The 144,179-nt window shown below is 43.7% G+C and overlaps 2 protein-coding genes across 12 annotated transcripts in view; one reads left to right on the plus strand and one right to left on the minus strand.

Moving 5' to 3' along the window:
• Positions 1-10,790, minus strand: part of LOC106613510 (E3 ubiquitin-protein ligase UHRF1) — a 51,259-nt gene extending 40,469 nt beyond the window's left edge. Inside the window, exon 1 of the mRNA XM_014215847.3 lies at positions 10,768-10,790. The gene's annotated coding sequence lies outside the window, so the exon portion shown is untranslated. The remainder of the gene's footprint in view (positions 1-10,767) is intronic.
• Positions 10,791-32,556: 21,766 nt separating this feature from the next.
• LOC106613511 (dynamin-like GTPase OPA1, mitochondrial) lies at positions 32,557-92,916 on the plus strand. Of its 11 annotated transcripts, none has more exons than XM_014215848.3 (30): positions 32,557-32,782; positions 33,492-33,819; positions 37,018-37,114; positions 37,640-37,756; positions 39,577-39,624; positions 41,782-41,870; positions 43,740-43,952; positions 47,225-47,278; positions 47,909-48,019; positions 48,215-48,301; positions 50,999-51,112; positions 51,594-51,674; positions 51,820-51,894; positions 51,986-52,057; positions 52,251-52,350; positions 52,547-52,677; positions 52,986-53,058; positions 53,243-53,315; positions 53,481-53,596; positions 59,999-60,063; positions 62,217-62,293; positions 63,100-63,265; positions 65,163-65,315; positions 65,474-65,582; positions 66,163-66,383; positions 66,841-66,957; positions 68,298-68,391; positions 72,246-72,356; positions 90,391-90,463; positions 91,141-92,916. In XM_014215848.3, the coding sequence occupies exons 1-29, from the start codon at positions 32,754-32,756 to the stop codon at positions 90,453-90,455; spliced, it is 3,186 nt and encodes a 1,061-aa protein (XP_014071323.2). In that variant the 5' UTR covers positions 32,557-32,753; the 3' UTR covers positions 90,456-90,463; positions 91,141-92,916. The 11 variants fall into 11 exon arrangements, with proteins under 11 accessions (XP_014071323.2, XP_014071325.2, XP_014071324.2 ...); XM_014215850.3 differs by having other exon boundaries at positions 47,909-48,013; XM_014215849.3 differs by having other exon boundaries at positions 41,785-41,870.
• The last annotated feature ends 51,263 nt before the right edge of the window (positions 92,917-144,179 follow it).

The following is a 144,179-nucleotide window of genomic DNA, read 5'->3' on the forward strand; positions in this document are numbered from 1 at the left end:
ATGAGGGTGGTATGAGGGCCCGACGTCCACAGGTGGGGGTTGTGCTTACAGCCCAACACCGTGCAGGACGTTTGGCATTTGCCAGAGAACACCAAGATTGGCAAATTCGCCACTGGCGCCCTGTGCTCTTCACAGATGAAAGCAGGTTCACACTGAGCACGTGACAGAGTCTAGAGACTCCGTGGAGAACGTTCTGCTGCCTGCAACATCCTCCAGCATGACCGGTTTGGCAGTGGGTCAGTCATGGTGTGGGGTGGCATTTCTTTGGGGGGGCCGCACAGCCCTCCATGTGCTCGCCAGAGGTAGCCTGACTGCCATTAGGTACCAAGATGAGATCCTCAGACCCCTTGTGAGACCATATGCTGGTGCGGTTGGCCCTGGGTTCCTCCTAATGCAAGACAATGCTAGACCTCATGTGGCTGGAGTGTGTCAGCAGTTCCTGCAAGCGGAAGGCATTGATGCTATGGACTGGCCCGCCGTTCCCCAGACCTGAATCCAATTGAGCACATCATGTCTCGCTCCATCCACCAACGCCACGTTGCACCACAGACTGTCCAGGAGTTGGCGGATGCTTTAGTCCAGGTCTGGGAGGAGATCCCTCAGGAGACCATCCGCCACCTCATCAGGAGCATGCCCAGGCGTTGTAGGGAGGTCAAACAGGCACGTGGAGGCCACACACACTACTGAGCCTCATTTTTGACTTGTTTTAAGGACATTACATCAAAGTTGGATCAGCCTGTAGTGTGGTTTTCCACTTAAATTTTGAGTGTGACTCCAAATCCAGACCTCCATGGGTTGATAAACTGGATTTCCATTGATTATTTTTGTGTGATTTTGTTGTCAGCACATTCAACTATGTAAAGAAAAAAGTATTTAATAAGATTTTTTCTTTCATTCAGATCTAGGATGTGTTGTTTAAGTGTTCCCTTTATTTTTTTGAGCAGTATATTTTTAATCTCAACTTCCATCTACGGACTGAACAAACTCTGCTGCAACCCGCCTCTGCGGTACGGATCTGCTATTTTTTATACTTTAGAACCCGCTTCAGAAGCGAGCCAGCTAACTAGCTACCAGCTAGTAGTCAGTTAGCCACAGCTAGCGGTCATCACCGTTAACTCGGACATCTGCCAGCCTCATCCCGGTCAACTCCTGCCAGCCTGCACAGCACGATATCAACCCAGAGCATATCGGACTGCATTCCTACCGCAAGCTCTGAACCTTAACTCCGGATCATCGCAGCTAGCTAGCTGCTATCTGAGTGACTACTCCTTGCTAACGTCTGTCCCGATGCAAGCACCAGTTAGCCTGGAGCTAGCCTTGCGCTAGGCCCATCTCCCAGCTAGCCGAAGAGATCTATCAGATAATTCCTGGGCTTCAATACCGCTTTGGCCCCCGTCGATCCATCACGACTGGTCTGCCGACGTAACCGTCCGAGGGGGGTTCAACAGGATCTCCCGTTGTGACAGGAGGCTCCCTAAAACACTTCAGCGGGCAGGCCTTTCTAATTGACCTGGCCCGGGTATCCTGGAAGGATTTTGACCTCATCCTGTCAGTAGAGAATGCCTGGTCACTCTTCAAAAGTGCTTTCCTCTCTATCTTCAATAAGCATGCCCCATTCAAAAAAAGTATAACTAAGAACGGACATAGCCCTTGGTTCACTCCAGACCCGTCTGCCCTTGACCAGCACAAAAACATCCTGTGGCGTTCTGCATTAGCATCGAATAGCCCCCGCGATATGCAACTTTTCAGAGAAGTCAGGAATCAATATACTCAGTCAGTTTGAAAAAGCTAGCCTTAGCTTTCCTAACAGAAATTTGCTTCCTGTAGCACTTATTCCAAAAAGCTATGGGACACTAAAGCCAATGGAGAATAAGAGCACCTCCTCCCAGCTGCACACTGCACTGAGGATAGAAAATCGATCATTTCAATAAGCGTTTTTCTACAGCTGGCCATGCTTTCCACCTGGCTAACCCTACCCCGGCCAATATCCATCCCCCCCCCCCCCCCCCCCACCCAAAACCAGACAGCTGATGTTGTGAAAGAGCTGAAAAATCTGGATCCTACAAATCAGCTGGGCTAGACAATCTGGACCCTCTTTCTAAAATTCTTCGCCGTGAAATTGTTGCAACCCCTATTACTATCTCAGACTCAACCTCTCGTATCGTCTGAGATCCCCAAATATTGGAAAGCTGCCGCGGTCATCCCCCTCTTCAAAGGGGGAGACACTCTAGACCCAAACTGTTAGACCAATATCTAACCTGCCCTGCCTTTCTAAAATCTTAAGCCAAGTTAATAATAAAACAGATAACCAACCATTTCGAATCCCACCGCACCTTCTCCACTATGCAATCTGGTTTCCGAGCTGGTCAAGGGTGCACCTCAGCCATGCTCAAGGTCCTAAACGTTATCATAACTGCCATCGATAAAATCCAGTACTGTGCAGCCGTCTTCATCGACCTGGCCAAGGCTTTCGACTGTCAATCACCGCATTCTTATCAGCAGACTCAATTGCCTTGGCTTCTCAAATGAATGTCTCGCCTGGTTCACCAACTACTTCTCAGACAATGTTCAGTGTGTCAAATCGGAGGGCCTGTTGTCCGGACCTCTGGCAGTCTCTATGGGGTGCCACAGGGTTCAATTCTCGGGCTGACTGTCCTCAGTATATATTAATGACGTCGCTCTTGCTGCTGGTGATTCTCTGATCCACCTCTACGGAGACGACACCATTCTGTATACTTCTGGCCCTTCTTTGGACACTGTTAAACCTCCAGACGAGCTTCAATGCCATACAACTCTCCTTCCGTGGCCTCCAACTGCTTTTAAATGCTAGTAAAACTAAGTGCACACACTCCCGCCCGACTAGTATCACTACTCTGGACGGTTCTGACCTATAATATGTCAACAGCTACAAATAACTAGGTGTCTGGTTAGACTGTAAACTCTCCTTCCAGACTCACATTAAGCATCTCCAATCCAAAATTAAATCTAGAATCGGCTTCCTATTTCGCAACAAAGCATCCTTCACTCATGCCTCCAAAATACCCTCGTAAAACTGACTATCCTACCTATACTTGACTTCGGTGACGTCATTTACAAAATAGCCTCCAACACTACTCAGCAAACTGGATGTAGTCCATCACAGTGCCATCTGTTTTATCACCAAAGCCCCATATACTACCCACCACTGCGACCTGTATGCGCTCGTTGGCTGGCCCTCATTAAATAGCCGACGCCAAACCCACTGGCTCCAGGTCATCTATAAGTCTTTGTTAGGTAAAGCCCCGCCTCATCTCAGCTCACTGGTCACCATAGCAACACCCACCCATACAACACACTACAGCAGGTATATTCTAATGGTCATCCCCAAAGCCAACACTTGCTTTGGCCGCCTTCCCTTCCAGTTCTCTGCTGCCAATGACTGGAACGAATTGCAAAAATCCCTGAAGATAGTCTTAAATCTCCCTCTAACTTTAAGCATCAGCTGTCAGAGAAGCTTACTGATCACTATATACAGCCAATCTGTAAATAGCACACTTGAGTACCTCATCCCCACATTTTTACTTACACTCTTGCTCTTTTGCACCCCAGTATCTCTACTTGCCCATCATCATCTGCACATCTATCACTCCAGTTTTAATGCTAAATAGTAATATTCGCCTCTATGGCCTATTTATTGCCTACCTCCCTACATTTGCACACTGTACATACAGTTGAAGTCGGAAGTTTACATACACCTTAGCCAAATACATTTAAACTCAGTTTCACAATTCCTGACATTTAATCCAAGTTAAAATCCCTTAGGATCACCACATTATTTTAAGAATGTGAAATGTCAGAATAATAGAGAATTATTTCTTTCAGCTTTTATTTCTTTCATCACATTCCCAGTGGGTCAGAAGTTTACATACACTCAATTAGTATTTGGTAGCATTGCCTTTAAATTGTTTAACTTGGGTCAAAAATGTTGGGTAGCCTTCCACAAGCTTCCCAAAATAAGTTGGGTGAATTTTGGCCCATTCCTCCTGACAGAGCTGGTGTAACTGGGTCAGGTTTGTAGGCCTCCTTGCTCGCACACGCTTTTTCAGTTCTGCCCACAAATGTTCTATAGGATGATGTCAGGGCTTTGTGATGGCCACTCCAATACCTTGACTTTGTTGTCCTTAAGCCATTTTGCCACAATTTTGGAAGTACGCTTGGGGTCATTGTCCATTTGGAAGACCCATTTGTGACCAAGCTTTAACTTCCTGAATGATGTCTTGAGATGTTGCTTCAATATATCCACATAATTTTCCTCTCTCATGATGCCATCTATTTTGTGAAGTGCACCAGTCCCCCCTGCAGCAAAGCATCCCCACAACATGTTGCCACCCCCGTGCTTCACGGTTGGGATGGTATTCCTCGGCTTGCAAGCCTCTCCCTTTTTCCCTCCTAACATAACAATGGTCATTATGGCCAAACAGTTCAATTTGTTTTTCATCAGAGCAGAGGACATTTCTCCAAAATCTCTCATCTTTGTCCCCATGTGCAGTTGCAAACCGCAGTCTGGCTTTTTTTAATGGAGGTTTTGGAGCAGTGGCTTCTTCCTTGCTGAACGGCTTTTCAGGTTATGTTGATATAGGACTCATTTTACTGTCAATATAGATACTTTTGTACCCGTTTCCTCCAGCATTGTCATAGGGTCCTTTGCTGCTGTTCTGGGATTGATTTGCACTTTTCACACCAAAGTACGTTTATCTCTAGGAGACAGAACGTGTCTCCTTCCTGAGCGGTATGACGGCTGCGTGGTCCCATGAGGTTTGTACCGATGAACGTGGTACTTTCAGGCTCTTGGAAATTGCTCCCAACGATGAGCAAGACTTGGAGGTCTACAATTTTTTTCTGAGGTCTTAGCTGATTTCTTTAGATTTTCCCATGATGTCAAGCAAAGAGGCACTGAGTGTGAAGGTAGGCCTTGAAATACATCCACAGGTACACCTCTAAATTTACTCAAATGATGTCAATTAGCCTATCAGAAGCTTCTAAAGCCATGACATTTTCTGGAATTTTCCAAGCTGTTTAAAGGCACAGTCAACTTGGTGTATGTAAACTTCTGACCCACTGGAATTGTGATACAGTGAATAATAAGTGAAATAATCTGTCTGCAAACAATTGTTGGAAAAATTACCTGTGCCATGCACAAAGTAGATGTCCTAACCGACTTGCCAAAACTATAGTTTGGTAACAAGACATTTGTTGAGTGGTTGAAGTGTATGTAAACTTCCGACTTCAACTGTAGCTTTTTCTATTTTGATTTTATTTTGTGTTACTGACTGTACGTTTGTGTCTAACTGTTGGTTTTGTCGCACTGCTTTGCTTTATCTTGGCCATGCTGCAGTTGTAAATGAGAACTTCTCAACTGGCCTACCTTGTTAAATAAAGGTGAAATTATTAATTTTTTTATAAAGTTCCAGCACTTGTGTGCATGGGTATTTTATGGATGTTTACATGGGTCCATGTGTAACAGCCAGGGTTGGGTAGGTTACTTTTATAAACGTAATTCGTTACGGTTTCCTGTCCAAAATTATAGTCACTTTTGGATTACTCAAACTCAGTAACGTAATCTGATTACATTCAGTTACTTTTAGATTACTTTCCCCTTAAGAGGCTTTAGAAGAAGACAAAAATGTATGTTGCCAATTAAACATCTATTGCAGGATAAATCAATGTTAAAGTTTACATAGCTGGCCAAATGTTTATGGGTTGTTTATATAGGCTTCTTCTAACCCATAGCTATCTACTACATACAATACTATTAAATTATCTTTACATAAAAATCCAAAGTCTATCAGATTTCCAATAAATGTTATACCCCTTGATCTTCAAGGATAGGAGTTGAAAATATCGAAGTATAGATTAGCCAAATTGTTTTACCTGAGCATGACCACAAAACGAATGATTTATTAGCCAGCCCTACTCTGTTGTTTATGATTGTGTTGTCATGGAGGACTGATTGGGCTCATTGATTCGAGTTCCAAAATAATGGAATGCTTTCAGCACTACTAAAAAGTACTATTTACATGTGAAAAATGAATGTCATATGCTGCATTTGCTATAGGACTATTGTTTACCTGTTGGTGACACTTCGATATCTTGATAATATGCAGCTGTTTAAAAGGGCAAATCCACAGGCTATGAGGCTATAAAGTGTGTGTTTGCATTTACAATGATATGCAGGGGAAAAAAAAGCTTATATTTGGGTTCTCATGGAGTGTGACAGTTTAACTAAACTCATGAGGCATTTATAAGTTATATTCTTCAAGCATCAATGGATATAAATTATATAAATCCCAAAATGAATGTAGGAACTACATATTGCCCCTTTAAGTCTATCAAAAGTGTGCGAGTTTGAGCATGTGTCCATTAGGCCTATGGATTATTTTTAAATATCAGCATGAATTAGATTGAGCAAGAAAAGCCCCACTGATTCCATAGGATGGGATCCGCACTATGCTGCTGCTGCTGCAAGAGCGCATTTTTCACTGGCTGTCCACTGGTTTCAAAATCAATGATTGACAGGCAGTTTAACTTCTTGATTTCAACCATTATTGGCTTCAAATACACATTTAGATTTGTAAACAGTCATCCACAACAACCACAATCCCTAAAGCGCAATTAGCTAAATGAGAGAGCAGTGTGATTCACATCAATGCGCTATGTAGATATCAATAATAAGTGACATCTGTATCGCCGTAGACTACACAGTCTCTCTAATATTTACCTCCAAGCGTTTATTCAAGTCGGATAATCTTTGGATGCCGACAGCAGTCGCACCATTGGAAGACATAGCTTTGACTGCAGGGTACAAAAGTCTATTTGTGGTCTTTTCCCGCGATCCATCAAACACATTTGGTGTGTCATCACAGTGGTCTCTGATTTATGGTCAGACTCGCTCACGTTTTTCAAATTTAAAATGTGCTCCTTTTTACAATGCTGATTTGAATGTTATTAAGAAAAGATTAGTGCCAAAGATTTTTTTTCCGCAATTATCTTTTCTGAATTTAAAAGTAAACACGAAGTCATCTAGTTTTTCAAAAGTATATGTAATCTGATAACAATATTTTTTTCTGCTAATGTGATGAATTAGTTGTTTTTTGTGATCTATCCCTGTGCTGTTCGTGCTGGGCGCGAACCAAGGACCCACTTCACAGTCAACATTTTCTATGAGCCCAGGTTATCTGTATGTCACAATACCTTGTTAGACTGTAGAGCAGGTCTCAAGCAAGGTTACTGATCTCAGGAAGCATGGTTCGCCAAAGCACCTCTGCTATGGACTTAAAGTATATTTAACCCCCAAAGGAATGAAATGGAGTCTGACAGGGGGTCAATTAATGGCTTCACTTCCTGCTCCTCATTTTAGTATTCTGACCATACAGTTAGGGGAGAGTGGGGTGTGTTGAAACATTTAGCATCACTCCTTCAAGGCAAATATAGTATTCTTTCTAATAAAGAAACAGTGCATTTGGAAAGTATTCAGACCCCTTGACTTGTTCCAAATTTTGTTACGTTACAGCCTTATTCTGAAATTGATCAAATGTATGTTATCCTCATCAATCTACACACAATACCCCTTAACGACAACTGAAAACAGGTTTTGAAATTTTTGCAAATGTATTGAAAATAAAAAGCAGAACATACATAAGCATTCAGACCCTTTGCTCTGAGACTCAATTCAGCTCAGGTGCATCCTGTGTCCATTGATCATCCTTGAGATGTTTCTATAACTTAATTGTTGGAGTCTACCTGTTTTAAATTCAATCGATTGGACATAATTTGGAAAGGCACACACCTGTCTATATGGTCCCACAGTTGACAGTGCACATCAGAGCAAAAACCAAGCCATGAGGTCGAAGGAATTGTCCGTAGCGCTCCGAGACAGGATTGTGTCGAAGCACAGATCTGGGGAAGGGTAGCCAAAAAAAATTAAAAAGTCTGCCGCCTTGAAGGTCCCCAAGAACATAGTTGCCTCCATCATTCTTAAATGAAAGAAGTTTGGAACCACCAAGACTGTCCCTGGAGCTTGCCGCCCAGCCACGCTGAGTAATTGTGGGAAGAGGGACTTGGTCAGTGAGGTGACCAAGAAACCGATGGTCACACTGACAGATCTCCAGAGTTCCACTGTGGAGATGGGAGAACCTTCCAGAAGGACAACCATCTCTGCAGCACTCCACCAATCAGGCCTTTATGGTACAGTGGTCAGACGGAAGCCACTCCTCAGTAAAAGGCACCTAAAGTACTCTGACCATGAGAAACAAAATTCTCTGGTCTGATGAAACCAAGATTGAACTCTTTGGCCTGAATGCCAAGCATCACATCTAGAAGAAACCTGGCACCATCCCTACGGTGATGCATGGTGGTGGCAGCATCATGCTGTGGGGATGTTTTTCAGTGACAGGGACTGGGAGACTAGTCAGGATTGAGGGAAAGATGAACAGAGCAAAGTACAGAGAGATTCTCTATGAAAACCTGCACTAGAGCGCTCAGGACCTCAGACTGGGGCAAAGGTTAACCTTCCAACAGGATAATAACCCCAAGCGCACACAGCCAAGACAACACAGGAGTGGCTTTGGGACATGTTTCAACGTCCTTGAGTGGCCCAACCAGAGCCCAGACTTGAACCCGATCAAACATCTCTGGAGATACCTGAAGAAAAAAAAAGCTGTACAACTACACTCCCCATCCAACCTGACAGAGCTTGAGGATCTGCAAAGACGAATGGGAGAAACACCCCAAATACAGGTGTGCCAAGTTTCTAGCGTCCTACCCAATACGACTTCAGGCTGTAATCGCTGCCAAAGGTGCTTCAACAAAGTACTGAGTAAAGGGTTTGAGTACTTATGTAAAAGTGATATTTCAGCTTTTTTTAAGTTTGATACATTTGCTGAATTTCTAAACTTGTTTTTGCTTTGTCATTATGGGGTATTGTGTGTAGATAAGGGGGAAAAAAAACAATTATCAATTTTAGAATAAGGTTGTGATCAGAATTCATTTAAACAGTTTTGAAAACATAGCTTGTCCAAAAAAAAACTTGGTATGGGGTAAATTGAGCTGCCAACAAGTTTCTGTACTGAATGAAATATTAAACACTTAGTTAAAAACCATGTCTATTTCCCAAACACAATCTTTTAATAATTTGAAACATCTTTTAACACTGACACCACCAGCTGTACTTCCCCCATTTTAAAAATCAGATTTAACATAGGCCAGGCACTGTTACCACATGTCTCAGCTATAATGCCTTGCATTACACCTGGGAAGAAAAACTTGCTACTGGCTCAACTTATCCCATTGGCTGAGCTTACCCCAAGGAAAACATGTTGACTATATTAGTCCACCCAGTTGCAATGGACATTCATGCTAGGTTTAGGACCTCGTATTGAAGCTCATATAGACCCTAACTCATGTATAGAACAATCTTAATGATTTACTTTGGTTTAGATACAAGCATCATGAAACCTCTAACACAAATTAATTTGACTTAGTGTAAATCATTTTATTTTATCTTGCTTACCACTTTTTCTATGTGGTTTCTTCCTTCAGAGTCCTTGAAAGGATAACCTCTTCCTAAATATCTGGTCAAATGATTAAATGTTGTGTGTGGCTTCATAGAAATAAGGGTGGCTCAACTTAACCCAACTCTGCCCAATATAATATTTTATTGAGGAAATAAAAATCTCTCATCAATTGTGGTTTATAGGAAGTGAAACAGTGTTAAAGATATGCTACGGTACATTGGTAACTAGTAAGTATTTTTAAACCTCCCACTTTGGACTGGATGTGTCAATGTGTAGTTCATACTGTACATGCATAATCTATGAGCAAAATGACTGGTTTACCTCAATTAGCCACAAAATCCCTAGTTTGAAAGTGACTTTTATGGAAGCTGTGCCGCACCATTTTCTCAACATGTGGGCCAGCCCTAAGCAATTCGCGTTCCAGGCAATGAGATTCATCCCCTTGCCATTTGAGTGACAGGTAGCAAGAGTCACACAGAGCAAGAGCGCAACATTTTACACATTTCCCCCCCTTCTTCATACAAATTTAACTGAAGATACTATCTACATTAAACACTAGAGATGGAAAACTGAGGGTTAGGTACAAAAACTCAATGATTCAATGTCTGAATGTGTTAAATTAACAGTAGCAGTGAGTGGGTAATTTAAAAAATATATATATATAAATAAAAATAAATCACTGGGGAAGCCAAGCCAGGAAAAAGCCATATTACAACCTCTGTTGTGATAATTGCGTTGTTAGCTCTATAATATCCTGTTACATCATGGTTGCAAGGCATATGAACTATAGGCCTAAAGCAGAGACAATAAGACAGTGGCAGAATAAATTCAACCACACCATTTTTTTAATCACAAAACCGGAAAGTAACCTCTGTCCGGTGAAGTCCGCAAAGCATAATGCATGTAACAAAAAAGTTAAATGACCTACAGCACGGTCAAGCAAGTTAATGTTTCCGACATTTCCGGACTAAACTATTGATTTACAACCCCAGAGGATTACCGGAAGTCGCAAAGAAAACAGGCGCTGCCTCCATTATTCCAGCACCATTTCAACGTCATCAAATCAACTATGCTTAGTCTAATAGCGTCAACTGAAAGATACAAGAAAACAATTTAGTCCATTCAAAGTAATCTAAACATGATGTGGCTGTCCATGGTTACGATTTGTTTGTGTAATGTGTACGTGCGTTCAAGTAGGATAAACATGTTGACTCACTATAATGTAGACGCTGGGAGTCGGGAAGCAAGTGGTGAGTTTAATAATAAACAAACCATGGAACAATACAAGAAACAACATCATTACTGCCTGGGGAATAAACCGAAGTGAGTGCCAGATATAGGGGAGGAAATGGAGTCCAGGTGTGCCTCATCATGAGGAGCAGGTGCGCATAATGATTGACGCCAAGCGCATGTAATGATGGTTGCCAGGACCGGTGGTCGAGTAAACCTGCGACAAGCAGGAGTAGACGTGACACTAGCCCTATTTGTGGAGAAACGCCAATGCCACCCGCCTTTCTTTCATGTTGACGAAACGGTCTGTGACTCTGTCATACAGTACATGCTTTTATTTTTGGTTTTTCTAGGCTACCTGGCTAAAATGCTTGCTCTCTAGCCTTACTTCCTTTCATGGGCAACGTTAACTAGTTAAACTTCTACACCTAGCGACATATTGAACTTAAATCCTTTCAGTCCAGGGGCACAATGTGTGAATTTATGGTTGGTTCAGAATTGCCATTATAATCATTGGCCAGTATGGAGAATCAAGTAAACCCCAAGCCCAAATCCCTATCTCCATCCATGGCTAATTTAGTAAAGAGCCAAGTTTAGCTAGCTAGCTAGCTAGCTAGCTACCGGAGGACAAGAACACAATTCAAGTTGTTTCTTTCAATGGCGTATCTTGATGCGATGTGATAAGAGTGAAGCCAAATCCAAACTGGCATCCCTTGACACTTTTTTTTGGTACTCCAGGACCATTCACAGTTGAGCTCACGCTGTTTGGCTATTATTTTTTGTTTTTGGCTTCCCTTGCATTCAATGCTACAGGCAGCAACAATGTCATACTCTTTTTAACCAAACAGCATCGGATAGATCGCCTTCACATACAAAGGGGCTCTGTTTTTCTTACTTGGATGCTTTCTCCGGTGAGATACATTGAGCCTCCTTATTGAAGGAACATTATGAAAACACAGAGAGATTATTTTATATGTTTTTATGTTGGTACATTTGACAGGAAATAAAATGTATACACTCCTTTTATTTATAATAAACAAAATAATTTCTCAACATTAATGAACAAGCAAGTGACTTAAGCTTTTGTTTAACACAGCACCAAATAATTTTCAAAAAGCATGTGACAGAAAATGAATGATTTTCTCAGCATATAACTAAAAACAATAGATGTACATTTTCGAAAAGTGCTATAACATAGTATCCATTATGATCCTTATCAGCACCATAATCGAAAGGAACCCCATGTGAAATGCAAAGATTACAGTGTTCTGGAAGCATGATTATTTGGCATCAGCAGCGTTGCTTGCCTCAGTATAAGGGAGTGTAAGCCTAAGCATTTTAAATGGTCCTTGTTCTGCAGACCGTCTGGCACCTTGTCGGCAGAACCTACGGCAGTGTCCCCTGCTGCAGACCCTCCGAAAGACCCTCTGAGTCCTAGACTTGGCACTCCGGTACCGCAAACCATGCGGTAGTAGAGAGAACAGTCTATGACTGGGGTGGCTGGGGTCTTTGACAATTTTTAGGGCCTTCCTCTGACACTGCCTGGTGTAGAGGTCCTGGATGGCAGGCAGCTTAGCCCCAGTGATGTCCTGGGCCGTACGCACTACCCTCTGTAGTGCCTTGTGGTCAGAGGCCGAGCAATTGCCGTACCAGGCAGTGATGCAACCAGTCAGGATGCTCTCGATGTTGCAGCTGTAGAACCTTATGAGGATCTCAGGACCCATGCCAAATCTTTTAGTTTCCTGAGGGGGAATAGACTTTGTCGTGCCCTCTTCACGACTGTCTTGGTGTGCTTGGACCATTCTAGTTTGTTGTTGATGTGGACACCAAGGAACTTGAAGCTCTCAACCTGCTCCACTACAGCCCCGTCGATGAGAATGGGGGTGTGCTCGGTCCTCCTTTTCCTGTAGTCCACAATCATCTCCTTAGTCTTGGTTATGTTGAGGGATAAGTTGTTATTCTGGCACCACCCGGCCAGGTCTCTGACCTCCACCCTATAGGCTGTCTCGTCGTTGTCGGTGATCAGGCCCACCACTGTTGTGTCGTCTGCAAACTTAATGATGTTGTTGGAGTTGTGCCTGGCCATGCAGTCGTGGGTGAACAGGGAGTACAGGAGGGGACTGAGCATGCACCCCTGTGGAGCTCCAGTGTTGAAGATCAGCGTGGCAGATGTGTTGCTACCTACCCTCACCATCTGGGGGCGGCCCGTCAGGAAGTCCAGGATCCAGTTTCAGAGGAAGGTGTTTAGTCCCAGGATCCTTAGTTTATTGATGAGCTTTGAGGGTACTATGGTGTGGAACGCTGAGCTGTAGTCAATGAATAGCATTCTCACATAAGTGTTCCTTTTGTCCAGGTGGGAAAGGGCAGTGTAGAGTGCAATAGAGATTGCATCATCTGTGGATCTGTTTGGGCGGTATGCAAATTGGAGTGGGTTTAGGGTTTCTGGGATAATGGTGTTGATGTGAGCCATTACAAACCTTTCAAAGCACTTCATCGCTACGGACGTGAGTGCCATGGGTCCGTAGTAATTTAGGCAGGTTGCCTTTGTGTTCTTGGGCACAGGGACTATGGTGGTCTGCTTGAAACATGTTGGTATTACAGACTCAATCAGGGACATGTTGAAAATGTCAGTGAAGACACCTGCCAGTTGCTCTGCACATGCCTGGAGCACACGTCGTGGTAATCCATCTGGCCCCGCAGCCTTGTGTATTTTGACCTGTTTAAAGGTCTTACTCACGTCGGTTACCTCCGTGATCACAAAGTAGTCCAGAACAGCTGATGCTCTCATGCAAGCCTCAGTGTTGCTTGCCTCGAAGCGAGCATAGAAGTGATTTAGCTCGTCTGGTAGGCTCGTGTCACTGGGTTGCTCGCGGCTGTGCTTCCCTTTGTAGTCTAATAGTTCGCTGCAGGCTCAGACCACCATAGTTATTTGCAGTGATGCAGCTTGATCCATATTTAGACCAGCCTGTGGGGCATCGCTTCCTGCTCTCTGCCCCCTCCTCTACGTCCTCTACATCCTCCTCGGTCCGCTCAGTCACTGGGAGGAGGACAGACACAGTGTGGAGTTCAAACAGACCGGTCATAGCAATGTTAACGCAGTGTCTTTGTTTACACAGGAGAGGAGAGACACTATTTGAGATGGGAAACACAATTTGAAGTGGAACCTCTACTAGTTGTATTCACTGATAAATAATCAACATACCCATAGCAGGAACCTGTTCAATATGAGTCTCCAGAAAGGGCACTGTAAAAGGAAAGGTATTGAATGAGCAGAATGGACAAAAAAAAGGGTATAGTTTCAATATCCTGGCCTTTCACAAAATAATACCCACTGGGCACACACTGGTTGAATCAACGTTGTTTCCACATCATTTCAATGAAATGACGTTGAACCAACGTGCAATAGAATAGTCTGTGCCCAGTGGGACTTCTATAGAAACACTTACAGGGATTTCCCTGTGGCTCAGTTGGTAGAGCATGGTGTTTGCAACGCCAGCATGGTGTGTGCAACGCCAGGGTTGTGGGTTTGATTCCCACGGGGGGGCAGTACAAAAAGAAATGTATGCATTCACTACTGTAAGTCGCTCTGGATAAGAGCGTCTGCTAAATGACTAAAATGTAAAATGTAATTTGTTCCATATTTTCCTCCAGTAGGGGCTCTGAAACCAGAACAGAATATGCAACATTACAGTGAGGGTTGGACCTCAGCAATAACAGAAATACAGACACCATGAGAATAACAGGTAAAAAGTGTCAATATTGTAAAGTATGAAGTTGCTTTGCTGTGTGTCATACCTGCTGCACCACTCAAAGCAAAGGCAGCATAGAGAAGCAGGGAAATTGTCAACATCACCATGGTGATGATGAACTTTTGAAAAGGAGACAAATACGATGACAATACGTAACAATCAGAGGACATTTATGTTAGAAATCAGAAAGAACTCAAAACAACAACACGGTGTAGGGGGGAGAAGGGGACTTGTGAAGCACAGGTAAGTTCTGCAGGTTCTGTTCAGCTGGAATAAGAGCTGCACTTTTATACTGTTAACTCACATGGCCAGGAGGAAACAATTGGCAATTTCAAACAATTGTATGCAAAATACTTACATTGATCATAAAACGTTTATTCTGCTTCCTTTTCATGGCTTGTTTTTGTTTCTGCACCAAATATTAGGTTTATTAGTGTAATTTAAGATCGTAAAACGTGAGCCCTTGATTTGTTATTTGGGAGGTGACCTTGCTGTGTGCCAGATCACAATAGAATGATCAAGACAAGCACTGTATCTTAAGGCAGGTGACAGAATTCTGGTGACTGGGTTGGAATTCCTTACATCAACACCCACACATACACGTCCATAAACGATACACTTGCACATGATTCTGTACATGGTGTAGCAAATCAAGACCATGTACAGATGTAGGATCTTAATTGGATCACTCTGTTGCAGGAGAACTTTCCTGCAATCCACCTTTTAAACTTGTAGTGTATTTGATGTTTAAAAAGGCTTAAGAAGTCTGTTATATCCACTTTGAAATTTCAGACTTAATTTTCGAAAGCGGTCCATTAATTATAATCCACATAGTAATTCACATTTCCATGAAACCATTGTTGAAATACTATAAAATACTGATATTATGGGGAATTAAATGAGAGATGGCAGATCTTGCCCTATTGTAAGATTTGGCACACAGGAGCTACTGATTGCCTCATCAAAATCTTATAGGATCTTTCTGAGGACTTAAGACCAACTTTAGAAAGGCAAACATGCCAGTCCAGTGCACATCAAAGTGCTATCCACCGTCGGGTTTTTGGCAAAGTGAACTTTTCAGCGGGAGCTTGCCAATCTGCAACTAACATCCCTCGATGAAACCAATGTTTTGGATGCAATCTAAAGCAAAATGAACTGTAACATACAGCAGGTTGAAGTCAATAGGGGTTTCTTTGCCATCAATGGGTTCCCAAATAGCCTACAAACAGAGCAATAGAAGGCACCCACATCGCCATAAAAGCACCATCCCAAAACGAGTTCAACTTTGTTAACAGAAAAGGCTTCCACTGATGTGTGATGCACAAATACGCTGCTGAATGTGGTGGCAAAGTGGTTGCGTGGAACGCACAACTCCTTCATTCTGCAGAACAGCAATGTTGGCCTATAGGCCTACAGAAGGGAGCTGTTTCGGAGGTATACGCTCAGTGACCAGTTTATTAGGAACACCCAGCCAGTACCCCTTGCCTCCAGAACAGCTTGAATTCTTTGTTGCTAGGGAAACATTGCTCAATTGGTATTAAGGGACCTAACTTGTTCCAGGTAAGCATTCCCCACACCATTACACCACCGCCACTAGCTGGTACCGTTGACACCAGGCAGGACTGGGCCATGGACTCATGTTACTTACGCCAAATCCTGACTAGGCGATGTTTTTCCACTCCTCAAATGTCCAGTGTTAGTGATTGTGTGCCCACTGGAGCTGCTTGTTTTTGTTTTTAGCTAATAGGAGTGGAACCCGGTGTGGTTGTCTGCTGTAATAGCCCATCCGTGACAAGGACTGACAAGTTGTACGTTCCGGGATGCCGTTCTGCACACCACTGTTGTACTGTGACGTTATTTGCCTGTTAGCTTGCACGATTCTTGCCATTCTCCTTTTAAATCAAATCAAATGTATTTATATAGCCCTTCTTATATCAGCTGATATCTCAAAGTGCTGTATATAAACCCAGCCTAAAACCCCAAACAGCAAGCAATGCAGGTGTAGAAAGGCCAAAACTTCCTAGAAAGGCCAAAACCTAGGAAGAAACCTAGAGAGGAACCAGGCTATGAGGGGTGACCAGTCCTCTTCTGGCTGTGCCGGGTAGAGATTATAACAGAACGTGGCCAAGATGTTCAAATGTTCATAAATGGCCAGCATGGTCAAATAATCACAGTAGTTGTCGAGGGTGCAACAGGTCAGCACTTCAGGAGTAAATGGCAGTTGACTTTTCATAGCCGATCATTGAGAGTATCTCTACCGCTCCTGCTGTCTCTAAAGAGTTGAAAACAGCAGGTCTGGGACAGGTAGCACGTCCGGTGAACAGGTCAGGGTTCCATAGCCGCAGGCAGAACAGTTGAAACTGGAGCAGCAGCACGGCCAGGTGGACTGGGGACAGCAAGGAGTCATGATGCCAGGTAGTCCTGAGGCATGGTCCTAGGGCTCAGGTCCTCCGAGAGAAAGAAAGAAAGTGAGAAAGACAGAGTTAAGAATTTTACCTCCCACCAACTAGCTGCTTTCGCCCACAGGACTGCCACTGACTGGATGTCATACCATTCTCGGTAAATCCTAGATACTGTCTTGAGTGAAAAGCCCTGGAAGCCTACTGTTTCTGAGATACTAGAACCATCATACCACGCTCAAAGTCACTTTGAGCAAAACGAGTGACCTTTCTAATGTTCAATCGAACAGTAACGGAATGCTTCGATGCCCTGTTTGCCTGCTTTTATAGCAAGCCACGGCCACGTGCCTCACTGTCTGTAGGAGTGAACGGGCGGTGTACCTAATAAACTTATACATACTGAGTGTGTTTGCCATTGCTAAAGCAACTTGACCCTATCGATCCTTTGTAGCTGTTTTTGTTTTTACCGATGACTGGTCAAACTACAACTGAGCAAGACAAATAAAACCTTTTTGGTTGTACTCAATCTCTGACACCAGCACCTCTATTACAGTGTCAGAAAATGTTTCTCTTCTCTTTTTCCTTAGCTTTTTTCGGTTGGGCCATTACAGGCTATTTCATGGTATGGCATTGTATATTCCCCACAGGCTTTAACAGGATTTTGACCATATATGGGGGGGGGGGGGGGGGTCGAAATGCAAATAGCCAATGTCTGTGCAAGAGCACTGAGGCACAGTATTTTAAAATATACGCAATATTGATAATTGAGTCCCCGGGACCTTTAAAAATGAAACACACACATGATCAAACACACACTCTGTTTAGATTTTCATTCCAGTGATTAAAGTGGACATTTCACACACTTGTAGGAATCTTTGTCAGTGTTGCATCCATCTAGATAGGAAAAGCTAGAAAGGAATTATATTGCCAGTGTTTAGAAGTTTATTTGGGGTTCCTAATCTTCACCACCATTGTCATCATCAACAACGCCTGGATCCAGCCTCCTCACATGCATCACATTTCATATTACCATTTATACCTCCCCCACACACTAACTTCTAGCAATAACAACCAATAAACAGTCAGATTAATGATTACCAGTATTGTTATTGTGTGTGTGTGTGTGAGAGAGAGATACAGAGTTTGAGTTAATTGATTCTTGTTCACAGATACAAGACATGCAGAATTTACACCATAACAAAAACTGCTAAACACTCACTTAAAATACATAATGCATGGAATAATTAGAATACAGGACACTTAAAACATTACAGGACATTTTTTTTTTATGATGAAAACTGAAATGTTAAAATGTGATGTGAAAAATAGAATTCTGGGGAAAACATAAGAGCTATTGTTGTACATTCTGACAGCAGTGGGTAGTGGTGTTTCTCAGTCGGTTTGTACAGGCAGTTAAGTTTGTGTCTCTCTCAGGAGCCTGGTGGCACGGTCACCTCTTTTCGGAGGGAGCTGGGGCCTCATTTATCAACTGTGCGTACCTACAAAATAGAGCCCAAAATGTGCATGCGCCAGTTTTCATGCAAAAGGCATTTAAAATGTTTTAACCTGACAAGAGAATGTGCTCACGCAACTCACCTAGTGGTTGAAATAGTGTATTGCAAGCTGGCAAGTAAGTATTTTGTGCAAATGGGGGAAATGATGAAAAGTTTATTCATTAAAAAACAAAAACAGGAAAACATTAACAAGAATATATTGGCCATTAGTGAGAAGAATGTAAAATAATTAGACATAGGAATATTTTTCCTATTTTATTTCTTGGGTATGATGCTACAAGCTTGGCACACCTGTATTTGGGGAGTTTCTCCCATTCTTCTCTGCAGATCCTCTCAAGCTCTGTCAGGTTGGATGGGGAGAGTCGCTGCACAGCTATTTTCAGGTCTCTTTCCTGTTGGAAGGTTAACCTTTGCCCCAGTCTGAGGCCCTGAGCGCTCTGGTGCAGTTTTTCATCAAGAATCTCTCTGTACTTTGCTCTGTTCACCTTTCCCTCAAATCCTGGCTAGAGTTCAATCTTGGTTTCATCAGACCATGGTCTGAGAGTCCTTTAGGTGCCTTTTGGCAAACTCCAAGCGGGCTGTCTTGTGCCTTTTACTGAGGAGTGGCTTCCGTCTGGCCACTCTACCATAAAGGCCTGATTGGTGGAGTGCCTCAGAGATGGTTGTCCTTCTAGAAGGTTCTCCCATCTCCACAGGGGAACTCTGGAGCTCTGTCAGAGTGACCATTGGTTTCTTGGTCACTTCCCTGAGTAAGGCCCTTCTCACCAATTGCTCAGTTTGACCGGGCAGCCATTTCTAGGAAGAGTCTTGGTGGTTCTAAACTTCTTCCATTTAAGAATGATGGAGGCCAATGTGTTCTTGGGGACCTTCAATGCTGCAGAAATGTTTTGGTAACCTTCCCCAGATCGATGCCTCAACACAATCCTGTCTCGGCGTGCTATGGACAATTCCTTCAACCTCATGGCTTGGATTTTGCTCTGACATGCACTGTTAACTGTGGGACTTTATATAGGCAGGTGTGCGCCTTTCCAAATCATGTCGAATAAATTGAATTTACCACAGGTGGACTCCAATCAAGTTGTAGAAACATCTCAAGGATTATCAATGGAAACAGGATGCACCTGAGCTCAATTTCAAGTCTCATAGCAAAGGGAAAAGAAAGGAGGACCAAGGCACTCTATATATAATTAATTAAAATGCCTTTATTTAAATGGCATGTTCAAAGGAAACAAAGTTAAAAAACTCGGCTGCATGACCTTTGTAGGGAGTACAAAGGAATGATAATACAATGTCCTCTTTCGAACAGCTTTTTCCAATCATCCCTGATTAGTACAGGGAGTGGTTACAGAATTCATTGGACAACACCTAGTAAGCAATACTATACATATTAAAAAGTGAAATACTGCAGATATGTTATCAAAAAATTCAACTCAAAGCTAGAAGCATCAAAAAGCCTACAAAAAGTTGTTCTAACCATAAATATGACTGGGCAAAGTGCCAAGAATAGGAGAGCCATCTATTCTATAGTACACTAGAACACAGCAAACATGGACCACATCAGTCTAAACATAGCTGAGGGCAATAGACCAAAATGTCCACTAGATGACAGCAAAGGGACCTATCACGACCCGACAGGAAGGGTGAGAAATCCATACCTTTATTTAAACTAGGGTACTTAGTGGCCTGTAGTTTGTAAATCCCCAAATTTTCCCTTTTGTTTAGCTGTTTAAGACGGTCCCCTTTTTCTAATTGAGGCAGGAACCCATACCCATAGCCTGTAGGGAGGCAGGGTTGCCATAGTGTAAGGCAGGGGTGTACAATTAGAATTCAAAGAGGTCCAGTGAATAACATTTTCTCCCCCAAAGGTCCAAACCATTAAAATGTCTAACGTGCGATATGATTTGGGGGCATATTTAGTTCTTGTATATGTATAGCTAATAAACAAAGTACTACATTTCAATAACATTTCAACAATATTTATTGCACATTTTCAATGCAGACACATTAAACATGAGGTAAATAAATATGCAGCCTGTTAGGGTTGAACTGGCTATTTGTATGCATAACTTATATAATATACCGGGGAAGCTATGCTACAATATTAAGTATATAAACTACGAGTAAATCAACTGTTGAAGACAAGAAGAACTACAACCGGCAACAGGAAGTGCGTCACGACGCTGGGATCAGCCTACACGCCGACGACAGGAGGAGCAAGTTTAAACCACGCTCCTCCTCCCTCGGACAGGCCAGCATTGAGCGGGAACTATCTCTGTCAGTATAAAAGAGAGAACAATAGGATGTGTCGCTCTCTTCTCTGTTTTGCCCTGCGAGGTAAAACAGCGAGACCGTATAAACGAACAACCCATATACCACGCACGTGTTTGCATTAATTAAAGTACAGCTAAATCAGAAGTCACTACGTGCTGACTATTTTGTTCTGTTACCAGAAACGAACTGTCGCAACATTAACAAGCCCAATCATAAATAAAAGTAGGCCTATCACAAATGTTCTCATTTCAAGCAAAGAAGACTGCATCTTCACAAAAAAATAACAGAAGTGCCTGTTTCTGAAAAAAGTGCTTTGATTTTTGAACAAATAAGAAACCACAGGTTTCGTTCCCACTCTCTCCCACTTCACTTCTCCATCTCTCTTCTTTCGTGAGAGAAATGGGCTGTTGCTTGCCCTGCCAGTCATTTGAACCTCGGCTGGAATGGAGTCAGTGCCATTGTCATGCACATATGTAGGTACTCATTGGTGAGAATGCGTTTTTCTGGATTTTTTTGTTGTTATTCTGTCTCTCACTGTTCAAATAAACCTACCATTAAAATTATAGACTGATCATTTCTTTGTCAGTGGGCAAACATACAAAATCAGCAGGGGATCAAATACTTTTCCCCCTCACTGTAAGTAATTGTAGTGTGTACTGTACTCTATATATTTTGTACCAATTGAGAACTTTGGTCTAATTCCCTGAGATCTGGATCTTCTCTGGAAAATCATTATTTTAGTATTTTTGGGGTTTATTGCCAGGGCCCAGGTCTGGCAGTACTGCTCTAGCAGGTCCAGGCTCTGCTGTAGGCCATGTGATGTGGGGGTTTACTACCAGGGCCCAGGTCTGGCAGTACTGCTCTAGCAGGTCCAGGCTCTGCTGTAGGCCATGTGATGTGGGGGTTTACTACCAGGGCCCAGGTCTGGCAGTACTGCTCTAGCAGGTCCAGGCTCTGCTGTAGGCCATGTGATGTGGGGGTTTACTACCAGGGCCCAGGTCTGGCAGTACTGCTCTAGCAGGTCCAGACTCTGCTGTAGGCCATGTGATGTGGGGGTTTACTACCAGGGCCCAGGTCTGGCAGTACTGCTCTAGCAGGTCCAGGCTCTGCTGTAGGCCATGTGATGTGGGGGTTTACTACCAGGGCCCAGGTCTGGCAGTACTGCTCTAGCAGGTCCAGGCTCTGCTGTAGGCCATGTGATGTGGGGGTTTACTACCAGGGCCCAGGTCTGGCAGTACTGCTCTAGCAGGTCCAGGCTCTGCTGTAGGCCATGTGCTGTGGGTGACAGCAGGCATAGGTAATCTGCGAAGATTTGGCATTTAACCTCTGAATTGTGGAGACAAATCCTCAGCCTCTGGTGTTATTCTAGAATAGTGGCCAATTCATTGATGTAAATATTGAAGAGTTATTTTCTTGCCAATTTTAATGCTGCACGCATTGCCAGTATACATTGATTTAATTATGTCATATGTTTTACCCCCTACACCACTTTCAATAACTTTGTAGAACAGTCCTGTATGCCAAATAGAATCAAATGCTTTTTGGAAGTCGATAAAGCAAGCGTATATTTTGGTATTATTTTGGTGGACATGTTTATCTATCAGGGTGTGTAGGGTGTAAATATGATAAGTTGTGCAATGTTTTGGAATAAATCCAATTTGTCTTTTACTCAAGGCATTGTGCTTATTAAGGAAGTTTAGAACTCTTACATTTATAATCCTACAGAAAACCTTCCTTAGGTTACTGTTCACACAAATGTCTCTAATTGTTAGGGTAGAATTTGTCTCCGTTCTTAAAGATTGGGGTTATGAGTCCTTGATTCCAGATGTCAGGGAAAGAACCTACACTCAGGATCAAATTAAACAGTTTTAATATAGCCAATTGAAATTTTGCATTGGTGAGTTTGAGCATCTCATTTAGGATGCCATCAGGTCCGCATGCTTTTTTAAATTTGAGGGCCTGAAGTTTCTTATAGAGCTCCTGGTCAGTAATTGGGGAGTCCAATAGGATTTTCATTGTCCTTTATAGCTTTTGCTAATCCATTCAACTTCTCATGAACCTCTCTCTCTTCCTATCATGGCAGGGGCCCCATCTGAGGTGATAGAGACTACTTGTTTTAGATATATCCCCCTCTTTCTCAGCATCTCATTTATGGCCATGTATACAGTTGAAGTCAAAAGTTTACATACACCTTAGCCAAATACATTTAAATTCAGTTTTTCACAAGTCCTGACATTTAATCCAAGTTAAAATCCCTTGTTTTAGGTCAGTTAGGATCACCACTTTATTTTAAGAATGTGAAATGTCAGAATAATAGTAGAGAGAATTATTTATTTCAGCTTTTATTTCTTTCATCACATTCCCAGTGGATCAAAAGTTTACATACACTCAATTAGTATTTGGTAGCATTGCTTTTAAATTGTTTAACTTGGGTCAAATGTTTCGGGTAGCCTTCCACAAGCTTGCCACAATAAGTTGGGTAAATTTTGGCCCATTCCTCCTGACAGAGCTGGTGTAACTGAGTCAGGTTTGAAGGCCTCCTTGCTCGCACACTCTTTTTCAGTTCTGACCACAACTTTTCTATAGGATTGAGGTCAGGGCTTTGTGATGGCCACTCCAATAACTTGACTTTGTTGTCCTTAAGCCCTTTTGCCACAACTTTGGAAGTATGCTTGGGGTCATTGTCCATTTGGAAGACCCATTGCGACCAAACTTTAACTTCCTGACTGATGCCTTGAGATGTTGCTTCAATATATCCACATAATTTTCCTCCCTCATGATGCCATCTATTTTGTGAAGTGCACCAGACCCTCCTGCAGCAAAGCACCCCCACAACATGATGCTGCCACCCCCGTGCTTCACGGTTGGAATGGTGTTCTTCGGCTTGCAAGCCTCCCCATTTTTCCTCCAAACATAACGATGGTCATTATGGCCAAACAGTTCTATTTTTGTTTCATCAGACCAGAGGACATTTCTCCAAAAAGTACGATCCTTGTCCTTATGTGCAGTTGCAAACCGTAGTCTGGCTTTTTTGTCGGTTTTGGAGCAGTGGCTTCTTCCTTGCTGAGTGGCCTTTCAGGTTATGTAGATATAGGACTCATTTTACTGTGGATATAGATACTTTGTACCTGTTTCCTCCAGCATCTTCACAAGGTCCTTTGCTGTTCTTCTGGGATTGATTTGCACAAATCGCACCAAAGTATGTTCGTCTCTAGGAGACAGAACGCGTCTCCTTGCTGAGCGGTATGACGGCTGCATGGTCCCATGGTGTTTATACTTGCGTACTATTGTTTGTACAAATGAACGTGGTACCTTCAGGTATTTGGAAATTGCTCCCAAGGATGAACAAGACTTGTGGAGGTTTACAAAAATTGTTCCCCCTGAGGTCCTGATTTATTTTTATGTTCCCATGATGTCAAGCAAAGAGGCACTGAGTTTGAAGGTAGGCCTTGAAATACATCCACAGGTACACCTCCAATTGACTCAAATGATGTCAATTAGCCTATCAGAAGCTTCTAAAGCCATGACATCATTTTCTGGAATTTTCCAAGCTGTTTAAAGGCACAGTCAACTAAGTGTATGTAAACTTCTGACCCACTGGAATTGTGATACAGTGAATAATAAGTGAAATAATCTGTCTGTAAACAATTGTTGAAAAAATTACTTGTGTCATGCACAAAGTAGTAGTCCTAACCGACTTGCCAAAACTATAGTTTGTTAACAAGACATTTGTGGAGTGGTTGAAAAATGAGTTTTAATGACTGCAACCTAAGTGTATGTAAACTTCCGACTTCAACTGTATGTCCTTTCCTCTTGTATGTGTCTCGAGTCGTGTTACATCTAACAGGTCTTCACAGAATTCCTTCTTCCCTGTGTGGTAAAATCTGACATACACCAGAAGCTAGGCATTATCACTCACATCAGTAGATTCATCAACAGCTAATGCTATGCATGATGCACTCCGTATAGCTTCACCAAGCTCTGTTAATATTTCACTCTTTCTTGCTGTTGTTGTACATGACATTGGTATTGGCTTGATCTTTTCACACATCTCGTATTTTTGTTTACGGTCAAGTAAAGTTTCAGCAACAGCATTCATGCACTCCATCACCACTCCCCCTTCAGTAAATCGCTTTTGGTGTTGACCCAAAATCCAAGCTATTTTTAGTGAACATTCGTTTGCACGTTGTTGTGCAGTGAAGGCATGGGAGAGGATTCTGGTGGACCGATCATACTGGGCTTTGAGTTGGTTTATTTTGCGTGCCCTCACCTCAGACTGCTGTGGATATGTTTGCTCAAAAGATCTGTGCTTTGTCTCGTAGTGGCGCTTCACTTTGGCACTTTTTATTAGAGCCACGGTCTCTGAACATGTCAGGCAGAGTGGTTTGACGCTCGCTGCGGGAAGGATAAAGGCATATTTGTCAGTCCACTCCTCTTTGAAAGCCAGATTTTCTGTATCGACTTTCCTGACTTTTGCGCACACCATTCTATAAATGTATCCTCCCGCTTCCGCTTCTCTCGCTGCTCTCTCTCTGACAACGTCAGTCTCCTAACGTGCATTGTAAACGTTCGCTTTGATTGGCTGAGTTTCGTGAAGTGATTTACATAACGCACGTGATTGGACAACACACAGTAGTATGGGGCGCTGTCTGTGACTTTCCCAGCTGCGCTGAGCCAGCGCGCAGTATGTGTGCTTTGGAAAAAAAGGGTTGCTTCATTCGTATTTAACAATTATTTGTGAGAAATGTGTACTTGTATTCCGCTAAGCGGTCTTGAAGGCGTCTCTTTGTCCGTCCAATGTGGAACACCTTGCACTGTGGACTTTCCAATCTGTAGATGACATGAGTGGTATGCAGTTTATGAAATGCTTGACCTGATACTCCATTTTAGAATCAGTGCCAACAAAATACGTTTTTATGTGCAATATTTCTGCAATGGTTGCATTTAAAAGAGCCGCTGGGTTTGTGGTCTAGCCACGTTTTTGGGAGTCACCAGGAAGATAGCAGTGGACTAATTTGTCATTTAGGGTAGGACATCTTTTAAAGGTGGCTCTGTGAAGAATTGGCGTAGTAGCGTATCCCTCTGGATGATAACCCAATTATTTTTAATTATTATTTGACTGCGCTCTGCTTCAGTGCTGTATTTTGTAACAAGTACATTCTCTCTGATGCATCACGAGGCACTCCCCTTCACTACAAGTTCTATCTGTCAAGTCGTCCGGCCCTTATACCTGCATCTTTCAGGACCTGAGCACAGATTCAAGAAGCGATTCTCTAAATCAGAAGATTTGACACTGTAGTCTGTTTCTTGATCGCAAATTCTGCGGCTCTTTGGAAATGGCCATATGGAATGTTCTCTTTTAGCCTTTTGGGGTGAAAGCTGTCTGCCCTCAGAATGGTATTCCCATCTGTAGGCTTCCTAAATATTAATGTGTGCAAACAACCTTGGTCAATTTTACTGATGTCGAGGTCCAAAAAAATTATGTTATCCTTGCTGTTAAGGTATTGGTGGGAGGAGCCAGACCAGAACAGGACAGGCAAACATCAATATAGTATCCCCAATACAGACACCTTAATGCATACTTTTACATTATATCATATTAACACAACAAATAAGTATATTAAAGTATATTTTTTAGAAATGACTAATGTTACTGTCCCCTCTACCACAAAATATACTTAAATACATGTAATTGTGTCCTTAAAACATTCAATTGAAATACTGTAGGATTTCATTCATTCCTATGGAGGACTGCTCCTACTGGGGAGTGACAATAATATTATGGCTGACCGGTGGCTTCAAAGCTTCTCAGTGGCCAATACATAGCATTTGTAATCCAGGGTTTATATACACCTGCACCTTAGCACACATACAGTTGAAGTCGGAAGTTTACATACACTTAGGTTGGAGTCATTAAAACTCGTTTTTCAACCACTCCAAAAATGTCTTGTTAACAAACTATAGTTTTGGCAAGTCGGTTAGGACATCTACTTTGTGCATGACACAAGTCATTTTCCCAACAATTGTTTACAGAAAGATTATTTCACTTATAATTCACAATTCCAGTGGGTCAGAAGTGTACATACACTAAGTTGACTGTGCCTTTAAACAGCTTGGTTTTGACTGAAAGTCATTCTGAATTTGAGCTCTACAGAGTGGCGCAGCGGTCTAAGGCACTGCATCTCAGTGCAAGAGGCGACACTACAGTCCCTGGTTTGAATCCAGGCTGAATCACATCCGGCCGTGATTGGGAGTCCCATAGGGCAGCACACAATTGGCCCAACGTCGTCCGGGTTTGTTCCCCTGTAGGCCGTCATTGTAAATAAGAATTTGTTCTTAATTGACTTGCCTAGTTAAATAAAAAGTTAAATAAAAATAAATAAAACCACATGCGAAAAGAAGTTGCCCCATCCCTCCCGCTAATTGTTTTTGTTGACACGTGAGTCCAAATGTGCACTTCACATTTCCATAGCAACGTTCATGATCACTATGTTTGATGTACAGTTAGTTACAAGATGATATGGAGCCATATTCTGGGGGTTTTCTTTACCAAATGAGCATATGTTTGTCTACTGTGAAGAAAATTCACTGCGGAACACGGACCTGAACGCATTCATTACCAGTGGCGATCCGTCATTCAGGGCAGATGGGGCTCCCCACATTTTTTGCATTTTTTTTTTATAAATGTACATGCTGATATCGCCACTGTTCATTACTAATTTCTATAAGCACCATTACAATCGTTTCTGAATTTCCCTGTGAAAGCCTAACACAGTAAAATCGTAGTTTTATAATTTAGCAAGTCATGTTGCCATTAATATTGTTTACCCAGAAGTAAAATTATAGAAAAGTTGTAAATTCCCGTTTACATGTGAATATGTCCACAAGATATTATGTTGGCAATAGAACAAGCTTTCAATTGATGCCCACCTGTGCCAGATTGCGATTTATAAATGGTCCGTTTTTGGATGTTGTAATTTTGTGATGACTGGGATGCAGGGTTGTGTTCGAAACAAAACATCAAGCTTGCTCTAGTTCCTCAACCGCACAGCTAAGAAGTCATAAAAGTGCATTGAAATGATTTAGGAACTGTGCAGACTTTGGAGAGACACCAGTTTGTCCTCGCACTCAAACCCTTGTCATTTATTTGTCTTATGTTGCACCTACCCCCTACATTTTCCAGAAATATTCTTATCATGTTAGTAAATGTTTTTCAGATTTTGTTAAACAACAAATGCCCAGATCGCACTCAACCAGCAGGGGGAGCAAACACGCAGCCAGCAGCAGGAAAGGAGGAGGAGAGGTTGTGAGACAAGTTCTCCACATGTTGGAGCCAGTGGCAGAACTAGAGTTTTATACATGGGGTGGCCAGGGGGTGGCCAAGGCTACTTCAGGGGGTCCATAGACCATGACAGAAAATGTGTGTGTAACCCTGACCTGGCATCTAAGGAGCATGAATGAATCCTATGATTGCTGATTAGAGGTAGAAGTGATAATTCACTTAAACCGGAGTTCTTCAAATGTGGCAGATACTGTAGTGTGGTCCAAAAGGGTTACTTCACTAGAATTCTTTAATGTACTATGAATAGTCAGTGTCTCTACCTCGGAACTGCAGCTCAATGTCTTACTCACATACTGGAGAGGCTTGGGTCACTCTATTTCCATGAATATATAATCTGGGTCTATAAGTGTTGAACATCCAAAATATTTTCAGAAAATAAAGCTCAAGCACCAAGGAGATAAGATAGCATTTGTGTGTTACAAAAATTGCATAGTTTATTTACAAAAAAAGTACATTTACAACAAAAAAAAGAAACACTGCAATTTGACATACCAGGTATCAAGCAGAAATGGACTTGAAAAATAAAAATAATTTTGGTGCCCATCAATATTACAAACTTACAGTATCATATTTATGTTCATATATATTATGTTAACTAATAGCTAAGAAAAGTTTTGGAATTGGCCTAATCAAGACCAAATTACATCTGTGTGACATGATACACTTTGGATTTATCGTTTTAGAATGTCAGTGTACTATCTGGTACACCGTGCAGGTTTTAATCATGACCAGAGGGGCCGCCTAAGTTCCAAATTATCCCTGGTAGATTTAAAACAGCATAATTCTGCTGTTCTGGTGAGAACTGGCAAAATGTTTCACAAACTCATCCATGTTGAGGGAGCGTGCCCTCCTTGACTCAACACCGAGAATTCCGAGGTGACTTAACCTGGCATCAACCATTGTTGTCCTAAGGTGGGTTTTAAATCCGTTTTAAAGCTGAGAAGCTTCTCTCGCAAGAAGCACTGCTGACTGGTGTAACAACAAATCTTGCAAAGTCGAAATAGCACATGGAAGACCTCTTTAAAAGGTTCTAGAAACACAACAAAGTCAAGGAGATGAGACGATCTGCCCCTTCCACTTTTCTCTCTCCTATCAAGAAGCCGCTTGGTTTGATGAACCTCATGTTTGAGGTCCTCTAAATCTGACTCAAAGGCAAACAGAAGCTCCTCATTCAAGAATGTTGTACTCTTTGGGTTGAGAGACTGGACCCCTTGCATTATCTTGCAATTCTGCTTTGAAAAATGCTTCTGCAGCTCAGCTGTGAGACTGTCAAGCACCAGATAAAAGATAACTCTTTGGAAGCTCTCACCATAACTTTTGTCACTATTTTTCTGTCCTACAGTGCTCATCATCAATGAGTCATGAAATCATAAGCTTGTTTTAGGCTGTCTTTTACACAGTTTGTACACTTATTTTGCAGTGCTCTGCAACCTCTTTCCATAGTTCTCCAAAGTAACCCTCACTTCTGTAGTCCTGTAATGTGTCTGTAAGGGCACCTAATAGATCCACAGCCCTTGCTAGGTCAAGAAAGCTTGATTGGAGCATGTCAGAAAGACATTTGGCATCACCAAGCACTTTATAAAAGGTAACCAAAAGCCCTATGAAATGTAAATCTGAGAAAGGCCCCTTGCCTCCACTAATCTATCACCACTAGTTTCAAGTGTGATATCCTGTAGCACTCTCAGAACTGCTGAAAGCCTGTCCCTCAGATTACGGCATGCCATGTATCTGCATGCCCACCATACATCCGTAAGTCTCTGTAGTTCCCTGGGCTGCTGGTGTGGACACAGCTCTTTTTGAACTGCAAGCCACTTGAGATGAACGTACGAGCCAGATACAAAGTTATAAAGCTTCTGCGGGAGAGAATAAAAAAATTAACTGCCTCAGGCACTGATTTTACAGCATTGACAAGAACCAAAATCAAACAATGTGCATTACAGTGCACATGAAATGCAAATCTTGCACTGTTTTGAATCTGTACAGACACACAAGGATGCTTTCCGCTCATGACGGATGCACCGTCATAGCCTTGCCCCACAATATTATTTTTGTAGTCCAGACCATGTTTTTCAAGGCAATCAATTATCATTTTTTTGTGAGACCTGCTGCATCTAAGCTATCAGCTGACTGAAAGTGTAAAAAGCTTTTGTGGATGGCCCCGTTGTAATAGTACCTCACAACTAAAGACATTTGTTCTTTTTTCTTTAAATCTTTTGTTTCATCTGCAATTACACTAGTGGCAGTTAATAGGAGCACATCTGCAATTGTTTTAATGTAAGTACAGTTTTCCTCCACTTTCTTTTTCCAGTCCTCATTTATGACATCTAACATTAATGAGTTGCTGTCAATAGCCCTTTTATGCTGATTCCAAGCATACACAGCATTGATATGATGCTCTGCCTTCGAATGGAGCTTAAACCCAGAATCTTTAAACGGCACCTTTTTCCAGTTACAATAACCTGATTGTGATGTGAAGGCAGATTCAGGTGTATTGGGCAGAGAAAAATGCGTACAGGTGGAACAATACGTCGAATCTTGATTTACAGAATATTCAAACCATGAATTGTCCTTATTCCAGGAGCTGTTGAAAGCCCTTTACCTAGTACCATGCTGAGTTCTGGGAAATGTTTTCAAACACAGCTATACAGGACCCTCTTCTCTGGATCTTGAAATGTCTGAAATACACGTTAAATAATGTGTCATATCTCTATGGAAATGTATAATTAAGGCATCCACAAGATTAGATACTAACAGCTGCAAACTAAAATGTGTAGTTTAAAGTAAAGTATAGGCCTGGCCTACCATTGTGTCCTTTTGGAACAGAAGTCTGATATCTCTCCCTTTCTTTTCATGTTTAATTGACCCTATACAAAAATAAGACATCTAAGCATCCAATTACCCACATTTTTGTCCAATCTCAATCTTAATTACAAATCCCCATTATCATAACTGCACCTTAAAATCAACTACCAGCCAACTGTAAATTACTAGTTAGACCATGTCTAGCCCTACTCTGCAGTAAGTAACTTAGCTAGCTATCATTTCCTACACCTTTACGACAGCAAACAGGCTATCTGCAAATTGTGGTAATCTTTTGAGTAACGTTAACAGATTGATGACCATAACAATTGTTCGTTTTGAGTTTAAATACGAAAATCTAACTGAGTTAATGGATTTCAAATTTTTGAACGTTAACTTGCTGAACACTGACAGCTGTAGCCTACTAGTTACCCCACATTAGCTAAACATTCAAATACTGCACTGAATATGTGTGTATTACTAGCACAGATGTAAACATGATGTTATGCTAAATTGGGAACCAATTTCTCTTATCTGATGAATTGTCTGTTAATGGAGCCAAAGGTCTAACGTTGACTCAACTTTAGTAAAAGTTGTTCAGGAAACCTAACTCGATGCTGAACCTTAAAACGTACTTTAAATATGATGCTTTCACCAATCGTGAAAAGAGCTCGTGGAACTGTGGAAATATTTTCTATTCTTCTTCTGTATGTTATTCTTCTTCTGCTGTATCTCGCAACCAACGTTAATATTCTCTCTTCCTCATCCTCAATTTGAAAAACTGCGCCGCCGAACATCAAAATAAATGCTTCTTTCAACAAGAGGTGAAATGAGAGGTCAATCAGCATCAAACTGCCAGTAGTGAATTACATTTTGTGGTGGCACCCGGAGTGTGCAAAGCCGTCATCAAGGCAAAGGGTGGCTATTTGAAGAATCTCAAATATAAAATATATTTTGATTTGTTTAACACTTTTTTGGTTACTACATGATTCCATATGTGTTATTTCATAGTGTTGGTGTATTCACTATTATCTGCAATGTAGAAAATAGTTAAAATAAAGAAAAACCCTTGAATGAGTAGGTGTTCTAAAACTTCTAAAACTTTTTAAATGTTTAACAATTTAGATTTTTATGAAATTCACTGAGGAGGATGGTCCTCCTCTTCCTCCTCTGTGTAGCCTCCACTGGTTTGTGTGTATGGTGCATATTAGGTAGGTAGAATTCGGGTGTTTAATGTGTGCACTCAGAAATGCAGTATATTCTGATGATAAAGAATCACAGAATGTATTTATAGTCTGAAACTTTGACCTTATTTAGGGTTCAACAGATCATTGTAAAAATTGGAGGATTCAGAGAGCGAAGCAACAACCCATCATAATCGTACAACATTGAGGAGTCATGAAGTTGATATTGTGTATTATTAGACCATCCACACCCGAGAGTATGAGTAGTACTGGATTTGTGCTACTTCCTCAGCAATTTTGGGAGGTCCACAGCTTCCACAGAAGAACAATTAAGACACAATGGTGTTTTTAGTCAGATTACAGTGTGGAAATTCTTACTATAAATGTTTGAAATAATAATTTATCCAATTGATTTACATGTTGACAAATTAGAGAAAATGTAATATCATATGAGATGTGATTGAGTATGTATGACTGAGATACTGTATAGGAACCTAAACCACCATAGCCTGTGTTTTGGCAGTGCTCATTTGGAGGTTGGACTCATTGGCAGGAAGTAGACCTGTCATTCCGATTTCTTGCCGTGTCCTTGTTAGCTAGCTAGCAATAACCAATGTGTACCATCTGGAAAGATGATTTAAATAGTGCCTAAGCGCGACTTTATAATAAATGTGCACTCACCCCTTGTTGGTAACTTAATAGCAATAGCTAGCTATGTTACGAGTTGGAAGAGCAGTGGCCTGGTAAGTGGGGTAGTAATATTTCCAAAAGCTCAACCTTTAGCGCCAGCTGGCTAGCTAGGCTATATCGGGCTAGTTAACAATGCTGACCACAATACCAGCTAGACAAGTTAAACAATTATACATAGCTCAACAGCAATAGTTGACGGCAATGATGTACAACTTCTAATTAAATGACTGTCTAACTTAGCTAGATAACGTTAGTTGGCTAGAGCCGGTAGCGGCTGATTACGAAAAGGTTGTTATTCCTCTGTTGATGGTCAGGAAGCTGGTTAACTGGCCATTAGGTAGTTACGTTGTGAAACAAATGGCAATCACTAACACGCGGCCTGCTCGTAAATAGTTTTCCAGCTAGCTAACGTTGGATGGGGTGTGTGCTGGCCATCTGCAAAACAAAAGCAAAGGCTGACATTCTGGTAGCCAGTTAACGTTAGCCAGTTAACGCAGTCAACTAAATTAGCAAGCTACTGTAGTATTTTTAGGTAACCAACGTTACTGTAGTGTATTTAACCAGGCAGGTGTTCAGCTAGCTATCATCATTTTTTTCGCTTTCTTTCAATCAACACTGTCATGCCATTGTCCATCATCATGTTGTAATGTACAGTTATAATTCATCTTTCAACTAATCACACCAAACTGATGTCTGCAAAAGGTACAGTGTTGAATTTACTTGTGGGTCTTAATCCCTGACTCGTTTTCTCTGTCCTGTCAGCATGGCCTGCAAGAACATGGTCTCCAACAACATGGGGGTGAGGTTCAGGATGCCCTTGCAGAAGCTGCACCCGCTGTCCCGTGCCGTCCACCACCGGTACAACGCCAGTGCCAACCCCCAGCGGCCCCCGCACTGTTCGGCAGCCCGCCACTTCACCTCCATGTCCCGGCTGCCCATGCGGCCTCCCAAGCCTCCCCCAGGCGGCCATGGCGGCTGGCGCTACCAGCAGCACCGCAACTTCTGGATGCTGCGCCTAGCCTCTAGGCTGCTCAAGCTCCGGTACATCGTGCTGGGCTCGGCAGTGGGAGGCGGATACACCGCCAAAAAGGTACCGCACATTTGAGGTGGAGGAGAGAGAGTTGAATGTTAAGGGCCAGTATCCTAGACACAGAATTTCCATTGAAAGTGCTTTGTAGTCCAGGACTAGGCTTAATCTGTGCCTGGGTTTCTGTCCCATAATTTTGATAGACAAGCTGTTTAAAATCTAGATACTGGTTGTCACTCTGACACTAATTGGCTTTACCTGCTTGGTAAGAGCATTGAGAATAACACACACATAGATAGTGGTTTATTACCATTCACACTGGGCATAGGATCAAGTGATATTGAATTTGAATGCTGCTTTTGTAATCTTAATGTATGAGTCCACCTACTGTTCTTAACATCCAGTGAAACCGAGGTTAATTGTTTTACAGTTAACTGCTGCTCTGCTAGGGCATATGTTTATTCAGGTCACGTGACGTGCTAGGCTGCCAGCACAATGAGATGCCCTTACGAGCGTGTTCTCTCAAACCCATTTCACTATATGCACCAGATTAACATATGATTCTGTTGAAGTTTAGCTTGTGTAGGCTAGATGTCCAGACTCCCGTCACGCCTCTATTTTTAACCCAGACTCTTTCAAGATAGAAGAAAACATAGTCCCTTCAAGATATAAGGGACCTTTTTTTAAAGACTTAACCCTTTCATGTCACTTAGAATGGGAAATATGCCCTATTAAATACCATGGCATTGTTGAATACTCGTTCCTGCTTGGCTTGAAGGGCGTTCTAGAGCGTGCGTTATGTAAGGGATAGTCTACCAATGCATAGAGCCCCAAGTTGATTAATAATCAACAGAGCTCAGAGTTGATTGTTCCTTTTTACATTTACTTTTTTTTAAAAACATTTTTAGTCATTTAGCAGACGCTCTTATCCAGAGCGACTTACAGTAGTGAATGCATACATTTCATACATATCATACATTTTTTTCTCCGTACTGGTCCCCCGTGGGAATCGAACCCACAACCCTGGCGTTGCAAACACCATGCTCTACCAACTGAGCCACACTGGACCACCTTTTATACCATGGTTATAATTGAACACACTTGCTGCTAGAAATGTGTTAATTTGCTGGCAGAAATGTGTTCAACAGCCAGTGAAAAAGCAGCTCAATCATAACATGAAAGAAGGAACTATAGCCATTGAATTCTACTGTGCTGATATACCGTGCGTTATAGGGAAATAATGCGCACTCTAGAATGCCCTTCAAGCCAATCAGAAACGAGTATTCCATTGTATAATTCCCTATAATACACAGTATAATTCCCTATAATGCACAGTATAATTCAATAGCTCATAGTTCATTCTTACATGTTCTATGTTTGAGCTGCTTTAAAAGCAAAAGCTGATTTAAAAAAAAAAAAAAAAAATATATATATATATATATATATATATAAAAAATAATTTAATTTTTTAATATTTCTTTACAATTTTTTTTATTTTTGCAAACATTATTGACATTGTTGAATTAGATTTTCATAATAGCAATATAGGACTAATGGTTTGGTTAGCTAAGCTAGCAAGTCTATTTGTTTGGTTACCAAGGCAACTACTGTAGCTATCTAGTAAGGGTGCGCTGATCTCATGGTCATCCTATCGGTTTAGTCGTATCGGTTTAATCACATTTGATACTTGTAATTGCATTTACTTGTGATCAGAAAACCCGGAAGTGGGCTTTAAAATGCCGGTAAAAACATCAACTGTACAAAAAGTATGCGTTACTGCATCGTCATTCAGAGCACATCTCCGAGCGCATCGTTATGTTCCTTCACTCATTTACACGCATTGTTCAAAGTTAAACGGTCCCGACAGATGAAAATGTACACGATTTACTTACTTAGTCCTATTCAATTATCAACAAAATAGGATAATCGCCTAATGCATGGCTGGCTACTACTGTCTGCATTTGTTCCAGACACAGGTTTAGATGAAGGTAGTCTAATTCGTTTGTCCCCTATATTGTTTCACTTTCAAGAGGAGCAAATCTTTTTTCTCCCGACACTTAAGCCACAACATTTGTACAAATCAAAATAAACTATCTACATTTGAAATTTTATTTTCTAAACGTGCCTGGGCAAGAATAAATAATAATAGCAAGCAAGCATGGCTTGTATCACGTGGTCAGCAATTGAATAAAGTCGACAGAAAAGAACTAGATTGAGCAACAGTGACTAGCTACAGGTTCTGATTCATACATGAAGGGGAGACTTGTGCCCTGGGGGAGGGGGCAGAGATGCCTGCCTGGGGGAAATGAGAGCATCTTGTTCTAATCCCATCATTGCGGCAGGCTCAACAGATACCCCGCCCGTTTCTTTATAGAAAGAACTGGCCAATAGCACTTCATACTGTTTCAGTGAAAGAGAGATGGGTGCTGGCACCTGAAAATAACTTTATTTCGATCACGGATAATTACAAAAAATACTTGCGTCATAATCGTATTCAGAAAATTCTCCATATCAGTTATGATACTTGTTTTGTCCGAGTACTCTGCACAGCCCTACTATCTAGTAAACTTGCTGGCTACTTCAGTGAATGTTGAACACGTTTCTAGGTGCAAATGTGTTGAATTTAGGACTGACACAATTACTCTATAACCGTGTCACCGATAGTTATGGATGAAAATAAAATAACATCAACTAATTATACCTTTTTTGTGGAACGAATAGATACTTGAAGACGGGACGGCCGGGCATTCGTGCAGTTGAGTCCGTTTCTGCCGTAATGTGAACTCTTAACAACGTGATAACTTCCTGCTTTGCTCCTATGCGTCAACTTGCAATGGCCGCCAGTCCACCCATTATGGCACCATTGGCTTGAATGGGGACGCCCGTTCCATTCATTCTATTTCTATATCTGCACATCCATTTATTTATTTGCTGCTGTTCTAACAGTTATTACAGTGACCGTCTTTTGGTTGGCCAGTTACCATCATCCACAATTCCATGTCCGTCACAGCCATAGTTAATTTATAGTCGCGGGATGATCAACTCGAGGCTCTATGCGTTCTCTGGAAAATAATGCATCTCCGTGGAAGGTTAGTGCCACTCCGCTAGAACACATAGCCCTTACTTATTGTCTCCTAACCCATTCCTTGAAATGTTGTTCTTGTTAGTCTTTAATGGAGGTATTTTTTATGTCCCATTATCACATCTAGAATTGTAAATTGACCATATGATTGAAATGCCACTTATGTTCTGTTCTTCCAGACCTATGAGGAGTGGAAGGATATGCTGCCTGATATGAGTGCATACAATTGGGTAATACCTGATTTTGTCTGGGAGCTGAGTGATCAAATTGACCTAGGTAGGTGTGTCCCCTGTATGCCATAAAATGCCTCATTAGACGTCTGTGAACTTGAAACTGTTAAACACCTTGTCATGTTGGTTTATTCCCAGTCAGTGCAGTGTCTGTGGTTGTTCAGATGTGAATTGTAAAAAGGTTAAATCAACATTCAGACTGAGCCATTGCTATCTTTCTCTTAAAGCTGGAATCCTTATTGGTGAAACTGCCACATCCGTTTTGCGATATTCCAACAACGGAGTTGCTGCAAACAACGAACACTGTTTTTTCACCCCCCCCGCTGACATCATTGCAAGCGCGATAGAACAGCAGCATATGTACTGCAATTTTTCTATGTGCAACGCTCCCCAGCTCTGCTTTGTTAACAAAACAATGGCCATGGGGCGGACAGTGGCGCTGTTTCCCCTACTGCGGATTCCGTCTTTAAGGCTGCTCATTTAGTTTGGTTCATTTAAGTCTGATGCAAGGAGCACAACATTTGTTCAAATGGTAAACTCCACTAACCATATGTCACTTTTCTACACACAGATAAACTAACCAAAATTCTGCCTGAGTTAGAGGAGATTGCCAAGCTCCTTCCCGAGTTACCTGACTTTGATAAGATAGGAGAGAACTTCACCTTCCTCAAGAGCATTCTATCCACCGGTGAGTACACAGTCTTGTCAGATCAAAAAGAAAAGATGGGCATACTGAAGCATAAAATGGCAATGTTGGACAAACCAGTTAATCAACTATTTTTGCCCAGGATTCGATTTTTTTTTTTAATAGATCTTAGATAATGTGGCAGAAGTGCGAAACGTTTTGAGCTTTATGAATCCAGAATAGCTATAGCACCTGCTCCAAGTGGTAGAAAGTCGCACTCCACGTCATTGCTAATCTGAATTTGAAGTGGGCTTTGTCAATCCTTGTCTAATCACACCTGCATTACCTACTGTAGCAATCTACTTTCCAGCAAACAAAGAGTTAAATGTTTTATTTTCGCGAATTTACAGTGCCAGTTCCAATCACTTTTCACTTTCCCGCCTCCTACATGGGCTTTTGCATCATTGATGTTCTTGTGAAGTGTATCTAACACCATAATTGGACTGCTTTGTGTTGAAATAGTGCAGCTCAGTATGCTGCTTGCTGGAAGTCCAGAGGAAGTGAGGAGAGAGGCCACACTCTCTAGGGTGTATTCACTAGGAAGCAAATAGGCTGAAATGGGGAGGGACTTACCTGAATTTGTTCAATAAGAAACTATTGTCTTCGTTGCTAAATGTTTTCCCTTGCCGAACATTTTGCTGCGGCGTGCACTAATGAATACACCTCGAGAGCTATGGAGCAATTTCCACCCGTCTCTATGATTGACATTTTTCAAATCATACTATAATTAAGTATGTACTGACGGAAGCTGTTTTCATAGGCTAAGTCACAAATTTAGGAATTTACAATACGAGAATGGACAGGAACCTTCTTATGCTGGGCTAAAGCTTAGCCATTTTGGTCAGGGAGTTGGGCATCCATGATTTTCCAGTGCTGTGATAAGATATTGTAAAGTCATTTATTTTTTATGTGTCCACACTGTATATTTGTTACCTAGCAAGCCAGACAGTTTTTAATTTTTTTTTTTTTTAGAGGAATGATTCCATAAATGTTTAAAATGACCAGCCAACAGTTCATTCAAACAATGCAGTCAATCCACAGCCATACACTGGCTGAAATCAGTTGACGTTACGACTTAGACAAGTTGTAAATGCAACGAATACTGCTATTGTTTTCCAAGAAAACAAAAATGGAGACATTTATGGTCCGTTTACATATATTTGAGAAGCTATTTATACATCAAATTTGTATGAAACCCATATAGATTGCGTGTATAATTATATGACAATATTTTGGGTAGACAATTGTTTTACACAATTTCTGATATCACACGCCTTTTATTGTCCTGTCAAAAGAGGGATTTGGCCTCTACTGCCATTCATTCCAATTATTAGACTAGTTTGGATTTCTCCCTGACTAATATGGCTGCCATTTTCACCCCATTCTGGAACTTTGATGGTTTATGACATTGCCCCTCTAGCAATTGAATAGGATCTCTATGGGCTAAGTGTAATTTCCAAAGTAACTGACTATAATTTGGGTCAATATTAGTCATTTGACAATGTTACTATTGTATGCATGTGATGAGCATAAGTGAACGGTACCAATCCATTGATTTCACACAGTCAAATTAGGCCAATCGATTAGTTATCCTTTATAATGAGTAGTATCACAGTTATGTGCCCAGATTGCACAAGTAGTCAATGGTATCGCCTCTGGACTTGCACGATGCAGCCACAACAACAAGCTCACATTCTGGCAGCAGGGCCTTGCCACATGTGCCCAGCAGTGACCCTGCTCTGACCCCTTTTTGCTTCAGTCTTTTGATTTTTTTTTTGTGTTCTTCCTCCCCCCACCCCCCTCCCCCTCCGCATTCTTCACAGGTGTGAGTGTGGGTAGTGAAGGAGCTTCTGGTCTGCGTCTGTTGTTAGGTGTGTACACCCCACACTCAGCCCCTCCACTCTCTTCCCTGGCGCTGTTTGAATACCCAACGTTGGTGTGTGTGCAGCAGCACCCTTGCAGGCGTGGTTAACGGTGGTTTGGAGCCAAAGACGATGTCAAGTGTTCCTGGATTGGCACCTCCTAACTCATTACGATTGGCTTTCCAGACTACCAACTGATTTATTTGTCCAATAGAGCATCACAGTGGAGGTGTCATAATACCCATAAAACCTAGCAGTTAAACTATACATTTTTTCCATTGGGGATTTTAGAACACTTAAAATAAGCGCTGTGTTTCGTGTAGGCTTACCCTGGTGGTATGTTTTGATAACCATGTAAATCTCTCTCGGACAAGGTGACTTTTATTCATATATTCTGCTCTATTTATTCTCATATTTGAAAATGCTAATTAGCTATTTGAAACTTGCACAAGACAGTTCACAGAATTGTCAATTTAAGTAAATTTATCCCAATTTATTCATTACTACATTTAGCTAACATTAGATAGTTAATTCAGAGATTCCAACCTTTGCCTCGATTCGACAAGCTCGTCCAGATCACGATGGTTTTTGTAGTTCTTTATGATAGCCACGTTAGAAGCTAATAAGCATTTCATTTTTTTTGCGGGAAAATACAAGTGAATATATTAAAAGTCACCTGGTCCTAGAGAGACTTACACGGTTATCAAAACGTCACGCCAGGGTAAGCCTACACGAAACACAGCCATTATTTGAAGCGTTTCTAAAATCACCAATGGGGGAAAAATGAACGGTGGAAAAACGATTGGAACCATTTCCCTGTTTGACTGCTAGGTTTTATGGGTATTTTGACTCATGCTGTGGTACCCTATGCTGCTGTTTGAGACACCAATGACAAATTATTAATGGAAGGATTTGTCTTTTGGGTGGCCGTAGTACCAGAGTGTGCTTTGATTGACACACAGGCTTTAATTGATGCAGAGGATTTATCCTTACGTCATATTGATATCAAAAGGGTGCAGAGAAGGACAATTTGTGTACTGTCTCATTGTGTAATTGAATTCCTCTATAAAAACACAATTCCTCAGAAAACTGAATTGGACATACTTGGAATGAATTTAATTGGACATGATAATTACGATCTTTATCCTTCTGGTCTACAGTGCTCTTAACAACAGATACAGTGTGTTTGTTTTGCATAATCTCCTCTTCTCCCTTGTCATGTAGTTTAGTCTGACTGGCTTTTGTCTGTCCTGCTTGTGTGTTTCTGTGTTTTGACTTTCAAGTTCCTCCTCTCTCCCTGGCTTCCCTGGGCTCCCCCGCCCTGTACTTACATTATGGGATCCCTTATCCTTGGCTGAGAGGGCTCTCCTTGTCTGCTGGTAGCTGATGCTTCTCAAATGTTTGGAAGAAACGCAGTGTCTTTGATGGATGCCAACACCTCGAACCACATCCCTCCCTCTTCTTTGACTTGCTAAAACAATAGGTGTATTCCTTTCGTGTCCCAAGTGGTTCCCTATGTAGTGCACTACTTTTGACATGGGGCCCATAGGGCTCTTTTCAAAAGCAGGGCACTATATAGGGAATAGGGTTCCATTTGGGACGCAGTCCTGTACGGTATGTGCCAGGCTTGTTGTTGACGGGGCTTTCATTGGCTGGACGAGAGATTGTTGTTCCATGACACTCGAGGGCAGTTTTTAAGCAATAAGGCCCGTGGGGGTTTGGTATATGGCCTATACACCACGACTAACGGCTGTTCTAAAGTACGACACAACACGGAGTGCCTGGATACAGGTGCATTGGCAATATACCACAAACACCCGAGGTTCCTTATTGCTATTATAAACTGGTTACCAAAGTAATTAGAGCAGGACAAATAAATGTTTTGTCATACCGGTGGTATACAGTCTTGTATACCACGGCTTTCAGCCAATTAGCAATTTCTATTGTGAGCAATATTTTCCAAACATTTGAGATTATGTCACGTGGGACCGGGTGCTGCTTCTGATCTGGGGCATAGATAAAGGCCTCTCTAATGTTGGGCATGCCAATACTTTTGACTCATTATTACTTATTGCTAATAAACTATTAAAGATAATGTATTATCATGTGTGGGTAACTTTATGTTTGTCAAGTGTTATAAGTGACTGTTTTGTTGTTGTCTCCTAGCAGAAGCCCCTGGGGACACTCCAGTGAAAGCAGCCACAGAGGCCCCGGTCACCGCCACACCGGAGGCCAGCGACAAACAGTTCAAGAAGGCAAGTCTGCTCTGCACCGCCCTACTAGCGCAGCCTCGCTCCCTGTGACATATAGCTGTGTCTCATTGTAGAAAGAAACTGCTGCTTGTTGCTGCTTGTTGAGTTCACAGTTTGGGGCAATTCCATTTCAGCTCCAGGCAATTTGGGAAATGAAGTGAGATTCAGTTCTTGAGTTGAAAACTACTAGAGGTAAAGGGCAGTATTCAGGTTATTAACTGGATTTCTGTTTATTTTTACTGGGCTGAGTATGGTATTGACCCCCATTCTGGCTGCCTGTTTATGGATAAGTTGTTTTTCATATTGTATGTTGTTGACCATTGAAAATAGCAGAGATTTGTACTCTGTACAACTGAGGTTCGTTTCCCAGCTTTTATTTTGTCACATGTACAAAATGATATTTTTTTCCTGCTAGGGAATGCAGGTATGTTTTATTTTTTTTGCCATTTGTGACATGGAGGTGATCATTCAGTCCTCAATCTTACAGAGTAATTACATCATGGCTAGAAAATCATATAGGCTATACGCACTTGCTGATATTTGCCCTTGCTCCCCCCCCCATGCTCCTCAATATGTGTTGTTGTTTTTCCATTTTTCTCATGCTGCGTTCAGGAGATGATACTCTTTAGCTTCTGAACAGCACTTTAGTATCTTCCTCTGTTCCATTCCCGTTGTCTTCACATACTGCCCATTTTGTATTGTTCCTCTGCTCCCAAGGGGCTCTTCCGCTGTTGTCCTCAAGTTCAATGGAATAGTCCTGCTTTTAATGTTTTCACACTGTTCAACCCTAGTGACTTTCATATGTTAAAAAGAGTGAACTATTGTAGAACAATAGGCTGAAGATTAGACAATCTATGGCGTCCATATACCTCTACCCTGCTTTTAAACGAAAGCAGTGGTCCCAACGTGATTTAAAAAAAAAAAGAAAAATACATTATCATAGACCAACTTGGGGACCGTTGGGCTGAAGCTTAGCTCATCTCCCACTGGCCTGCAGCAAGCTTTCTGCTCCATCCTTGACAGATCACTCATTGCTAGCTAGGGTGGCAAAATTTCCCAGGTTTTCCAGAAGTCCTGGTTAGAGGATTCACTGATTTTCCTGCTTATTCCCTCCTGATTCCAGCAATATTCCAAATGGGATTTCTGGAAAACCTGTGACATTTGCAACCCTATTCCCAGTGCAGCTTGCTTCGCTAATCATCAGGCTGATTTTAGCAGAAAATACAATTTTCAATATAAATTACATGTGTTGAATATCAGGCACACTTTAAATAGTTTATCCACTTTCAATAATGTATCCAGTACATCTACACATTGGCTTTTTTTCTTCAAGACCTCAATCCATAATTTCTTGAGTGTTCATTTGTCATATTTACATTGCCAAGTAGAGCATAATCATTCTTTAAGTTGCAGGGTGTCAGTTGTGTTTTAGTATGACTATAAAAGCCATAGTGATGCAAGACTGCTAAGAAACCATTACTCTACAGAATCCTTCCCCGTGTGCCACTGGCTGAGAGACACTGGTTGCGGTATCAGTTGCTTCGTCCGCTTTCAGATCTCCAGACTGGCAAAGTCTGTTCTGGAGACTCTTTGACAGAGAAAGATTGACTTTGTTGGGTACCGATGATGGTGGCAAGATCTAGGAGTTAGACGTTGATTCAGTTTACCCCCAAGCTTTGACAGAATGGTGACCATCGATGCTGATGGGCATAGGCTAGGCATAGATCGACATTGGGTTGTCTATCTGTAGGTCAGCCCTGGCCCCAGCTCCAGCTTAGTTGGTTGGTCAGTGGGTTGCTGGACTGACGGGTACAGTAGGTTGTGTTGACAGCTGTGTTGCTCCTGCCTCTCTCTCACTGTGACGTCCCTCAGGGTCTGCTCGGCGAGCTCATTCTCATTCAACAGCAGATCCAGCAGGCCGAGGAGGAGGTCCGGCGGGCCGCCGCATCCAAAAACGCACGGCCAAGCCCAGAGCCCGCCCCCAGCCCACCCCCACGCCCGCCGCCGCCCCCGCGCCTGATACCCGAGCCAATGCCAACCACCACCCCGAACCCCAGTCCCAGCCCCCCTCAGCAGAAACGCAAGGTGAAGGTCCTACCCCCCCGCCTCCCACCACCCAGCCCTCATCTGTTGAAGCCCCCTTCAGAACGTAAACAGTAGAACTGCCCACAAACCCACCAGCCCTCCTCAGGATGGACAAACCCCCTGCCGTTTAAATTCACACTAATGGAGATTTGCTGAGTCATTTTATATGGAATGCTGTTTATGAGATTGGTGGATGAAATTCCTGTGGTCCTATACCATTTGGATTTGTCTCATTTAGCAACCCTAGAGCTCCTTCCTAGCTCACTATCCTATGTGAAGTGGACAAGAAGGCACTGTGGTGCACTTTATTGAATCTCTAGTCATTGATTTAAACCGCAGTCTTTTTATAGCTTAGGCTATATGCTACTAGCAACAAATTGTACTGTGCAGTGTTACTTTCTGATCGCTGAATACAATGCAATGATAATTAGAAAATATTTAATTAACAGCATCTTTTGTATCACTTTGCAAATTTCTGGTCAGTTTTGAATTCATTCTGGTCTAGCTGCTTTTGTCTTAGTAAGTTAGTTTGCTTATGCTATTTAGCCTACATACAGTGCCTTGCAAAAGTATTCACCCCCTTGGCGTTTTTGCTATTTTGTTTAATTACAATCTGTAATTTAAATGGTTTTTATTTGGGTTTCATGTAATGGACCTACACAAAATAGTCCAAATTGGTAAAGTGAAATGAAAAAAATAGTTTCCAATTTTTTTTTTTTATAAATGTAAAACGGAAAAGTGGTGCGTGATGTCTTCACCCCCCGTTGCTATGAAGCCCCTAAATAAGATCTGGTGCAACCAATTACCTTCAGAAGTCACATAGTTAGTTAAATAAAGTCCACCTGTGTGCAATCTAAGTATCACATGATCTCAGTATAGATACGCCTGTTCTGAAAGGCTCCAGAGTCTGCAACACCACTAAGCAAGGGGCACCATGAAGACCAAGAAGCACTCCAAACAGGTCAGGGAGAAAGTTGTGGAGAAGTACAGATAAGGGTTGGGTTATAAAAAAAATATCAAACTTTGAACATCCCACGGAGCACCATTAAATCCATTATTAAAAAATGGAAAGAATATGGCACCCCAACAAACCTGCCAAGAGAGGGCCGCCCACCAAAACTGACGGACCAGGCAAGGAGGAGATTAATCAGAGGGGCATCAAAGATACCAAAGATGACCCTGAAAGACCTGCAAAGCTCCACAGCGGAGATTGGAGTATTTGTCCATAGGACCAGTTTAAGCCGTACACTCCACAGAGCTGGGCTTTAAGGAAGAGTGGCTAGAAAAAAAAGCCATTGCTTAAAGAAAAAAATAAGCAAACATGTTTGGTGTTTGCAAAGAGGCATGTGGGAGACACCCCAAACATATGGAAGAAGGTACTTTGGTCAGATGAGACTTAAAATGTAGCTTCAAGGAAAATGCTATCAAGGAAAATGCTGTCTGGTGCAAACCCAACATCTCTCATCACCCCCAAAACACCATCCCACAGTGAAGCATGTTGGTGGCATCATGCTGTGTGGATGTTTTTCATCGGCAGGGACTGGGAAACTGGTCAGAATTGAAGGAATGATGGATGGCGCTAAATACGGGGAAATTCTTGAGGGAAACCTGTTTCAGTCTTCCAAAGATTTGAGACTGGGACGGAGGTTCACCTTCCAGCAGGACAATGACCCTTAGCATACTGCTAAAGCAACACTCAAGTGGTTTAAGGGGAAACGTTTAAATGTCTTGGAATGGCCTCGTCAAAGCCCAGACCTCAATACAATTGAGAATCTATGGTATGACTTAAAGATTGCTGTACGCCAGCGGAACCCATCCAACTTGAAGGAGCTGGAGCAGTTTTGCCCTGAAGAATGGGCAAAGATCCCAGTGGCTAGATGTGCCAAGCTTATAGAGACATACCCCAAGAGACGTGCAACTGTAATTGCTGCAAAAGGTGGCTCTACAAAGTATTGACTTTGGGGGGGTGAATAGTTATGCACGCTAACATTTTCTGTTTTTTTGTCCTATTTCTTGTTTGTTTCAAAATAATAAATAGTTTACATCTTCAAAGTGATAGGCATGTTGTGTAAATCAAAATATACAAACCCCCTAAAAATCTATTTTAATTCCAGGTTGTAAGGCAACAAAATAGGAAAAATGCCTAGGGGGCTGAATACTTTCACCAGGCACTGTATGCTGCATTACAGTAACATACATCTCGCTTTATTCAACCTACCCAAACATACTACCCTGTCATCCCCCGCAAACTTCCCATTAGTGTGAGCGAGACATTGGAAAACATCATCCATCCACATGGTGTCCCTCAGGGCAGTGTGCTGTGACTGCTATGATGTGCCACTGGTGGGATGGCATGTCTGATGCCTGGAAATCTCAATCACCTGTCCACCAGTTCAGTACCGCAGTAGCTTAGTCTCCCTATCTCATGCGAACCGCTGGACTACGGCCAATGGTCCTCCCGTAACACTTCACTAATGTACGGACAACCTACACTGCATGGAGTGGAGGGACACCCCGCTGCATGGTGTGCTGTGGACTTCTGGAATTATCCTAAATGTCAGTTATACAGTGAAATCTGGGTATAGGCCTATATCAGGATGTAGGAATCAGTACTAGATCTTTCTTCTTAGTCCACTATTCAGATTAACTGCTATAGCCTATTATCAAGACATTGCAATTTGCACGTAGTTAGCACAATCACCTTTGCTATAGCCCCTGTCTCTCATCTATCAGTGTGTGTACTGTACGTGTGTGTTTTAATCTGTTGTCCCTTCTTGCTGTCCCTATCCATCCGCTCACTGGTGCTCTGTCTCCTTCTGTCTCTGCTTTGTGATCTCCACCTCTCAAAAATGCATTGCAGGTGTGGAACTCTTAATCTGGGGGGCTGCTGAAGTCATGAAAAATCATGTTTAATCATGCTGTAATAATCTTGATAATGATCTCTTGATTGATGATTGGTATAATTCAGATGTCTTTTCCAGGGACTGATTTGACTTGTGCCTGTGATTCTTGCACGTTGATTTACTGTATTACATTTTAAGACCAAACAAATGACTACAACCTGGACTGGAATCAGTTTTCCCCCTTTTTTTCTATTAACTTGACTTTCCTCCGCTGTGGTGCCCGCTGGTCTGTGTAATGTAACGTGCACGTTAGCTGTCTGTGATGATGCTAGTGGTCTCAGTGGGTTTGGAGTGGCTCACAGAGGGTGATGGGTTAAACGTCCCAGACGTGCGAGAGAGAGGGTTAATAAACTTGCTCTCTGTCTCCAGTCTTCAGACAAGGAGAAGGTGGACCAGCTTCAAGAGGAACTGCTCCGAACTCAGGTACAGCCCAATATGGTCCATGTCCTTCCTTGTTTAATAGACCCCACGTTTTTATTCCACATAATAAAAATCTGGTTTACTGGATGCAAAATAGCTGGGAAGAGATTTCCGATGTAACGATTCCATGGCACATTGTGTGTGAACTGATACACAAAACCACGCTTGATTCAACACTTGAAGTTTTTCAGTTTAAAATCTGAAACTCTTGCCACCAACAGAATGTTATATACACTCTCCAGACAGTTTATTAATACACCAACCTGTTCACGAAAATGGAGTCACGTGGCCGTGGCTTGCTAAACATAGCAGGCAGACAGGCATCAACGCGTTCAGTTACCGTTCAATTTATTGTAAGAATGGGCGAAACGAGTGACCTAAGCGTCTTTGAGCGTCGTGTGATCATCGGTGCCAGGCACGCTGGATCCGGTATCAAATGGATGGGCCAATAAAATAAATACATCCGGTTTACTTTGGTAAATGGACTGAATGGTCCACATCTTTCCTTAAATCGACTCCACTTGTAAGGTACCACATTGACCTTGTAAAGTCAGGTTTACAAAAATCCAGTTTACTTTGATAAATGGACTGAGTATTTGATGTTAAAGCTTGATCTTTCTCTCTTGTGCGTAGATGAAGTACCAGCGCATGCTGGAGAGACTGGAGAAGGAGAACAAGGACCTGAGGAAAGTGGTGCTGCAGAAAGACGAGAAGGGCATCCACCAGAGGAAGATCAAGGTGTGTGTGAGTCACGCACACCACACACACACACACACACACACACACTTACACAGTCATGCACATACGCACAACAGTGTTCTGCATGGTAGTACAAGTTAATCAATGAGTTTGTTTCAAAACATTGTCTCCTGAAGAAATAGACTCATTCTCCCATCAGGCATTGCCCTAAGTATTATTCCATCTGTATTCCTTCTACAGAAGTCTTTGATTGACATGTATTCTGAGGTCCTGGACATCCTCTCAGACTTTGACTCCAACTACAACACCCAGGATCACCTACCCAGGGTAAGGATAAACCAAATGGTCATGGCTGTCAGGAAACACAATCAAATTAGGGAGACATTCTTTTTTATGTACATGTTTCTTTAGTAGATACCATAAATATTGGAGCCATACTTGGCAACAGAAGTAACCATTTTTTTAAAAATTGAAACCGTTTCCTTCGGCTCACAATGTGTATCAGCCAATTAAATTAAATTGATTTATGACAGAACGCTAAATTGGAGCTGGTCCCCTTAGATAAGATGGCACACATTATCCCTAAGCTAACCACACCAGGTGGGTGACCACCTGTTACGCGAGTGCAGCAAGGAGCCAAGGTCAGTTGCTAGCCAGCATTATCTTATAAAAAAAACAATCAATCTAAACATAATCGCTAGTTAACTATACATGGTTGATGATATTACTAGTTTAACTAGCTTGTCCTGCGTTGCAAGTAATCAATGCGGTGCCTGTTAATTTATCATCGAATCACAGCCTACTTCGCAAAACGGGTGATGATTTACAAGCGCATTCCTGAAAAAAGCACTATCGTTGCACCAATGTACCTAACCATGAACATCAATGCCTTTCTTAAAATCAATACACAAGTATATCTTTTTTAACTTGCATATTTAGTTAAAATAAATTCATGTTAGCAGGCAATATTAGCTAGGGAAATTGTGTCACTTCTCTTGCGTTCTGTGCAAGCAGAGTCAGGGTATATGCAGCAGTTTGGGCCACCTGGCTCGTTGCAAACTGTGTGAAGACCATTTCTTCCTAACAAAGACCGTAATTAATTTGCCAGAATTTTACATAATTATGACATATCATTCATTGAAGGTTCTGAAATGTAACAGCAATATTTAGACTTATGGATGCCACCCGTAGGAAACGGTTCTGTATTTCACTGAAAGAATAAACGTTTTGTTTTGGAAATGATAGTTTCCGGATTTGACATTTGATAGAGCAGTTTGACTGAGCGGTGGTAGGCAGCAGCAGGCTCGTAAGCATTCATTCAAACAGCACTTTCCTGCGTTTGTCAGCAGCTCTTCGTAATGCTTGAAGCACAGCATTGTTTATGACTTCAAGCCTATCAACTCCTGAGATTAGGCTGGCAATACTGTAGTGCCTATTAGAACATCCAATAGTCAAAGGTATATGAAATGCAAATGGTATAGAGAGAAATAGTCCAATAATAACTAAAACCTAAAATGTCTTAACTGGGAATATTGAAGACTCATGTTAAAAGGAACCACCAGCTTTCATATGTTCTCATGTTCTGAGCAAGGCACTTAAACGTTAGCTTTTTTTACATGGCACATATTGCACTTTTACTTTCTTCTCCAACACTGTGTTTTTGCATTATTTAAACCAAATTGAACAAGTTTCATTATTTATTTGAGACTAAATTGATTTTTATTTTTGTATTATATTAAGTTAAAATAAGTGTTGAATCAGTATTGTTAGAATTGTCATTATTACATATATATAAATAACAATCTGCCGATTTTTAATCGCTATTGGATTTTTTTGGTCCTCCAATAATCGATATCGGTATCGGCGTTGAAAAATAATAATCGGTCGACCTCTACAAACATTTAAAGGAAGATTCCACCCAAAAACTCACTTTTGCTATTTGTTTCATTAGTCCGTTGTTAAAATAGTCCCAAAATGTTTTACTGTTAGCAAGTTTTCAAGATATGTAACTTTCAAAATACAGAAATCATCCCCTTATGATGCAAACGCAGAAACATATGATGCAAAAATGTATCATACCCAGATGATTTTTATATTTTGAAAGTATTTGATGCCCTGAATTTGCCTGTCTGGTTTGGTGGTTGTGTTTTGTTGCTAGTATACACTCATTCGTTTGAGAAGTACTCTGGTTTCTTAAAATATAACATTCCTAAAGAAAATCTAAAGACTGAATAGTCATTTGATGCATCCTTGACTAGGCTACTAACATTAGACAACATTTTCAAGCTTTCGCATATATGACAAAATCCCACGTTTCCGTTTCGCACACATCCACGTGCGTTTTTGCAAACCAGATAAATGAGGACCGTACAACATTGAAGTATCCTAAAAATAAAAACCAAAGAGCCTTATGGATTTGTCAAATAGAATTCATGTAGGCTACCATTATCACCATCGCTTCTAGGTGGTACACTGCTAAACGGTGAATGAATGAAGGCTATAGCTATGTGCACTTTGTTTAGCTACTGTACACTAATGCCCATCCTCCTCGAGTCAAATAACTCGTATGTGACAAAGTAGATGATGATAAAATGTTGTACGCCTACATTTAGGTGCGCACGTCCGTGTAATATAGCATATGCCCTATGATTATTAGGCAATAGCAGTGCGTTTGTGCACAAGGCTGAACGAGGTAGCTCCTTACTAAATCCATTCTCGATCTTCAAGCTGTTGGATGCAGGCTACGTCCCTTTTTCAACACGCTAACACAATAGATGTGTTTAGGGCGCTTCCCATGAACAAGTGTTTGGAACACCAGCTACGTGAACGATTTGAATTGGCTGATACGCTTTTTTGAGCCGGAGAAACTGTTTCAATTGAAATGGTTGCTTATGTTCGCAAGTATGGCCACGTTATTTCCTCTTGTAAAAGGCGTTGTTATGAAATGCTAAGCCTCTACTATCTGTCACACCCATTTTGTCCAACCCTCCCCTCCTTCCCTCCCTCCATTGTGCTATACTATAGGTGGTGGTGGTGGGAGACCAAAGTGCAGGGAAGACCAGTGTGTTGGAGATGATCGCCCAGGCTAGGATCTTCCCCCGGGGCTCTGGAGAAATGATGACCCGCTCTCCTGTCAAGGTAGAATAACTCATTTACTAGACTACCTTAACCGCCTCAAGATCCCTAACTTCCTATACTGTAGCTTTAAAGATATCAAAGATGTGTAAGATCCAACGTTTACTTGGTGTTTGTTATTTTATCTGGGATTTGGTACATCCATTTTGTAATTGATGTATAGCTGTTGATTTTTGAAGAATGTAACTTTTAAGTGGCGGACTGACTGCTTTGTTGTTTTGAATCCCAGATTGCCCCTTTTAAGGCAACCTGTCCAAACCTTGCCTACTGCTGTGGCAATGCCTTGATGGATATCTTCTTAGGCTCTGTAGGTCTACACGGTTCCATATGGGACGTTCTAGTCCTCAGTTTGATTGGTTGAATGAGGCCTGTGTGGTCTGGATGGATGGGCAGCATTACCAGACTACTGTTGTGGTTTTGGCCTGGGGACTTTGAAAGTGGTCAATTACATTTTGCCGCCTGCTGTTCTCTCCCCCTCCACTAGGTGACGCTAAGCGAGGGTCCGCACCACGTAGCCATGTTCAAGGACAGCAGCCGAGAGTTCGACCTGGGCAAAGAGGAGGACGTAAGTTTTATACAGCATACATATGTGCGGGAGAGATGACTGGATTGTAAACAAATGGGGAAATCTGCTGTCTTTCAATCTTAATTCATTCACTTGTTTTCTGGTTTATTCACTCATTCATTTATTAATTATTTGGTCCCTGAAGCTGGCTGCCCTGAGACATGAGATCGAGCTGAGGATGAGGAAGAGTGTCAAGGAGGGACAGACAGTCAGCCCTGAGGTGAGGACAGAACCTCTATAGCTTTCAGCTTGAAAAATTGTACTTCAGTTTGTGCCTAATGTCTGACTAAATGTTTGTTTCCATATGGCAGACGATCTCTCTGAGTGTCAAAGGACCAGGCATCCAGAGGATGGTACTAGTGGACTTACCAGGAGTCATCAGTGTGAGTGTATACGCGCGCGCGCGCACACACACACACACACACACACACACACACACACACACACAGAGGCGCATACACACACAGAGGCGCATACAGAAACACACTAGCACACACGCTTGTGTACATGAACAGTGACCATACAGTGGTAGGTGCAGTGATTCTAAGGTAATGTGATGCTATGTATTCCTCTCAGACTGTGACAGCGGGCATGGCAGCCGACACCAAGGAGACCATCTTCAGCATCAGCAAGAACTACATGCAGAACCCCAACGCCATCATCCTCTGCATCCAGGGTGAGTCAACACTGGAGTCCCCTTTTCATGATCAAATATGAACAGATCATCCTTGAGCTCCTTTTCTTCCTCCCCTCCTCCGTTCCCTTCTCTCATCTCTCCTCTCTGCTGCCGCCTCCTCCACTCCTCTCCTCTCTGCTGCCTCCTCTATTCCCCTGCTCTTCCCGAACCCTCCATCTCTCTTTTTCGTCCTCAGATGGGTCAGTGGATGCAGAGCGCAGCATCGTCACAGACCTGGTCAGTCAAATGGACCCGCAGGGGAAGAGGACCATATTTGTCCTGACCAAAGTAGACCTGGCAGAGAAGAACCTGGCCAGCCCTAACCGGGTGAGATTCGCAAACACACACACACACGTTCAAAATGTTTGATTTGAAACTTTTTTGTAACTTCCAACTCATTTCTGCTTCACAAGTCTAGGTAGTCCTGAATCAGAGCATGGACGAAATGCATTTGTCAAGTTCAAATGGTCTGAAAACAATTATAATCCTCTTTAGCCAAAAAATTGTGCCCTTTCATTAGTTTTAAAAGCTGGATGGTACACTCAAACAGTCAAGAGGTACAGACTGGATGAAACCCAATGACACTTGATTGCATTCGCACTCGTCTTGGATTTGATGTATTTCTCTCCCTACAGATTCAACAGATTGTTGAAGGAAAACTGTTCCCTATGAAGGCCTTGGGCTATTTTGCTGTGGTGACGGGGAAAGGTAAGATGCATTACAATTAGGGTGGCAAAATTCCAGTAACATGCCACCAAGATTTCAGGGAATTTGGGGAAAGTTACCGGAATTTTGCCAACCACATTACAATAATGTACATTAGTTGAATCTGGCCTGAGTTAGTCAGGTCTTTAATCACTGACATGTGCATCTGTTGTCCCTTCTTCCCAAGGCAGTGCCGGTGAAAGCATCGACTCCATCAAAGACTATGAAGAGGACTTCTTCCAGAACTCTAGACTTCTTAGGTGGGTGTCCTGACTCCCTATTATTGCACATTCGGTTTAGAAAATGAATTGCCGGTAAATTCATTAATTTGGTGAAAGGCCGTGGTTTTCAATTAGAATTCTTTTTTTTAAATCCGGCTGAAATTGAGCATGTTATCCTGACCTGTGTCCCTCTCTCCTTCAAAGAGATGGCATGCTGAAAGCCCACCAGGTGACCACTAAGAACCTCAGTCTGGCCGTGTCCGACTGCTTCTGGAAGATGGTCAGGGAGTCAGTGGAGCAGCAGGCCGACGCCTTCAAAGGTAACCAGACGGGTTAGGATCCCAAAATACACCTCTATTAGGTTGGACACATGAAATTTTTAACAACGCTTTTTTTCGGATAAAAACCAGTTCACTGCATCCGCCGTGGAGCCCAGTTTCATAGTATGACCATATTTCCCAGCTGCTTGCCGTCGTTTTGAAGTAATCACGAAAAAACAGGCCTTATTTTAGGGTATTTTTCACCCTGCCAGCTCCTATTAGTTCTATTGAGCACCGTGGCACCAACTCACCTTCCGAACGTTCTATTCCCAGCTTATTGTTCTACGTCACAATGCCTGCTTTGCTGTGGTTGACAATGGAGATCTGCCCACGTTGTTTATAATTAAAATGTAAACAACAAAAATTTACTCATGGAACTCTGAGGTCATCCCATTTTTTACTATAGGGGAAATATAGGCATGTCTGTCTATCTTGCTAAATATCTCGCAATGTGTATATATAGATTTTTTTCAGGTCGGACGCCATTTTAATCACGAGAATCTCCTCTTTCTAACTATGTAAGTCTGGGCAGCGAGCTCGGTTGTCATGAAATGCAAGCCCCAAAATACGTTTTGCCCTTGTAACGCTGAGCTCCCCTCATTGTTTTGCTATGGAGAGGCATGCCACTCTATTTCACCAAATATCTCACAATGTGTATATTTACATTTTTTTTCAACTCAGGCACCATTTTAATCAGGAGAATCTCCTCTTTGTAGTTATGTAAGTCTGGGCAGTGAGCTCGGTTGTCATCGATCACTAGACCAGAAATAGTCAGAAGTTTTTATTTTTTCCCTACTTCCTCATTACGCAGACATAAGCACTGTTGACACCATCGAGGTGCGGATGTTTACTTTCCACACAAGTTGTTTTTTTCCAGTTTCGTCCGACGAACAGATTGCAGTGGTAAAATAAGGGATACATTTTTTTGTGCCATTTTGTCGAAATTGAATTCTAAGCTTCACTCCAGTCAAAACAGGCTCTGCGAACGTTCGATTCCATTCATTTGCTATGGGCTCGCGCTAGTGTTCCAACTTAGCCAATGTTCTTTTGCCGTTTTTCAGCCTTGGGTGAAATTTGACTCGTTCTATTGTTCCAGCCTACCTCTATATGAGGCTGGGTCGCCAATGGCTTAAATAGCCTCCTTTTCCTTCCTGATAGGCAGTCTAGGCATCTACCTCCTAGCCTACATGTGTCACTCTCATTCCACGGAGGGCTGAATGTCTGCACGTTTTCACTCCTCCCTTGTACTTGATTGATTGAAATAAGGCCAGGTACCACACCCTTATAGGGTATTTTTTTTCTCCTTAGTCATATCACAATCAACTTTTACCAGTTGAATGTACACAGAAATATAGTACTTTTTTGTAATACAATTTTTCAGAAATATTTAATTGACATATGCAAATGAGGCAACATCTCATTATGTGTTTGCATGTTGTGCAAATCCATTTTTCTGAACACTGGAAGAAGTCAGCCTAAATTTTTCAGTTACATTTTTTTTTTTAAGACACTCCAAGACCGGACTTGTACAAAGCAGATTGTGGATAAATATTTTTTTAATCGATCTGGAAAATACAAAATATGTCAAATGCTTTTTTGGTGCATTTTTCCAAAGAACAGTATCTACATTAAAACGTGATTAAACGGTAATTGTGTTTAACATGATTTGTGAATGACTACCTCCTCTCTGTACCCCACACATACAATTATCTGTAAAGTCCCTCAGTTGAGCAGTGAATTTCAAACACAGATTCAACCTCAAAGACCAGAGAGTTTTCCCAATGCCTCGCAAATAAGGGAACCTATTGGTAGATGGGTTAAACAAATATATATTTTTGAATATCCCTTTGAGCATGGTGAAGTTTTTAATTACACTTTGGATGGTGTATCAATACACCCTGTCACTACAAAGATACAGGCATCCTTCCTAACTCAGTTGCCTGAGAGGAAGGAAACCGCTCAGGGATTTCCCCATGAGGCCAATGGTGACTTTAAAACAGTTAGAGTTTAATGGCTGTGATAGGACAAAACTTAAGATGGATCAAGAACATTATAGTTACTCCACAATACTAACATAATTTACAGAGTGAAAAGGAAGCCTATACAGAATACAAAAATATTCCAAAACATGCATCCTGTTTGCAATAAAGCACTAAAGAAAAGCTGCAAAGAAATGAACTGTCCTCAATACAAAGTTTTATGTTTGGGGCAAATCCAACACATCACTGAGTACCACTCTCCATATTTTCAAGCATGGTGGTGGCTGCATCATGTTATGGGTATGCTTGTCATCAGCAAGGACTGGGGAGTTTTCTTTTTTTTAGGATAAAAAGAAACAGAGTAGAGCTAAGCACAGGCAAAATCCTAGAGGAAAACCTGGTATTCAACAGACACTGGGAGACATTTACCTGTCAGCAGGACAATAACCTAAAACACAAGGCCAATTATATACACTGGAGTTGTCTTACCAAGACGGCATTGAATGTTCCTGAGTGGGCTAGTTACAATTTTGACTTAAATCAGTTTGAAAATCTATGGCAAGATTTGAAAATGGCTGTCTAGCAATGATCAACAACCAATTTGACAGAGCTTGACATTTTTTTTAAAGAATAATGTGCAAAATTATACAATCCAGGTGTGCAAACCTATTGAATCAATTTTGAGTTCAGGCTGTAAAACAACAATGTGGAATAAGTCAAGGGGTATGAATAATTTCTGAAGGCACTATTAAATAATTTCATCCAAACTGCTTTGCGCAAGGAAGTCCCGCCTCACCCGTCTACTCATTGTCCGAAGTGTTTAAAATGTATTAATGTTGATGACTGTAGGTAGTATGATAATCAAAATAAAATATACATTTTCATGATAAAAAATAAATAAATAAAAACTTTTTGAAAATGCTAATATTAATGGACCAAAATATAAAAATCAAAAAAATGGCAGGTAAATGCAAAAATATAATTTCAGCCTGTGGTGCTTGGCCTTAAAGTTACTGATTCGTTAGGAACTCCCCTCACCTGGTTGTGTAGGTCTTAATTGGACAAGCACTCTGCCATCTGTGGATTGAGTTTGACATTCCTGTCCTAGTCTCTTACAGCCATGGCTGACCACCACTACCCACATTTGTTAGCGAGCGATGCACAATTTTCCTCTCTACTTGCTCCCTCCTCCTGCTCTCGACCACCCTGCCACACTTCTCCCCTCGACCGGCGCTGCTTCCCAGCCGCAATTATCCCAGACAGCCGGTGGTCCTCACTAACAGTAGCAGCAGGGACTAGATTTATTGCCCTGTGGCTGTGGTGTGGCTCTCCTTCCCATTGTGTGGCGTATTGATCTGCTGCACGTCAAAAACCATCCTCACAGGCCCAGTGTCTGGCGCCACTCTGGCCCAATAACCCAACCACTGGCAATTAGCGTCATCTTCATTGTGTAGGGAGAGGAGAGGGACAATGGGGAGTGTGTATGTCGGGGTGTGTGTGTGTGTGTGTCAGGGTTTCCGTTCGAAATATTTGGCTCCGGACAATGTGACCGGGAAGATTTTAATTTACCGGACATTTTATCAATTTACAGGACGTCCGTATGCATTTAGATCCGAAAGTATACTGATCAACAATATAAACGCAACATGTAAAGTGTTTTTCCCATTTTTCATTGGCTGAAATAAAAGATTACAGAAATTGTCCATATGCAAAAAAAATAGCTTATTTTTGGAAAATGTTGTGCACAAATTTGCTTACATTCCTGTTTGTGAGCATTTCTCCTTTGCCAAGATAATCCATCCACCTGACAGGTGTGGCATATCAAAAAGCTGATTAACATGTTCATTACATAGGTGCACCTTGCGCTGGGGACAATAAAAGGCTTCTCTTAAATGTGCAGTTTTGTCACACAACACAATGCCACAGATGTCTCAAATGTTGAGGGAATGTGCAATTGGCATGCTGGCTGCAGTAGTTGTCCACCAGATCTGTTGCCAGAGAATTGAATGTTTGTTTCTCTACAATATACCGCCTCCAATGTCGTTTTAGAGAATTTGTCAGCATGTCCAACCGTCCTTATAACTGCAGACCACGTGTAACTACGTCTGCCCAGGACCTCCACATCTGGCTTCTTCACCTGTGGGATCATTTGAGGTGGTGCTGAAGCTTATTTCTGTCTGTAATAAAGCCATTTTGTGGGGGGAAAACGAAGTCTGATTGGTCGTGAAATCCATAGATTAGGGCCTAATTAATTTATTTCAATTGACTGACTTCCTTTATATGAACTGTAACTCAGTAAAATCTTTGCAATTGTTTCATGTTGTGTTTATTTTTGTTCAGTATAAATACGGAGCACACAATTTAAAAATGCTGAATTTAGCCAGCAAATGTATCTCAACAGAATGAAACACAACACGTTTTGCATATTTAAAGAACTGGTTTAGATTAATAAATATACCTACAATAATAATGCTATCCAATAATAATAATAATCATGGTAAAACAAATGTTTATAAATAAATGTAAGTTCCAAAATTGCATCCTAACTGAATAGCACACAGTAGCCTGCATTTAACTTTTGTTATACTGCAATGAAAAATGCCATCTTCGCAATCAACAGTAGCCTAGGCCAAACTTTTGTTTTTCTGTTTTACCAGATCTAAATCCGTCCTTGATTAAGGGGATGTTTGTCCTCTGTCCTTTTGTCTTCTGTAGCTCAGTTGGTAGAGAATGGCACTTTCAACACCAGGATAGTGGATTCAATTCCTGGGACCACCCATATGTAAAAAAAAATGTATGCATTTTTGACTGTAAGTCGCTTTGGATAAAAGCATCCGCTATATGCATGGTGTTGGGCTGCCCCATTTATTCACCTGGTTGATTGTTTGGTCCATAGGCTGTTTGTTGTCAAGTGGTGGCAAATATATTGTAAAAATTGATGGCACGTGAGACATCCATCTGATTCACGCCTGTATGAGTGGACTAATCCATTGCGGAGGCCACGGGTATGGCACACCAGTATCACCAGTAGTACATTTACATTTAATTACCATTTCTAACCTACAATGTTTGTTTGGTTCCGGTAATTTATTTTAATGCATTCAACTTATTATTATTATTACAGTCTTACCGTTGTCATTGTAGGAGTGGACACGTTGCTTGCGGAGCACATGACCTTGGCTACACAGTTTTAAGTTTTTTTTATTCCTTTTACGAGTTGGCCATTTTTTTCATTGTTTAAGGTTTGGAGCGTTCCTGTCAATCTGGAGTAAGGACACGCACCTGATTACACACAGAAGTAGGCCTAGGCTACCTGTCCTGCACGTAAATGTAGGCTTATACATGTGCCCATTTGGGGATCTGATACTATTTCTGATTGTCTTAACTGACCATCGCTGTATAGCTTTCTGAAAGTTATTTCTTTCTTCGCCTCAAACAGCAAGTAAACAAAGTCTGTTTTTACATCCGTTGAGAAAGGCTACGTTAAGGAACGATTGTCAATTTGAAAGATCTTCCCAGCTCTCTCCGTTTCGATAACCACTCAGTGTGAAAGGGGTATAAAATGACATGCATGCTCTGATCTGGTGGTAACATAAAATAGGCCTACCTGATTTACTTCTTATCCCTTGCGCAAATAGCCTACAGCAGTGTCTATCTGTTCGGAGCACACTGACTCAGGAAACTCTGAGGGCCCATTTTATACAATGTTACAAGTTGGCTAGCACTAGCTTAGGCCTGACCAAGTTAATAGTTGATACAATGTTAAAAGTAACTTGCAGACAGACCATGTGATTTATAGGTTGTTTTTATCAGGATTTTTCTACCTGCGGGCTACAATGTTTTTATTTGTTGGCTTTATGCAGGCTCTTTTTACATATTTGTAATGGCAATAGAAGTTACTTTTAGATTTGTATCATTTTCATTTAGATATAATTTTATTGTAAATTAAATTAAACTGTTCCACGAAAATGTGCATATGAAATCAGCACGCAGATCAGTAGAAATGGTACGATAACTTGGCACTTCAAATGGAAAAGGTTGTTGCCCGCCGGTGTAGCCTATTACTGGCAACTTCAGGAGCATAACAGTAGAATCTGTGAAGGCCAGCAGCAGCGGGAGGAGGGTCGGGAACAGATTTCTTTTATTTTTGTAAGGCTATATTGATCTCTGACTCCCTCTAGTAATTTGTCTGTCTTCATTTTTTAATCGCAGTGCTTAAAGCATCAGAGAAGCTTAGTAGCCTACATGTAGTTCACTTTATTCAAACATGAGGTGTCTATATATGGAAAAATACAAAGAACAGACGAGACTCGGTCGACCCAAGATTATTATTTTTTGTCGGGGACATCCCTGCATGGTGTGTATATATTATTTGAATTAGCCTGTACTATGACGAAGAACTGTCTGTCCTCTCCTCTATCAGCGTCCCGCTTCAACCTGGAGACAGAGTGGAAGAACAACTACCCCCGTCTGAGAGAGCTGGACAGGGTAAGGACCATCAACTGTCTGTCTACGGAAAGTATTCAGACCCCTTGACTTTTTCCACATTTTGTTACAGCCTTATTCTAAAATTGATTAAATTGTATTTTATCTTCACCAATCTACACACAGTACCCAAAAATGACAAAGCAAAAACAGGTTTCTAGAAATTTTTGCAAATGTATTTAAAAATACAAAACTGAAATATCACATTAACATAAGTATTCAGACCCTTTACTCAGTACTTTGTTGAAGCACCTTCGGCAGCGATGACAGCCTCGAGTCTTCTTGGGTATGACGCTACAAGTTTGGCACACCTGTATTTGGGGAGTTTCTCCCATTCTTCTCTGCAGATCCTCTCAAGCTCTGTCAGGTTGGATGGGGAGCGTCGCTATTTTCAGGTCTCTCCAGAGATGTTCGATCGGGTTCAAGTCCGGCCTCTGGCTGGGCCACTCAAAGACATTCAGAGACTTGTCCCGAAGCCACTCCTGTGTTGTCTTGGCTTGTGTGCTTAGGGTTGTTGTCCTGTTGGAAGGTGAAACTTCAACCTAGTCTGAGGTCCTGAGTGCTCTGAAGAATTTTTGGTTGTTCTTCTGGAAGGTTCTCCCATCTCCACAGAGGAACCTTGGAGCTCTTTCAGAGTGACCATCAGGTTCTTGGTCGCCTCCCTGATCTAGGACCTTCTCCCCCAAATGCTTAGTTTGGCCGGGCGGCCAGCTCTATGAAGAGTCTTGGTGGTTCCAACCATCTTCTATTTAAGAATGATGGAGGCCACTGTGTTCTTGGGGACCTTCAATGCTGCAGACATTTTTTGGTACACCTCCCCAGATCGGTGCCTCGACACAATCCTGTCTCGGAGCTCTATGGACAATTCCTTCGACCTCATGGCTTGTTTTTTTTTTCTGACATGCACTGTCAACTGTGGGATCTTATATAGACAGGTGTGTGCTTTTTCTAAATCATGTCCAATCAATTGATTTTAACACAGGTGGACTCCAATCAAGTTGTAGAAACATAAAGATGATCACTGGAAACAGGATGTACCTGAGCTCAATATCGAGTCTCATAGCAAAAGGGTCTGAATACTTACAGTACAAGTCAAAAGTTTGGCCACCCCTACTCATTCCAGGGTTTTTCTTTATTCTACAATGTAGAAAATAGTAAAAATAAAGTGTTAAACTAAATATATTCCAGTTAATTGCCGATTCCTGAGGCTGATAACTCTAATGAACTTATCCTCTGCAGCAGAGATAACTGAGTCTTCCTTTCCTGTGGTGGTCCTCATGAGAGCCAGTTTAATCATATCGTTTGATGTTTTTTTTGACTGCACTTGAAGAAACTTCTTGAAATTTTCCATATTGTCTTAAAGTTGTGATGCACTGTCTTTTCTCTTTGCTTATTTGGGCTGTTCTTACCATAATATGGACTTGGTCTTTTACCAAATAGGGCTATCTCCTGTATACCAACCCTACCTTGTCACAACACAACTGATTGGCTCAAACGCATTAAGGAGGAAAGAATTCCACAAATTAACTTTTAACAAGGCACACCTGTTAATTGGAATACATTCCAGGTAACTACCTCATGAAGCTGGTTGAGAGAATGCCAAGAGTGTGCAAAGCTGTCATCAAGGCAAAGGGTGGCTACTTTGAAGAACCTTAAATATGAAATATATTTTGATTTACTACATGATTCCATATGTGTTATTTCATAGTTTTGATGTCTTCACTATTATTCTACAATGTAGAAAATAGTTTTTTTAAATCCCTTGAATGAGTAGATTGCAAAAAAAATGAACCTGTTTTTGCTTCGTTATTATGGGGTTGTGTAGATTGATGAGAAATGTGTTTAATCCAGTCAATTTTAGAATAAGGCTGTAACGTAACAAAATGTGGAACAAGTCAAGGGGTCTCAATACTTTCCGAATACACTGTATATATCTATCTCTTGTGTACTATTATATTTCTTTAGATCTATATATTGTTTTACTTAATTATAGGTAACTCTAGTCGAGTTAGGACTTTGTCTGCTTCTGTCCACAATAATGTCCTTCACCAGTCCAGTTTTCATGTGTAGGTTTTTTTCTGACATTTTGAGAGAATGGTCAACAGTGCCAGATTCCACCAGCTAATCATGAGTTTTCTGTTCATCTTATCTTCCAGAATGAACTCTTCGAAAAAGCCAAGAACGAAATCTTGGATGAAGTTATTAGCTTGAGTCAAGTCACACCGAAACACTGGTTAGTGTTTGCCCTCATGTTTTCCGTGATGAACATGTTCCCCTTCAAATGATGTTTTATCACCTACAGCTTTATGTACATTCTTATTTAGTTTAAGTTATTAAAATAATATTGCCAACATCAACTTAGTGTTCTATGCTTCATATTCAAAGGTAATTAAATCAATTCAGGAATTCCGCGGCCCTTAGACGACTTTGCTGTATAAGTTCTGAATGGTGCAGGTGGCTGTGTGTGCGCCCCCCAAGAGGTTAGCAGTAGGCTAAATGAGATGGATGTCCAGTGGTTGGTGAGAGGCTAAGAGCCCCTCCGAGCCCCATCTGTAGCACTGGATCAATGGCCTGATGAATGGGCTACGGTGCGACTGGGGGTGGTGGGGGAGCCAAGATGGCCCTGTTAGCCAGCAATGCAATCGAAGCGTCTGAGAAGTGTGTTGTATTGATACGAGTGGAGCTGGGAGCAAAAACAAAGGGTTGTGTATGAAATATGAGTGTGTGTGTGTTTTGTGATAAATGAGTCTTCACCAGCAACCCAGGGGGATTGAGAAGGGGTTTGTCCCATTGTCATACAGCCCTGGTCAGATAAAGAGCCAAGCTTTAGTTAACAAGCTGCTGGGCATTCATGGGGATTTGTCCCAAAAGGCATCCTGTTCCCTATCTAGTACACTACTTTTGACCAAAAGTAGAGCATTGTATAAGAAATAGGTTGTCATTTTGGGATGCACTCACATAGTGTTGTCTCCAAAGCAGTGTCCCACCACAAAGCGCTCACAAGGTTGTATTTTGCCCATCTGCCCTTTGCCCCTGCAGGGAGGCTATCCTACAGAAGAAGCTGTGGGAGCGCGTGTCCACACATGTCATCGAGAACATCTACCTGCCGGCAGCCCAGACCATGAACTCTGGCACCTTCAACACCACTGTGGACATCAAGCTCAAACAGTGGACGGACAAGCAGCTGCCTCACAAGGCATTAGAGGTAGAGTTAGACTGCTGCTACCTCAATCTCTTTAAATCTCTTCATGGCTGTGGAGCTATAGTACATTTGGAAAGTATTCAGACCCTTCCCCTTTTCCACACTTTAAGTTACAGCATTATTCCAAAATTGATTAAATTAACATTTTCCCTCATCAATCTACACACAATACCCCATAATGACAAATTAAAAACCGCTTTTTAGAATGTTTTGCAAATGCGTTAAAAATAAGAAACAACTTATTTACATAAGTATTCGGACTCTTTGCTATGAGACACGAAATTGAGATCAGGTGCATTCTGTTTCCATTGATCATCCTTGAGATGTTTCTACAACTTGATTGGAGTCCACCTGTGGTAAATTCAATTGATTTGACATGATTTGGAAAGGTACACACCTGTCTATATAAGGTCCCACAGTTGACAGTGCATGTCAGAGCAAAACCAAGCCATGAGGTCAAAGGAATTGTCTGTAGAGCTCTGAGACAGGATTGTGTTGAGACAGATCTGGGGAAGGGTAGCAAAACATTTCTGCTGCACTGAAGGTCCCCAAGAACACAGTGGCCTCGACCATTCTCAAATGGAAGAAGGCTCTTCCTAGAGCTCGCCGCCCGGCCAAACTGAGCAATCGGGGAGAAGGGCCTTGGTCAGGGAGGTGACCAAGAACCCGATGATCACTCTGACAGAAGTCCTGAGTTCCTCTGTGGAGATGGGAGAACCTTTCAGAATTACAATAATCTCTGCAGCACTCTACCTTTCAACCCTTTATGGTAGAGTGGCCAGAAGGAAGCCACTCCTCAGTGAAATGCACATGACAGCCCGCTTGGAGTTTGCCAAAAGGCACCTAAAGGACTCTCAGACCATGAGAAGATTCTCTAGTCTAATAAAACTCTTTGGCCTGAGTGCCAAGCATCAAGTCAGGAGGAAACCTGGCACCATCCCTACGGTGAAGCATGGTGGTGGCAGCATCATGGTGTGTGGATGTTTTTCAGCCGCTGGAACTGGGAGACTAGTCAGGATCGAGGGAAAGATGAACGGAGCAAAGTACAGAGATCCTTGATGAAAACCCGCTCCAGAGTGCTCAGGATCTCAGACTGGGGCGAAGGTTCACCTTCCAACAGGACAATGACCCTAAGCACACAGCCAAGACAACGCAGGAGTGGTTTCGGGATAAGACTCAATGTCCTTGAGTGGGCCAGCCAGAGCCCGGACTTGAACCCGATCGACCATCTCTGGAGAGACCTGAAAACAGCTGTGCAGCGACGTACCCCATCCAACCTGACAGAGCCTAATAGGATCTGCAGAGAAGATTGGGAGAAACTCCCCAAATACAGATGTGCCAATCTTGTAGCATCATACCCAAGAAGACTCGAGGCTGTAATCGCTGCCAAAGCTGCTTCAACAAAGTACTCAGTAAAGTTTTATTTTATTTTTTTTAATTTCTTTTTTATACATTTGCAGACATTTCTAAAAACCATTGTTTTGCTTTGTCATTATAGGGTATTGTGTGTAGATTGAGGGGAAAAGAAACATTTATTCAATTTTGGAATAAGGCTGTAACAAAATGTGGATAAAGTCAAGGGGTCAGAATACATTCCAAATGCACTGCCAATGTCATAAGGAATTGTTTGTTTCTCGTCAGGACTCTCTGTTTTGATTATTTCAGATGATGGAAACAAATGTATTATTATTAGAGATAAATGGTTTTACTGTGGTGGACAATTGTCCTTTTTGTTCCAAATTTGCGTTTTCCTCGCAATCACTATGTCGGTGACTGTTCTGATTGGTATGACGGTAATGGCATGCGGATATTGTGGCGTTGTCTCTGTAGCCGGCCATGGTGCTGTGTTGATACAAGGCCCGATCCTCTCCTCTGTTCCCCCCCCCCCCCCCCCCCCCAGGTTGCCTGGGAGACGCTGCAGGAGGAGTTCGCCCGCTTTATGGCCGAGTATAAAGGGAAGGACCAGGACGACATCTTTGACAAGCTCAAGGAGGCGGTGAAGGACGAGAGCATCAAGAGGCACAAGTGGAACGAGAGGGCCATGGACAGCCTGGTACTTAAACATGGACACACACAGTAAAAAAAGACTGACATTGCAATACTCTATACTCTTTCTCATATTCAACCACATACAGCAGGCAAACATTATTATACAATCAGGTTTCCCGTCTTGTGCGTAACGTCCGTTCTCCTGTCTGTGTGGGTTGTCAGAGGGTGATCCAGCACAATGCTCTGGAGGACCGCTCCATCACAGACAAGCCCCAGTGGGACGCAGCCATCCAGTTCATGGAGGAGACCCTGCAGGCTCGCCTCAAAGACAGTAGGTTACACACCCACCTTCACCGTGGCTTTACAATCAACCACTTCCTTAATCTTTCACTGACTGTGTTACTGCTGTGTGTATGTCTCCCTCTCTCTGCACCTGTTTATCTCTGTTAGGGTTGTCACGATACCAGAATCGCTATACTACGACACCAATTTTTCCATGGCGAAAAAGAGAAATTAGACTAAACTCTATGGTCCTATTAAAAAGCTACTTTATGTAAAATTGTGGGTGCTATAGCTTGCCAATTAAACAAATGTGACTCTAGGCGACAACATAATGCTGTTTGTTTCTAATATTGGGACTGTTTTCCTCAAGAAATGAAATCCGCTTCATGTTTTGTTTTCTTACCACGATACTTCCGAGGTTCGCGATATTGGTATTGTGACAACCCTAACCTCTACTCCCTCCCTCCCTCCCTCCCTCCCTCCCTCCCTCCCTCCCTCCCTCCCTCCCTCCCTCCCTCCCTCCCTCCCTCCCTCCCTCCTCCCTCCCTCCCTCCCTCCCTCTTTGCACCTGTCTACTTCTACACTACCTCTAATACTACGATCTCACTACCTCTGTGCGTCTCTCCTAGCGGACTCTGTGATAAATGACATGGTGGGTCCTGACTGGAAGCAGCGCTGGATGAGCTGGAAGAACCGCTCGCCCGAGCAGCACACCCGCAACGAAACCAGAAACGAGCTGGAGCGCCTGCTGAAGCTCCACGAGGACCACACGGCCTACCTGGCCAACGACGAGGTCACCACTGTCCGCAAGAACCTGGAAGGCCGAGGGGTGGAGGTGGACCCTGCCCTGGTGAGGGAGACCAACTCTGGTCACAAGTCTTAGGCACTCCAGTGGAGTAGTGCATGTCATAACTTTGCAATAAGTACGTATGCATTTATTGAGGAACTGGGCAGTTGGAAGTTGTATTGTGTTTTCAGATCTCTATTTGATAGAGGACATGAGTACTCAGACACAAGTATATCAATTCCCAATCTGTCCTTCATACCGTCATGGCCACCTAATCATCCCCAGTTTACAATTGGCTCATTCGTCCTCCCCTGAAACTATTCCCCAGCTCGTTGCTGTAAATGAGAACGTGTTCTCAGTCAACTTACCTGGTAAAATAAGGGTTAATTCAAATAAAATAGAATTTAGACGCGCACACACACACACACACACACACACACACTATCCCACATCCCAGGACACCATGAAGCAGAGCCTGCCCCTCTCGCATTCTGGCCCTCTACTATTTCCTGTGTTCCAGATCAAGGACACGTGGCACCAACTGTACAGACGTCACTTCCTGCAGAAGGCCCTGCAGCACTGTAACCTGTGTAGACGAGGCTTTTACTACTACCAGAGACACTTTGTCGACTCGGAGGTAAGTGACCTAGGCTCCAAGGTGAGCTGCCAGAGACACTTTCTCGACTCGGAGGTAAGTGACCTGGGCTCCAAGGTGAGCTGCAGCCACAGACACTTTGTCGACTCGGAGGTAAGTGACCTGGGCTCCAAGGTGAGCTGCAGCCACAGACACTTTGTCGACTCGGAGGTAAGTGACCTGGGCTCCAAGGTGAGCTGCCACAGACACTTTGTCGACTCGGAGGTAAGTGACCTGGGCTCCAAGGTGAGCTGCCACAGACACTTTGTCGACTCGGAGGTAAGTGACCTGGGCTCCAAGGTGAGCTGCCACAGACACTTTGTCGACTCGGAGGTAAGTGACCTGGGCTCCAAGGTGAGCTGCCACAGACACTTTGTCGACTCGGAGGTAAGTGACCTGGGCTCCAAGGTGAGCTGCAGCCACAGACACTTTGTCAACTCGGAGGTAAGTGATCTGGGCTCCAAGGTGAGCTGCAGCCACAGACACTTTGTCGACTCGGAGGTAAGTGATCTGGGCTCCAAGGTGAGCTGCAGCCACAGACACTTTGTCGACTCGGAGGTAAGTGACCTGGGCTCCAAGGTGAGCTGCCACAGACACTTTGTCGACTCGGAGGTAAGTGATCTGGGCTCCAAGGTGAGCTGCCACAGACACTTTGTCGACTCGGAGGTAAGTGATCTGGGCTCCAAGGTGAGCTGCCAGAGGTAGCTGTTCTCAACTAAGATTTCAGAGACGCATTATGAGGCGAGTTCAACAAGGCTTCTGTTTCGGCGAACGTGTTACCGTAGTAACAATTTCAGTTGAACGATTTGAATGAACGTTCCAAAAACGTTACGGTGAAGCCGCAAATAGCACATTTTTTGTAAGGATTATTTATTCTTACTCGATGTAATAGCCTAAATCAGAAGGACGTTCATTTCCAATGGTATCTGCCTTGCAGCATTGCAGAGGCAGTCGCGATGTGTTCTCTGTGGTGCATATGTTGGATATATCCGACGTATGCATCAAATTGTATGCGTAGACTTGACAGAGGTGGAAGCGAAAGGTGAATGTTGAACTGTTGTTGAACACGTATTCAGTAAAAAATTGCATTACATAATGAAAACAGTTTGACTGCAGAATGTATTACACAGCATTGATGCATTGACGCTGCAGTTAACACAAAATGAATGGAATGTGTCATCGTATGTTAACTTTTGCCAACTATTTCCCTTGTCGAACGCACCTTTTGGACTGTAGTCAATTGTCCATCGATCTACACTACCCTTTCCCCTGCCTGCAGTAAAAACCATGCGTGTAACTTCTACCCTATCTCAGTTTCAAAGTCTGTTTCTCTTCTTCCATAGCTGGAGTGCAATGACGTCGTGCTGTTCTGGAGGATCCAGAGGATGCTGCTTATCACAGCCAACACACTCAGACAGCAGCTAACCAACACAGAGGGTAGGCTGGGACCGGGGTATAGGGCTGGGGCTAGAAATTGGGTTTTCAGCCGTTACAAAATGTGGAAATCAAACTGGAAACCAGTGGAACAGACTTCCTGAGTTCGTCGTTGCAGAGATTGCCATGCCAGCATAGGCTTCATGGCTAGCTTGATTATCATAAGTTAGCTAACGTTGGGGCTAGGTAGAACTGGGCAGGGTCATCCAAGACTGAGCTACAATGAACTGGGGCTTAGCAGGGCAGAACCAACTGCACATGGTCAATATTATTGTCATGTACCATCTCAGTCTGCCAACACACAAGCCCTCACTAGAGCATACAGGCAGGCAGCTGCATACCGGCCTGAAATTGAAGGCTTTATAGCTCTTAACTGGTTCATATGAGAGGGACGGTGAACAGTCCGTTGAGTCATAGAGTTTGAACGGAGAATGTCTGCCCTCAGTCTGACCCTGTCTGAGTGAGCTACAGTGTACTGGGGAGCTAGGTAGCAGACACAGAAGAATTATAGCCCATGTCCCAAATGGCACCCTATTCCCTACATAGTGCACTACTTTTGACCTAGTGCATAGTTGTTTACCAGTGCCCATAGTGAATCCGGTGCCATTTGGGATGCAGCTACTGCCACTAGCTGAGCTATATGGTGGAACCAGATGTGCTGTAAGCTAGGGCTGGGCGATATGGCCGAAAAGTCATGTCTCAAACTTTTATAGACTTCACAATATATCACATTTTTTAATAAGTTGATTGTACAATTAAAGGTCAAATACACTGCACTTCAAACAGACAGCAATAATCTATTTAATTCAGAGCTCGTGAAATTATACTTAGGATAAATATACAGTGCATTCGGAAAGTATTCAGACCCCTTGACTCTTTCCACATTTTGTTAGGTTACAGCCTTACTCTAAAATTGATTAAATCGTTTTTTTCCCCCCTCATCAATCTATACACAATACCCCATAATGACAAAGCAAAAACAGGTTTGTATTTTTTGGGCAAATGATTACAAATAAACTATCACATTTATGTAAGTATTCAGACCCTTTACTCAATACTTTGTTGAGGCACCTTTGGCAGCGATTACAGTCTTGAGTCTTCTTGGGTATGACGCTACAAGGTTTCCTCCAGACGTGATGCTTGGTATTCAGGCCAAAGACTTCAATCTTGGTTTCATCACACCATATCATCTTGTTTCTCGTGGTCTGAGAGTCCTTTAGGTGTCTTTTGACCAACTCCAAGTGGGATGTCATGTGCTTTTTACTGAGGAGTGGCATCCGTCTAGCCACTCTACCATAAAGGTGGAGTGCTGCAGAGATTGTCCTTCTAGAAGGTTCTCCCATCTCCACAGAGGAACTCTGGAGCTCTGTCAGTGTGACCATCGGGTTTTTGGTCACCTCCCTGACCAAGGCCCTTCTCTTCCGATTGCTCAGTTTGGCCGGGTGGCCAGCTCTAGGAAGAGTCTTGGTGGTTCCAAACTTCTTCCGTTTAAGAATGATGGAGGCCACTGTGTTCTTGGGGACCTTCAATGCGGCAGAAATGTTTTGGTACCCTTCCTCAGATCTGTGCCTTGACACAATACTGTCTCGGAGCTCAACGGACAATTCCCTCAACCTTATGGCTTGGTTTTTGCTCTGACATGCACTGTTAACTGTGGGACCTTATATAGACGGGTGTGTGCCTTTCCAAATCATGTCCAATCAATTGAATTTACCACAGGTGGACTCCAATCAAGTTGTAGCAACATCTCAAGGATGATCAATGGAAACAGGATGCACCTGAGCTCAATTTCGTGTCTCATAGCAAAGGGTCTGAAAACATGTAAATAATGTTTTTCTGTTTTATTTTTATACATTTGCAAAAATGTCTAAACCAGTTTTCGCCATGTCATTCTGGGGTATTGTGTGTAGATTTAGTCTGAATACTTTCCGTATGTGTACTGTATGCCTTACCAACCATAAGACCCATTATTAATGTAATTATATAATGGCTTTCAAGTCTATGAAAATGCCCTTTCTGTTACAAATTTAACCAGAACCATGCATAATACATTCCCTAATAATTAATAACTTCTTGTTGCAAGTTAACACCGGTCTCATGAACAATCTCTCAAGCACAAGCCCACGTGCTAGTGAGTAGCCAGCTAATCTTTAATATTAAAAATTTAGCCAACTTACATTTACATTTTACATGTTAGTCATTTAGCAGACGCTCTTATCCAGAGCGACTGCATACGTTTCATACATTTTTTTTCTTCTCCGTACTGGTCCCCCGTGGGAATCGAACCCACAACCCTGGCGTTGCAAACACCATGCTCTACCAACTGAGCCACACGGGACTTGAATCTGTTTGCTAGCTAACAAGGCAGAACAGGTGAATTGTTATGAACACATACTGTCCGTCTCCAACTGTTTGAACAGCATGCTAGCCGGTCTACTTTGTTCAGATGTTGAAATCGAGTGGCGTACTTTATTTCTCAGAATGTAAACGACTTGCCAATTCCTTATATAATTGTTCTTTATGGTTATTGCACATTTATAAAAGACTAGACAGCTGGTGTAACAGTCTTAGGCTAAAATGCTGCTAGCAGTAAGTGATACCCCAATGTCGTGCGCGACAAACGGAGGATTTTCCAGAATCAATGTTCATTGATACTCCCGTTTTTAGTAGTGTCTGGCTCAGCTCGCAATTTGAGGAGTTGAGACATAAAATGGGTATTGTTAGAAAGGTTAACCTCTATTACAGTAAAATAATGTCTCACTGTGTTTCAGTGTCCGTATGATCTATTCTGTTGGACCAAACCGCAAATGCAAATAGCGAGTTGAAACCGCTTGTCGGAGAGTAAGTGATCTCTCATCATTGTTGATGTGAGTGGCAGGGGTAGGGGCTGTGTGTGTGAGAACAGAGAGGAAGAGGTAACGCGAGAGCTTTCACTCTGTCCAAAATAACCCCAATGCGTTTGAATGGACTTATTTTGGACCTCAGCTTGTCGCTTGCCTTCCCGCCTTTGGAACAATGACTCCCATTGTTACGGCGGAGACATGAGCATCTCGTCATTATATAGATATCTGGTGTAAATGGGAAGGTGCACACAGCACAGACGCAACGAAGGAGACAAGACCAAAAAGACATTAGAACAAGCGGACAGCAACGCTCATAAAAACAATATATAGATTTGAATTAATCAAATTATTTTGATATATCACCCAGCCTTATTGTAAGCTCAACTGTCTTGTCCAAAGAGCACTTGCTCCATTTTCTAGGCATATATATATTTTTTTATATGTATATCCACCCACCCCACTGCCTTCAGAACAGCCTCAAGTCGTCTGGCTTGGACTCTACAAGGTGTCAAGCGTTCCACAGGGATGCTGTCCCATGTTGACTCCAATGCTTCCCACAGTTGTCAAGTTGCCTGGATGTCCTTTGGGTGGTGGATGATTCTTGATACACATGGGCAACTGTGTGAAAGTGTGAAAAACCCAGCAGCGTTGCCGTTCTTAACGCAAACTGGTGCTCCTGGCACCTACTACCATACCCCGTTCAAAGGCACTTAAGTCTTTTGTCTTGCCCATTCACCCTCTGAATGGCACCCATACACAATCCATCTCAATTGTAACAAGGCTTAAAAATCCTTAGTTTAACCTGTGTCCTCCATTTCATCTACACTGATTGAAGTGGATATGAGAAGTGACGTCAATAAGGGATCATGGCTTTCACCTGGATTCACCTGGTCAGTCTGTCATGGAAAGAGCACGTGTTCTTAATGTTTTGTAGACTCTGTGTAGGTCTGTTTGCTGTGTCTTTGATGTCTGACATTCTGTGGTGTGTGTGTGTGTGTGTTGTCACATATTCAGTGCGGCGCCTGGAGAAGAACGTGAAGGAGGTGCTGGAGGACTTTGGTGAGGACAACGAGAAGAAGGTTCACCTCATCACCGGACGCAGAGTACAGCTGGCAGAGGACCTCAGTGAGTCACCTCACACACTTATTACACACACACACACACCAGCTACATACACACACTTCAGTTTAACCAGAATGGTACAGTCTCATTTGTGTTCCCTCCTGTTTATGCCTTACTAACGAATAGATCACTTATATTATGGTACCTAGTGGAAGAACAAATATCTTTATGTAGAACAAATATTGTTTTGAATATGATGGATTTGGCTGTGCGTTTCTCTTTCCGATTTGACGACCGTGTGGTTTTGCAACGTACCAGACGCCACTAGATGGCAGTGGTGGTAAAGGAAAGGTGAAGTCTTCTCATTCACCATATGTCAGCGCATTGGAAAAGCTTGACTATCCCGTGTCTGTTACTGCTACGGATTGACCGCTAACAGTGGGATGTCTGCTTCGTGGCACTGACGTCTTAGACACGTTCTGACCACTGCGTAGCTTAATTTACTGTATACTCCCCACACGCATGTGCGTTCTGGACACACACATTTACATGACCTTACACTTTAGGAACTTAGCATGCACACACGCTCTCTACTTCAAGAAAGGTGAATGCATGCGCGTATGGACACACACACACACACACACACACATGCTCTCGCTCGCGCTCTCGCTCTCTGGGCTTGAGACTTTAATTGCTGCTCTCAGGAGACGAGGTGGTAAGCAAAAGAGCGGGAAAGAGCGTGTCTGGCAGCAGAATTTAGGAAACAGTGTGCTGCCTGTCATGTCTCCTAGCCCAGCCCTGCTCTCTGCTAAGAAGCTCTGCTGATACAACACAGCAATATGTGGAGCGGCCGAGTGGAGTGTCGACAAGCCCAGACTTGCTCTCTCACACACACACTGATAACAGAGGAAGCAAAGTGACAGCGCCTGCCACCTCTAAGTGCGTGTGCGTCTATAACTTTCAACGTGGTCATAGTATCATTTTACTATGGTAGTGCACTATATGACACATCAGAATATACAGTACCAGTCAACAGTTTGGACACACCTACTCATTCAAGGGTTTTTCTTTATTTTTACTATTTTCTACATTGTAGAATAATAGGGAAAGCACTTTAAAAAATATATATATTTGGGATTCTTCAAAGTAGCCACCTTTTGCCTTGATGACAGCTTTGCACACTCTTGGCATTCTCTCAACCAGCTTCAAGAGGAATGCTTTTCCAACAGTCTTGTATGAGTTCCCACGTATGCTGAGCACTCCTTCACTCTCCTTCTTGGCCAAATAGCCCTTACACAACCTGGAGGTGTGTTTTGGGTCATTGTCCTGTTGAAAAACAAATGATAGTCCCACTAAGCGCAAACCAGATGGATGGCGTATCGCTGAAGATTCTAGTTAAGTGTGCCTTGAATTCCACAAATGAACTTTTAACAAGGCACACCTGTTATCTGAAATGCATTCCAGGTGACTATCTCTTGAAGCTGGTTGAGAGGATGCCAAGAATGTGCAACGCTGTCAAGGCAAAGGGTGGCTACTTTGAAAAATCTCAAATATGAAATATATTTTGATTTGTTTTAACACTTTCATTTGGTTACTACACGATTCCATATGTTTCATAGTTTTGATGTCTACACTATTATTTTACAATGTAGAAAATAGTAAAGAAATTCAGAAAATCCCTTGACAGCGTAGGGTGTCTTGACTTTTTTCACATTTTGTTACGTTATACAGCTTTATTCTAAAATTGATTTAAATTGTTTTTTTCTCATCAATCTACACACAATGCCCCGTAATGACAAAGCAAAAACAAGTTTTTAGAAATTTTAGCTAATTAATAAAAAAACTGAAATCACATTTACATAACTATTCAGACCCTTTACTCAGAACATTGTTTTGGAAGCGATTACAGCCTCGAGTCTTCTTGGTTATGACGCTACAAGCTTAGCACACTTGTATTTAGGGAGTTTCACCCATTGTTCTCTGCAGATCCTCTCAAGCTCTGTCAGGTTGGATGGGGAGCATTGCTGCGCAGCTATTCTCAGGTCTCCAGAGATGGTCGATCGGGTTCAAGTCTGGGCTCTGGTTGGGCAACTCAAGGACATTGAGGCTTGTCCGGATGCCACTCCTGCGTTGTCTTGGCTGTGTGCTTAGGGTCGTTGTCCTGTTGGAAGGTGAACCTTCGCCCCAGTCTGAGGTCCTGAGCACTCTGGAGCAGATTTTCATCAAGGATCTCTCTGTACTATGCTCTGTTCATCTTTGCCTCGATCCTGACTAGTCTCCCAGTCCCTGCCGCTGAAAAACATCCCCACAGCATGATGCTGCCACCACCATGCTTCATCGTAGGGATGGTGCCAGGTTTCCTACTGATGTGACGCTTGGCATTCAGGCCAAAGAGTTCAATCTTGGTTTCATCAGACCAGAGAATCTTGTTTCTCATGGTCTAAGAGTCTTTAGGTGCCTTTTGGCAAACTCCAAGCAGGGTGTCATTACTGAGGAGTGGCTTCCGTCTGGCCACTCTACCATGAAGGCCTGATTTGGTGGAGTGCTGCAGAGATGGTTGTCTTTCTGGAAGGTTCTCCCATCTCCACAGAGGAACTTTGGAGCTCTGTAAGAGTGACCATCGAGTTCTTGGTCACCTCCCAGACCAAGGCCCTTCTCTCCCGATTGCTCAGTTTTGCTGGGCGGCCAGCTCTAGGAAGAGTCTTGGTGGTTCCAAACTTCTTCCATATAAGAATGATGGAGGCCACTGTGTTTTTGGGGACCTTCAATGCGGAGGACATTTTTTGGTACCCTTCCCCAGATCTGTGCCTCGACACAATCCTGTCTCGGAGCTCTACGGACAATTCCTTCGGCCTCATGGCTTGGTTTTTGCCCTGACATGTACTGTCAACAGTGGGACCTTATATAGACAGGTGTGTGCCTTTCCAAATCATGTCCAATCAATTGAATTTACCACAGGTGGACTCAAAGTTGTAGAAACATCTCAAGGATGACCAATGGAAACAGGATGCACCTGAGCTCAATTTCAAGTCTCATATCAAAGGGTCTGAATACTTATGTAAATAAGGTATTTCCGTTTTTTATTACTTAATTGTTTGAACCCTGAACGTTTTACTTAATTTTATGAGTTAAGTCTTACCTTGTTTCAAAGTAGCCTAGGTAACCCTGATTGGCAATATGGTGCCATTTGGGACGCAGACCTAGGAGTGAAAGGGAGAAGATAAGAGGATGCGGCGTGTGTGAATTAAAAAACACCACCTTGGGTGGGTGTGTGCGCGTTGGTTTGTGATACAGCTTAGTTCTCCATTTTGTATCTGTTTATGATTTCATACATATCCAGAGGTGTGTGTTTCGTGGTCAACACATTACCTGTCTGTGCGTATTCACATGTACTTCTGTCTGGACTCGTGGTCAATACGATACCTAACCTTGAGGAGCAGGCATAGTCACAGTTTTGTCTCTTTCCTGTATGCCAGTGGGGCTGCAATGAGTCTCTAGGCCTTGTTCCTCTCTGTTTGTGCCTGCCACCGTGGTAACGGGAGACCCTGGGAGAGAATTCATATGCTGTTGGCCGTGACACACCCACGCTCTGACCCCCCAGGAACTGACCGTTAGTCATACACAGGACTATAGCGATAAAGACAAGTCCAGGCCTGTTGACAGAGTGTGTGTTGGGGTTGTTGCTAACTTGTATTAAAGTGTGTGGGCATTTACAGTAGCCTATATTTTTGTGTGTGTTTGGGTCGTTGCTCACTGGCTCCGTGTTGGTTGTTCTTTGTTTGGTAGGCAGAGAGAGCGGTCCATAATAACAGGCTATTGTGTAGTGACAGACTGAGGCGTCCACACTATAGTAGCCTGCTTATTTAGTGAAGCCCTGCTAAGTGCATTAGTGGAGCAGCATGAGAGAGGCGTGCTGCCAGCCTGCCAGGGCCTTGTCGTCTCTGTTTCCAACACACACACACCATTTATCAAATCAAATGTATTTATATAGCCCTTGTTACATCAGCTGATATCTCAAAGTGCTGTACAGAAACCCAGCCTAAAACCCCAAACATCAAGCAATGCAGGTGTAGAAGCACGGTGGCTAGGAAAAACTCCCTAGAAAGGCCAAAACCTAGGAAGAAACCTAGAGAGGAACCAGGCTATGAGGGGTGGCCAGTCCTCTTCTGGCTGTGCCGGGTGGAGATTATAACAGAACATGGCCAAGATGTTCAAATGTTCATAAATGACCAGCATGGTCAAATAATAATTACAATAGTTGTTGAGGGTGCAACAGGTCAGCACCTCAGGGGTAAATGTCAGTTGGCTTTTCATAGCCGATCATTGACCGTGACATACCATGACATACACACAGTTCAAAAATGAGGGTGCTGGGTACCCTCAACCAATCAGGGCACACACACACACGCTAGCCTATTTTTTTTAGTTCCTCCTCAGTTTAGTTTGTTAAAGGTGTGTGCATTGACGGCGCTTTCCACTTGCAGCTATGATATGGTTGTTGATGTGTCTGGCGCCTATCTGTGTTTGCCGGCTAGGCTGGCATTCAGGTGTTGCCTTGAACACACATACACGCCTCTCTTTTGACTGTATGACCCTTCTTCCACACACACACACACACACTCACACCGTGTTTCGCCTATAGCCCTGTGGCTGCTAAATCGTTGCCGCCACTACAAAATGTTATTTTGAATAATTTTTTACAAATTTCTGCTTTTTAAAGGTATATCTAGCATGCTAGTTGCTAGCTGCAAACTAGCATTAGCACAATAACTGTAAGTCTATGTGAACAACTAGAATGCTATCAGTTCCCATAGAGTTCCTTTCATTGTCCATAGTTAGCAATAGCTCACGAAACTGCCTTAAACTCCCTTCAAACTGCATTAAAAGACATTCAAATGGTATCTGTTAAATCATTTGACTGTTAAAAAAAATAATAATAATAATCCTGCACTATCCCTTTAAGATAAGTGACTAGTTATACAAAGTATTAGTCATCAGAAGTGACCACAACCCCCCACCCACCCACTACTTTTGCCTCTGCTGCTGAAAACAATCCTTGGGGAAGCACTGACACATGTACACTCTCTCTCTCTCTCTCTCTCTCTCTCTCACACACAAACACACGGACGCACGTACGCGCATCCACGCACACACACACACCAGTTGTTAGGTTGAGTTTAAAAGGGGCTGCCTTCACTTCCTCCTATGGGGATCATATTCTCTCACCAAACCACCAGAAGGGTAATGGAGAGGAATATAATAAACGAGAAAACACTCCTCTCTTCATCCTCTGCTTCTCCGTAGAGGAATTCCAAGACCTACATAGGGAGTAGGCGGCCATTTGGGATGCAGACCTCCTCCTCCTTCCCAGAGTGTTTGATGAGGGAGGCTGGTGGGGCTGGGAACACAATGGCTACACACCATGTTGACTTTGCCCATGGCTGCAGGTGCTGCACACTTCCAGAGACGGAAGGGAGGTTACTGGCAAACCAGACAACCCGCAGAGAGTATCCCTGCCTGGGCTTGTCCTCCTCCGACATCCTCTTGTCACTCGGAGGAACCAAGGAGGAGTGACGCTTCAGAAGTAGAGGCTGTTTTTCAGAGTAGTCTCACTTTATTAAAAGCTGTTTAGGAGGAGGATAGTGGTTCTGAAGGGATGTAGGATACACTATCAAGCGTTGAGCCATGGTGCTCCTGAACTCAAACGTTCATTGGAACTTTCCCGACGCTTCTGCGTTCCAACCTTACAGTTTGCGAAGCACTTTTTTAAGACCCTAGCTACATTAGATCAAATGGGTTCAGTCCATTCATGTAAGGTTGTCAGTCTTGATGCAGTAAGAGTTGAGGATCGTGCTGGTTAGCCCTCTGACAGTGCGGAGGTGGTTGTCTGTCGGTAATGTAGACCTAGATGTGTGCCAAAATAAATGGCACTCTATTTCCTGTGGGCCCTGGTCAAAAGTAGTGCACTATATAGGGAATCGGGTGCCGTTTGGGATGCTGCCCTGGAGGTTTCAAAAGGGCAGTGGAGCCCATCACTCTAAATGACCAGAGACTCTACTGGGCTCTGAGATACGGCTCAGTGCACAGCCACAAGACTAACTTGGAAGTTTGGAGTTGTCTATAAAGTTAGGCTATTTTTTGCCATTTCTCCCCTCAATTAGGCTTGGGCGGTATATCGTGTATACTTGGGTATTTTTAAATACAGACATGATTTTTCAATACCTTTTTAAAAACGTATATGTTTTGGGGCACCCTAAAGCATACATTTTTTTATTGAACCTTTATTTAACTAGGCAAGTCAGTTAAGAACAAATACTTATTTACAATGACGGCCAAACCCGGACGACACTGAGCCAAATTATGCGCAGCCCTACGGGACTCCCTGTCACGGCAGGTTGCGATACAGCCTGGATTCGAACCAGGGTGTCTGTAGTGACGCCTCTAGCACTGAGATGCAGTGCCTTAGACCGCTGCGCCACTCGGGAGCCCGATCTGAGATGTGCCAAATAAATGATATCCAGGTCAGGGCTCCAGCTATGCATTTGGTTCACTAACTTGCTAGCTTAGTGGCTAGATTGCAAGATCAAGCTTCTTGGTTACAGCTTCTTAAATATGTGTATTCTGATTTATTTATTTTTACATTTGGAAAGAAATGGTGCCGCTTGTGTGCACTGCCGGTAATGCCGTATACCGCGCTATAGTACAGGAACGGTATGAAGGTATGAAAATCTGGATACCACTCTACCCTCCATCTAGTCTCAAACTACAGGCCCGCAAAGCCAAATGCAGATGCAGGCCCCGGGCAAAATTAATTTGAGGCTCTCGATCTAGTCGGAATATCCAACAGTCATCTGAGGATCGTCTTTAACCATCTATGATATAACGAGATCCAATACATTTTTTCCTGGTAAATAGAAAATATCAAGCTAATGTATTTAATGGCGATATTAGACATTATACAAGTGAATGTCTTGTTGTTTGGCTGAATTCCGACGTCAGCCTCTCCTCTCACACACCTGTGGGCTGTCTGGCCCCTCCCCCTGCAAGACTCGACAGGAGGAGATTCCACCAGTTTAGTTGGGTGGGAAGGTGTGGTGTGGTGTGTGTGTGTGTGTGTGTGTGTGTGTGTGTGTGTGTGTGTGTGTGTGAGAGAAACTGAACACGGTGTTACACCATCGTCATCTGAAGGCTGGAGAGGACGTCCCCCTCATAAAGATATTAGGCCAGGCCAGGGGTCATCTCGTTAATGGAGGGCATGGAAACTTTTAATTTCAATGCTTTCTCTCTTGTTCAATATGACCTGAGCCTCACCTGGCTGCATGCTTTGAGGGGGAGGGGGAGACACACTTCTCTTAACAAAGGCAGAAATGGGCTCCCTGGGGCAGTCTGCTGTTAAGAGCGATTTGCCCCTACTCGCAGCAGACAGGTAGAGCCCAGTGCCACTCAGGTTTCACACGGGGGAGGTGTGTGTGTGTGTGTGTGTGTGTGTGTGTGTGTGTGTAGGAGGTGGATCGTAGGAGTATTAACGGGTGGTGGAGGTGAAGCGACGTGTGTGTGTGTATGTACGGGGGGGGGTGCGTTTGTGTGAATGAGGGGGAGAGAAGAGGAGCGCACCACAGGCCAGAGCAGCTGCATGGCAGGATGCCTCCTCTTTTCCTCTCTCTCTGGAAAGGAGCCCAGTGCTAATATGGAACTGCAGGCCCGTCAGGAGATGACTGACTGGATGTGGGCTGCTGCCTTAATTCCAGTAATACACAACTCAATTACAACAACCCAAGAATACACACTATCCCTCTGTCTACGTGCCTCTCTTTAACCCTTGCTCTGTTTTCCATCCCCCCCCCCCCCCCCCCCCCCCCATCTCGCTATCTCTTTCCCTCTTCCCCATCTCTCTCTCGCCGTCATCGTTTTGCCTTGTGACAGACTGACACCCCTTTGACTCCTCATGATGGGAGAAAATGTGCCGTGTAAACGCCACCAGCTATGGTCTTCCTCCTCTCTGAAAGCATCAGTCTTTGCTTTTCAGATGTCATGAAGTTGTGGGCCTGAAAGGGAAGTTGCGGGTGTTTATTCAGCTTGTCACATTGATGGAGAGCGCGTGTCTTACAGTGCACAGGCACGCGGACTGCTTCTGTACACAGACACATGCCAGCGTGCGTGCACACACATACGCACTTATCTTCACCTTCATCCCTTGGTCTTTTCTAGCTCTCCCCGTGAGCTTAGTGTGTGTGTGTGTGTGTGTGTGTGTGTACAATAGCACTCTAGGTTGTCTGGACCTGCTCTGTGGAATGCCCTCACACACTCCTCCATCTCACATCTTCTCCCTCTATCCCTTTTATCTCTTTTTTTCCCCCCCTTCCCTCCTCTCCTTTGAGCTGCTCTTCCTCTGGAGTGATTAGTGAGGCTCAGTGAGAAGTGCTCCTCTGTTTCCTCCTGCGGTAGTGGAAGACGTATAGGAGTATTAGGTGTGTGTGTGTGTGTGTGCGCGCAAGGTTTTACTGTGTTTGCTCTGGGCGGCAGGTCACAGCAGAAATGCCCCCCCCACACACACACACACACACACACACACACACATCTGTTTGCTCTCTCCTCTTAGAGGAAGCATCTGCCGTAGGACAAGATGGCACTTGTCTGTTGCATGTATATGGAGCGACGTGGCATGTCCATTAGTTTTATGTACTGCTGCATGTACTGAGGTTTGGATTCCTAAGGAGCAACATTTTATCACACTATTGCGTTTTACATGGGATGCTGTATGTTTGATTTGGAGCTACTTTTTTTTTTACCCTTTGCGGATTGCCAATCCGCAATCCCTCAGCTGTTTTACCAGAACAAGTGGCTGGATGACCACTGTCTTATTTTTCGGATCTCGAATTGTCCCTTTAATCACTTAGGGGCCATTTGATGCTGCTCTTGCTCTCTCAAGGGCCCGTTGTGTTTGAATGTGTTGGCAAATGAATTGGCTGCCCCTTTAGGTTAAGCTTTTACTCTCCTCTAGATCTCTACATCAATTTGGTGGTTTTTTTAAAAGCATTTTGTCAGCTTCCCCTCATGTCCTCACATAGACAAATAGACGGTGAAAGAAGTGCCCCAAATGGGAAAGCCTATGGGCCCTGGTCAAAGGTAGTGCACTACATAGGGAATAGGGTGCCATTAGGGATTCAGACTCTGGCATTAATTGTAGTGCTAGTTTAGAAGTTTTCTCGTAAAGAGGAAACATCAAAGATTGACTCTGGGCCAACTTGTCCATTTTCTCCAGGGCTTGGGAGTAGACAAACACTACGTTTAGAGTTGTCATAACGCCGCTTTAAAACATACTGCTCTGTCTTTCCTTTCATCTGCAGCCAGCTTTCTTCCTGTCTTAACTATCTCACACACACCAAACTCCTGACCATGGATGGGCTCTTGCACGCACTCGGCATGCACAAGCTCACACGCAACGCGTGCGTACATATATTTGTGTGTTTTTTTAACGTTTTTTTAACGTAAAAGGAACAGGGAGCATGGCTGATGTTAAAAGCACATGTGGGTCTGCCCCCCCCCCCCCCATCCCCTCCTCTCTGACAGAGGACTGTTTATACCCCTCCCTGACAGCCAGTGGAGGGAACAACTTCCGTCTTCCCAACAGCTGGATCAGAGGCCCTCCCTACACCCGGCCGGCCAGCCAGCCGCTCCCAGTCCCACTCACGACCTCCTAACCTCCTCCCTCATCCCTCTCTCCTTTCCTCCCCCTATCCCCTCCTTCCTTTCTGAGGCTGGGAGCCAGGGCGGGCTGTCCACGCTCCCTCCGACACGTCCCTGGTGTTTTGGTGACCCCCCGCGCCCTCACCACAACCCCCTATTCCCCTGCATCTGTTTCACAGCCCCGCAGCAGCAGTCCCCGGATGGTTGTAAATCTCTCCTTGCTCTGCCTGAGTGTGTGTAGGAAAGAGGGGCAGGGGACATTTTTGGAGACTGTCCACCCTGTCAGAAACTCAGCCAGAAAGAGAAGGGGTAGGCTGTTGGACCTGCCTTTCCCAGGCCTTGTCTCAATACTCATCTACACTCCTCTCCTTGCCTCCTCCAAGACCACTAAAAGCAACAGATGAAAGCACTAATGTGTGTGAAAGAAGTACAGGGCAATGGAAGCTGTTTCAGGCCATTGGGGGACATGTTTACGCAACCTTACCCGTCACCTATCAGTGATCATCAAGAAAAGGTTACGAGGAATGGAAGCCTCTGAGGAGTGTTGAGACACGTCCCTGGTGCTCCTGAGAGAGTGATCCATTGGTGGGAAAAGAGGAAGTGGAGAAAGTCGTGATGTGGGACAGATGAGCGACCAGTGAGGATTCCGACCGTCTGTTTCCCTCCCAGCAGGGCCCCAAGGGGCCCATTCCTGCAGATCCTCCTGTCACTCAGACACCGTCTGTCTCCCAAATTTCCTATGTAGTGCACTACTTTTGACCATGGCCCCATAGAGCTCTGGTCAAAAGTTGTGCGCTATATAGAGAATTAGAAAGCCACTTGGGACGCATCCAGTCTGACAGCACCGTTACTGTTCACACACTTAGGCCCCTGTTAGCTGTCCACGACTCGGATAAGAGAATGCGGTAATAGGAAAACCACACACTTCCTCCCTCACATGGTAAAAATAGAGCAGTCTGTTTTAAGTCTTCTCTTTTGTTTTAGTTTTTTGAACAGATGAAATGGGGGATTTTCTCATTGTCTTCCCTGCACATAAACTACCAGGGGTTAGATTTGGATTATGTTTACTGCTGAATGCTTTAAGTTGGCAGGTCTTCTAGTTTTCATCAGACTTCTTCCCCGTCGCCCACTGACAATAGCTAGATTTCCATCCAATTGGCGACAGAGTTTCAATACGAATTCTAAAATCTGCATCAAAACAATATGCACGTTTTCCCGCCAGAGATGTTTCCATCAAACTGACTTTTTGCGGATAAAAGGCTTTGCGTAATGACACAGTGCACATAAAAAAAACACTTTTGCGATTTAAGTGTACCAAATAAAAAATACAAGTTAAATTTCCAGATGTATTTTCAACTCCACCGACGGTTTTATCACAAAAACTGTTGCGTTATATGGAAAATGTGCCCATTTTGGTCTTGGCACGTGCTTTAGCCAACAGCTCGCAGATACGGTACAGTTAGGCTAGCCAACATGATGAGATTATTATGGGTTAGAGTGAGAATTTTTATTTGTCAAATGGCAGCCAAGCATCGCACATCATGTCACCAGAATAAGACCCTCAATATTTATTGGAAAGGAGCTTCAAGCTCGCCACCATGTCTTCTGTAGCCTAATAAATCGCATGCTTTCCCCGAGTCGTAGTGGGAGGACCACACAACATATCATCCCGCGTGGTTCCAAGTTTACTTCGAACTCATGGTTTCCACCGCCATTTATTGCATAATTCATTTTACAAACAAAAAGATCCCACGGAACAAATTGTCTGTTGACTTCTATCAATATTTCCTGTTTCCATCAGACCGGTTCTGACTTTTTTCACGCGTCAGGTAATTCCTCTGCATGAAATGGTTGGATGAAAACCTGGTTATAGATAAAGAAACTTGATGTATGTTTTCAGAGATGGAGTTTGATTGTGCTTGCAATGACACATTTCACTCTTGCGGTGGCGTTAAGGAATTCAATGTTTGTTTGCAGTTCCTGCTGTACTGTGTGTCAATGGGACAGGTGTGTGCTCTCTAGACCAGCTGGAAACCCGTATTTAGCTGAGGGAGTTGGAGTGATGTGTGTGTGTGTGTTCTGATGGGTGTCATCGGCCGTCTCTGTGGTTCGTTTGGGATCAGCGCTGTTCCTTCATGGTACTTACCTTCATGGGACTGACTGACATGAGTCGGACCTCCAGATTCATCTGTGTGTGATAGAAGTCATGGAGACGGAGAGACAAAACGACCTGAGGTCTTCCAAGGTGTCGACCCTGATTCTGGATGTGCTGTGTGCCACAATCAGACTATGCCTTGGAATTGAACACGTTACAGTTGATTCTGTTCAATGTGTCCGTCTGCCTGCTTATGTGCGCGTGGACACACGCCCCGCGTTCAGCGGCGGGCAGTCCACACCTGTGGCTCGGAGGGATTATGACAGTGATTTAACATAAACACTCTGTCACCCCGAGATTATCAGGCCGACGTTACCCAGTAAGATTGATCGTCCGGGCTACTTAGCTGCAGTACAGACCATCTGAGTGCAAAAGGTTGGCTTTAGAAGCCTGGGAACTCTGGCTCTCTGTGATTTTACCATGGTTTACATCCTCCCCCCCAAAACAACTCACAAATTACATAGCTATTTTGTGAATTTCCAGCTTGAGTGTCTTGCACAGTTTTTATGGTATGAAGACTTGTCATTACTCTGCGCTTGTATGTGAAATACAGTCTCAATCGTGTACAGGTAAAGTAAGATCAGTGATGTTATGATTTTGTTGGAAGACTTTTAAGAAATATGGGATGTTTATGGGTTCCTTTTTCTTAAAACCCTCCCAAATTCATCGTCCTCTGTTTTTGATCATACTGCTGTTTTCCTGTTGAATCCAGTAGTGTGCCACTAGCTAAAATAAATCCACTTAGTAAATGAAATCTCCAGATTTTGCTCGTTAACCAATTTTACAATCCCCTGCATGCACAGCGTTGTTGACATCTCACCCTTTAAAGCTGTGTCAATGTTTGTCAATAAAACTGTACACAAAACTACACAACACGTCTTCACCTGGAGTTGTCAGGCTTTGTTTTCCCCGCTCTGCTTTTTTGTTTAGTCTGGCCCCTTTGGTGACCCCAGGTTGAACCTGTTCAGGCCCAGGGCTCGACTCCTTGGTTCTGCTCTCCTCAAGCATCTGGTTCCTAGATGAGCCCTCCAGAGTCAGCCCTGATTCATGGCTTTGCCACTGACGGGGCGTTTTGCCGACAACATTCCGCTTTCTGTGTCCGCCTCCTGCAGCCCTTACGTTTTTATAGCATGTTACAATACAGATTTAGAGACAAGTCAAGTGATATGGCGACGGCCTACTCTTCTGTTTGTTGCATTAAGAGATCGGCTTTCAGTCAGGACAGGATCGCGCATGCAGACGTTCAGAGTCGGACCCCCCCAACCCCCAGAATGTAACCTTGCTTGTGACAAGAGAAGTTAACTCATTTTTTTGAATGATGACAGTTTGGGACGGGAGCCTCCTGACCAGGCAGTGAACTCGGTCCTGTCTTGAGTTGGCTGATGCTGGACTGGAGAACCATGCAAAAAACAACAGAGAGGCTGGTCCTGGCACCGAACTTTACCCACAGAAAGCCTTGCGTTGACACTTTCTAATACAGTCTCCCTTTTCTAACGTCTGCCTTTCTCCTTTCACATCAAACTCTAGAGAGGGGCATCCCCCATATTAAAGAGATTAAGGTCTCTCTGTCCTCTCTTCTCTCCATCTGTATGGTGCGGTTGTTCAGCCTGGGCCACACTGTTTCACAGTCTAATTACAGGTCAATTAAAGGCTTTTCCCTCAGTCCCTTCTCCTGTTCCTGCTCCGGCCACCGAAGGCTTACAGCCTTTACAGCTCAGCAGAGTGGGAGTGAAAGAGATATAATTTCATGTGGAGATCAGCCGAGAGAGGGACCTGAAAGAGGGGATTGGGAAAGGCCCGGAGCCTGAAAAGGGGCCTGTGGGACAGAGGCCAAAGGATTATGGGAATATTCATGACCAGATAAAGGGGAGGGCAGCTGAATAGCAGTGTCTCAGGGCTCATCTCTTAGGTAAACATGCGCCTATATAGATTTTATTTTTTTTCCCCCTCTGAGGCAACAGGCAAGGAACGGCGACTCTGTCCACTTCGTGTGTTGCTTTTCCGTACACCTCAAAAGGAAAGCTGCCTTGTTGTGGCCTTTTCTTTCCCTTGTCGTCTTGTCGGACAAACAGATGGGGGAAGATAAATAAATATCTGTTTCTCACTGTTGCTCCCCAAAATATTGGCTTTTTCTGAAAGCTGCCATTCAGAGCCGTGCGTGCCCTCGCATTTCTCCCGCAAGATGGCAGGGCCTTCATTACAACACCATTAAAAATTAAAGTGAATTGCGGACCGAACTTCAGGTAAGGTTATCCCCTGTGGTTGACCAGTTGCAGTAAGTGGTCCACATCGAGCAATTAACTCGACACAATAGCTCCCTTATCACTGTCACATCTAGACTCCGCTCAGCAGTGACGCTTTGAAGGTGAGCCAGGGGTTTTCCCTGGCTTGTTTTGATGTGACAGAGATGTCCCCCCCCCCCCCCCCCCCCCTCCTTTTTTTCCTCTTCTCCCGTGGGTCTGGGTCAGACAGATGTTGCTAGTAATCCTGATCCGATTGGCTACGATTGAATTATGATGTTTTGCGGCCGGAGCCCAGCCCACACTCCTCCTCCCCGGTATGTGTGCTCCTTCACTTTCTTTTGAGCGGTATGGTTCTAGACTGGGGCTACAGCCAGGTTAGGTTTCAGCCTTGCCACACCTGCCGTGGTAGTGGAGCCGTGGAACCGTGTCAGCGTGCCCTCTCTCCCAGCTCTAATGCCTCCATTAGGTGTTGTAATCTCCCCTTACCGCCTCCCTATTGTGCCCTGACGTGTTAACTGAGTATCAAAGGCTGGGGAATTTCTTTTTGCCACCTGCCAGGAGTGTGTGTGTGGGGAGGGAGAGAGGAGGGGATAGGTGTTTTTCTGCCACTGCTTGTGCTGTTTTTCAGTGTGTGTGTGTGTGTGTGTGTGTGAGTGAGGTCAGTGTTTTCTCAGCACTTTTAGTGTTATATTTCAGGACTCCGAGGTGTGTGCGCGCGTCCTCAAAGGCTGCCGTGTGCCTTTCATCCGTCAGAAAGGGATACCTCTGCACCCGTTCCCCCTCAAAGGGTCTCGCACGAGCCCCTCGCTCTAGGATAAGGTTACCCTCTAAAGCACGCTTGCAGCTCCCACCTTTGTGTTGACCTGAAATGGACACTTAAGACATTGTTGTTCCCATGTCTAAACCGCTATGATTTATTGTCCCGTGGAAATCAAGGAGACTTATGGTTTTGAAGCTTTCAGACCTTTTTGTGTTTAAGTTTTTTGAGTCAAAAGTATTTGAAGATACTCTTCTGATTGTATCTCGTGAGGCTGATTGGAAGTAGCTGAGTTGCAGTTCGTGCCTCAGAGTTTTGTTTGAGTTTGTGCTTGGGGCAGCTCCAGTCGGATTAGTCTACTGGAAAAGAGAGCGAAGGAGAGACGGGGCCAAGGATGGGTGCAGCTGGCACTGCTAGTCCCCTATAGGCCTCCTTTTCTCTCTCGCTGGCCCATAGACTTACTCTTGCCATTGTTAAATCAGTGATTAAAGAGTCTCTGTTACTGCAGCCCCTCGTGTGACAGTACATGTTGTCATATGGACGGATTTCTCCTCAAAACGACCCCAACGGCGGGACGTGGTGACTCAACGTTTCTCCAGTCTATTTTCCCTTTCATGTGGAATGTTGTCATGGTATCTCCCGTCCATTAGCTAGACGTGTGCCTGGAGGGACATAACATGTCATCGGTTCGGAGGGGGGGTCTTTGATGTGGTGGTGGCTGTGAGCTTACTGGAAATGGCCCACAACTCTCCTCTTCAACAGAATATTTCACTGAAGTGGTTTGTTTTTTTTATGCTTGAGGGCTGTCAGTGGGGACCATCTGCTGTTGGGCTGAAATAAGAGGTGACAGTGGAGGCACAATGGCCTGTGACAAGTCTGTTATTCTGCAAGTAAAGACATACAACATTTCAGGGCATTGGTTTCACAATTCCCACTCTGACTGTGAAGGTATGCCATGGGCTATTATGTACACTGAACAAAAATATAAACACAACGTGTAAGGTGTTGGTCCCATGTTTCATGAGCTTAAATAAAAAATCAGAGACATTTTCCATATGCACAAAAGGCTCCTGTTAGTGAGCTTTTCTCCTTTGCAAAGATAATCCATCCACCTGACAGGTGTGGCATACCAAGAAGCTGATTAAACCTTATGATCATTACGCAGGTGCACCTTGTGCTGGGAACAATAAAAGGCCTCCCTAACATGTGCAGCTTTGTCACACACAATGCCACAGATGTCTCAAGATTTGAGGGAGCATGCAATTGGCATGCTGACTGCAGGAATGTCCAACAGAACTGTTGCCAGAGAATTCAATGTTCATTTCTCTACCATAAGCTGCCTCCAATGTCTTCTTAAAGAAATTGGCAGTACGTCCAACCGGCCTCACAACCGCAGACCATGTGTAACCACGCCAGATCAGGACTTCCACATCCGGCTTCTTCACCTGCAGGATCGTCTGAGACCAGCCACCCAGACAGCTGATGAAACTGTGGGTTTGCACAACCGAAGAATTTCTGTACAAACTGTCAAGAAACCGTCTCAGGGAAGCTCATCTGCATGCTCATCGTCCTCACCAGGATCTTGACCTGACTGCAGTTCGGCATCGTAACTGACTTCAGTGGACTCACTTTCTATGACCACTGGCACGCTGGAGAAGTGTGCTCTTCATGGATTAATCCCGGTTTCAATTGTACCGGGCAGATGGCAGACAGCGTGTGTGGCGTCGTGTGGGCGTGCAGTTTGCTGATGTCAACGCTGTGAACAGAGTGCCCCATGGTGAGGTTAATGTATGGGCAAGCATAAGCTACAGGCAACGAACACAATTGCATTTTATCATTTGGCAATTTGAATGCACAGAGATATCGTTACGAGATCCTGAGGCCCATTGTCGTGCTATTTATCCACCGCCCTCACCTCATGTTTCAGCATGATAATGCACGGCCCCATGTCGCGAGGATCTGTGACCAACATGTTCATACCTGTATTCCCAGTTATGAAAGCCAGATATTAGGGCCTAATGAATTAATTTCAATTGACTGATTTCCTTATGTGAAGTGTAACTCAGTAACATTTGAAATTGTTGCATGTTGCGTTTTTATATTTTAGCTGTAACTGGTGTCACTGGTAGTTGGAAGCACTGGAAGCCACGGTTCTGAGAAACATCTCAAACTCCTTGGGTCGTCTCGTAAATACTAACACAATAGAATAGGCCTCTTTTAGCAGAATCAACCACTCACAAGTGGTTTTCTGTGATGTTCTGTATGAAATGAGGCATCTTGGATGCTCCATATCAGGGTTGGGGTCACTTCGAAGTCCCTCAATTCAGGAATTGATTTGAATTTAAAATGTTCAAACTTTTTAAACAGGTTCTACTTGTCAATTTGTTGAGAGGTCATTGAAAATACATGACATTTTTGCCACAAAGTCAGAATTTTAGTTTACCGTAAATTCCGGACTATAAGCCGCAACTTTTTTCCCAGGCTTTGAACCTCGCGGCTTAAACAATGACGCGGCTAATATATGGATTTTTCCCTCTTTCAATTTTTTTTTCTCCGAAAAAACACATTCTGTGACGTGCTCAGTTTTTTGGCGGCATGAAGCTTTCATTAGACCAATGAAATTGTCGAACGGGTTATGGTCAAACAACTTTTTGGTTTACTGTCTAGATTAAATCGAGCGCTCTCAAACTTCCCATCATTCTGATTACGGTAGTCATTTTGTCACCCTCATCATGGCAAAGACACGGAGAAATGCATATGATGCAGCTTTCAAGTTGAAGGCGATTGATCTGGCTGTTGGAAAAGGAAATAGAGCTGCTGCACGGGAGCTTGGTCTTAATGAGTCGATGATAAGACGGTGGAAACAGCAGCGTGAGGAATTGACTCAGTGCAAAAAGACAACTAAAGCTTACTGCTAATTTTTTATTTTTTGTTACAAGCCGTGTTTCGTTAAAGCCTATTTATTTTTGTTACTAGCCGTGTTTCATTAAAGCCTGTGTAAAGTTCATTTGTTTCAATGTACCGGTAGGCACCTGCGGCTTATAGACATGTGCGGCTTATTTATGTTCAAAATAATTTTTTTATTTTTTAAATTCAGTGCGTGCGGCTTATATTCAGGTGCGCTTAATAGTCCGGAAATTACGGTACTTCTTGAATTGACTGTCTTCAATTTGGAATTGACCCAACCCTGCTCCATATCCACTGTTTGTTTTAAATTCTCAACTAACCCACTCTTTGGTCTTTCCTCTTCTGCAGAGAAAGTCCGTGAGATTCAGGAGAAACTTGAAGCCTTCATAGAAGCTCTTCACAAGGAGAAGTAGAGCATCAGGTATCTGACTCTAAATGATCTATCTCATTGTAGATATCTCACATGTGCTACAGTACAATGACTATTAGTGGCCAGCATTGTACAGAAATGTCTCTAATATACCTCAATTATGTAAATACATACAGTACCAGTCAAAAGTTTGGACACACCTACTCATTCCAGAGTTTTTCCAGCGGTTAAGAGCGTTGGGCAATTAAATGACAAGTTAATCAGTGGGTAATGAAAGTTTTTCTAAAATAAAAAGTGGGGGGACAAAAACAAAGTGCCCCCTCCCTAATCTTATAGTAGTAAATGCTCAGTCTGCCCTATGGCTCAGCTCAAACACTACATCATTCACGCACCTCTCTCTCTCCCCCCTCAGACAGATTCAGCTCCTGAACTCCAGCGGTATCAGATATACATTTTAGAATGGGAAACAATTGTTATTGAATTGAAATGAATCAAACCGCATCGATTCGTTCCACTAATCAAATTGCACCAAATGGTTTCAAACTAAAAGCATCGTTCCTGTATCGGAGTCCATGTATCTAGATTCACATCCCTTAGCTTCTATTCAAATGATGCAGCTCAGTGCTGGTTCATAGTGTCACTGTCCCACCAGTAACGAGGGTTATGTTGAATAATTTGAACTATATTAGAAAATATACAGTAACCTATCTCACCCTTTGTCTTTGCAGAAACCATTGGAAGCAAACCTGCGGAACACAGAAGCAATGCACTGATCAAAGAAAACAAATCCCCCCCCGTAAATGACTACTCCCCCACCCCCGCATCTGATTTTAATGTCTATGGCTTAGCTTACCGCTCCCCTTACACACCTCACTGAAAAGAAAGGAGGGAAATGAAAGGAAAGAAGGAGCCGCAGCACAGGGAAGAGAAGTGGAGTGTGTCGGACAGAGCCCTTTAAACGGAGCTGGGTCCGTTTATCAGCGTGGCAGAGCATAGAGCACTTTCTCAGATCTGGGTGGGCTCCCTATCACAGCCTCATGCCTTCTCCACAGGGCTTTAAAGGCCCTGGATGTCTTCACCAGACGTGTCCTCTTCACACAGCAATCCAACAACTGTCTCCTGCTTTTTTTTTTTTTTTTTTTTTGCTCGTCTTTTCACTTTTTTGACACGGAAGACTAAGAGATGGGGAGGGAAAAGACAAGCTTGAAGTCACACACCACCTGACTGACCGAGCGACATCTCATGTCTCTCTCTCTCTCTCTCTCTCTCTCTCCCTCTCTCCCTCCCTCCCCCTTGTTTCTTATAAATGAGGATGTTGTACAGGTTTTCTCTCTCGTCACACTTCCTTTCCTTTGGTTGGGAATGTGTTTAATTGGCTTCAGCACCCGTCAGAGGGTTGCTTCAAAAATGGCACCCTATTCCCTATGTAGTGCACGATTTTTGAATGCACTATTCTCCTGCCTAATGCTAGTCCTAACCATACCTGTAGCCCTAGCCCCAATTAGGACTTCTTAATGCTTATGCACCTTAGTTAGCCCAGTGGCTAGCTCTAGTCCAACTCTGCACTGGCAGCTTTTCAACGTCACTTAACCCCATAGTTCACACTGGTACAACAGTCAACCTCCATCCTCCCAAAACTCACATATATTAACAGTGGTTCATCTGTTCCACACAATATAATATAGATTTTTATTTCATCGAAGCAGACTTGATTTGAGAGTTATGCCTGCTATTGATAGGAAGTGTGCACGAGCCCACTAAGTACCTCTCTCTGTGACCTTCTGTGTGTGTGTGCGTGCCTCATCATCACGAGTTTGTGATAGCATTTAATTCCACTACGGGACTAAGCAACCTCCTATACGATGTTCGTTCTGGAAAAGATCCAGCTTTGGTTTCTATTGGACTAGAATCCAGTTCAACCTGCAGTGGATGGAAAGACGCTAGTGACCTCGCTCGATTCAAATGTGGTGATAAAGCACGGATTGGGTTCCTGGTACTGGACTCAACCACACTATCCTCCCCTCCTTTGACTCGTACTTTCACTGTTTCTGCCTCTGCTTCTCCATGATCTTCTGCCTCTTTATTCTCGCTCTTCCTCTCCTGTCAAGCCCTCTCTTCTCCTCTGTCTCTCTGTCTGTCTCTCTCTCTCTCTCTCTCTCTCTCTCTCTCTCTCTCTCTCTCTCTCTCTCTCTCTCTCTCTCTCGTTGCATTCTTAACCCAGCTCATTCATATGTGGGTATATATATACCGTACATTGTGTACATGTAAAGTTAATACAAATCATGCATCTGTTATTGCTTATGGGAGGAATATCAGAGGCCAATGTGCTCGTAACAGTATATCCATCGGTTGGTTCAACACGTACAGTTCTGTTTTATGTTGTAGAATGAGGTGTTTGCATGGTATACCCCTTCAGATGTGCTTTATTTATTACAGATTTGATTGTGTTTAAGAAAATAAGTGAAAATCAAATTGACGTTAATAAAAATAGCATTTTCCATGAAGTTATGTCCATGTTCTGTTGACTACATCAGTCTACCTTCTGCTACCGCAGTGTTGTAGAAATGTTGAGGATGAGACAAACTAACACAAACCTCGGCCGAGTGCTGCGGGGTGGCCGTCTGATCGCCTCTGACCCCAGAACATCGGCTGTCGTTTTTGGTTCATTTCCCAACGATTCTACATGTTGAACTGTTAATACCCAGCAGGCAGTCTTCTGTGCACGGCCGACGTTCTTGTTGGTCTGACCTTACTAAAGACTTTTTGTTTTTTCCTCTCAGACATAGTATGCATCCTCTTCAGCTGCAGAAATCCCCGTACACCCTCCTTCAGGTCTGTTTCTCATTTGTCGACATTGAGTAATGTAGAACTTGAATCGTAAAGAAAAACAAAAAGTGGCTGGTGCTTGTTGGAGAGTAGATGAAATGACTTAAATGTCCACACCATTTGTATACAGCACTCTTCTTTAGACAGCTGTGTTTAGTGTGTCTTTGTTGCTCAAACCTACAGTTGAATTCGGAAGTTTACATGCACCTTAGCCAAATACATTTAAACTCAGTTTTTCACAATTCCTGACATTTAATCCTAGTAAAAATTCCCTGTCTTATGTCAGTTAGGATCACCACTTTATTTTAAGAATGTGAAATGTCAGAATAATAGTAGAGTGATTTATTTCAGCTTTTATTTATTTCATCACATTCTCAGTGGATCAGAAGTTTACATACCCTCAATTAGTATTTGGTAGCATTGCCTTTAAATTGTTTAACTTGGGTCAAACGTTTCAGGTAGCATTCCACAAGTTTCCCACAATAAGTTGGGTGAATTTTGGCTCATTCCTCCTGACAGAGCTGGTGTAACTGAGTCAGGTTTGTAGGCCTCCTTGCTCGCACACGCTTTTTCAGTTCTGACCACAAATTTCCTATAGGATTGAGGTCAGGGCTTTGCGATGGCCACTCCAATACCTTGACATTGTTGACCTTAAGCCATTTTGCCACAACTTTGGAAGTATGCTTGGAGTCGTTGTCCATTTGGAAGACCTGTTTGTGACCAAGCTTTAACTTCCTGACTGATGTCTTGAGATGCTGCTTCAATATATCCACATAACTTTTCTTTCTCGTGATGCTGTCTATTTTGTGAAGTGCACCAGTCCCTCCTGCAGCAAAGTACCCCCACAACATGATGCTGCCACCGCCATGCTTCACGGTTGGGATGGTGTTCTTCGGTTTGCAAGCCTCCCCCTTTTTCCTCCTAACATAACGATGGTCATTATGGCCAAACAGTTCTATTTTTGTTTCATCAGACCAGAGGACATTTCTCCAAAAAGTACGATCTTTGTCCCCATGTGCAGTTACAAACCCTAGTCTGGCTTTTTTATGGCGGTTTTGGAGCAGTGGCTTCTTCCTTGCTGAGTGGCCTTTCAGCTTATGTCGATATAGGACTCGTTTTACTGTGTATATAGATACTTTTGGGTCAAACGTTTCAGGTAGCATTCCACAAGTTTCCCACTGTTTCCTCCAGCATCTTCACAAGGTCCTTTGCTGTTGTTCTGGGATTGATTTGCACTTTTCGCACCAAAGTACGTTTATCTCTAGGAGACAGAATGCGTCTCCTTCCTGAGCGATATGACGGGTGCGTGGTCCCATGGTGTTTATACTTGCGTGCTATGTTTGTACAGATGAACGTGGTACCTTCAGGCATTTGGAAATTGCTCCCAAGGATGAACCAGACCTGTGGAGGTCTACAGTTTTTTTCTTTCTGAGGTCTTGGCTGATTTCCTTTGATTTCCGCATGATGTCAAGCAAAGAGGCACTGAGTTTGGTAGGCCTTGAAATACATCCACAGGTACACCTCCAATTGACTCAAATGATGTCAATTAGCCTATCAGCAGCTTCTAAAGCCATGACATCATTTTCTGAAGTTTTCCAAGCTGTTTAAAGGCACAGTCAACTTAGTGTATGCAAACTTCTGACCCACTGGAATTGTGATACAGTGAATTATAAGTGAAATAATCTATCTGTAAACAATTGTTGGAAAAATGACTTGTGTCATGCACAAAGTAGATGTCCTAACTGACTTGCCAAAACTATAGTTTGTCAACAAGATATTTGTGGAGTGGTTGAAAAACAAGTTTTAATGACTCCAACCTAAGTGTATGTAAACTTCTGACTTCAACTGGATCTTGTCTTTAAGCTACAGTCCTGTATTTCGGTGCTGGTGACCTGTGTAATCGAGCCCTCGCTGCTCCTGGTCTGGCCCAACAGCCTGCGTGTCCAGGTCTCTCTCGACTCCTGGATGTGGCCCACCCTGAGGTAGTATGGGGGAGGGAGATGTGGGGAGGCAGGGAGCTGAGGTGTAAGGCCTGGCTGGCTGCTTAATAACAAAGGGGCTAGAGGTCCTCCACTCCTCTCCTCTTTCACAAGGACCTGGTTGTTACTGCATTTCCACGTCGCCAGGGGGTAAAGGGGGGCGGTGGTAGTGGGACGTAAGGGGCCTGCTCGCTGCCATCACCTGAGGGGGGCGTACACACAGCCGCGTTAACTGGCTTTATATTTTTTTATTTTTTGCATTCGTGGGTGGCTATATACCCTGTTTGGAAAGAAGAAGAAGAAAAAAACCTAACCTAATGACTCTGTACAGAGTCTCAGAAGAATGGGGAAAAAGTCAACCTCCAGACGAAAATGCCTTTGTGCTATCAGATAACCATGTTCAGAGGAGGGAGGGAGGACACACTATACAACTATTAGCATCTCCAAAGGCTGTCACGTTGACTAATAGTCGGCCACACAACGGCACAGTGGCTCAGTTTGTTTCCCCCCCCCATTATGCGCCTGACACAAAGGGGATGGAAGACTGGTAAAGACCTGTCAAATGTGCTACTGCAGCAGACGCTTACAAAGCTTCATTTCTCCTCTTCTCAAAAGAGTAGTCTTGTTGTTTTTTTTTTTTTATCCTCCCCTCACTCGCACCCCTCCCTCCCCTGCATTTTGGCGGGATAGGGAGGTCAGGGTGAGGGGTGGGTGTGGACAGCACTACTGTGAATGAGTCTTGGGGAGAAAGAGAGAAATTCAGAGGTTGTGGTTTCTGGCAGTTTGGGTCATGTTAGCATTTGTTTGCCGGCTTGTTGGAGAGGATTGCTTTGTTCCTCCTCTCTCTGTGTCCTAGGTTAGAGAGCGAAGGATGGAGATGGAGAGGCTGAGGGACAGGGTGGGAGAGAGCTTGTACCGAGAACCCCACACTCACAGTGGGCCACCAATGGAAGGGAGATCAGGGAAGAGGTGTTGAGAGAACTGCCACCTGCTTTTAAGGGGTCCATTCAAGACTTCAAATCCCCAAAACTATGTTTGTCAAGTTTTAGTGTTTGACCTCAGACAAATTTTTCAATTCTATCTGCTATTAGAGTTTTAAAATTTTTTTTACTGATTAATTGGAATCAAACACTTTAGCACGTGTATGTGTCACTTTTCAATTGGACAGTAAGTATTTAATTTATTTGCACCCTTGCAGGCAAACTGACAGTCTGTATCTTATCAGACAGAGGGCTGAAGAGAAGCAACAGCTCTATTCTCCATTTTCAGCAACAAACACTTTACTGTCCCCAGGGCCCAGTGCTTTCTGTGCAGGGGAGAAAAGATGTCACAATTGGCTATTGTGCTCATTATGTCCCAGGCATCTTCCCATTGCGCTGTGGGGTCTATTCCAATGCTGGATTGGGCCCATGGGGATTTCGGCCAAGTCACCGAGGTCAGTGACCCTACACACACACACACACACACAGTATCCTATCACCACTGTCTTCAGATTCTGGGTAAGCTATAAACTACTCTTAATGCCTAGACTTTATATTTGACCATCTGATGGGTGCGTTGTAAAAACAGTGAACCCGTGTGAATCCAGTGTGTGTGTGCCTGACACTGATAGCACAAGGGTGGCAGTGTATAACGCAGGGTGTATCTCTGCCACATTTCTTCTCACCATTCATTCCTATGAGCCGGATGAAAAGGGGGGGGGGAAAATCCATAAAATGACCTCACCGTCTCGCGGCAGGGAAAGCCATAAATGAATTAGCGCTTTGTGAGGGAAATGGGTCCGTTTAATGGATTCCCAATGGCTGATCTATATTTCTGCCTTAATCTCTCCGCAGACCGCTGTTGTCCACTCTCACGCACAGGGTCGCCCCCCCCAACGCACAAAACACCGGGCTTGTTCACCCTTTTCAATAGCCACGCTAACACACTGTTAGAATTCAATTAACGAGACACCCGCCGTCTACCAGGATAGAGGGTAAACAGTAATATCGAAACGGACCCAATGCTACACATTCAAACGGCAGGGATAGAGAGGGAGGAAGGGAGAAAGACTGCTCATGACAGGGACCAGGGACTTTCATGTGTTGATAAGGAGTTGCCATGGAAAAACACATCGCCACACAAAGTGTTTCTTAAAGCGAGAGGAGAAAGCGAGGGCTGGCCTGAGCTTTTTAGTTCATGTGGTAACGGGTTTGCATGGACTTAAAGGGATTACGACCGGCATTCATGGAAACCCGGGGGCCAGCAGGTGAGGTCTAGGCTCAGCTAGCTCATCCTTTAGGTAAACTGCTCTGGTGGGGCTGGCGTTGCCAGGTTTGGAGGATGGGGTGGGTTGCCATGTCCAGGCTGCGTTGCCAGGATGAAAGTGTATCTGTGTCCACAGTGGCGGGAGGGAGGCAGTAGGCTGATCCCTCCCGGTAGAGTTGCTCTGACGGGGCCAGCACTTGTCCCAGGATGGGGACACTGAGGACCCACTTTCACTGTCTAAGTGGCATAGTGTGGCCACAGCAAAAAGGGTCTGGCGACATTACTTGACTGGCCAGAATGGTATCTTAGCAGGCTCTAAAACCTTATGCAAACAGGGGGACTCGGAGTGAATACAGGCTCAATGCTAGGGTTCTCTGACCGGCTTCTATAGCATGGCAGCGTTGACATGGGTTAAAGTCGAGTAGAGATGACAGCTCGGCTGGTAAAGTGAACAATGCCAAACAGTCTTTGTGTCCTTTTAGGAAATGCTGAGCTGATTTAGATGGAACTGATACTCTTAATTGGCTTTGCATTTCTAAATGGACTGGTGTGTTATCTGTTTTTGCCAGGAACTGTCAAGCATAAAAAAGGCGACCTTTCATTGAGAGAATGGGAAGCTTTTTTCTCTGAGACTAGGATAAATCGGAGCCATGTGGCCATGGCCGAAATCTGGCTTGCCTACTTACTTACACTACATACTATGTACTAATCGTACTCCGTACTATTTAGAGTGTACTGTTTTTAGTAAAAACGTGCAGTACCCATCAAATATCAGCATACTAGGCTCATCCTGCTGAGAATGCTTCATTAAATGCGTTGATTCCCGCCGTTCATACATTTTCGTACTGCGCGTTGTCAGACGCACGTGGGTCTCGAGAGACTATTCTCTTCCTCAATAGTGTGCAGCGAATTCTACTAGATGAAATGCCGAAATGAGTATGATATCCTGGCCTTGAAAGCGTTGTAAATGTTTCAAATTTCACGTACTATAAACTACTATTGAGAACGCAAGTATGGGTATTCTGATATGTCCGCCATGTGTCTTGAGGATGGTGTTTCCTCGACTTCCATTTCTGTGAAATTGTGAATATGGCTATTGTACATTTACAATTTCTTTCCCTTGGTTACATTGAATTTGTGATTTACTTTTTGTGCATTTCCTCATTAAGAATCTGTTTTTATACATTAGTACATTACTGTTGTCTATTTGATGGATACATATCACTAACTGTGAATAATGCGGTCTGTTATTTTTATCAGTCTTAGGCCATGAGTATTGAATCAGAGTGTCTGTCTGGACTTACTTGGTTGAGCATACAGCAAGAAATAACATAAACCGCATGCACACAGGCATCTCTGACTGACCCTTCACTGCGAATCAATGGGTCATATACAATGAGTATACAAAACATTAGGAACACCTGCTCTTTCCATGACATTGACTGACCAGGTGAAAGCTATGATCCATTTTTACATTTTACATTTCAGAAGACGCATAAATTTTTTTTGGTACTTTATCCTATACTGTTCCCCTGTGGGAATCGAATCCACGACCCAGATGTTGCAAGTGCCATGCGCTACCAACTGAGCCACACTGGACACCATTAGCACATTATTCATGTCTGTTGTCACCTGTTAAATCCATTTCAATCACTGAAGAGGAAGTAGGTGCCAGTGTGTCAAGAACTGCTATGCTGCTGGGTTTTTCACGCTGAACAGTTTCCCGTTCGTATCAAGAATGGTCCACCACCCGGGCCTGCCGAGTTGCGCAACAATGCATCGTGGTGCTGAGGCGCCACTACAGCCTCGGTTTGATCCCAGGCTGTGTCACAGCCGGGAGCCCCGTAGAGTGGTGCACAATTGGCCCAGTGTCGTCCAGGTTTGGCCGGGGAGATTTAGGGTTTAAGTACTGTAGTAGAGCGGCTTGGCGGATCATGTTTCGGAGGACGTATGACTCAACCTTCATCCCGAGCCTGTTGGGGAGTTGCAGCAATGAGAAAAGATCATAACTACCAATTGGGGAGAAAAAGGGGGGAAATTCACAAAAAAAAAGAATGGTCCACCACTCAAAGGATATCCAGCCAACTTGACATAACTGGTAAGAATTTGGGTCAACATCCCGATGGAACTCTTTCGACACCTTGTAGAGTCCATGCCCCATCGAATTGAGGCTGTTCTGAGGGCAAAAGGGAGTGCAACTCAATATTAGATGGTTTGGACACACAATCTGGTACATTTTCCCTAGAAATCCCGGTTGGAAGATTCCTGGAATCAGGAGTAAATAGGCAAGAAATCTGAAGTCCTCCAACCAAGATTTCCTGAAGACCTGTCTTTTTTTTGTTGAAAGTTACTGAAATTCTGCAATCCTTCATACAAATAAAAGTCTGATCTGATCCAATGTTGGGGATTCAGACAGTACCTTATTGTCTCGTGAAGACTATCTCCCCTGCCCCCTCTCCGGCCTTCACATGCCCCTTCTTAGACCAGGGCGTCCCTTAGCTTCCTCAAATATTGAGTCTGTCTTGGGGCAAGCAGTTACACTGCCTGTTGTGGTTGACAGTTGCTGGCTAACGGCTTTGTCCCTATTGTCCAGGATGGGTGCATGGCCCCTTGGCCTCTCCAAGCCAGAACCTGCCCTCCGAAACCAGGGGAGAGGGTGTGTGTGTGTGTGTGTGTGTGTGTGTGTGTGTTTACTGCATACACCATGTGTGTGCGTGCGCATCCATCTGGGTGTGTGTTGTCACTATGTCTCTGTTTCCCCTATCACTGTGATCCTGTGCTCAGGAATGTTTGCTCTGACACTACAGATCAACTGTAGTCCCGTCTCCCTGCATCTCCCCTCTCCAGCCTCAAGTCAAACAGACACTGCCCTGGCGAGAGCCGAGAGGAGGCCCCTTTATCTCCCAGACGTGGCTCTTCCTTTAAGAAGAGGAAGGTAAATAATGACAGGGCTTTAATAGGTGGATAATGTGGTCTCTGGGCGCAGAGGCTGACAGGGACTGTGCAAACAGGCCCATCCTCTGACCAGGGGGATACAGCACGTTCCCTCTACACTGACCAAAGAGATCTGACTGCGGGGAGATTTTAAAGATCTGAAACACACACATTCTGGCCTTTCATCTGAAACATACACACACACACAGAATGAAAGATGAAGAGTTTGGTCTTTGTATTGGTTTTGTTGGTTGAGGCGAGACTGTGTGACTGGCACAGTGGGATTCTATTGCTCATAGAGGGCTTGTGATGAGAAATTCATACTCAAATAAAGGCAAAATAAATTGCAGTTCAGTTTATTCATTCAAACTTTATCCATTTTGTGCATTGTTCTGTAGTAACCTGTTTGGGCCAGTTTACCAGACACAGATTAAGCCTAGTCCTAGACTAAAATGAATGTTCAAAGGAGATTCTCCATTGAAAGTGCTTCCTAGTCCAAGACTAGTCTTAATCTGAGTCAAGGAAACTAGCCCTTAAAGTTTTACTATCTCCCATGCTAGCAGATAATAGAGGGGGGGCATTGGCCAGGTTGGTTAACTGCCCGTAGACACTGGGTAAAGGCATTGTCAGTGGTGAACTGTTGCCTTGTCTTAGTCCTGAAAATACACTCTGACAATCTTATGTTGATGCTGTGGAAAGACTTGTAACCACTGTAAATAAGAATTTGTTCTTAACTGGCTAGCGTAGTTAAATAAAAATACATCAAAAAATGTTTTTAAATAAACTGATCCATCAATCAGTCAGTCGATTGGCACCTTGGAGTTAAATATCTTTCTTGCTCTCGTGCATTCTGTCACGTATACACACACACACCTCTAGGCTGGACACATTCATCATGACCTGACTGTCTCCAGATAAGCGCTCTTCTTTGGGAGGACGTTTCCACTAGTTCCACCTCGACACACCCTGACCTCCAGCGTAGTGTTGAGTTTCCCTGCAGGCCTCTCTCTTCCCCTGTTAAATGTTGACCTCTTGACAATCCTACTCCCCTCACCCCCTGACCATTCCCTCTCCAAACACACACACACACACACCTTTTACTCTCTCTAGTCTGCTCCACGCCTGTCAAGATGAGCCCCCCCCACCCCCCTCCTCATAAACACACACACACCCCCGACAGGCACAAAATTCTTCTGAGGTCTCCAGGGACCAATTAAGAGTGTCTACCTGCCTGAGGCCGCCTACCCCTCCCCCTCCACCTAACACGCACCAGCCACCCAGACAGAGAGAGGTGAGGGGTTAGTGAGGGCCATAGGTCAATACCATCTAAATTGGGCGGTCAGGATTCAGGACAGCTGCAGACTGGGGGAGACAGGCTCAGGAACATACTGCAGGCCATGAGGATTGGGGACAAGATGATAGGAGCCCTAAGATATGACATTTATTACAGGGCGCATACACTTAGTTACTAGTGAAAGTCTACACACCCCTTGCACAGTCTTCACAAAAATCGAATTGAATACGTTTTTAGATGACATTTTAAGGCAGTATAATGTGAAAACTGTGCAAGGAGTGTGACCCCTTTCATTAGGCCCTGTATGCAAACACACACATACAAAGCAAGGTAAAGGCATTTTACCAATACTCAGTCAACACACGTCGTCATCCCAGCCAGGAAAGGCCACGGTTTCCGTTATTTCTGTATTATACAGGTAGGCCCACATCAGATAGGCATTGCCCATGTTAGTGAACAGAGAGACTATCAAAGGCTCCCTACTAACTTTGTTATTTAATACCTTTTGTTATCTATCACACATGTACCAAATACTAAATAAATATACAGTACCAGTCAAAAGTTTGGACACACCTACTCATTCAAGGGTTTTTCTTCATTTTGACTATTTTCTACATTGTAGAATAATAGTGAAGACATCAAAACCATGAAATAACACATATGGAGTCATGTAGTAAGCAAAAAGGTGTTAAACAAATCAAAATATATTTCAGATTCTTCAAAGTAGCAACCCTTTGCCTTGGTGACAGCTTTGCACACGCTTGGCATTCTCTCAACCGGCTTCACCTGGAATGCTTTCCCAACAGTCTTGAAGGAGTTCCCACATATACTGAGCACTTGTTGGCTGATTTTCCTTCACTTCAACTCATCCCAAACCATCTCAATTGGGTTGAGTTCGAGTGATTGTGGAGGCCAGGTCATCTGATGCAGCACTCCATCACTCCTTGGTCAAATAGCCCTTACACAGCCTGGAGGTGTGTTGGGGCATTGTCCTGTTGAAAAGCAAATGATAGTCCCACTAAGCGCAAACCAGATGGGATGGCGTATCGCTGTGTTGTAGCAATGCTGGTTAAGTGTGCCTTGAATTCTAAATAAATCACTGATAGTCACCAGCAAAGCACCCCCACACTATTACACCTCTTTCTCCATGCTTCACGGTGGGAACCACACATGCGGAGATCACCCGTTCACCTACTCTGCGTCTCACAAAGACACGGCGGTTGGAACCAAAAATCTCAAATTTGGACTCATCAGACCAAAGGACAGATTTCCACCGGTCTAATGTCCATTGCTCGTGTTTCTTGGCCCATGCAAGTCTTTTCTTCTTATTGGTGTCCTTCAGTAGTGGTTTCTTTTTAGCAATTCAACCCTGAAGGCCTGATTCACGCAGTCTCCTCTGAACAGTTGATGTTGAGATGTGTCTGTTACTTGAACTCTGTGAAGAATTTATTTGGTCTGCAATTTCTAATGAACGTATCCTCTGCAGCAGAGGTAACTCTGGGTCTTCCTTTCCTGTGGCGGTCCTCATGAGAGCCAGTTTCATCATAACGCTTGATGGTTTTTGTGACTGCACTTGAAGAAACTTGAAAAGTTATTGAAATGTTCTGTATTTACTGACCTTCATCTCTTAAAGTGATGATAGACTGTTGTTACTCTTTGCTTATTTGAGCTGTTCTTGCCATAATATGGACTTAGCCCTATTTGGTAAAAGACCATCTTCTGTATACCACCCCTACCTTGTCACAACACAACTGATTGGCTCAAACGCATTAAGAAGGAAAGAAATTCCACAAATGAACTTTTAACAAGGCACGCCTGTTAATTGAAATGCATTCCAGGTGACTACCTCATGAAGCTGGTTGAGAGAATGCCAAGAGTGTGCAAAGCTGTCATCAAGGCAAAGGGTAGCTACTTTTTAACAATCTCAAATATAAAATATATTTGGATTTGTTTAACATTTTTTTTGGTTACTATATGATTCCAGGTGTTATTTCATAGTTTTGATGTCTTCACTATTATTCTACAATGTAGAAAATTGTCAAAATAAAGAAAAACCCTTGAATGAGTAGGTGTCCAAACTTTTGACTGGTACTGTATACCAGTTACCAATGTAATTTGATCAACTTTGCTATTTCCCTAGGACTATAACTGAAGGAAATCCGCTTGAAACAATGGCTCTGCCAGTGTGGAGAGGTTATTCTCCACTGCTGGCCTGCTCTCCAAGCATGAGCCTGAAGCCACAGACTGGCCAAACTCGTGTTTCTAAAAATGAATTCAAAGGCACTAATAAGTCATTTTTCGTTTAATTTAATTATAAGTCACAGCCTATATGCGCAATTTAAACACTAAGGATTTAACGCAACAAAATGTTTAAGTGCTGTGCTCTTTATGTCCCTACCAGCCTATGCTTCACAATATATTTCTTTGTTGGCTATAGCCTTGAAATAATTGAAATAATAAAGCCTAAATAATTCATTTTCAGTAGTCACAAAAATAGATGGGTTTTGGTTAGATTGTGATTTTAATGAATGGACTCATTTTCTTCCTGTGAGCTTGGAGTGGTTTTTAGCACTCATGAGCAGGATTTCCAACTGCTCAACTCTGCTCACATGCTCTGCTGGATACAATTCCATCACTGGTAAATGTGTATTGTAGCTTTCTGTTCAATCCCACCCTGTTGGTCAGTGTATCAGGACATCAAAGCTCCCAGCTCAGTGGTGAAGACATAGGAAGGAGGATAAGACTACTGAGGCTAGACAACAAAACTAAGCCCAACCTGAAAGAGTAGTGAAGGACAGAGAGGGCCCAGTAATATGGGATCATCCCTGCTGTAATACCGCCCTACTGCCCCCCCCCCCCCCCACCGCCCCCACAAAGAAAGCCAGTCAGGCTGGTGGTGGTGGTCATTCTCTGACCACGTTTCCATGCCAACCCTACTCTAACCCATTCCCTCCTATCCTTCCCACATCGCCACCGAGGGTCCGGAGCCCTCTGCCCTCCTTTTATTCCCCACATATTATAATCTGCTGGATTAGAGCCAGTGCTGCTTTGTCTCCGGACGTGTCCAAACATGGTAGGAGGTCAGAGGTCGCTTTGGCTGCTGGCCTTGGCCCTTGGTGGCCCCCGGGTGAGAGGGCGTCCCGGGAGCATCAGGGCGTAGTAGGGATCCAGCGAGGGCAGGGGGCCTCATAGCTGGGTTCTCTCTCCGTGGCAGGTCCAGTCTGTAATGTGCTCAGAGGCTGGTCTAGGCCCGGCTGGCTTTGTCCAGCTGCCCTCTCAAAGGCCTGGTGCTGAATGGGAGGGCAGGAAAAGGTCAGACTGGCCGCAGCGCTCCACTGCCTTTGAAATGCCATAGATACCCCCTCCTCGGCCCTCACGCTCCTCGCCCTCCGCCCTGCCCTGCTCCGGTCCACTCTGCAACGACAGTATCCATGGACACTAGTTGTTACAAACACTACGGACAATAGTTACTTCACATATAGTAACATTGGTGTGTGTGTCCATCAGCAAAAAATAACTAAAACGTATCATTCTTATGACAGAAGGAAAATCAAAATGGGTTTATATTGGATTCACGGTCTGTACAGGACATAAATATACCTCCAAATACCACAAGTCCCTCAGTATCCTTACACAGGTTTTTAGAGGTGTTCTAATTGAGTGCAGCCCTAGCTATGTAAGGAGTCCCCAATCCCTCTACACTCCAGACATGTGCTCCATCTGTTGACACAGAACTCAATTAGGGCTGATAAACGCACAGGGCCAAATCGGTTGAACACAGCTGCTAATGTCTTTAGCCTCCCCTCTGAGAGCTAGCCTAGAAACACTAATTCTATTAGAGCTGTCTGCTCCACAGCGCCTGGTAATTCCATCAAGTGTCCCGTGTTAACTTACACATACTAATCACATTTCAGTACAACTAATAGTAATCAATGGAGAGAGATAAAGTGCCCAGAGAGATAAAGTAGTCAGGGAGAAGTCAGGCAGCGGGCGGGCAGCTAAAGGGACTGACTGTTTTTACACACATTCCACAGGGAGAGGGAACATTAGGTTTGATTTGTGGCAGATATTTGTGTAGCACAGTTTGGGGGATAAGATATTTCGATCTGAAGGTGAATTAGTGTAGTGCAACAGTGCTGCTTCCGTCCCTCTCCTTGCCCCAATCTGGGCTCAAACCAGGGACCCTCTGAACACATCAACAACAGTCACCCTTGAAGAATCGTTAGCTATCGCACCACAAAAATCGCAGTCCTTGCAGATCAAGGTCTTAAAGCAAGCGACATCAGCAATTGAAATGCTACTAGCGCGCACCGCTAACTAGCTAGCCATTTCACGCCGGTTATACGCACCCCCCTTTGGCCTCCTCCTCCTCCGCAGCAACCAGTGATCCGGGTCAACAGCATCAATTTAACAGTGTTGCTTCTTTCCGTCCCTCCCCTCACCCCAACCTGGGCTTGAACCAGGGAACCTCTGAACACATCAGCAACTGCCTCCCACAAAGCATCGTTACCTATTGCTCCACAAAAGCCGCGGCCCTTGCAGAGCAAGGGGAGAGTGACGTCGCCGATTGAAACGCTACTAGCGGGCACCACTAACTAGTTGGCCATTTCACACCGGTTACAGTAGCTTATTGTCAGGAGTCCTTACTACAGAGGATTGCAATTTGTGTGGCTCTGTCATTTGAACTGATGATGGTTGAATGACCGTAGGCTGCAAGTTAAAATTATTATATTTTCAAATTGATCTAATGATCTGATGTCTCAGTCAATCAACAACCTCTCCCCTAAATACAATACATCTGATGCTTTCCTGGAATATACACACAAACGTAGGTTCCCAGTAACACTCTTCATTACCCTAATGAGATGGCATCTCCCTGCTCTCTAAACACCACCAGAAACTCATCCCCAGTTAGACACAAAATGGCTGACATTGCAGCCAGACCTAGGAGGAAGAGCTACTGTACCTCAGTGTGTCTCCTCTAATGAAGCGCACAATGACGGGCCTCTTGGCTCTACAGAGGACTTGCGAGAGCCCGGACGCCTGTTCCCTGGCGCCTTACAGGCTAATAGGATCGGCCAATGGAAGGCTTTTCTTTCCTTTTCTTTCCTCTCACACAACCAAGAGGAGCAATTAAATCCAATTGGAGCCTATTGCTTGGGACTAGGGGCCCCTGGAGGCCTCAGGCCGGACGTTTAATCATGAGGTGACCTAGTTGCCTGATAAATGGGCCTGGGGAGGGAAACTGTTCGCCGGTCATTAATCTACAGTCAGATCAGGACAAGAGCGCACGGCCATCTTGGTGTTAATTGGCAACTTTTAGAGGGAAAAGCTAGATGGAGATGGATGTTGCTCGGGTGATCCATAATTCGGCCCACTGAGGTTCTGATGAAGGGAAATAAACAGAGAGCGAGATGAGGAAGAGGAGAGGGCGCCTCTCCAGGAATCCGAGGGTTTCCGCACCTCGCGGTTGTGAAAACAGGTTGCAGGGCAGCATGTAAGGAACAGACACCAGGTTACCACGGAATGTTATTCGTCACATGCTTCATAAACGACAGGTATAGACTAACAGCGAAATGCTTACAACAAAGCAGAGAGAGAGAAAATAGAAAAATAATAGAAAAGCAATAACACGTAATACTAAATACACAATGAGTAATGATAACTTGGCTATATACACGGGGTACCAGTACCAAGTCGATGTGCAGGCGTGCGAGTTAATTCAGGTAGATACAGCAATCACTAAAAGTATTGAGACTGTTATGTTTGTAATTTGGTCGTCTCTGATATGATTGTCATGGGTCTCGGGTTATGTGTAATTTTAACAGACCCGTTTCAGAAACCGAACGCGACAGCTGCAGTCGAGACAGAGAAATGTTATCATTTATGATGCTGCTCTTGCTTTTCACGACAGTGGAGCCTAGAGGGTGTAGCTTGTTGTTGGCTAACCATAAGTCATCAACGCGGGCGGCAATAGGCTACAGTCATAGAGCCTTGCGTGGAGCAGAAGTTAGGAGATATCTAATCAATGGAAGATGGAATTATACTGAACAAAAATATAAACGCAACATGCAACGATTTCTATGATTTTACTGAGTTACACTTCATATTAGGAAATCAGTCAATTGAAAATAATTCATTAGGCCCTAATCTATGGATTTCATGACTGGGCAGTGGTGCAGCCATGGGTGGGCCTTGGAGGGCATAGGCACACCCACTTGACAGCCAGGCCCACCCACTGGGGAGCCAGACCCAGCCAATCAGAATAAGTTATAGACCGAAATACTCCTCAGCACCCCCTCCACCCCCCTTCAGACAATCCCGCAGGTGAAGAAGCCCGGATGTGGCGATCAAGGGCTGGCGGGGTTACAGTACATGTGGTCTGCGGTTGTGAGGCTGGTTTTACGTACCGCCAAACTTCTCTAAAACGATGTTGGAGGCAGGTTATGGTAGAGAAATAAACATAAAATTCTCTGGCAACAGTTGTGAAGGACATTCCTGCAGTCAGCATGCCAATTGCACGCTCCCTCAAAACTTGAGACATCTGTGGCGTTGTGTTGTGTGACAAAACTGCACATTTGAAAGTGGCCTTTTATTGTCCCCAGCACAAGGTGCACCTGTGTAATGATCATGCCATTTAAGCAGCTTCTTGATATGCCACACCTGTCAGGTGGATGGACTATCTTACTATCTTGGCAAAGGAGAAATGCTCACTAACAGAGATGTGTACAAAATTGGAGAGAAATAAGCTTTTTGTGTGTATTGAACATTTCTGGGATTTTTTATTTCAGCTCATGGAACATGGGAACAGCACTTGACATGTTGCGTTTATATTTTTGTTCAGTATATTTATATTCTGGACTCTGACATTGCTCGTTCTAATATTTCTATATTTCTTAATTCCTTTCTTTTACTTTTTTGGATTAACGCGTATTGTTCAAAATTACTGCACTGTTGGAGCTAAGAACATAAGCACTATGCTACACCCGCAATAATATCTGCAAAATATGTGTACACAACCAATACGATTAGATTTTACTTGAAAATGTCAGTGAAGACACTTGCACCTGGTCAGTGCATGCTCTGAATGCGCGTCCTGGTAATCCGTCCGCCCATTTGAATGTTAACCTGTTTAAAGCTTTGACTCACATCGGCTAGTTTATTTTACCTTTATTTAACTAGGCTAGTCAGTTAAGAACACATTCTCATTTTTAATGATAGCCTAGGAACAGTGGGTTAAGATTACATACACCTTAGCCAAATACATTTAAACTCAGTTTTTCACTATTCCTGACATTTGAGCCTGACTGAGTTTCTGGGACTTGGGCCTATCCGGGGTGAGCAGTATGTCCTGCGCCGCCAACTCGTTGAAGTATACATTTTCATCCAAATCCAGGTTAGTGATCACTGTTCTGTCCAGAAGCTCTTTTCAGTCATAGGAAACAATTTCAGAAACATTATGCACAAAAGAAAGTTCAGATCAGTGCAATAAAACACACAAAATAGCAGAATTGGTCAAGAGTCCATTGTAGAGGCCTAGACTGTATACATTTAAACTCTTCAATTTTTTTGTTTTTCCTCATAGCCTATCGTCCCCATTCTCAACTGGCGGACTGCAGTCCAAATCCAGACCCGACTAAAAAAAATCTAATCTGTATATATACTCTACTGTATATATATTTTTTAGAACTCATAAGACATGGTAAAGTGTAGAATTGCAGGAAATTTGCTTTAAAAATGCTAAATGTTCTCTCCGCCAACAATAGGGGTATGAACCAATTGAACAGTTTGGGGTTGAATGGGTTGTGAGGTGGCTGGTTTGATCCTGCGCAGAGAAATGACAATATCCATTCAGACCTTTGCCACCTAGGAAATTTGTGTGACTGGATCTTCTCAAATAGTACTTGGGTACCCCTGGCCTATTGTTTGTGGCCATACAGATTTTGTTGAGTATATTGTATAGTGTATATCTAATGATTATTGTGTAGGTTTTATGTATGGTATGTCCATCTACAGTGAGCTCCAAAAGTACTGGGACAGTAAATAATGTGTTTTGGCTCTGTACTTCAGTCCCTTGGATTTGAAATGATACAATGACTATGAGGTTAAAGTGCAGACTGTCAGCTTCAATTTGTGGGTATTTTCATCCATAACAGGTTAAGCCGTTTAGAAATTAAAGTACTTTTTGTACATAGTCGTCGTCCCCCCCCATTTTATGGGACCAAAAGTATTGTGTCAAAATTCTTACGTATGTGTATTAAAGTTTTAGTATTTGGTCCGATATTCCTAGCACGCCATGATTACACCAAGCTCGGGACTCTACAAACATGTTAGATGCATTTGCTTTTTATATTGTGCTCAATAGAAATGAATGGTAAATAATGTATTGTGTCACTTCTGCATTAAACACTGCTACCATGATTACAGATAGTCCTGAATGAATCGTAAATGATGATGAGTGAGAAAGTTACAGACGCACAAATATCGTACCCCCAAGACATGCTAACCTCTCATTACAATAACAGGAGAGGTTATAATTTTTTTTTTGGGGGGGGGGGGGGGGTATGATATTTGTGTCTAACTTTCTCACTACTAGAGTCACAAGCTTGATGTAATTATTGCGTGCTAGGAATATGGGACCAAATACTAAACTTTTGACTACTTAAATACACAAATAACTGAATTTGTCCCAATACTTTTGGTCCCCTAAAATGTACAAAAAGTGCTATAATTTCGAAACGGTTCACCCAATATGGATGAAAATACACCCACATTAAAGCTCACAGCCTGCACTTCAAATAAGGTGTAGACCTTACTGTGAAAAGTATACAATAAAATAACAATAATGAGGCTATATACAGGGGACACCGGTACTGAATCAATGTGCGGGGGTACAGGTTAGTTTAACCTCATCGTCATTGTATCATTTCAAATCCAAAGTGCTGGAGTAGAGAGCCAAAACATCAAACATTTTTGTCACTGTCCCAATACTTTTGGAGCTCACTGTATGTCTTTGTATACATGTATAATGCCTACAAGACCTACACTTCTCTCTCTTTCGCCATGTCTCTCTCTGTGATATGGGCAGTCCAATCAAGGTTTAGCCTTTCTAAGGTGAGGCGAGATGTACTCAGTCTTCCAGGCGGCTTTCTGGCTGATGGATGGAGGCAGGGAGCTAGGTAGGCAGCAAGGCCCAGTACTGATAAGAGCCATAATTCAACAGCGGCTTCCTCCCGATGTTTGTGCCCAGTCAAACACTGTCTGTCGGCAGGGATAGATGGATGTATAGGAGGGGGGTTGAAAAGGGGGCCGAGGGGGGTAAAGCGAAACCCGTCCTAGTCATACTCTTATCAGGCAGGCCTCTTCCATCCTCTCCCTCTCTACCCCCTATCTATTCTCTACCAGGGTCATCCTCAGCCAGCAGTGCATGACCATAGCCCTCACCACAGCCTCATAACCAATCCAAGTTTGGCATCGGGATTTTCTGTTCACTATGACAATTGTCTAATGAACATATTCCACAATCACTATGAACTTCCCTTCTATTTACACCAAAGTCCCAGTTCATAGCCCCATTAGGTGCAGCCTAATCAGCCTGCTCTTCACTCCATAGGCCACAACTTCATTCCAAACAGCTCCACACACAGCACTACACATAACCTCACACACAACCATGTGCGGACTTGAAATGCAATACCATCTAATTGGGACTTTTATATGGATCATTATGACAAATCTAATGAACAGAATGAAGATGTATGTGGCCATATTGGGACCACTGAGGCCATATTCTCACTTGATACATAATTCTACCTAATTGGGACTTTTCACACATATTTCCAGTCTGGACACGGCTACAAATGAGTGTGATTCTTTTCACATCCAGAGCTCTGGACAGCAGCTGGAGAATTGCCTGTTGGGTCCCTCCCCGTTGGGCACTTATCCGTCCAGGCTCTAGTTAGCCTGTGTTGAATACGACCTGATCCCTCTGCTCTCCACAGGAGAGACCGGCCTGGAGCACCAGGCCTGACCCGCACACAGGGGGGGAGGCCAGGGTCAGGCCCCAGTGTCAACAACCCAGGAAAGGGCTCCACACCAGCCCGTGCCCCCCTGTCCCTCTCCCAGCCCTCTGCATGCCTGGCTGGCACCATGCTGTGAGGGGGGCCACCAGGGCTCCTGGAAGATCATTGTAGCTGGTTAGCTGCCGCTGACCACTGACAAAAGGCCCTCGGGGGCCAATGGTCAAGACGAGGGGGCCAAATGGGCCGGAGTGAGTGAAAGCGAGGGGATCGGGGCACCCCTGTGGCTTGGGCCTAATTTGGCAGGATGCCGGCCTGGTGTGGCGGCTAGAGAGGCAGAGCCCAACAATGGCCGGACACACAGGCACACAATAATGTTTGTGCAGGGGCCTTTCTGGGGGCCAACCCAGCACTCTCAGGGCCCATCTGGACTGAATGAGCTGTCCTGAGATGCTATTGAGAACATCAGTCTTCATTTCATGCGTCTTTTGATACAAGGCCCTCTGTGTGTTTGTACATTCCTTACAGATGGCTGTCGAGAATCTACGTGAGTGACAGACGCTTCAGATTGGAGATGGTCGGAACGTGATGATGCATCTCTGGCATGTTTTGGTCTTGAGGACTGCGGTAACTCATCTATGGAAATAGCACATACTGTACATCCCGTATAACAGTAACAGACTAATGAATCAATCGCCCAGTATGACATGAACTAGACTCTTTGGAACATATATAAACGATTTATCTGCATAATACTGCAAAATACTTTGAAAGGGCTTTAAGAAATATTTTCACCACTGCACTCATTAGCATTTATTAGAGCAATTACCCACAAGTCATAGGTTGCATTTTTGCAACTCATCAAGAACCATGCTTTTGACGTATCCAGGAAACCCAGAGAATTCTAGTCTAGTGACGTTTCGATTGTATACGCACTGACCACAAGTTATTCTGGGTAGGAGAGCATCTACTAAAATAATTTATTGTCCATTCATAAAGGAACCACAGTCCCCTGTATAAGACCTCTCATAGTGGCTGGAGAAGCGTGACTCACATCCCTGGTGGTGGGTGTCCCAAATGTATGTAGTGCACTACTTTTGACCATGGCCCATAGGTAGTAGTGCACTATAAACTGTAGGTAATAGGGTGCCATTTGCGACAGGCCCTCAGTCTGTTACCAGTGCCAGACTGGACTGGACTAGGGTGAATGAATGGGCACTTAATGAATGAAAGAGGGAGAGCGTGTGAGAGCAGGGGAAGTGAGCACAGCAAGCTGCGGTAGAGAAGGCCCTCAGCAGGCCCCTAGCCCCAGCAGCAACCCAGGGACAGGATGTGGGATTGTTCTGTGACAGGGGCCCACGAGTGTTCCATGGCCCAGCATGCCGTGCTGCATGCGGGACGTCAGGCAGGAAGCGGCCAGGGGTGGGCTGTGACCCCTGGGTAATGAGTACCAGCCTCGGGGGGATTCCTGGCCTACTGACCGGCACGCTCCCAGCACGCAGCCGTCCCCGACCGCCCCTTCGATCGCTACGCATAGCGTCCACAGTTCAACCTCCTCCTCGCTGATTACCCCAATGGTCCCCTGCTGATTTGTTGGGTTTACGTCCCCCCCCCAGTCCAATCACCACGCCCAGGTATGTTAACCTGTGGGAACCTTGGAACCTGAGGGCAGTGAAATAGAGAAACAAGCCTCATTGTGTTGTCCACATTCCAGCTGGATATATCAGGGCCTCAGCTATGACCCCTGGAGAATGACCCTGGGGTTATCTATACAAACACTGAACACACTGAAAAACTTTATGAGACGTTATAACATGAGTAGGCATCATAGAGGTAGATAGTGTATATATATATACTGCTCAAAAAAATTAAGGGAACACTTAAACAACACATCCTAGATCTGAATGAAATAAATAATCTTATTAAATACTTTTTTCTTTACATAGTTGAATGTGCTGACAACAAAATCACACAAAAATAATCAATGGAAATCCAATTTATCAACCCATGGAGGTCTGGATTTGGAGTCACACTCAAAATTAAAGTGGAAAACCACACTACAGGCTGATCCAACTTTGATGTAATGTCCTTAAAACAAGTCAAAATGAGGCTCAGTAGTGTGTGTGGCCTCCACGTGCCCGTATGACCTCCCTACAACGCCTGGGCATGCTCCTGATGAGGTGGCGGATGGTCTCCTGAGGGATCTCCTCCCAGACCTGGACTAAAGCATCCGCCAACTCCTGGACAGTCTGTGGTGCAACGTGGCGTTGATGGATGGAGCGAGACATGATGTCCCAGATGTGCTCAATTGGATTCAGGTCTGGGGAACGGGCGGGCCAGTCCATAGCATCAATGCCTTCCTCTTGCAGGAACTGCTGACACACTCCAGCCACATGAGGTCTAGCATTGTCTTGCATTAGGAGGAACCCAGGGCCAACCGCACCAGCATATGGTCTCACAAGGGGTCTGAGTATCTCATCTCGGTACCTAATGGCAGTCAAGCTACTCTGGCGAGCACATGGAGGGCTGTGCGGCCCCCCAAAGAAATGCCACCCCACACCATGACTGACCCACCACCAAACCGGTCATGCTGGAGGATGTTGCAGGCAGCAGAATGTTCTCCACGGCATCTCCAGACTCTGTCACGTCTGTCACGTGCTCAGTGTGAACCTGCTTTCATCTGTGAAGAGCACAGGGCGCCAGTGGCGAATTTGCCAATCTTGGTGTTCTCTGGCAAATGCCAAACGTCCTGCACGGTGTTGGGCTGTAAGCACAACCCCCACCTGTGGATGTCGGGCCCTCATACCACCCTCATGGAGTCTGTTTCTGACCGTTTGAGCAGACACATGCACATTTGTGGCCTGCTGGAGGTCATTTTGCAGGGCTCTGGCAGTGCTTCTCCTGCTCCTCCTTGCTCAAAGGCGGAGGTAGCGGTCCTGCTGCTGGGTTGTTGCCCTCCTACGGCCTCCTCCACGTCTCCTGATGTACTGGCCTGTCTCCTGGTAGCGCCTCCATGCTCTGGACACTACGCTGACAGACACAGCAAACCTTCTTGCCACAGCTCGTATTGATGTGCCATCCTGGATGAGCTGCACTACCTGAGCCACTTGTGTGGGTTGTAGACTCAGTCTCATGCTACCACTAGAGTGAAAGCACCACCAGCATTCAAAAGTGACCAAAACATCAGCCAGGAAGCATAAGAACTGAGAAGTGGTCTTTGGTCCCCACCTGCAGAACCACTCCTTTATTGGGGGTGTCTTGCTAATTGCCTATAATTTCCACCTGTTGTCTATTCCATTTGCACAACAGCATGTGAAATTTATTGTCAATCAGTGTTGCTTCCTAAGTGGGCAGTTTGTTTTCACAGAAGTGTGATTGACTTGGAGTTACATTGTGTTGTTTAAGTGTTCCCTTTATTTTTTTGAGCAGTGTAGTTTGTTTTAATGTCTATTATAACGTCTGTCTAGTCCGAGCAGTTTGAGCTACAAACTATTTGGAGCCCATTATTGAAAGATGAGAATCTGCAGATGTTGGCTGTTTTGCTCTATGACCACAGGTCTGAAGGTAACCTGGTACTGGGTGGTAAAAATGTACAAAAATGAATGGTGTGTAGAATGTGCCATAAACAAAGGGGTTAATAATAATAATTATTTATTTTTTTGCTTTCTTATATCTTTCAGATATAGGACAGGCACTTCAAAACATACACTCATACATCGCAAAACAGAAATTGGGGTATTATTCAAAGACCAAATTCAATATTTCAGCCAATATTTTTATTCTATATATTTTTTTATACCTACTTGGGTCCTAAAATTCAAAATCAAATAGCTAAATATATGTTATATATATAAAACAAATGATCGATAGAAGTGAGAAAAAATGGTGCTTGTGCATTGATAACCACACCAAAGACAGCACTAACGCCTCGTTAGAAAAGAAAGACCGCACTTCCAATAGTATATTTTACACCATAGCCTGCTGAATTTGCAAGATAACTTTTCTTTCATGTTGATTTCTGAAAATGTGGCACTGACCCGCCCATGGATTGATATTTACGCGTTGTCTTAATGAAGAGTCCGGCATTCGACTAGCCACGTTTGACATTTACGAGCAGTTACAAACCTGCTAGATTTAGCGGCAGGCGGACGTGCAGTAATCATCGTCATAATATGGATGTAGCCTGAGCTGGAATGTGAAGCTAACTATAGGTGGCTAGCTTTAGAAAACCTTGAGTAGATCTAGCTAGCGTCATAGTATACATACAGAGGCACTCAGGCTTGAGTGTGTGTGTGGAACTGTGTGTGTCTGTCTTTCTGTCTGTGGGGAGGAAGCTCAGTCTCTTGGCAAATTTCTCTCTTCCCATGCCTCCTGCTCTCGCCGGTGCTCTGCTTTTTAAGGGCTGCCATTGTCAACTGTGTGAGTGTGTGTGTGTGCTTCCTTGACAGGCTACTGCTAGTCGGGGTGTCAGACAGCAGACTAGTAAGGGCTAATTCATGAGGCTGGTCTTTAAAGGGTCCCCCGTCATACAGCTCCATGGGCCAAGGCTGTACCAGTCAGGTTCCCAGGACACATCCATTCAACCCAGACCCAGCCCCAGCCAACTCACTCCAGGCACAACACAACAGACAGGGGGGCAAGGGAAAGGGAAGGAAGAGACATTGCCCAAACAGCCCAAAGACAACACAAAATCAAGGAGGCACCAAAGTAAACCGTGGACACATTCAGATCCCACGCAGGTAGCCTCGGCTAAAAGGGCCCCAATTTTGTTCTTAGTGACACAAGAGCCGTTAAGCCAGGGCAGGATATCTGGCAGGAGTCCCTCGTCCCCCACAGCTGTGTATTGTCACCAGAGAGGGGGGGGGGGGCGTGTCTGCCTGGGTGATGACACGGGTAAGATTGACGAGGCGCTGGTTTTGCTGTCTCGAACGCAGCTCTCTGCTTGTCAGATGAATGCACATTCAGAGAGACAAACTTAATTAGCAGGCGTCAAGACTTGAAGGAGGTGTCAAAGGCAACAAAAGACGTTTCTTTTGACGTATGACTCTACACTAAACGTATCCCAGCTATCTCTACCAGCTGATTTGTGTGAGCTCTACATATTAGAGACAGAGACAGTGGGGAGACTGAGACAGTAGGAGACAGAGACTGAGACAGACGATCACAGGCACTTGTCGCCAGCTGGTTTGGTTTTGCATTCCTATTTTCAATAAGACAGATCATGTTCAACATAAGCCTCAATGTTGGGTTCCCCTTCCAGCTCTGGAGAGAAGATCATTCAAAACCCCCTCCAAAAATGAAGGGTTCAACCAGGGTTCTTCTAAGATCCTAAAAGTTCCTTGAAGAACTTTAGGGTTCTTGGCACTGAAAAATGCCCCCAAAAGGTTATTCCAAGAACCCCCATAGGAGGTGGGGTTCATCGCGGACCTTCCTCAGTTGTTGGGGGTTCTTGCAGAAACCTAACTGCCCAACTGAAACATTTGGATTTGAATTTGAGATGACAGTAGGTGCAGGCACATAACTGAAAAATGTAAAGATCTCCTCAATGTAAGCTAAGGTTTCTCCCTTGTATGATCTAAATTGATATTGTTTTATGACGATACCATCTATGTTTTCATATTTGTACAAATGGCAGTGTTGTTGGACACTTTCTCCCTTTTTAAAATAATTTCTTAAACAGAAAATGGACCCCATTCAATGGATATCAACCAACAAAGCGGTGAGAATATGCTAAAGGCTATACCTGCATTATGTGCAGATGACTGAACTGCTCACTTTTGTGTGTGTCTGAGTCTACAGGTATACTGACCAGGCACACGAAGGTATGCATAATTGGTATTGGTATGTTGTGCAGATCACATGCATCATCTACAGTTAATTTAGGTTCCTCTAAAACCTTATAGGACTCAGTCACAGCAGCCATCTTCCTCCTCCCTTACCTCTTCAATGGAAATCCCAGAGGCCTCTACATTATGGACAATGTATTTGTATAAAAAAACATGATCAAAAGTGTTTTTCATTCACATTTACCACAAAAAACAAGGTATGAATACTGCCATGTGCACGGTTTCTTTTAATCATCTGCATAATTACCTTTTATTTTTGGATTCACACACCACCCTCCCCACACCTCTGATGAGTATAACAGGAAACCTGTTCAATCATCATGCACTGCAAAATCGTTCTGGCTATGGATACGGAGAACATCAACACAGTCACATCAACACGCCATAGGATATATCCATTGGACCCAAAAAGGTTATTCAAAAGGTTCTTCGAGTATCCATTAAAAGGGGTCATTTGAAGAACCGTTTGAAAGGGTTCTCCGAATAACCTATGAAGGTTCCCCCCACAGTTTAAATTTGAAGAACCCCTAAAGAATACTCCAGGAACGTTTTCTTTTTAGAGCGTATGGATGCTTTTTCCCTATGAGATTTACAGAAACGTGCGTGCGCACATGCACGTGAATGTGCAAGTTCGTGCGCATGTGCATGAAAACCGTTTTTCTGAGGTTTTGGGCCTGAGCCGTGCACTGCGGTTGGGTGGCACTCTCCTCCATTACCCATCTGTGCCCTGTGACTGCTGAAGGGGCCTGACGAGCAGCGCTTGTGGTTTACGATGGCACCGTTAAATTATACTGTAGACCTTCCTCTCCCCAGGCAATAGAACATGAAGCATATTTCACCTTCTCTCACCCCCCTATTAAAGAAACATAGTGCTCTCTTAACCAGTTCATATTTCAAAGTACTGGTGGTGAAAGAAGCGGCTTGGTGGGAGATAGCAGATAGCCAGCCATGTCACACGCAAACAATTAATTTATGTCACCCAGATCTGTACAAGGGAAGGGTGATGCAGGCGAGAGGGAGGGATGGAGGAGGGGTAAAAACATCTCCATGACAGCGAGAATGAAAACATTCGACTTCCTCGGGTAGAAACCCTATATAGGGAGGGGTTTGGGGGGGGGTGAATTTCGGATGAGGGCTTGTTAACAATACCTTTAATGTCATAGCCCAGTGCCCTCTCTTTGTGGCTTGGGCGGCGCACTGCGACCAACACAAAAACTCAAAGGCAAAATGGATTAGAATATGAGTGAAAAGATGTCTGAATCAAACCTAGTGGATTGGGGAGATTAGAGGGAGAGAAAGGGCTCACATGAGCAATGACACAGTAATTACTATCTATTGCTTTGGGAGTGGAGTTACATTTATAAGTTACTTTTTCAAGGGCTTTCTCGACCTCTGTGTTTTCAACAACATCACTACGTATTTTAGAGAAATACATTTTTTTGGGGGGGTCAAATTGTAAAGGCTTTTATTCACACACACACAGCTGAAATAAATAAATGTAACTTTCTTTCCTATTTTCCAATTCATTTGTGATGCTTTTTTTTAATGTGGTGAAACATTTACAATGTCTTGGTTATGCAGGTGATACAGCACAAAAGTGATTGAATTTCTCCCACAGATTACAAAAGACACTGAACTTTTACAAGATCCTGTTCTGTTCGAGTCCAGTGCTGTATTCAATCTAGTTTGTAGATAATGACATTGAGGAACAAACACTTTAGGGAACAACCTCAAGAAAACATCCAGTCTTTACTTTTAACCAACCGAAATGGATTGAACCTTTTTCAATACCAAGACGAACCCTGCAAATGTTGTTGCTTTAGATACTAATTCCTGATCAGTATCTGTTTGGCTGTCCTGTCTCTGTTACTGAAGAGTCCAAACTCAGGACAAACTTTGACACAACACCTGTCCGCTCCACAGAGGAGCCTCCTGGTCATTCCTGTTGACCAAATGATTTCCCCCCCCCCCCCCTCCTAATTATTTGTCCAAACGCTTGTTGAGAAGCATAGACCGGCACTTCTCCTGAGTTTGCACTGCTCTCCACATCATCTAATTAGCCTAAAAGGGCAAGAGGAAGAAGAGGGGAGAGACAAAGGAGAAGAGTCCTAAAGACAAACAACAAAAAAAGAAACAAAACCTCTGCGTCATTGTTACGGAGCAACCCCCCCCCCCCCCCCCCCCTCATCCTTCCCTCCTCCTCCTCCCCCCTCACGTCTTCAGAAAACGCTGTGGGTTTTTGCTGGGCTGTGTCCGTCTCTGTGGAGACCTGGGAGCCCTTATTTCCCCTTTTCCGCTCTTCCCCCTCTTTCTCATCACTCGGCTCCCGGTTGACGCCCGTTCCCGCCCTCCATTCACGTCTTCCCTTCTACCCTGTGTAAAACAAAGCGGGGCGCTGAAAGGGCTCTGAGGTAGGTAAATGTATTCAGTGACACTGGCCGGATGATTCTATTCTGTGCCAGCCCTGTAACATTTGTTTCCAGGCTTGTCTGAGGGCCGGGACAGCGTGTTGGGACCATTGTCCCACGTGCCCTCCACACAGCCCCGCAGTTAATGGTGCCCTTGTCCAGGGCCGCTGGAGCAGAAACGCTCACCCGGGCAGGCCCGAGCCACCGGGAGGTGGTGGGAGGAAGAGGGGGGAGGAGGGTCCGGTGCAGTCCACCTCAGAGGTTGCTATGGGAAGTTACCCGCTCTCGGAAAAACACTCTCAATGAAAGCTAAAGCTAGCTAGTGAGAGAGAGAATGCTGGAGAATGACAACAACGGGAGAGCCCTGAAGGGGCTAGCAGAACCGATACTAAACCCCCTTCCCTCCCTCCACCCTAATAGCCCCATCCCTCCATCCCTCTATCCCTCCACTCATCCCACATCTGGCCTATCTATCTGCTTCTCTTTCACGAGAGGCCCCTGGAAGTTGTCTTCCTCCCTCATTCTCTACTTGTCAATGTCTGGGGGTAATTCACCCTACCTTTTCACTGCCCCTCTCCTCCCTTCTCTTCTCCTCTCCTGTGTGATAGAGCAGTGAGGAGGAGGCCTCAGGGAGCACAATATCTCGTCTCCCTTTCTTCAGAGTGTGAGAAGCGGCCTGTATCTGAGGGGCTGAGGGGGCCAGGTGCGGCTGGAGAGGGCGAACGTGAGCGCTGGGGAGTGCGGGGGGCCATAGGGGGCAACGGCGGACCCCTCCACTGCCACTGTCTGGCGAGGGCCCCTGGGCTCTGAGATGGAGACTGGAGAGGCCATCTTCACTGAGAGGCTGGCTTTTTGTCTGGTGCTCTCACGGTCCAGGGTGGCTTGGCCTCTTGCTCTCGTCTCTTCTGTTAGAGGGAGAGGAGTCAGTCTGGAGCTCCTAGCAGCTACACTTGACTCCCTGGGATAATCTTCTGGGTACAGACTGGAGGGGTTCTGGAAAGGTTCTTTAAGGGTTCTTTTGGGCTTCTTTTGGGGTTATTTAACAGCACAGCAGTGGCTCAGACTGATTGGAGAAAAATCCACATCTCAGATCCTATATATTGTGTCAAATGTAGTGTGTGGTTATTGGTAACAAGGTCGGGGTCAATTCGAAGTCAGTCAATTCAGGAAGTAAACTGAAATTCCAATTCAGTCATTTAAAAAAGGGCTTCTATTTTCAATGACTTCTCAATAAGCTGAAAAGCACAAGATATTTATTTCAAAAGTTGTCAATTTTTCTATTTTCAATTCAAATCACTTCCTGAATAATTGACTGCCTTCAATTCGAATTTACCCAAACCCTGATTGGTAAACATTGTTTTTCAATACATCACAACCACTCCCAATATATGCCATGGTTTGGGACTGTAAACTGGCTCATGCAGATATCCAAAGCAAATGAAAAAAATTTTTTGAATAGGGACTGGACAACTGCAAAGCCCATTAAAATATTTTGTGCACTTATGAGGAGCTGACTTTGTCTTACATGTATAGATCTTTTATACGTGAATCTAATATGATTCTTGTATGGATGTTATCTACAGTACAAAATTGATATTATTGAGTTTTTCTGTACACACAAGCGGCATTGAAACAAGTTCAAATGCATTGTATGTGTTTCATTAACTATCTTCGGCCATACATTTATAATGAAACGACCACCTCTGCTACAATGGACACTGGCCGGCCATTGAACTAAGCCGAAGTGAAAGCGACTACTTGTTTGAAAACGGTACCCCGTCTGTCTGATGGGATTTCTCATACATTAATTCACTCATGAAATCCCTGTATAGAAATGTCCCCTGGCTATTATGCTGCCAGTCTCGGGGAGCTGATTCTCACCAGACTCGACTAAACAGGAGTTAAGTCCGTAGTTTACCACTGCAGATGTGTGTGCGTGTGTGTGTGCATGTGTGCGTGCGTGTGTGTGCGCACGCGCACTTTTATGCACATGTGAGCGGGGTTTCAAACACTTTCAGAGGCTCACAAGCCGCACTCACCATCAAAACCAATGCTGGTATGGGGCACCTTACCGAAATGGGTAGGATTACGGGCTCCTTGGCTGATTCTTCAAACCCACTCCTCTCAGCATGACCAAGTTGATTATGACGCTTAGATATTCCCTAAATGAGGAGGAGATGAAAGGAAGAATAAGGAGGAAGGGGAGGAAGGTTCTCAAAGAGGAATCGGGCCACGTCTCGCAAAAAAAAAAAAAATGAATCTATAATCTGTAATCCTACAAAAGAAAGTGGAAGCCATCATGGGGTTGGGCTAGTTTGCTGACCGTGGCTTTATGTCTCTGTTGCTCCAATTCAGACTGTGAGGTTGAGAGGCACAATAAAGATTAAGGACATTAAAGGTTAGATTAAAGTAGGGACACGGGGGCCTTAATCTGTGAGGTAATTTTATGGCAATTGTGTTGGTCTCTTAATGGAAACATTCCTCTGGGCCCATAGAGAGACACTGGGCTTTTATGGATCACGCCTCTATATTGCATTACTTCAAATAGATATTACATGTGCACACGCGCCTGCACGCACTAGCACGCGCACACGCCAACAGTCAGTCAAGTGCCATCGCAGCTCCACAAGTGACTACACATACACACACACTGTTAAATGGGGTAATGCGTTACAAAATGTGAATAGGTTAATATTATTACAGCTTCTTTTTCAAGTGCATTACTTTCAGAATCATAACTCTACTGGCGTGTTATATTAAAAGAAAAGCTTTCTCTATCGAATTCATGCTGGAACTCATTTCCTGTTGTCTTAGAAATGGATTGCTATAAAAAGTAGCCTGACTGAAAAGATGGGCCTTATGTTCTGAAACCCTGTTTTCACAGTAAGTAAATTCAACTTCTAATGTTGTTATTTGATTTGATGGGTTATTTGATTTCGAGGCTAACCCTGTACAGTAGCCTTTAGTTCAGGCTATTTTCGAAAGGTCCGAAAACATTTCTTCACTGCTTTGAAGACCAAAGAATATCTCACGTGTTGGTGTTTTATTAGGCTACAAAGCTGTTGTCACAGTGAGGCCTGATCACACCTTATTTTCATTCTGCTTAGAATGATCCAATCATCATCTCCAAATGAAGAAACCTGTACTCGGGTAGACGTAACTTTGCAAATGTAAATCCGGGACACTCAAACTGGTATAATATGTTACGTTTGGTATGGTATGTATTCATTTGTGGATACCATAAGGGAACACTTAAGAGAACATGTATGTTATGTCTTAGGGGTCTTTAACGCAGTACCTTTTTACCGTAGAATTATTGGGCAGTCATGTAAGCAATGTCAAGATGTTAAAGTGAAGGAGAGCTCATTATGATGTGCTGATTAACTATATCTTAAGTTGACATACTGTGTGCCATAATGTTTGGAATTGAAAAGGCTGAATTAAGGCGTGGCCTTATCACATATTATTGTAACATGTCGTGCTAATTGGAGTGTCCCAGATTTACATTTACTATGTTACATCTACCCCTGAGTACAGGTTGTACTAATATGCGGGTGTCCATCATCCATTGTGTATGATATGTTACGAACTACAATTGGTATGATATGTTACGACTTGCAATTCCTACAATTGTCACGTCCTGACCATGGTAAGCTGTTATTTTCTATGGTAGAGTAGGTCAGGGCGTGACAGGGGGGTTTATTCTGTGTGTTCTATTTCTATGTTCTTAGGTTCTAGTTTTTGTATTTCTATGTCGGTTTGTTTGGGATGATCTCCAATTAGAGGCAGCTGGTCCTCGTTGTCTCTAATTGGAGATCATACTTAAGTAGGGGTTTTTCTTCTTGGGCATTGTGGGTGATTATTTTTGAGTAGTGTTTGTTTCTCCTCTGCATCACGGTTTGTTGTTTTGTCTATTCAGTTATTTAATGAATTGCGTAGTTTCACAGAGTAAATAAAAATGTGGAACTACACACACGCTGCACCTTGGTCCTCTCCTTCTGACAGCTGTGACAACAATATGTTACGAATTCCAATTTGTTGTGGCTAACATTAGCTAGGCTAGGGGTAAAAGGTTAAGGTTAGAGTTAGGAGTAAGGTTAAAGGGTTAGTGGAAGGGTTAGCTAATATGCTAAGTATTTGCAAAGTAGCTAAAAGGTAGTAAGTAGTTGCAAAGTAGCTAATTAGCTAAAATGCTGAAGTTGTCCGTGATTAGATTTGAACATGCAACCTTTTGGTTGCTAGACGTTTTCGTTATACTCCCACCTATCTATCCACCCTGAACAACCACCCAACTTTCATTTTTGCCTTAACCCTTGTATGTAACCATACCAAACTTAACTTATCATACTAATTTGAGTGTCTTGGATTTACGTTTACTATGGTACGTCTAGTCTATGAGACCAGGCTGAATTAAGGCGTGGCCTTATCATATATTTTTGTCAAATTGTGAATAAAAAGAGACTGATGATTAATAGCACAAGGTGGAATTGACACAGACGCAGAGAAAGGGAGCACTTGCCTTTTTCCTTATTTTAATAGCAACTTTTAAAAATCCTCCCACAGACATTTAGATTTCTATGTATATTCTGATATTTTCAAAACACCTACTCTTGCTAAACAACTACAAAATGAGCCACTGTGCTCTATTTCAAAATATCACTTTTTTGGAAAGTAACTAGGAATCCATGTTCCTCAAGTGAGCACCGGTGAGACAAAAGTTTGTGTGGATTAAATATATTCTCTTTTGATGTTATTCTGTTCAATTCCATTCTTAACCATACACTGAGTGTACAAACAATAAGGAGCACCTTCCTAATATTGAGTTGCACCCCCTTTTGCCCTAAGAACTGTCTCAATTTGTCAGAGCATGGACTCTACAAGGTGTCGAAAGCATTCCACAGGGATGCTGGCCCATGTCTATTTTGTCTCAAAGCTTGAAAATCCTTCTTTAACCTGTCTCCTCCCCTTTATCTTACACTGATTGTGTAGATCATAGCTTACGGGATCATAGATTTCACCTGGATTCACTTGGTCATTCTATGTCATGGAAAGAGCAAGTGTCCCAGATGGAATTCCAGGGGTGGTCTGTCATAGCAGACATTGTGGGGTGGTGAATGGGAATGCCTGCAGATCGGCCCCTGGGAGCCTCAGGATTTTATGTCGGTCATATCATTAGAAGTGTATCCTCTTCTGCATTATAAAATGTATGGATGACCAACATGCTTAATTCGTTTGTGAAAGTAATGCAAAAGTAATGAAACTAGTAATAAAACCATTACTCTGCACAGAAAGTAATATAGTAACTTAACACCTTACTTTGATTGAAAGTAACGAGTTATACGCAATGCATAACTTTTTCAGGTAATGAATCACAAGACTGCACACACATATCAAAACTTTAAGAGAAAAATTTGCAGGGGTGGAACTATAATAGACAGCCAGGGTGAGTGTTTCCTGTAGGAATGGTTTATGGCCAGGAAAGAATGAGACAGTTCATAAATCAGGGTGATGGTCCGAGCATGCAGTCACCAGACTACTACTGGGTCAGAAGGCAAACTGTGACAGGTGTGAGGCTCAAGCAGTTGAGGTAGCAAAGAAGTGTTCTGTCCCAAGTGGCACCCTGTCCCTATGTAGTGCACTACTTTTGTCCAAGGCGATGAAGAGATGAAGAGGATTAAGTAGGTAAGTGATTGTTGACGAGGATAATGATGATGATACCTAGTGCTGCCTTTAAACATACCAGAAAGCTGCATCACATCGTACACACACACACACACACACACACACACACTCTCTCTCAGTGAGAAGCCCATCTCTTGGCTGTGTCCCTGGGCTGCAGGCTGAGTAAGAGAATCCTGTATTGTCCTGCATGGCTTGGCAGGTAAAAGTGCTCTGGGGCAGCAGGGCAGGCTGCAGTGGAGCTGCGCTCTATTCACTACCTAAGGAGGTATAGTGTACTCCTGGGAGCAGTGAGAGGCTCCAGTCTCGTCTCAGGTGGCCAGAGTTAGTGCACTCAGACCAGGGTGTGTCGCCAGTCGCCACTGAAGAGCTGATCCGATAATGGCAGGCACAGGAGTGACATCACTTGAGATCTAGCCATAACAGTAGCTCAGAGCTGCTGGTGATACAGCTGTCATAGGAGTGAACGGACTGGCCTGTATTGTGAGATTAATAATGTGTTAATACCTTCTCTTATGGATAACGAGAGAAGATTGATGGCGTCATTTAGAGGGCTAGACATGTTCCTGCACATATAAACATGATGTTCTTCGAATGTCTCATTTTACACATTTACAATCGACTATTTTCTTCCCACCCTACCCCCAGCCCAGTTATTCCTGCCCCCCCCCCCCCCCCCAATAGCTTCTGATGTATCCCCCTACCAGATCCCACTCCCCCCTGTTGTCCCTGACGGAATTCCGGGGGCGTTCTGTCATAGCGGACATTGTGTGGTGGTGAATGGGAATGCCTGCAGATCGGCCCCTGGGGGCCTCGGGATCAGCTGTGGCTCAGTTTGCCATGGGCCCGTAGGGACCGTAACTGAAGCTTGGAGATGGAGAGGGAATACTCCAAAGGGATAGCCTGGGATCCAGTCATGAGAATGTGAGCTACGTTATCAGGTGTCTCTGCAGCCCCAGGAGGACTCTGGAGATACATGAGACGTGGTAGTTGCAGTGGTGAACTCAAAGCATGCTTTTCTCTGCTCTCAACACAGCATAGGGGTGATGTTGGAAGTCCACGGGACATGACAAAAGTGCAACAGTGGCCTGAAAACTAAAATGAACAGAGACTGAACATTTATTGAATAAAGAGTCCAACACAATTTGAAATATGTGTGTGTAACGGTATATAATACACAATACTTTTTGTCTTATTCATTTCCCTTCCTAATGTTATTTCACTTGTATAATTTATCATAAACACATTCCCTGTTTGAACAAATGCAAATATGCTCGTAAAACGGTCATGATAATAATGCACTATGTAAAATCCCCAAACAGTCTCTTAACTTTTGAATGATTACACAGGGCCAGATTAAGGCCCCCTGTATACCGTGACCACTAGAGGGAACTGTTGGTTCTTAATGGCCACTGATATAACGCTCATTGTAGAGGAGATTCACCACAGGAGAAATTATCCTTTATCCATGAATGACATTATGCCAAGTAATCCCCACACAAGATTGAGTTTCACTGAAGTGTGAAGTTATGTTTGATTGTATTTCCTCCTATGTATACAGTACCAGTCAAAAGTTTGGACACATCATTTAAAGGTTTTTCTTTATTTTGACTATTTTCTACATTGTAGAATATTAGTGAAGACAGCAAAGCTATGAAATATCACATATGGAATCATGTAGTGACCAAAAAAATGTTAAACATATCAAAATATATGTTATTTTGAGATTCTTCAAAGTAGCCACCCTTTGCCTTGATGACAACTTTGCACACTCTTGGCATTCTCGCAACCAGCTTCATGAGGTAGTCACCTGGAATGCATTTCAATTAACAGGTGTGCCTTGTTAAAAGTTAATTTGTGGAATTTCTTTCCTTCTTAATGCGTTGGAGCCAATCAGTTGTGTTGTGACAAGGTAGGGGTGGTATACAGAAGATACAGAAGCCCTATTTGGTAAAAGACCTAGTCCATATTATGGCAAGAACAGCTCAAATTAGCAATGAGAAATGAAAAGTCCATCATTATTTTAAGACATGAAGGTCAGTCAATACGGAAAATTTCAAGAAAGTTTCTTCAAGTGCAGTCAAAAAAAAACATCAAGCGATACGATGAAACTGACTCTCATGGGGACAGCTGCAGGAAAGGAAGACTCAGAGTTACCTCTGCTGCAGAGGATAAGTTCATTAGAGTTAATTAACTGCACCTCAAATTGCAGCCCAAATAAATGTTCAAGTACAGACACATCTCAACATCAACTGTTCAGAGGAGACTGCGTAAATCAGACCTTCATGGTCAAATTGCTGCAATGAAACCACTACTAAAGAACACCAATAAGAAGAAGAGACTTGCTTGGGCCAAGAAACAGGAGCAATAGACATTAGACCGGTGGAAATCTGACCTTTGGTCTGATGAATCCAAATTTGAGATTTTTGGTTCTAACCGCCGTGTCTTTGTGAGAGTAAGTGAACAGATGATCTCTGCATGTGTGGTTCCCACCGTGAAGCATGGAGGAGGTGTGATGTGTGGGGGTACTTTGCTGGTGACTGTCAGGGATTTATTTAGAATTCAAGGCACACTTAACCAGCATGGCTACCACAGTATTCTGCAGCGATACGCCACGCCATCCCATCTGGTTTGCGCTTAGTGGGACTATAATTTGTTTTTCAACAAGACAATGACCCAAAACCCACCTCTATGCTGTGTAAGGGCTATTTGACTAAGGAGAGTGATGGAGTGCTGCAATCACCCGACCTCAACACAATTGATTTGGATGAGTTGGACCGCAGAGTGAAGGAAAAGCAGCCAACAAGTGCTCAGTATATGTGGGAACTCCTTCAAGACTGTTGGAAAAGCATTCCTCATGAAGCTGGTTGAGAGAATGACAAGAGTGTGGAAAGCTGTCATCAAGGCAAAGGGTGGCTACTTTGAAGAATCTAAAATCTAAAACACATTTTGATTTGTTTAACTCTTTTTGGTTACTACATGATTCCATATGTGTTATTTCATAGTTTTGATGTCTACATTCTGCTTCTTCTTCTTTGATGAGGTTAACAGCGGTTGTCATCCAATAACTGTTACATTACCACCACCTACTAGACTGGAGTATTAGTCCCTTACACTTTGCACCCCCCCCCTCCCCAAAGAAACAAGGAAATATATCAAGAAATACCCAACCACCTAACACTACACTCATTAAAAACCTACCACCCTACTCCACTATTTAAATCTCTCAACACACCCTGTAACTCTTCTGATGTCAAGTCTCGCATACCCAAATACTTCTCTGCAGCTGCCACCACCACAACCTCATTTTTTTGCGACTTATGTTCCATCCCTGCTGTACAGTTGATAATCATTGCTATAAACACAAAAAACCCAATCTTCCTGAAGCATATATCACTTGTTGGCCTATCCCTCTGTACTGGTACAGATCTACTACTCACACCACTCCTCTCAGGATCCCTCCATCTTGACCCATCTTTCTCTACTTTCTTCACTGCTTCAGCATACAACGACTTCTGCACTACTCTAACCCTGGAAACCTCAACCTGCCTATCTCGCACCGGATATCCCCAGCTGTCACGTCCTGACCATAGGAAGATGTTATTTTCTATGGTAGAGTAGGTCAGGGCGTGACAGGAGGGGTTTTCTGGTTTCGTTTTCTATATTGTCATGTTCTAGTTTTGTATTTCTATGTTGGGTTTTGTTTGGGATGATCTCCAATTAGAGGCAGCTGGTCCTCGTTGTCTCTAATTGGAGATCATACTTAAGTAGGGTTTTTTTGTACCTGGGTTTGTGGGAGATTGTTTTTGAGTAGTGTATGTTTCACCTCTGCGTCACGGTTTGTTGTTTTGTTCTTTAGTTTATGTTTATGTATTGCATAGTTTCAGTGTAAATAAAATGTGGAACGACACACACGCTGCACCTTGGTCTACTCCTTTTGACGACCGTGACACCATGGCCACCGCTACAATTTACACACCACTTCTTTCCCCAATGCTTCACATTCCTTTTTCTCATGACCTTCTGCAAACTTCTCACACCTAGGAATCTCCCTGCTACACAAAAATCTGAATGGGGGGGGGGGGGGGGACATTGAAAGTTGCGCCCCAGCGAAAGTTGTGCCCCTGTCATAACGTCACTTTGTTGGGAAAAGACTCTAAAGAACAGACAAAGACTCCTCTGCGGTATTACGTGATTCCCTATCCATCTATTTCTCCAATTACTTTTTATCTGTAGCAGACTACCCCTTTATGCCTACAGATGCTCCTTTAGATCAGAGGTGACGTGCACATTTCAGGCCACGCTCAGTTTGGTAATTACCTGTAGTTCAATGATGGGAAATTCCTTACAAATCTGGGCTACCTGCGATTTATTTTTTGGCTGAAACTTTTGAAAAAGAAACTTTGGGAAAAGTCAACTGTTCACAACTGTTCAGACCTACAGCTCTGCACTTTGCCCTAATCTTTGGAAGCCTTCTCATATGCTGCTGTGCGTGCAGAGGCAAAGTAGGCTCATCACTTTGCCAAGAAGCAAACCATCACTACTGAAGATGTAGGCAGCTTAGGTAAAATTCAAGTTTGCCCATGGTGGACTGTGAGTGCCCCCAACTATGTGGTTTAGTTCATATTGGGATGGGATAAAACAATATATGTGAATGTATATAGACTACTGAACGACGGAATTTCCACAGGTAGAAATTCAGCGGATGTACACGAGCAGACAACCAAGCATAAAACGTTGCCTCAAGCCACAGGTACAAGTAGCCTAGGCTTAACTGCGGCCAGCTACATAAAAGACAATAACGAACACACCTCTGCCAATTTTTCACTCACAATGGAAGTTTATATTGGATAGACGCAGGCCTGTATTTAGGACGACTGAATAACCTTGCCTAGGCAGCTGATAATGCCCGCTAGATCTGCATTATCGTCTATGATTGATGTGAATTCCCGGTAATAAACAGGCTATACACTCGGGTCCCTGTGGAGCGGCTCGTAAATAAAGCGTCCTCCATTCAGGCTTGAAAGGCATCATTTCTGCCCTTAACTAGCTTTAATGGCGAGTTATCAGAAAAAAAAGTTGATGTTGGACACTGCTTTCAGACAATTTTTTAATGTTTTTTAAAGCTAGTTATGCACATCAATCCTAAACAGATCTAGAGGCCACTATTGGCTGCCTAGTCAACCATGCATGGCAAATAACCACACAAGTAAATTGTGTATTACGTTAGCTCTGACGTCGGTGATTGCATCTCTTATTCATAATCCATTAAATTGTAATAATGCTCAATGTACTTTTGTCATATTTATGATAAACTGGATGTATCATGATCAAATACCCTACTCAAAACGATATCAATGCAAGTCTTCCTACCATCTCAAAATAGGGGACCGTTTTCAAGATTGAAAATGCTTTTCATGGTCTTCAACACTTGAAATATTAGTCCTCTGCGGTTGACTATGGTCTGCAAGTCATAGGCTATGCATACCTGCTGAATATGCATGTGGCTTAGGTGATCCCAAAACAGACCCCAAGTGTTTCCACTGACCACTTTCATCTTACAGGGGGTCCCTCTCCAAAGTCTCCCTTCCAAGTTTCATCCACCATTGAAGGCGTCTACAGTAGGCTACTGTCCTCTGAAGTCAGAAGGTACAGAAGGACCATGTTTGCTCCCAGGATTATCACATTACCATACCAGAGGCTATACGGACTGCGACAGACAGTCAGTCAGACAGTCGGCCAAACAGCCAGAGGTGAGTGCGGCCTGAGGTAAACCCACGGTCGCTAATGAGATGAGCAGAGAGCGGCGGTGGGGAGCAGGGTTGGGGGTACTCGGGGTGTCTCTTGTCTGTAATGTTTTCCCTTCCGGGCCGGCTGTTGACTCAAATGGGGTGAGTAAACAAGTCCGAGGTGAGGCCCCCTGTGTGGTGTGGGCCCTTCGTTCTCATAGAGCCTGCCTGCCTGCACAGTACACCAAGCGGATTAGGCTAATGCCGGCCCATGAGGGGGCTTGCGCCTCTGGTCTACCCTGACAGGAGGTGATGGATTAGGGCATTGTGATGGCAGACGTCAACCCAAGGGCCGAGCGGGACCGAGGAGGGACGGGGCCAGTGGGGCCGCCCAATCCCTGGGCTCAGCGACGTGTCGACAAGGGATTATCCCGTTTGTCATGTCATGTGAATGGGTCTAGTGTAGGGCTCTCGGTAGGTAGGGCTGTAATGTAGGGCCTTCGGTAGGGCTGGGGTCTAGGACCCCTAGGTAGGGCTGTAGTATAGGGTCCTCCTAGGTAGGGTGAGAACTGAGCTCCCTGTGGTTAGAGGAATCAAGCTGAGGCAGGTTGACTAGATGGCATTTGAGATTCTGGATGTTGGTCAGAATGGACCAAAATGTATGAGTTAGGCATTACTCAATGCAAGTGAAAATCATCAATCATCAATGGGCGTTGACATCCATTCAGGCATATCTAACGCTAGGATTTTGGCCCTAGCAGTAAGCAAGAGGTTTAGTTTCACATTAGAGACGCCTCTCTTGGAAACCGCAGTGGCACATTTTAGCACATTTGCCTGAATCCTGCTCAGAGAAATGTGAAAACCAGATTGCCCAGTGTGTATTTTATGGGTTTCTTGACCCTCCCTCCTCAACGTTTTTACTACATGCTCTGTCTTAGTTCTGGAAACCTCCTACACTCCAAGAGTGCGTCCCAAATGGCACCCTGTTCTCTATGTAGTGTGCTACTTTTTTACCAGGGTCTGTAGGGCTCTGGTTTAAAGTAGTCCACTATATAGGTAATAGGGTGCCATTTGGTACATAGATCTACTCTTGGTTCAGTCGCCTGACTTAACAGTTTTTGTATTTATTTGGTCATTTCAGGGTAAATATTAAATTGGGTGATCTTCACACGTAAGTATTTGTACGTGGCCACTTATTCATTAAAGCAACCGCAAGGCACATTTGGAGCCTGCCTTGTCCACCGTGTCCAGTGTGAGAAAGAAGAATGTGTTTCTGGAATAGTGTATGCCAACGAAGACGATGTTAGCCAAACGCTTGGCACTGTGTCTGCGTCTGGCCCTGTCTAAATGCAACGACTATGTGAAAAGGTTAGCGCTTCTCACTGATGGTATTTGAAACCGTACACTGAACGACACACTCTGCCATCCACACACTCTTGGCTTGCTTCCCAAATGGCACCCTATTCCCTATAGAGTGCACTACTTTTCTTTTTACCAGGGCCTATACAGTAGTGCACTAAACAGGGTGCCAATTAGGATGCATTTATAGAGTGCCATTTAGGATGCATTTATAGGGTGCCATTTAGGACGCATTTCTAGGGTGCCATTTAGGATGCATTTCTAGGGTGCCATTTAGGACGTATTTATAGGGTGCCATTTAGGACGCATTTATAGGGTGCCATTTAGGACGCATTTATAGGGTGCCATTTAGGATGCATTTATAGGGTGCCATTTAGGATGCATTTATAGGGTGCCATTTAGTTCTGGAAGATGAACATACAATTGTTGTTTTAGGAGGTGCCTTTTTTTACTCCTGAGTTAAAAAAGGGAAACTATACAGTGATTGTAGCTCTTGACTGGAGGATAGGGTGAGTATTTGCCATTTAGCTTAGTGTATTTACATCAATGCACAGGTTGCAAGACACAGATTTACACTGAAGATGCATTTAATTGCCAGCTTGAACTCATTGGAATCACTCTGTTCTCATCACAAAAAAGAAAGTCAGAAAGGGAAGAAGTGCGCGAGAGAGAGAAAAAGAAGACACGATCAATCGTGTGTGTGTATGTGTGTCTGTGTGTGTGTCTGTACATACGTATCTTTGTGTTTATGTGTGTGTCCCTAGTTGTGTTCTGCTGTGACATGTGGCATGGAGGCTGCCGAGCGTCATCAACTCACCACGCTCCGTGTGTCACGGCCTGCCGCTTACGTGTGTCATGCGTGGGCGTCTCCTGACACGTGTGTGTGCGTTGTTGTTGTGTGTCTGTGTGTGTGTGTGTGTGTGTGTGTGTGTGTGTGTGTGTGTGTGTGTGTGTGTGTGTGTGTGTGTGTGTGTGTGTGTGTGTGTGTGTGTGTGTGTGTGTGTGTGTGTGTGTGTGTCGTGTCCGTCTGGGCTGACGCCGTTACTGAAACACACCCACATAATGACACTGTCTGCCGTGCCATCAGGCCCTCCACTGTGCCCAGACTGGGCCCCTGGCACCCCACCTCTCTCGCTCTCTCTCTCTCTCTCTCTCTCTCTCTCTCTCTCTCTCTCTCTTTCTAACTCATTCTCTCTCTCTCTGTCTCTCTCTCTCTCATTCTCTCTCTCTTTCTTTCTAACTCATTCTCTCTCTCTCTATCTGACTCTCTCTAACTCATTTGCTCTCTCACTCATTCTCTCTCTAACTCATTCTCTCTCTCTGTAACTCATTCTCTCTCTCACTCATTCTCTCTCTAACTCATTATCTCTCTCTAACTCATTATCTCTCTCTAACTCATTCTCTCTCTGACTCATTATCTCTCTCTAACTCATTATCTCTCTCTAACTCATTCTCTCTCTCTCTAACTCATTCTCTCTCTCACTCATTCTCTCTAACTCATTATCTCTCTAACTCATTATCTCTCTCTAACTCATTATCTCTCTAACTCATTATCTCTCTAACTCATTCTCTCTCTAACTCATTCTCTCTCTAACTCATTCTCTCTCTCTAACTCATTCTCTCTCTAACTCATTCTCTCTCTAACTCATTCTCTCTCTCTCTAACTCATTCTCTCACTCTAACTCATTCTCTCTCTCTCTAACTCATTCTCTCACTCTAACTCATTCTCTCTAACTCATTCTCTCTCTCTAACTCATTCTCTCTCTAACTCATTCTCTCTCTCTAACTCATTCTCTCTCTAACTCATTCTCTCTCTCTAACTCATTCTCTCTCTCTAACTAATTTTCTCTCTAACTAATTTTCTCTCTAACTCATTCTCTCTCTCTCTAACTCATTCTCTCTTTCATCATCTATCTCACTATTTATCTAATTCTCTGTTTCATTCTCTGTTTCATTCTCTAACTCAATGTCTCCTTCCTCTCCTCTCTCTCTTCCTCCTTCCCCTTTCTTTCTTTCTTTCTTTCTTTCTTTCTTTCTTTCTTTCTTTCTTTCTTTCTTTCTTTCTTTCTTTCTTTCTTTCTTTCTTTCTTTCTTTCTCTTCTTTCTTTCTTTCTTTCTTTCTTTCTTTCTTTCTTTCTCTATCTCTCTCTCCCCCTCAGCACACAACCATTAACTGGCAATGTTGGCCTCCTTGCTCTGAATCATTGTGTTTAATGTAATTACGCCATGCATAGAGAGGGGGAGAGCTTTGGGGTCCAGAACCAGCTCTTGGAGGGTGTTCCTCTGCAAATAAAACCTGTGGTGCTGTAAATCGTCAAAGTACCTCTCTGAGCGGGCCAGCCAGAGGAGAGAGTGCCAGTCCTCCACAGACCAGGCGTCGCTCCGACCCCACTCGCACCATCCGTAATTGCCTGCTTGCCGGGGCTGCTGCTGTGTAATTTGGACGTGGCGGTGCAGTGGCTGCATGGTGCTGACAGGATAAGGGGCCTGAGATTTAAAGCTCAACTTTCTCTCTTTCTCCCAGACCAACTTTTTTGTTCTTTCTCTCTCCTTCTCTCTTGGTTCTTCTGATTCCGTGAATCTTCCAACTGAGATTTCAGCCTTATCCAGTCTAATTCCTCTAATCTTATTTGAAAACGTTTCTGCGGTCCACGGTATAGATGAACTGCTATTCTCCTCAATCATGAAAAAGCAATGTTTTTCAATTACACCTTTCACATAGGATTCGTGTCATGTTGCCGGTAAAAACAATTGGGCAATGTTTAAATGATTCGGCATTGTTGGCATTCACCTTTTACTTGGCCATTGCTTAGCTGGCAAGGAGCAAGAGACATTCAACTTTGACCGTGTTGTCGTCCTAGTTGTCACGGTAACCTGATATGACAGAAGCAAGTTCTACATTTCTCCAACGGAATACACTGCTTTTGTTTTCTTCACATTCCCAACACTAGGTTAGTAGCTTGCCATACTTGTAAATCACTTGCAAATAATTAGCTCATAATGTGTTCATTTTCCTGTGACGTTGTCATAAAAAGTCGTCTACAGATGAACTCAAAACATTATCAGATATGTTCTGATGACTACTGAATATGAGCTGGCTAGACTGATGGGTTATTTGGTGAAAAAAATACAGCCGGTAACGTTGCTATTTGGACCAGGCTGCAGCAGACAGACGACTATGTGTTTACACTTCTTCGTAATGACAAGTTTGATGTTGGACAACAACCATAGAATGTTCATGATTTAACGCGTGGTACTTTTAAACATATTACCGAATTCATGACCACCTCGGTTGGCGGAAATAAAAGTACGGGCATGGCTACCGGCAATACCTTTCAGATATAAAGAAAAGGTTTGAAAAATTGGTGGCGTGGTAAAGTTACTGGCTTTACCTCTTGGCTTGAAAGGGTTTAGAGACTATATAATGCAATAAATAATGTGCTTACTATGCTTATTAAAATTCCTTGGCAAAGACAATAAGTACACGCATCCTGACAGATGCAGGGCTTGTCCCACTGCACTCACGCAGGTGTGTGTGTAGGCGGTTTTGCGTGTGGGTTTCCTTCGATGCGCCCACTCTGCATAAAGAGGGAGAGGAAGAGGGGAGGCTGGGTCTTTAGTGACAATAGCCCCCCTCTAGACCCTCTCCGTTGGTGTGGGCGGGGGACAGTTAGGCGACCATTCAACACCCTTTCAGACCCCCCCCAAGTCGTCCCTGCCGCATCCCACATTCTGGGGATGACTACCTGCCCAGGAGCCTTCCTTGGCCCTCCTCGGCCCATCTGTCTGCTCCGGGGGCTGGGTGGAGGGGGCTGACACTAACCACTAACCACTAACCACCACACCCTGAGTGCTGCTGAATGCTGACTCAGCCCTATATCTCTCTCTGTCTGTTAGACTGGCAGCTGGAGGAAGAGGGGAGGTAGTGGAAGGGACAGAGTCACCCTGGGTTTGGGTCGGGTGCGTGGGTGGGTGGGTGGGCGGATGGGAGTGTCTTTACGGCAGGAGGAGTAGTTCGTTGTGTATGTGAGTGTGTGTACGGCAGGAGGGGTTGTGTGTGTGTGTTTGGGTCTGTGGTAGAGAACGTTCCGCTATATGTTCACTGAAATGTGACCACCCTCACATACTTTAAGCATGTCGGTGGAAACAAGCACAGTGTAAGATCCCATGCAAGTCAAGACTCCTCAGACCAGTGTATTCAGCTGCCTGGAAATATGCACTCTCCCTCACCCACGGTGAACGCGGAGCATTAACTTATACTCTCAAACCTGGGAGACGGCTGGATATTTAAGATGTTTAAACACAAACGCGCTGGATAAACGTTGCTCTGTAAACCGGTGAGAGACCACACTTCATCTATCTCCTCAGTGGGTGGACGCCGTTGGATGAGTTAGCTAAACAGACCCAGGCGCTGCAGGCGCTGCGGCTGCAGACAGGAGGGCTGCAGGCGTGGGAAAGGCCCGGCTCTGATAATAAGCAGTCCTCCTCTTCCTTACCTCTGCGGGCTTTGGCTCAGACCTCCACCACCCCTCCTTCCCTCCCTACTCTCTCTCCCCCCTGGAGGTGGGTGGGAGTGGGGCTGAGGTCAGTCAGTAAGAGGCCCACAGCTGGCCGGGGCTGGCTGTTTATTTGGGCAGGCCCAACCAAAATAAGCCTCGGCAGGCCTCGCTCCTGAGGAACCTCGGCGCGGCCCTTTTTATGTTAACAACGGGAAATGGCCCCGACAGAGGATGGAGCGCCGCTTGCAGCACAACAGCTGCTCTATCTGAGAGAGACATGGGATAGATGGTCTATGTTCCCACACCCTCTCTTCCTTCCTGCACTGCATGATGTTATTTCCATCACTCATCATCATGTTCAGCGGGACTGCCCGTTTAATGTGTCCTTAACTGACTACCAATGATGCTGATCTCTGTTAACAACAGGTGTAATAAAACCTGCTCTTCTAGGTATGTCCTGTATAGTAGTGGTGTGAGGCACATCAATAGCCATGGGTCATTGACCACCTACTGGGCACAGAGGTCAGTTCAACGTCTAGTTTGATTAACATTTTGTTTGAGTTGTCATCTAATGTGAATTCAAAATGACATCAACAAAAAAAGGCACCGCGTCATTGGATTTAAGTTTTTTTTTTAAAAAGACTTTGTTAACGTTGACGACTTTTTGCATATCTAAATCGGTTTTCCACGTTGATTAAACATCATCACATTACATTTTGTTGTTGTTTGAAGTAACGTTGAAACCTCGTTTAATTCAACCATTTTTTTTGCCGAGTGAGCAGCAGTTCCAATCCATCTGTTTGTCTTTATTGGCTGGGAAGGGCCTTTTGATGGACAGGATAAGGAGCAGTTGAAAGCGTCCCCATCCTGCCTTTCTCATCACATCGCCCCGTGCTGACCCCCTGTTAAGAGGGTCAGTGGGCTTCATGCATACGTGGACAGGTGAGCCCAAGGCCTGATAGGCCCCGGTGAGTGACAGGTGCCCACCCACTGGCCCCCTCCAGCCGTCAATCACTCCTGGCCTACTCCTCCCCCTGCAGCTCTGCTCATCTGCTGCAGGCTGTAAAGCGGACAGATGATCCTCTTCAAGCCCCCGTGCCTGCCTATTACCTTCCTTATCCAAACCTACCTCTCACCCCTTCTACATCAGCCAGGGACCCAGCCTACCATGTCCAAGGCCAAAGTCCAACGTTCTTCCCTCAACCCAGCCTTGGTACCACCTTAGTCACCTATGCCCCGCCGCCCCAGAACATGTTCTTCAAATTCAAACCTTCCTATTCTCCTATCCCCTCAAACCAAACTTCTCCCATACTCCATCAACCACCACTCAGCTCCCATGTGCTGCTTGTCTGTCAGACAGCTGTGTAGGTGAGGGCCCAGAGAGTGTGTTCCTGCGTGGTTGGGCACTCCGGCCCTTGACTGCCCTCTGACAGTTGGGTCCAGTGTGGGGGCACAAAGAGGGACACGTGTCATTAGGACGAACAGATAAAGCAGGTGCTGTGACCGGGGCTCAGGGAGGGGCAGCTGTCCATCAATCAGACAGGCAGGGGATTCAGGAGCCAGATACAGCCACATACGGCTGTTAGATCAGGGTCTACAGACATACTGCGAGGCCTGCAGTTTGGCAGAGTAGTAAACTGTGCTGAGTTGGAAAGACCTGCTGAGGACATGGGGTCATACCAGTGTGTCTCAACAACACTGATGTCATCGTATTAAGTTTCTCTTAATCATATCACAATCAACATTTACCAGTTGGATACAAATATAAGATGTTTTTGTATGAAAATGTTCTGAAATTTTGCCTGAACCACAATCCATTTTTATGAACACTGGATGAAGTCAGACAAAATATTTTTGTAAGATTTTGATAACACTCCAGGACCGGACTTGCTTTGACCAGATTATGGATAAATACTTTTTTCAAATAATCAAGACAGTTGAAGTCGGAAGTTTCCATACACTTATGTTGGAGTCATTAAAACTTGTTTTTCAACCACTCCACAAATTTCTTGTTAATAAACTATAGTTTTGGCAAGTCGGTTAGGACATCTACTTTGTGCATGACACAAGTCATTTTGTGATTATTTCACTTATAATTCAATGTATCACAATTCCAGTGGTTCAGAAGGTTACATGCACTAAGTTGACTGTGCCTTTAAACAGCTTGGAAAATTCAGGAAAATTATGTCATGGCTTTAGAAGCTTCTGATAGGCTAATTGACATAATTTGAGACAATTGGAGGTGTACCTGTGGATGAATTTCAAGGCCTACCTTCAAACTCAGTGCCTCTTTGCTTGACATCATGGAAAAATCAAAAGAAATCAGCAGAGACCTCAGAAAAAATAAATAAATTGTAGACCTCCACAAGTCTGGTTCATCCTTGGGAGCAATTTCAAAACGCCTGAAGGTACTATATTCAGCTGTACAAACAATAGTACGCAAGTATAAACACCATGGGACCACGCAGCCGTCATACCGCTCAGGAAGGAGAGGCCTTCTGTCTCCTAGAGATGAACGTACTTTGGTGCAAAAAGTGCAAATCAATCCCAGAACAACAGCAAAGGACCTTGTGAAGATGCTGGAGGAAACAGGTACAAAAGTATCTATATCTACAGTGAAACGAGTCCTATATCGACATAACCTGAAAGGCCGCTCAGCAAGGAAGAAGCCACTGCTCCAAAAGGAAGAAGCCACTGCATAAAAAAGCCAGACTACGGTTTGCAACTGCACATGGGGACAAAGATCGTACTTTTTTGAGAAATGTCCTCTGGTCTGATGAAACATAGGATGATGTAAAGGCCCTTAAAATGCATTTCTGGCAAATTTTTCCAGGAAGATGTTATCTAGAATAAAAATCTGACAACATATAAAAAATTCCCTCTGGAGAATATATCTAAGGATAACCACACAAACTTTAGAGAATGTAGATGCTTCTGAAGCTGAGAAATAGGTGTTGGCGTGTGGAGAGAGTCTGACTCTTGAAATGGCAGTTAAAGACAAGGCCACTGAATATTTGACATTTTTACGTTTACCTTTTGAAAAAAACCATATTAAAAGACGAAAATACCTCAAAATCTCAAACTATATACGAAGATGCAAAAAAGTCATTTTAGCCTGTGGTGCCTGGCCTTTAGTATACACTGTATATACTGAGTATCCATGACATAGACTGACTAGGTGAATCCAGGTGAAAGCTATAATCCCTTATTGATGTCACCTGTTAAATCCACTTCAATCAGTGTAGGTGAAGGGGAGGAGACAGGTTAAAGAAGGATTTTTAAGCCTTAAGATATGGATTGTGTACGTGTGCCATTCAGAGGGTGAATAGGCAAGACAAAATATGTAAGTGCCTTTGAAAGGGGTACGGTAGTAGGTGCCTGGCGCACCGGTTTGAGTGTGTCAAGAACTGCAGCGCTGCTGTGTTTTTCATGCTCAACAGTTTCCATTGTGTATCAAGAATGGTCCCCCACCCAAAGAACAACTAGCCAACTTGACACAACTGTGGAATGCCATCGACATCTTGTAAAGTCCATGCCCAGACGAATTGAAGCGGTCTGAGGAAAAAAGGGGGGTGCAACTCAACATTAGGAAGGCATTCCTAATGTTTTGTACACTCAAATTTTGTTACGTTACAGCCTTATTCTAAAATTGATTAAATAAAACAATTTCCTCATCAATCTACACACAATACCCCATAATGACAAAGTAAAAACAGGTTTTTGAAATTTTTGCAAATGTATTAAAAATAAAAACCAGAAATACCTTATTTACATAAGTATTCAGACCCTTTGCTATGAGACTTGAAATTGAGCTCAGGTCCATCCTGTTTCCATTGATCATCCTTGAGATGTTTCTACAACTTGATTGGAGTCCACCTGTTGTAAATTCAATTGATTGGACAAGCATAAACCAATCCATAAGATCGTAGGAATTGTCCGTAGAGCTCTGAGACAGGATTGTGTTGAGGCATAGATCTGGGGAAGGGTGCAACATTTTTTTGCAGCATTGAAGGTCCCAAAGAAAACAGTGGCCTCCATCATTCTTAAATAGCAGAAGTTTGGAACCACCAAGACTAAAGCTAGCCTAAACTGTGCAATCGAGGGAGAAGGGCCTTTACTTTATTTTACTGACTTTATTGTCCCCATGGGGACATTTTGTTGCTGTGTCAAGTACACACTTAAGGTGGTGTTTAAATACAAAACAAATTGACAATACACCTTTCATAACAGTTACATACCAATAAAAAGGGACTAGCCTGCTGTCCTAACTGGGTCGATAGGAACATTAGCCCGAGCTATTTGGGAGGGATATCACACCTGGCACAAGTTATTGTCTAGTGCTGTTTTTCCTGCTGAGGGGTGCCCTATGCCTGCACTGAGAGGAGAGTAGTTCAAAGTCTGGGTACAGGGGGTTGCTTGGTCTAAAATTATTATGTGAGCCTTGCGGAGGGACCTAACCTTAAACATCTCATCCAGGTCTGTCTGTATGACTCCTTGCTTGCTGTGCTGGTAACCCTTCTCAGCATATGTCTCTGGCTGAGTGACATTGCCAAAGCAACAACCAATAAAAAAAGTTAAAGATGAAAGATTTGTAAAACAGAGTCAGTATAGTACAGTCTACATTAAAAGATGCCAGCTTTTTGAGAAAGTACAGTCTCTGTTGACTCTTTTTGTAGATCAGGTCTGTACATTTACTACACTGAAGCTTATTATCCAAGAGGACACCCAGATATTTGTATTCCTCTACAATCTCTATGTTCTATATACGATCTTTATGGCTCCCAAGTGGCGCATTGGTCTAAGGCACTGCATCGCAGTGCAAGAGGTGTCACTACAGTCCCTGGTTCGTATACAGGCTTTATCACGTCCGGCTGTGATTGGGAGTCCCATAAGGCGGCGCACAATTGGCCCAGCATCGTCTGGGTTTGGCCGGGGTAGGCCCGTCATTGTAAATTAGAATTTGTTCTTAACTCACTTCCTAGTTAAAAAATTAAATGTTCTCACCTCTGATAGATGTTGCAGAGGTAGGTATCATTTAGGACCGGGCCATGGTGTTCCTCGTCAACAGGCTGATCAAGGCAGTGTCATCAGCGAACTTAACGAGGTGTCTGTCAGGATGGTACAACTATTAGTGAACAAGATGTACAGGAGTGGGGACAAAACACATCTATGACGAGAGCCTGTGTCGGTGGTGCGTATGTCCGACACAAAGAACTCGATGGTCACTCTGACAGAGCTCCAGAGTTCCTCTGTGGAGATGGGAGAACCTTCCAGAAGGTCAACCATTTCTGCAGCACTCCACCAATCAGGCTTTTATGGTAGAGTGGCCAGACGGAAGCCACTCCTCAGGGAAAGGCACATGTCAGCCTGCTTGGAGTTTGCCAAAAGGCACCTAAAGACTCTCAGACCATGAGAAACAAGATTCTCTGGTCTGATGAACCCAAGATTGAACCCTTTGGCCTGAATGCCAAGTGTCACATCTGGAAGAAACATGGCACCATCCCAACGGTGAAGCATGGTGGTGGCAGCATCATGCTGTGGGGATGTTTCAGTGGCAGGGACTAGGAGACAAGTCAGGATCAAGGGAAACAAAGCAAAGTACAGAGAGATCCTTCATGAAAACCTGCTCCAGAGTGCTCAGGACCTCAGGCTGGGGCAAAGGTTCACCTTCTAACAGGACAAAGACCCTAAGCACACATCCAAGACAACACGGGGGTAGCTTCAGGACAAGGATCTGAATATCCTTGAGTGGCCCAGGCAGAGCTTGGACTTGAACCTGATCGAACATCACTAGAGAGACCTGAAAATCGCTGTACAGTGACGCTCCCCATCCACCCTGACAGAGCTTGAGAGGATCTGCAAAAAATAATGGGAGAATATCCCCAAATACAGGTGTGCCAAGCTTGTAGCGTCATTTCCAAGAAGACTCGAGGCTGTAATCGCTGCTTACGGTGCTTCACCAAAGTACTGAGTAAAGGGTCTGAATACTTATGTAAATGTGATATTTCAATTTATTTTATTTGATACATTTGCCAACATTTCTAGAAACCTGTTTTTGCTTTGTCATTATGGGGTATTGTGTGTAGATTGATGAGGAAAATGACCGATTTAATCCCATTTAGAATAAGGCTGTAAAGTAACAAAATGTGGAAAACGTCAAGGGGTCTGAATACTTTCCGAATGTACTGTATTTACAGTATATGTGTGTGTGTTTTATTATCACATACACCAGATACAGTAGGTGCAGTGAAATGCGTTGTTTTCCAGGGTCAGCCATAGTAGTACGGCGCCTATTGCGCAAATCTGGGTTTTGTGCCTTGCTCAAGGGCACATTGACATATTTTTCACCTCATCGGCTCGGGGATTCGAACCAGCGTCCTTTCGGTAACTTGCCCAACATCATGAACAATATGGAGAATGAATCACTGTCACGCTAAGAAAGTCACTACTGTCAATACTTTTTGAATCAAAAGCTACCATTGTTTTTACTGAAAATCATTGACACGTGTGGCTGATCTGATGAGCACCAGATGTCTGCATAACGGTCAGATCCTCCTAATGTCAGATATCCTCCCTAGGCCAAATTTCTCTGATTCAAACTCATGAGCCCCCTGCTTGGGCTACCTGCAGCTTGCTCCTACCTCATCAAGGGGGTCCTGATTCTTAATCGTTTTCCCCCTCCCCAAATGCAGACTGCCCCTCTCTTGGGCCTGTGAGTTCCCCCTGACATCATTGCTTTGGCCCCCTAATGTCCCCCCAACCCCTCCTCTCCACTCCGTGGCCCGTCACTCCAGGCTTTGACAGCAAGTGGGTGACTCCTGACAGGTCGCATTGATCTTCACTGCTGGGAAAGGAGTCGGCCTGACAATGGAGAACATGTGTCCGTTTCAGGACAAGCCCTAACTTGTCTGACCCCTCATTTGGGATGTGCCCTCGAAAAGCCATTGT

Source organism: Salmo salar, chromosome 10 (genome assembly GCF_965601325.2).
Source record: "Salmo salar chromosome 10, fSalSal1, whole genome shotgun sequence".
NCBI classification, from domain to species: Eukaryota; Metazoa; Chordata; class Actinopteri; order Salmoniformes; family Salmonidae; genus Salmo; species Salmo salar.

Bases quoted from the DNA above. Each gene is read 5' to 3' on its own strand.
- LOC106613511 (XM_014215848.3), top strand. From the start codon at position 32,754: ATGTTACGAGTTGGAAGAGCAGTGGCCTG. The intron at 51,113-51,593 runs GTAGAATAACTC...CCCCTCCACTAG, and splicing joins TGACCCGCTCTCCTGTCAAG to GTGACGCTAAGCGAGGGTCC. The intron at 66,958-68,297 runs GTAAGTGACCTA...CTTCTTCCATAG, and splicing joins GACACTTTGTCGACTCGGAG to CTGGAGTGCAATGACGTCGT.